We start from the raw sequence: 121,896 nt of genomic DNA on the forward strand, positions 1-121,896 counted from the left end.
GCATGGCATTGGGCCAGAGTACCTCCGGAACCGCCTGCTACCGCACGAATCCCAGCCACCGATAAGGTCCCACAGAGTTGGCCTTCTCCGGGTCCCGTCGACCAAACAATGTCGTTTGGCGGGCCCCAGGGGACGAGCCTTCTCTGTGGCAGCCCCGGCCCTCTGGAATCAACTCCCCCCGGAGATTAGAACTGCCCCCACACTCCTTGTCTTTCGTAAATTACTCAAGACCCATCTATACCGCCAGGCATGGGGGAGTTGAGACACCTTTCCCCCAGGCGTTTTTTTAATATTTATGTTTGGGTATGTATATGTTGTTTGCTTTTTTAAATATGATGGGGTTTTATGTGCTTTTTAATATTAGATTTGTTTTCGCTGGAATATTGTTTTTATTATTGTTGTGAGCCGCCCCGAGTCTTCGGAGAGGGGCGGCATACAAATCTAATAAATTGAAATTGAATTGAATTGAAACATGTGGTCCATAATAATAATAATAATAATAATAATTATTATTATTATTATTATTATTATTATTATTATTATTAGATTTATAGCTACCCTTCTCCTTGTGGACTCAGGGCAACTTAAAGGAATAAAATATAAACAAGATAAAAAATAGTACAGACAATTGAAAAATTAAGAGAAATAAAAAACCCTATATAAAACCAATCAGTCATCCGTCATTCATACTACTGGCCAGAGCGCAGACTATTGTTATAATGGTCTATAGCTCCATGGAGGGAGGGATGTACCTCAGAGTTATCTCCTGAATCCAATACTCTTCAGTGCTTTCATAAATTACTTAAATGGAGGAATAGAAGAGATTCTCCTAAAATTTGTGAATGACACAAACCTGTGGGGTACTGCTGACATAAAAGAGCCTCAAGGTTCCAAAGGATCTCGATAGACCTGAATATTGGCCCTATTCAACAACATATTTTCAGTGATGAGAAATATAAGATTCTGCAACCGAGGCAGGAAAAACCAGATGCACAAGTACAAAATAGGCGGTATCTGGCTTAATAATTGTACTTACTTAGATTATTGATTAAGCATAAGCAAAAGAAAAAACAAATTTGTTTGAAGGCCTCTCTTGCCAGAACTGTCACCGGCTCATTGAGTAGTAGCTGTGATTCTAGGAGAACACCCCCCCCCCCAAATGTATACCAGCTATGTCTGGAGTCAAAAATGGCATTTTGCCACACCCTGGGAGACCCAAAGCTACTCTGCCATGACAGAATTCAGTTGAGTCACTTTCTTCCTATCAGACTCTGGCAGCATCCCCTACTTAGCCAGAAGGAGGAGGTGTATACCTCATCTCGTACCAATAAATGACCTTAGCCAGCAATTTCACTTAAATGTTAAAGAGGAGAGGAGATAGATCTAAGCCAGAGTTCTTCAAACTTGGCAACTTTAAGACTTGTGGACTTCAACTCCCAGAATTCTCCAGCCAGCATAGCTGCCAAGTTTGTGAACCCCTGATCGAAGCCTTAAGAAACCTTGCATTGCAGTGATTGAAATTGGCCATAGAGAAATGAGAACTATTGCTCAACAGTGCCTCCCACTCCTAGCTTCCTAATCTGGTTCCAAATGACATCATGTTTGATGGTACTGAAAGCCCCTAAGAGTGAGGAGGACCCAGGATAGTTGTACTTCCCCTGTCCTGAGGCCAGAGGTCAGTACCAATTCCATCTCAGTACTGTATTCTGACTGAATCAGATTGAAAAGGATCCAGATAATCTGCTTTATCCAGGGGCCTTTGTAGTGGAGTGCCAACCACCCTCTCAACAACCTTCTCTTAAAAGCAAAAAATTGGTTGAAAGTTGCCTAAAACTATTGGGCCCAAGGATAATCTTTTGAGAAAAGAACATCACCCACCACTTTCTAGTCAATAACTCCTTCCAGCAAAGAGACACTAACAACTGACAATGAGTCAGTTGAGGTGACTGGGGCTAAACATCTTTGTCCATCTGTCTGGGAGGAGTTTGACTTGGTGACACCTGATGAAGTGGACAAGGCCATTGGAGCTGTGAGCTCCGCCACCTGTTTACTGGATCCGTGTCCCTCTTGGTTGGTTTCGGCCAGTCGAGAGGTGACACGGAGCTGGGCCCAGGAGATTGTCAACGCCTCCTTGGGGAGGGGGTCCTTTCCGGCCCTTTATAAGGAGACACTTGTGCTCCCCCTCCTCAAGAAGCCTCCCCAGGACCCAGCCGTGCTTAATAACCACCGTCCAGTCTCCAACCTTCCCTTTATGGGGAAAGTTGTCGAGAAGGTGGTGGCGCTCCAACTCCAGCGGTCCTTGGAAGAAGTTGATTATCTAGGTCCTCAGCAGTCTGGATTCAGGCCCGGCTACAGCACGGAACCTGCTTTGGTCACATTGATGGATGATCTCTGGCAGGCCCGGGACAGGGGCTTGTCCTCTGTCCTGGTGCTTCTTGACCTCTCAGCGGCTTTCGATACTATCGACCATGGTATCCTTCTGCGCCGGCTGGAGGGGTTGGGAGTGAGAGGCACTGTCCTTCAGTGGTTCTCCTCCTACCTCTCCGGTCGGTCGCAGTCGGTGTTAGTGGGGGGTCAGAGGTCGACCTCTAGGTTTCTCCCTTGTGGGATGCCTCAGGCGTCAGTCCTCTCCCCCCTGCTATTTAACATCTACATGAAACCGCTGGGTGAGATCATCCAAGGGCATGGGGTGAGGTATCATCAATACGCTGATGATACCCAGCTATACATCTCTACCCCATGTCCAGTCAGCGAAGCAGTGGAAGTGATGTGCCGGTGCCTGGAGGCTGTTGGGGCCTGGATGGGTGTCAACAAACTCAAACTCAACCCAGACAAGACAGAGTGGCTGTGGGTCTTGCTTCCCAAGGACAATTCCATCTGTCCGTCCATCACCCTGGGAAGAGAATTATTGACCCCCTCAGAGAGGGTTCGCAAGTTGGGCGTCCTCCTCGATCCACAGCTCACATTAGAGAAACATCTTTCAGCTGTGGCGAGGGGGGCGTTTGCCCAGGTTCGCCTGGTGCACCAGTTGCGGCCCTATTTGGACCGGGAGTCACTGCTCACAGTCACCTCGAGGCTCGACTACTGTAACGCTCTCTACATGGGGCTACCTTTGAAAAGTGTTCGGAAACTTCAGATCGTGCAGAATGCAGCTGCGAGAGCAATCATGGGCTTCCCTAAATATGCCCATGTCACACCAACACTCCGCAGTCTGCATTGGTTGCCGATCAGTTTCCGGTCACAATTCAAAGTGTTGGTTATGACCTATAAAGCCCTTCATGGCACCAGACCAGATTACCTCAGGGACCGCCTTCTGCCGCACGAATCCCAGCGGCCAGTTAGGTCCCACAGAGTGGGTCTTCTCCGGGTCCCGTCAACTAAACAATGCCACTTGGCGGGACCAAGGGAAAGAGCCTTCTCTGTGGCGGCCCCGGCCCTCTGGAACCAACTCCCCCCAGAGATTAGAATTGCCCCCACCCTCCTTGCCTTTCGTAAGCTACTTAAAACCCACCTCTGCCGCCAGGCATGGGGGAATTAAAACTTTTCCCCCCCCTAGGCCGTCAGAACTGTATATATGGTATGCTTGTATGTATATTAAGGGGTTTTAATTTGCTTTTAATATTGGATTTTATTGTACATTGTTTATGATTGTTGTTAGCCGCCCCGAGTTTTCGGAGAGGGGTGGCATATAAATCCAATAAAACTAAACTAAACTAAACTAAACTGCTTAGGCCCAACTTGATGGCATCTTCATGAAAGCCCTGACCAACCAAGTGGCATGTGTCCAGAATACAGCTGGTTGGACTTACAGTCACAAGAACCCTGCCCACTTCCTCCAGACCAATTGCTTGAACTCCGTGATAACGAAGCCACGCATATAGAATGCCTGGCTGCATAGCTACAGATATAACAAGCAGGAAGAGGGAGATTGTGATCCCGCTGTAGAGAGCGCTGGTGAGACCACATTTGGAATGCTGTGTTCAGTTCTGGAGACCACACCTACAAAAGGATATTTATAAAATTGAACGGGTACAAAGATGGGGTACAAAAATGGTGCAAGGTTTTAAGCATAAAACTTATCAGGAAAGACTTAATGAACTCAATCTGTATAGTCTGGAGGACAGAAGGGAAAGGGGGGACATTATCGAAATATTTAAATATGTTAAAGGGTTCAATAAGGTTCAGGAGGGAAGTGTTTTTAATAGGAAAGTGAACACAAGAACAAGGGGGCACAATCTGAGGTTAGTTGGGGGAAAGATAAGAAGCAATGTGAGGAAATATAATTTTACTGAAAGAGTAGTAGATGCTTGGAACAAACTTTCCAGCAGACGTGGTTGGTAAATCCACAGTAACTGAATTTAAACATGCCTGGGATAAACATATATCCATCCTAAGATAAAATACAGGAAATAGTACAAGGGCAGACTAGATGGACCATGAGGTCTTTTTCTGCCGTCAATCTTCTACGTTTCTATGTTTCTATTTTTCATCGATTTCCAAAGGACCTGCCCAGTAGAGTCCAACTCTGAAATGGAGTTAACTTTGTCTAGGATATGTTGTGAACATTCCTCACAATGACCTTGTAAGAGCTCCCCCATGTCCTCTCTATCTAGGAAGGGACTCTCTATCTGTAGATGCAATAATGGAAGAGAAATAAATTCACAGGGTAAATTATAATGAAACTCTTACCTGTGCTTCTTGATTTCACTCTTTGTTTTTCTCCACTGGTGCTCTAAGACTAAGTCAGTGTTTCTCAACCTTGGCAACTTGAAGAGATCTGGACTTCAACTCCCAGAATTCCCCAGCCAGCATTCACTGGCTGGAGAATTCTGGGAGTTGAAGTCCAAATATCTCCACTTTGCCAAGGTTGGGAAACACTGCTCTAAGTCTCTCGTGTGGTACTACATCTCTTGACCTGCTCAATAAACTATGGAGAGTATTTATAGAAGTAAGTCCAGTGACCCCATCATCTGCTTATTCCAAGTTGTGACAACATCCACTTGAACTACATGCTAGAAGCTTCAGAAAAATTCCTAATTCTATGTTCAATATATTTATTTTAAAAATTGTGAATTTTTATGAACGTTTTAATAAGGACATGTTTTAAGTACAGTGATACTCCTACCTAAGAACGCCTCTACTTAAGAACCTTTCTAGATAAGAACCGGGTGTTCAAGATTTTTTTGCTTCTTCTTAAGAACCATTTTCTACTTAAGAACCGGAGCCCAGAAAAATTTCTCAGGAAATTTGAGAGCGGCACAAAGGCCCGGCCAGTTTCCTGCCATTCCCCCTGGGTTTCTCTCTCTGGTGCAGTGTATGGGAGGCAGCCTCGCACTGGGCGTATGGGCAGCGCGTCCTCCTCCTCGCCACCTCAGAGTCCCTCTTTTTTGTTTTTAAGCCTTTAAGTTTTGGATTTTTTTTAATTCACCTCACCTCATCTTCTTCCTTCAGCAGCGTCTGTCCTCCTCCTCTTCTTCCTCCTCCCACCCAAATTCCGAGCTTTTACTTCTTTCCTGATGGGTTTGCGCGCATTATTTGCTTTTCCATTGATTCCTATGGGAAAAATTGCTTCTACTTACAAACTTTTCTACTTAAGAACCTGGTTACGGAACGAATTAAGTTCTTAAGTAGAGGTACCACTGTATCTGCCTTCAACTTGTTCTTTTTATTCTTCACCTCAGAATTGTGCATATTTGGTCACATTCCTTCTGTGCCAATTCCATACCTGTAAAAAAATATGTCTGAACTTTTCCTTGTTTCTAATGTGACCATGTGAATGGTTATTTGCGAGCTTAAAATAGTCTGCAAAACGTGAGCATACCTAGCTGTCTCTGTGTGTCTCTCTCTCCCTTCCCCTCTGTCCTTGTGAAAAAATATTCCTGATACAACAGTCTATTGTTTGTGATGAAATTCGAAATCTGAAATTGCTTCAGGTAGTGGGGATTGCATTCTACACAGACTCTGCTCCTCTTCTTGCTCTGTCTTGAACTACTCTGTTGCAACTGAGAAAAGTTTCTGGCATCTGTGCAGATTTTATTCCTTGTAGGGTGTTTGCTTCTTAGACAGCAACTTTGGTGGGCAGGTTTAGTACTTGCCTTTCCACTTCGTTAATTTGCTCAGAGCCTGGACCTGAACTTGAGCTTTATAGTCATTGTGTCTGCTATAGCTCCGTCCCTGACTTTTACAGAAGACATTGAAGAATTGCTTGCACTCAGGAATAGCAGACCCATCTTTGTTAATCCTCTTTCTTTCCTGATTGGTCTTCCATGTGTGTTCTGCTAGATCTTCTCTATGTAGCGCAGCAGGCTGCCACTTTCATTTTAAAATGTAGTTTTACGTGCACTTTCTTTATAGCGTATAGGCCAGACCTGGGCAAAGTGCGGCCCAGGGTCCCGCCCGCGGAGGCTGGAAGGAAGGAAGGAAGGAAGGAGGAAATGGAGGAAGGAAGGAAGGAGAAATGGATGGAGGGAGGAAGGAAGGAAGGAGAAATTATCTTTCCATGCCCTTTTGCAAAAGTCCAATAAATGCTCATTTTTTAATTGTTCATTGGTTTCATTGGCCTTTCCAAGAAATTTAAAGCAAACCCCCACCCCACCTCTCAGGGGAAAAAAGGGGGGGAAGGAGGAACAAAAGGAATCCAAAGCTTCTTTCAGGAGGTGGGGTTTCCCAGCGAGGGAAGCCTTAGGGGAATCCCAGCAGCGCAAAAACGGGCGCTTTGGCTGGCAAAAAGGGTGAGTTTTGGCCTTGCACGCATTAATCGCTTTTCCCTTGATTCCTATGGGAAACATTGTTTCGTCTTACAAACTTTTCACCTTACAAACCTTGTCCCGGAACCAATTAAGTTCGTAAGACGAGGTATCACTGTATTGGTTGTGTTCATACTGTATATTATGTATAGTTTGCTTAGTTACAGCTTAATATTTTCTGAACACACGGCTATTGTAGTTTATGTATCATGATTTCAGGAATTAATATAAACCAAATGCTCATGGCTACTTGAATAATGTATAATATATGTACTGTTATACTGAATCAAATTTCTGTGTTTCCCTTTCCTACACATGGACCAAATACATATCAGTTGCTATTTCAACCACCTTATTTACTTGTCCTTCCTGACCTGGGACAGAAAAAAGTACATCAGATTTGTACTGTATCCTGAATATTATTAGTGTATATGGTTGTTTATAGCAGTGATTGTCAACCTTTTTTGAGCTGCGGCACATTTTTTACATATACAAAATAATGGGGCACCTTGAGCGAGGGGGAGTGGGGGGGCTAAAAAAGGTTTGGACAAAAAAATTCTCTCTCTCTTTCTCTCTCTTCCTCCCTTTCGCTCTATTTCTCTCCCTCTTTCTCTCCCTTCCTCTCTCTCCATCCCTCTTTCTCTCTTCCTTCCTTCCTCTCTTTTTTGCTCTCTTTCTATCTCCCTCCTTTCCTGCCTCTCTTTCTCTCTCTCCCTTGCTTTCTTTCTCTTTCTTTCTCTCTCTCTCTCTTTCTCTCTCTTGCTGAGCTTCGCGGCACACCTGACCATGTCTTGCGCCACACTACTGTGCCGTGGCACACTGGTTGAAAAACACTGGTTTATAGCATTGGCTCAAATAAAGAACATGAAAGGATGTTACATTCTGATGAGTGTGCTTAAGATGAACAGTTGAGTAGACTTCAGGCATAGTAATTTGGAAAACCCTAAAAGATACTGAAAGTAGATAAATCACTAGCTGATTTTTAGTTTTTAGTTTTAATTTATAGGATTTTAATAAGTGTTGCCAATTACTTCATTTTTATCTAAACAAATTGACTTTTAATGTCAGATACAACAATAACAAAGCTTAAGAACAATTTTAATTATAGGAAGTATAATCTAATCAATCAACCTCACATTATATTATCAAACATAGGAAAATACAGAATAAAGATGACACATTTGCAAACGGAGGTGAAAATGTTCTAACATCAATATACCTCAGGTGTGGGAGAGTGCATTTAGAAGCAAAAAAAGAAAATTAAATGTAATTTCAGCATTGCTACACATAGCTTACATACTGCTGGTCTTTATAAAACTAAGGTTCCTGCTAATTACTGCCTGCGGATAATTGCGAAGACAGCTACTCAGCCTATAGTGTTTCCAAAGACTCATAACCTAACCATCGACAAAGCTGGATTTTGGTGCTGAGTAATTTATTGCTTCACGTTACTGAATTCCTGCTGTTTTTGTGATTTGAGTGTGATTGTGATAATTTGACCATGAATAACCATTGAAGTATAGAGAGGTACCTTGTGTCAGGCCGAAGCCATTGTTTTGAGTTAAAGCCATTGTTTTGAGTTGGGCTGCCATGCTGTGGGAATTGGGGAATTGCTGCACTCTAACCACTGCGCCACTTCTAGCTTTTAATGGAAAAGCAAGTAGGATGCTTGGCTGCATAGCTAGAGGTATAACAAGCAGGAAGAGGGAGATTGTGATCCCGCTATATAGAGCGCTGGTGAGACCACATTTGGAATACTGTGTTCAGTTCTGGAGACCTCACCTACAAAAAGATATTGACAAAATTGAACAGGTCCAAAGACAAGCTGCAAGAATGGTGGAAGGTCTTAAGCATAAAACGTATCAGGAAAGACTTCATGAACTCAATCTGTATAGTCTGGAGGACAGAAGGAAAAGGGGGGACATGATCGAAACATTTAAATATGTCAAAGGGTTAAATAAGGTTCAGGAGGGAAGTGTTTTTAATAGGAAAGTGAACACAAGAACAAGGGGGCACAATCTGAAGTTAGTTGGGGGTAAGATCAAAAGCAACATGAGAAAATATTATTTTACTGAAAGAGTAGTAGATCCTTGGAACAAACTTCCAGCAGACGTGGTTGGTAAATCCACAGTAACTGAATTTAAACATGCCTGGGATAAACATAGATCCATCCTAAGATAAAATACAAAAAATAGTATAAGGGCAGACTAGATGGATCATGAGGTCTTTTTCTGCCAGTCAGTCTTCTATGTTTTTATGTTTCTAATGGTTTTGCATGCTCACTTTAGTGAAGGATTTAAGGTAGACAATAGGACGTTTGGAATTGAGCACCAGAAGACAGAATTGTAACTGCATTGTAACAGAATTGTATTGTAAATTGAACTTGCATTTTAAGTTAGATTGCTAAATGCATAAACTTACTGAACTTTGAAACAGAAATTTGAGGAAAGACATATAAAAGAAATGAAAGACATTTAAAATGGGTTAAGAACCTTGGACACAATATTCTGATGGAACAGTGGCAAAAAAAGTGGTTAAAAGAATTGAAATTTACATTATTTTACAACTTAAAGAAGATTTTTTAATAAAATGAAGTACCATCAGTGTGTGATTCCAGAAATATTGTCTGGAATGTATAAAGGTACAAATTTATGTTAGAAATGTGGACATGTTGAAGGGACATTTTATCATATTTCATGGATTTGTTAAAAAAAATCAGACATGCATAAAATGGAGGCATTCTGAAATACAACAGAAGAATGGTTGAGAAAGATAGCACAGTGGCAAAATTAATTTTATTAGGAAAAGATCAACAATTACACTTATCAATTATTGGAAACTCCTTATAAACTTTTTTTATGACAACAGAGAAAACTAAGTTTGGGATTTAAAGACTTGAAGATTAGAAAGAGTAGTTTATGGAAAGAAGGAAATTATAATGCAACCATAGGGCGGGGGACTAAAATATAAATATATTAATAACTGCTGTCAAAAAGATCAATAGCTGTTTCCTTAGCAATTTTTCTTTTTTTTCTTACACTATTCTTTAGCATTTATTTCTTTTCTAATACGTATTTGTGTGTGTGTATATATATGGGTATGGCTAGCTGATGAGGCCAAAATAAGGCTGAAATAGATCTATCCTAGTCTCCCTTAATTTTCAAATACAGCAAAAAAACATGTGACATATACGGTATATATAGTCACATTAAATAGTGTCAACTACTGGGACCCAGAAAACCTTTCTGTTATAAAACTTGCCCACTGAAACAGCATAAACACACACACACACACACACACACACACACACATATATATACTCTGTGTGTGTGTGTGTATGTGTGTGTGTGTGTGTGTGTGTGTGTGTGTTTTTATGTCGGATCACCCTGGTATATTGAAGGAACATATAACCCCTGCCTGGTACAGAGCTGGAGGGATCAGGTCTGGTGGCTCAACTGCTAATTCTCTGCCTTACAAGGCAGAGGCTGCCAGATCGAATCCCAGTAAGGAAGGGTGTGGCTAGCTGATGAGGCCAGAACAAGGCCGAAATGGTACCATCCTAGTCTCCCTTATGCTGTTTCAGTGGGCAAGTTTTATAACAGAAAGGTTTTCTGGGTCCCAGTAGTTGACACTATTTAATGGGACCCAGGATATGCATATTTTGTTATAATATAAAACAAATAGAAATTACGAGAATAGGTGATCCTCAAATAGCCAGGTCTTGTGCTATGAAGTTCTTAGGTGTTAACCAGTATCCTGAACTGTATTGATAACAAGAGATCCAAGAGCTACTCAAAGTTATTAGATATAAAGACAGAAGGAAAAGGGGGGACATGATCGAAACATTTAAATATGTTAAAGGGTTAAATAGGGTTCAGGAGGGAAGTGTTTTTAACAGGAAAGTGAACACAAGAACAAGGGGACACAATCTGAAGTTAGTTGGGGGAAAGATCAAAGGCAACATGAGAAAAAATTATTTTACTGAAAGAGTAGTAGATCCTTGGAACAAACTTCCAGCAGACGTGGTTGGTAAATCCACAGTAACTGAATTTAAACATGCCTGGGATAAACATATATCCACCCTAAGATAAAATACAGGAAATAGTATAAGGGCAGACTAGATGGACCATGAGGTCTTTTTCTGCCGTCAGTCTTCTATGTTTCTATGTTTCTATGTTTCTATGGTTTTACCAATTTGAATTCAGTCATGGTAGCCATGTAGCCCCTACCAATCTATTTATATGCCATGCATTGCCATTTCTTCCTTGTGTCAATTGTTCTGTTTAGGTCTATTGGAACACAATTCCCCTTTAAAGGAAAACCAAGTAAGAACTGAAGAATTCTGCCCTCTCCTCAGCACCTATTATTATTTTGTGTTTCATTTTCTCCCATCACCGGGTCCACCCTTTTCTTCCTTTCACTACTACAGTAATATAGCTTAAAAAGCTCTTTTTGTTGGGAAAACTTGCTGTCATGACATATCTGTAGCTGAAATACAACAGAGGGATTATTGTTTAAAAAGTCAAAAGATAAACTTTTGAGAGACACTTTGCTATTCTATTGGAAAGCTAATATGTTCAATCTTATTGTATGTCCTTGCCAGAGAGAGGAAAAACAACTTGAGCTGTCCCTGGAGGCTCTTATCAGTCAAGTAGCTGACCTGAAGAACTCCTTGGTTAATTTCATTTCCAAGCTGGAGAATGAATATGACCGCCTCACTTGGTAAGGTTTCATAGCCGGCTGGTACTGGTGGAAGGGGACAGTATTTCATGTAAGATTTCACCTAATTTAGGATACCTGCCAACATACGTTGAACTCAGTGTGCTTCAGTTCAAAATTAATCCTTACTAGTTCCCAATTTATTTGGAAGCAAATTTTCTGATTTCAGGATGTGACTGCCTATTATGCCTTCAGTCCCTTCATTTTTCATCTTGGTGTAAGTTTCATGAAATTGTGTGGCAATTATTCTGGAATAAATATATAAAGGTTCAGGCTGTAAAATAAATGAAACTAATGTTTTGCTTGATCCCTGTAACAACTGTTCTTTGCTTTGGAACATTTTTTAAAATATTCCATTTGTATAAAATCAGTATACTTGCTCAGAATTCACTGGACGTGGAAACAAGAGGGATTTTTTGACCCTAACAAGATGGTCAAAGTTAGATTTGGTTCTACCCAATATTCACATTAAGATCTGTCTTTTCTATTAAGATCTTTTTGAAAATGCCCTGGCTGTCGAAGGCTCGTTTATCTGACACACAGAAGAAGGAATTATCCTGTGTTGTAACAAGAAAAGCATAAAATGAACCCCCAGCCACCCACCCAAAGCAGTTTGGTACACGTGTCTCTTTTTAAAAAATAGCCAAGACACATTCCTTCACCAAAACGGTCATTGTCAATGATTTCATTGGTTTGAATTTACATTTGAGTTTCTAAATTTGAGTTTCTAAATTCTGTGTTTTGAATTTAATTATTAGCTGCCTTGAATGTGTAAAAGCAGAACATATATTGTGCAGAATATATATTGTGCAGAATATATAAAAGAATATATATTGACATATCTGTAGCTGAAATACAACAGAGGGATTATTGTTTAAAAAGTCAAAAGATAAACTTTTGAGAGACACTTTGCTATTCTATTGGAAAGCTACGGTAATATGTTTAATTGTATAACTAAATATTCCTTATAGCAGTGATGGTGAACCTTTTTCCCCTCGGATGCTGAAAGTGTATGTGCATGTGCGATCGCACACACACGTGTGCCCACCCTGCAATTTAATGCCCATGTACACCACACCCTTTGCGTATGCACATGTGACCCCCCCCTCCATGTAGCCCCGCTCCCCACACATGCACGCACAACTCACCTTCCTCCATTCATGCTGCTCCAAGTCTCCGGAGAGGGGCGGCATACAAATCCAATTAATAATAATAATAATAATAATAATAATAATAATAATAATAATAATTTCCCGATTTCTGGTGGGCCTGGCAGCCTCATATTTTGCACTCCCCAGGCGAGGGTGCAAATGGCCTCCCCACCCCCCTCCCAGAGGCCAACAATGTCCTCCCGGAGCTTCCGCAGGAGCTGAAAATCAACTGGCCAGCGCTGAAGTTGAGCTAGGGCAACAGCTCGAGTGCTAGCAGATATGGCTCCACGTGCCACCTGTAGCATGCGTACCATAGGTTCACCATCACAGCCTTATAGGAAAATCTGTTAGAATTCGAGTGGTTATGCTCAGTGAGTTCTATTTTTTTGTTACAGCATTCTGATCTAAAGAGTACTTTAATTCCCTGAAACGCATCCACAGATATTCTTTTGATATAACTCACATATTTCTATTTCCATCTTTCTGCCTTAGGCCCTCTGTGCTAGATAGTTTTGCTCTGCTCTCAGGGCAACTAAATACTCTGAACAAAGTGCTGAAGCATGAGAAGACTCCGCTGTTGCGCAATCAGGTTATTATCCCGTTAGTGTTATCGCCAGATCGGGATGAAGAGATAATGGTAAGGATTTGACTCAGTTTGTATCTTTTCTCGATCACAATAATTATTTTTTTAGGTCTAATAGAAAATAAGATACAGGTAGTCTTTGACTTTCGGCCACAATCGAGCCCAAAATTTTCCTTGCTAAGCAAGACCGTCATTAAGTAAGTACAGTGATACCTTGTCTTACAAACTTAATTGGTTCCGGGACGAGGTTCTTAAGGTGAAAAGTTTGTAAGACGAAACAATGTTTCCCATAGGAATCAATGGAAAAGCGATTAATGCGTGCAAGCCCAAAATTCACCCCTTTTGCCAGCCGAAGTGCCTGTTTTTGCACTGCAGGGATTTCCCTGAGGCTCCCCTCCATGGGAAACCCTACCTCCGGACTTCTGTGTTTTTGCGATACTGCAGGGAAATCCCAGCAGGGGAATCCCAACATCGCAAAAACGAGCACTTCACTGGCAATAGAAGTCCAGAGGTGGGGTTTCCCAGCGAAGGGAGTATCAGTGAAATCGCAGCATCACAAAAACACTGAAGTCCTCGAAACCCCACCTCCGGACCTCTGTGTTTTTGCGATGCTGCAATTTCACTGAGGCTCCCCTCACTGGGAAACCCCACCTCTGGACTTCCGTTGCCAGCGAAGAGCCCGTTTTTGCACTGCTGGGATTTCCCTGCTGGGATTCCCCTGCAGCATCACAAAAATAAGGAAGTCTGGAGGTGGTGTTTCCTATGGAGGGGAGCTTCAGGGGAATCCCAGCAGCACAAAAACGGGTGCTCCACTGGCAACGGAAGTCCGGAGGCGGGGCATCCCAGTGGTGGTGGTGGTGGGTTTGTAAGGTGAAAATAGTTTGCAAGAAGAGGCAAAAAAATCTTAAACCCTGGGTTTGTATCTCGAAAAGTTTGTATGACGAGGCGTTTGTAAGACGAGGTATCACTGTATTGCCTTCTCCGTACTGAAGGAGTGGGTCCAGCAGTCACATGGGTTGCTCCTGTCCAATCCGTTGGAACTGAGCCTAGTATTAAAAAAGACTGCTGGATCCGCCCCTTCCCCAGAATTCGCTCAGTTCGCATCCTCGGATGTGTGTGAATGCTCGTTCCTCTCGATAAAACACCTTCCCTTCGATCTCTCTTCAATAGCAAGTAAGATTTTTCCATTACTCAGCTTGCCGGCAGTTTTTTTTTTTTTCTCAGCCCTACAGGGCTTTGAGTTGGGGGAGAAGTTAGCGGCTCAGCCATTTGCGGTTTTTCCCTTCGTGCTGTAGCCGCGGCCGGTTTGTTAACTCCGGCCTTGGAGGTCCTGCCGTGAGCAAGCTTTATTTTTTTCAACTAATTAAGGGCTATTTACCTCCCGCGGTGTGGGACTTGTTTTGTCTCCCGGGCTTAGTCGCTCCTATTGCAAATAACGGAGCAGTTATTTTGGCGCCAAGGCTCTGACGCCCAGTAAGTTGCACTTTCGGTTCTGCCCTAAGGGGTCGGCCATTAGTGCCTACAGCCCGCCGCCTGACCCTGGAGTCGTCGCTTTGAGTTCCCTCGGGCCTATTCTCCACGGAAGTGGCCTCCAACCAGTGTGCCTTGGTTTTTCTTAAAGTTAAGTTAGTGAGGCCTGCCACGCTGCACTTAAGGACAAGAACTCTTGGTATCGCCCAGGATTGCCTCTTAAGGCGCAGCTGCTCCTGGGCCTAGGAGCAGGGTCACCTATCCTCTTGGGAATTCCACAAAATAATTCTTCTCTCCCCTATTTTTTGGCTCAAGCCTTGTCTTCTGTAATTGCTCAGACTATGGCTTCCCTTCCCAAGAGAGGCACTACCAAAGGTTCCAAAGAGGTTAGGCCTACTGGTAATCCTTCTGAGCTTCCCCAGGCCTCTTCCTCCTCTTCCTCAGGCTCTCAGTCTTTAGCCAAGCCCACTAGGGCTGAGAAGAGAAGGGACCTAGCCCTACAAAAAATACATGATAAATCAGCCAAACGTTTTAAGGTGCAGGCCCAAGTGCATATCAACCCTACCCCCCCGGAGGCCTCTAACCTGCCTCCCTCTGGGGTACCTGTGCTATCCCTGGATGAGCCAAACCTAAATCCACCCCAACCTAACCTATGGGGTTTAGGTCCAGAGGAGCCAGATATTACCGAGGATTTCCCCCAGCCAGAACCTGTTCAGGGCCTCAGGGATCCTCAGGCTTTTCCGGCTGATATTTCTTCCTTGCCACCGGAGTTTCAGTCTATCTTGACTATTCTGACTAACACTATTGATGCTAGACTCTCATCTTTAAATGTACCTCCTCTGTCTCATCCTCCCCCTCGCTCCTCCCGTCCCGTGAGTTCTTCTCCTTCCTACAGAGCCCCAGTCATGGAGGTCTCTGACTCCTCTCAGGAAGAGGATGAGGACGTGGATGCAGAAGAGGATGATGACCCCTTTCAGCGTCTGTCGGAGGATGAGGAATCTCAGATTAAGATTCCAGCCCCAGCTGCTATTTTCCCTTCGCAGCTTTTCAAATCTCTCCTGCTAAAAGCTAGAGTATCCACGGGGCTAGCCGGGCAAGAGAAGCAAGCTACTCCTTCCACAGACCCCCCAGAGGAAAATCTTCCTTACTTCATGGAGGAACAGGAAGACAATGAGGTAATTCCTATGCCCAAGTTGTTTAAGGATGCCTTGCTTAAACAGTGGGACCACCCAACCATAGGCTTCACTCCCACTCCCAAGGACAAGAAGCTCTACAAGCTCTCCCCCTCCTATGAGGAACTCCTAACATGTCCCAGGCCAGATGAACCAGTGAAGACGCTCCACTCAACGGCTGCCATGCCTGGCGAGGCAGAGGAGGTCCTCCGGCCAGAGGACAAACGACTTGAACAAATGCTCAAAAGAAGTCTCCTTGCAGACTCATGGGCCATTAAGAGTGCTGCAGCGGCATCCTTCTTTTCCAGAGCTATGCTCTTATGGCTTCGTCAGCTCCAACTACACCTGCCTCCAGATGACTTACGGGGCCAACAGGATTTCAACAAAATTTTCGCAGCTGCCCAATATATAGCAGATGCTACTCTCCAATCTTCCAGATTTGCAGCCAGATCAGTAGCAGCCTCCACAACGGCCAGAAGGCTTCTATGGCTCCGCCCTTGGCAGGCGGGGGTAAGACAGAAATGGCAGTTAGCTATGGGTCCACTGAAACGTAACCTCCTCTTCGGAGATCTTCTGGACCCTCTCCTTACGGAAAACGCAGACAAGAAAAAGGTCTTGGGACCTACCACCAAGAAGGCCCCGAAACCGCAGTCCTTTCGGCGCACCGGGCGTCAGCAGGATCAAAGCTTCGCATTTCACAAGAGCCCAGGTCAGTATTCCCCTCGCTTTCGATCCCAAGCTAGAACCACCAGGGGCAGAGGGTCCCGCTATCAGAGAGGATCCTCTACTACCAGAACTTCCAAAAGAACCAGATGGTAAGTTTTCTCACCTGCCTATAGGCGGTCGCCTAGCCTGGTTCTCTTCCGCCTGGCACCGCTCTTGTAAGGACCCCTGGGTCATTGACACAGTGGAAAGGGGCCTAAGGTTAGAGTTTATTTCTTCTCCCCCTAACCGTTTTATTTCTTGTCCCTCTCCCAGTTCCTCTCCATCTCGTATTCGAATGGAGGAGGCTATTTCTCATTTGTTGACTATTAGAGCTATTCAACCGGTCCCCTCTCTCCAGAGAGGTTTAGGCTTCTATTCCATCCTCTTCATGGTCCCTAAGACTTCTGGAGGCTGGAGAGCCATCTTGGACCTAAAGAAATTAAACCGCTTCATTAAATATAGAAAATTCAAAATGCACTCCCTATCTTCCATTTTATCAGCTCTTCATCGAGGAGACTTTATGGTGTCTCTAGATCTCACTGAGGCCTACCTCCATATCCCCATTGCCAAGGTCCATAGGAGATTTCTGCGCTTTGCCTTTCAAGGCAGGCATTTTCAGTATAGGGCTATGCCTTTTGGGCTCTCCTCAGCTCCCAGGGTTTTCACTAAACTCTTGGGATCCTTGGCGGCTCATATCCGGGCCTCTCCCATTCATATTTTATGTTATTTAGATGACATTTTAATTCATGGTAATTCCAGAGCTGGTGTAGCTGCAGACCTCTCCTCTACCATGTCGGTTCTACAGAACCATGGTTTTTCCATAAACCTTAACAAGAGTCATCTTGATCCATCCACTTCCATCCTGCATCTGGGGACTATCATTAATTCCGAAATATCCCAGGTTTTTCTCTCCAATGAGAGAAAACGCAGCATTTTGGATCTCATTGCTCGCATCCTGCCCCAGCAATCGGCCTCCATTGTCACCCTATCCTCCCTTTTGGGTAAGATGGTGTCATGTATTGGTATTGTTCCCTGGGCCCGCCTTCACGCCAGGGAACTTCAATGGCTACTATTACCATTTCAGAGATCAGGCCACAGCAACTCGAACCGACGCATCACCATCCCACCGACGGTTCGCAGATCCCTCAAGTGGTGGACTTCTCCAGCCCTAGACAAGGGATCCCCCTTCCGGTGTCCCGACCAGTTTGTAGTCACCACAGATGCCAGCCTCTCGGGCTGGGGAGCCCACGCCCAAGGTCTTTTAGCTCAGGGCACATGGTCACCGGAGGAGGCTTCCAAGCCCATCAATTGGCTAGAATTAAGAGCCGTGTCTCTAGCTCTAAAGCAATTCCAACCTCACATATCCAACCAACATGTGCTGATTCTCACCGACAATATAGCCACCAAAAGCCATATTTGCAGACAGGGAGGCACAAGATCCAAGGCCCTCATGAGGGAGGCCCTGAAGTTGGGTCTTTGGGCAGAGAAAAATCTCCAATCGCTTCTAGCCGATCACATCTCGGGGAGCCTCAACGTCCAAGCGGACTGGCTCTCACGAGCCACCGTAGATCCAGGCGAGTGGAATCTCCATCAGTCACTGTTCCACCAAATCTGCCTCAGGTTCGGCCATCCAGTGTTGGATCTATTCGCGACCAGAGACAATACCCAGCTTCCCCGCTTCATCTCCAGGTTCCCGTCTCCGGGAGCGGAGGCAGTCAATGCCCTCAGGAGTCCTTGGCCTCCAGGCCTACTGTATGCCTTCCCTCCAATTCCAATTCTGCCAGACGTGATCAACAAAATCCTCCTGGAGAAAGCACGTGTAATCCTGATTGCCCCTCACTGGCCTCGCAGACCCTGGTTCGCGGACCTTCAACAACTGTCCGTCCAGGACCCCTGGCGACTCCCCGCTTCGGAGGATATGTTGCGGCAGGGGGCCTCCTTCCATCCGGATCCAGAGTGGTTCCACCTCACCGCCTGGCTGTTATCCGGAGGGACTTAGACCTGCGAGGGTATGACCCAGACACAGTGGAAATCATTCTGAAATCTAGAAGGGGGTCTACCAATCGGATCTACGACCATACTTGGTCCAAATTTCATCAGTGGTGCTCGCAGGAGGGCTTATCCCCCCTGTGTCTTCCCATACACAGGTTAATCGCCTTCCTTATGAAAGGTTTTCACCAAGGTCTCTCTACCAGCACCATCCGCCGCCATCTGGCCGCTATCTCTTCCGTCTTGGCGGGGCCTCGCAGGCAGCCCCTACGCTCCCTTCCAGAAATCCAAGAATTTCTAAGAGGAGTGGCCAATCTCAGGCCTTCTAAAATCCACAGATATCCAACCTGGGACTTGCCACGGGTTCTCCACTCTCTTACTCAAGCACCTTACGAACCCCTGAACTCTGCGTCCCTCAGGTACCTATCCTTCAAGGTAGCATTCCTGGTGGCGATTACTTCCGCCCGACGCATATCTGAGTTGGCAGCCCTTTCTATCAGACAGGACCTCTGTCAGTTTCATCAGGATAAGGTGGTTCTGCGGCTGGACCCCACCTTTCTACCCAAGGTCAGTTCCATGTTCCACAGATCTCAGGATATCGTTTTACCTTCTTTCTGTCTCCAACGAGAGCATCCCCTGGCGATTAGATGGCACACTCTAGATCTCACTAGAGCGCTAAAGATTTATATCCAACGCACAAGATCCATCCGGAGATCTGAAGCACTCTTCATAGCCTACCATCCCAGATCCTTGGGATCCAGAGTGTCTTCCACAGTAATAGGTCGTTGGATCAGAGGGGCCATCTCAAAGGCCTATGAGACAGCTTCCCTCTCCATTCCAAGGAATATTACAGCGCATTCCACCAGAAGTGCTGCCACATCTGCCGCTTGGGCGACTCAGGCTCCGTTGGAAGAAGTCTGCAAAGCAGCCACTTGGGCCTCGCCAAATTCCTTTATAAAACACTACAAGATTGATTCGTACGCATCAGCAGACGCTGCCTTCGGAAGAAGAGTACTCCAATCCGTTATCTCTCACGATAGCAATGTACTCCCACCCTAGGGACCTATCTCTTGGGTATGTCCCATGTGACTGCTGGACCCACTCCTTCAGTACGGAGAATAGGCGTTGATTGCTTACCTGAATGCCTCTTCTCGTACGGTGAGTGGGTACAGCAGTCACTTCCCGCCCTTGTATGTGTCTTCTTTACCTTCTATTCTATTTTCTTATAACACATGAGAGTTGAACATTAAAGAGCTTCACTACTGAGCCTAGTCTACGGATTCGCGAATTCTGGGGAAGGGGCGGATCCAGCAGTCTTTTTTAATACTAGGCTCAGTTCCAACGGATTGGACAGGAGCAACCCATGTGACTGCTGTACCCACTCACCGTACGAGAAGAGGCGTTCAGGTAAGCAATCAACGCCTATTTTCTTGTCACAGCTTTGTCACAGTTATTAGTAACATGGTGGTTAGCTGAATCTGGCTTTTCCATTGACTTGTAAGAAAGTTGCATAAAGTGATCACGTGATCGCAGACGCTACAACTGTCACATAAACACATTCCGGTTGCTAAGCATCTGAATTTTGATCATGTGACTGTGGGGATATATGAAATGTGAAGAATGGTTATGTCACATTTTTCAATGCATTATAACGTCAAACAGTCACAAAACAAATAGCTATAAGCTGAGGACTATGTGTACTGAACAATGAATCTTTTATCAGTAAGGAAAAAAGTTGAGTGAGTAATGCAAAGCTTGCAAACTTTCATGAAGACAAATATAGAGGAGTCGGAAACCAAGAGAATTTTTCTTCTTACAGATTAAAGTATTTGATTAATAGAAATAGGTGTTATGGATACTCCTCTGTATGACAATAGAATAAAAAGTCATAAATATATTGTTATTGAATAGTAGTAGTATGAAAACTTTATTTTTGATCAATGACCAGCTAAATAGTTAAATACAATGCATAAAAGCAGGATTAAATACCATAAAATTATATATACTGCTCAAAAAAATAAAGGGAACACTCAAATAACACATCCTAGATCTGAATGAATGAAATATTCTCATTGAATACTTTGTTCTGTACAAAGTTGAATGTGCACAACAGCATGAGAAATTGATTGTCAATCAGTGTTGCTTCCTAAGTGGACAGTTTGATTTCACAGAAGTTTGATTTACTTGGAGTTATGTTGTGTTGTTTAAGTGTTTCCTTTATTTTTTTGGAGCAGTGTATAAACTGCCAATTAAAATTTACAGGAATTAAGGGAAAAGAGAACAATATATAATAAAACAAAAGTGAATACATAAGAATAGAATTTAGATAAAAGAGTAAAAGGACTTCTTTGTAACATCATTCTGGGATTAGGACATCTAGAGACTTCTTTTAGCAATAGTTACCAATAAGAAATTGACAACTCTGTAATAGGAGTCTTGATCACCTTAACCTCCCTGATCGTTTGATCTTTACTAAGAGGTTGTATCGGTATGTCAGCACATAAATGGAACAATGAAGAAATCCATGTCCATTATGTTCATTATGGCGAGAAGAACAATTTCTTTCATTAAATGGGATTTTATGAACCACCCATCCAATTATGTTAAAGATAGAACATGAAGGGTTTACAGTATGCTGAGCAAAGCGGATTGAACAGATAGTTGCAGATCTAAATGCAACTTTTTACTGTATTTAGGAACCCACCTTTGTAGATTGCCTATAGCACTCAATTCTGTCTGACAAGCAATGTCATAATAATAGTAGATTTTAGACGACAGTTAAAGAAATGCTTTGCAAAGCTTAAAAATAAGCTCTTACAGCCAAAAAAGCATTAAAATTACAGGATTGGTTTTAAACTGGAAGCAATTACCACATGCTATATAACTCAACCTTCAGTTGCACAACAAAATTGTATATAGAGAATAGTCACCTTAAAAGAGAGACCAACATATGTTGATAGGTGAAGTCAAGCTATTTGTCATTATATGGCGCCATATAATAGAAAAATATATATGTATCCTTGTGTGTGTATGCATACACACATTCTTATGGTGAGTCTGAGTCTATGGGTGAATGCACGGGAGAAAGAGACATTAAATCCAGCTCTTTACTAAATTATCTCAGTTACTACAGAATATAAGTTGTCCTGTATCATATTTAAAATTGCTTTTATATATATTGCATTATCTTTTAAATATCAAATATTTGTTGCGATCAAAGACCATTGCAGTGAAAACTTCTCAAAGTGTATCTGGTTAAAAGTTCTAGAATAAAATAATGACAGATAAACAAATCAAATCTATGCTGAAATCATAATTTGATAGTTGCATGTAAACAACAGCATGGCCAAGCTATAATGTACTATTATTATACACATTCAATTCAATTCAATTTATTGGATTTATATGTACTATATATTCTAGGCTATGCTATTGTATTCTACTTTACATTATATTACATTTCCCTCCCTCCTCACTTCCTACCTCAGGTGCCTATTTTTCCCTTGCACCATTCCTCTACTGCCCCCAATGTGGTCTGGAGCAATATTTTTCTTTCTTTACAACTATAGATTGAAATAATGGCAAGCCATTGGACAGCAGAGCAACCCCAGGGAGGAAAAAATCTCCCATTAGCCAAAGTCCCTGGAAATTGCAATCAGGAAAGAAGCCAAGGCCAATGGACACCATATTTGTTAAACAAGTTAAGGATGGAGTACCTGCTTTTGAAGCTGGGCTAGGCACAGGTGACAGAATTATAAAAGTGAATCGGTGGAAAGTGCTTTAATTCAGAATAGTATTTGAGCGCCTACCACAAAGAAGATGGAGTTGACTTATTTTCCAAAAAACCAGAAGGCAAAACAAGAAACAATGGATGGAAATTAATCAATTAATTAATTAAGGAGAAATTTCCTAAGAGTGACATAAATTACCCAGTAGAACAGCTTGCCTTCAAAGGTTGTTGGTGCTTCATCGCTAGACGTTTTAAAGAAAAGACTAGACAGCTACTTGCCTGAAGCTACTTGCTTAAAGATGAATGGATCATAATCACAGTGCAGGTAGATAGATCTATGTAGTAGCACTAAAGATTCACTGGAACCCGATAAATAAACCACTACAATTATTTTATACAATTAATGTACCAAATCTTTTTATATTATCACCTTGTTATGTTTTAGTACTTAGTAAGTACAGTATAGGCTTTCACAATTTAAGGATTAAAAATCAATCAACCAGAATAGAGCTTGGAGAGACATGATGGTCAACTAATACAACCCTTACTTAAGCAGGAAACCTTGTGCCAAGTACTAAAACATAACAAGGTGATAACATAAAAAGATTTGGTACATTAATTGTATAAAATGATTGTAGTGGTTTATTTATCAGGTTCCAGTGAATCTTTAGTGCTACTACATAGATCTATCTACCTGCACTGTGATTCTGATCCGTTCATCTTTAAGCAAACACTAAAGACAAATGGTATCAAAATGGCCAATATTAACTATTAATTATCAGGAAAATAAATGTTGTTTGTATGTCTCTATATAAAAAAGCAGCAACGGAAGATGTATCCAGAGGTTTTCCCCTTCTCCAGAATCACAGGGACAGATAGTCTTCCAGCCAACCATATCCCCTTTATATTTGCCATCCAGGATGGCGGACGGGAACTCGTACATCATGCAAGCAAAAGACTTTCTGATGATTCACTATCTCTAACTGGCTAAGATAACTGCCAGGAGTGGCAGGATATCTAATAGACTCTGGAGCCAGAAACAATGGACATTCTCAAAGTCTGATTGCTTTTCTACCCTTTGTCTCAGGGTTTGTTTTTCCTGGTCATAGTCCAACTGGTATTGAGGATGGAGAAAAGCCTAGTTTAGCAAGGTTTGTTTGTTTGTTTGTTTGTTTATTTATTTATTTATTTATTGATTTGATTTGATTTGATTTGATTTGATTTGATTTGATTTGTATGCCGCCCCTCTCCGTGGACTCAGGGTGGCTAACAACAGTGATAAAAACAGCATGTAACAATCCAATACGAAAACAACTAAACAACCCTTATTATAAAACCAGACATACATACAGACATACCATGCATAAAATTGTAAAGGCCAAGGGGGAAAGAATATCTCAGTTCCCCCATGCCTGACGACAGAGGTGGGTTTTAAGGAGCTTACGAAAGGCGAGGAGGGTGGGGCAGTCCTAATCTCTGGGGGGAGTTGGTTCCAGAGGGCCGGGGCCGCCACAGAGAAGGCTCTTCCCCTGGGTCCCGCCAAACGACATTGTTTAGTTGACGGGACCCGGAGAAGGCCCACCCTGTGGGACCTAATCGGTCGCTGGGATTCGTGCGGCAGAAGGCGGTCCCGGAGATAATCTGGTCCGGTGCCATGAAGGGCTTTATAGGTCATAACCAACACTTTGAATTGTGACCGGAAACTGATCGGCAACCAATGCAGACTGCGGAGTGTTGGTGTGACATGGGCATATTTAGGAAACCCCATGATTGCTCTCGCAGCTGCATTCTGCACGATCTGAAGATTCCGAACACTTTTCAAAGGTAGCCCCATGTAGAGAGCGTTACAGTAGTCAAGCCTCGAGGTGATGAGGGCGTGAGTGACTGTGAGCAGTGACTCCCGGTCCAGATAGGGCCGCAACTGGTGCACCAGGCGAACCTGGGCAAATGCCCCCCTCGCCACAGCTGAAAGATGGTTCTCTAATGTGAGCTGTGGATCGAGGAGGACGCCCAAGTTGCGGACCCTCTCTGAGGGGGTCAGTGATTCTCCCCCCAGGGTTATGGACGGACAGATGGAATTGTCCTTGGGAGGCAAAACCCACAGCCACTCCGTCTTATCAGAGTTGAGTTTGAGTCTGTTGAAATCAAGGTTGAACTCAACAGCCTTGATCCATGAAGAGCAGAGTTTATCTTGGAGGATTAATGGTGCAAGGCCTTGAGGAAAGAAGCCATTTGGCTAAGATCAAGTGTTGTACCTTTTACATAGAAAGCCTCAATAGCTAGGTGGAAATGGATTGGACTCCAACCAAACTCACTGCAGTCTAATTTTTTTCAAATAGGCTTTTAGCTTTTTTTATTGTGAGATGAGTGTTAGAAAGATTTTTTTAACTTACATTTTGATGAAAGTTCAACTGACTACTCTTCTGTATATGAAGACTAGGTCATCAAACTAGGCCAATAAAGCACAATTCGTCCCTGAAATAGGAAAACTGAATGAGCATAATCACCTTATATCTTTTAGCATTTAATCTGGTCCTGTGATAAATTGCATTGTAATGCAATAAACTAGACTATGTTAATGACTTGCTTCTGACATCTTTAGGGCAGGTTTCAAAAAATTGAATGAGTTCCAATGAGTTCTTCATATTATGCAACTCATATCAGATAGTCCTGAAAATGCACATGGAGCTGATCAGAGAATGCTCATTCAATCCTTATATTTTGGCCAATATTGTTTTCAGGATGAATGAAAATTCATCACACAGCAGTACAATGTAATAAATGATATATTTATGTATACTGTATATGTTTGATATCACAGTCCAGGTTTCAAACTGTTGCTTTGTAACGGCTGACTTGAAGATGGTGAAGAGGCTAACTCATTGAAATTGATTTTCATGGAAGCAAGAGACATTAAATCCAGATCTTTACTAAATTAGCTTGGTTATTACAGAATATAAGTCTTTAATCAATCAAAGCATTGATTCTTTTCCTCTTCAAAATACAAATGTCTTCTAAAAAAACCCCTTCGATTTTTCTGTCTATTGTTTAAGAATTGCTTTTAAGTGCATTGTTTTACCTTTTCAATATCAAATATTTATTACAGTCAAAGACCTGTACAATTAAAACACCTCAAAAAGTATCTAGTTAAAAGTTCTAGAATAAAATAATGACAAAACAAATCAAATCTATGTTGAAATCATAATTTGGCAGCCTATCAGTTACATTTATTTATTTATTTATTTATTTATTTAATTGATTTATTTAATTTATTTATTTATTTAATTTATTGATTGATTGATTGATTGGATTTGTATGCCGCCCCTCTCCGGAAACTCGGGGCGGCTAACAGCAATAATAAGACAGTGTACAATAATAATCCAATACTAAAAACGATTAAAAACCCATTAATATAAAAATCAAACATATATACAGACATACCATGCATAAAATTGTAAAGGCCTAGAGGGAAAGAGTATCTCAATTCCCCCATGCCTGGCGGCAGACATGGGTTTTAAGTAGCTTACGAAAGGCAAGGACGGGTGGGGGCAATTCTAATTTCTGGGGGGAGTTGGTTCCAGAGGGCCGGGGCCGCCACAGAGAAGGCTCTTCCCCTGGGTCCCGCCAAGCGGCATTGTTTAGTTGACGGGACCCGGAGAAGACCCACTCTGTAGGACCTAACTGGTCGCTGGGATTCGTACATGAAACAAGAGCATGACCGGGCTACAATGAAATATATAATTATATTCCTTATTATAATATAGACAGATTAACAGCATTTTTTTTGTTTTTGTAACTGGAGACTAAAATAATGGCAACCCATTAGACAGCAGGGCTACCCCAAAGGGGAAAAAGCCCCACCACCACCAGGAAACTGCAACCAGGGAAGACAAGGGGAAGCCAGGGCCAATGGACACGATATTTGTTAAGCAAGTTAAGGATGGAGGGCCTGCTTTTGAAGCTGGGCTATGCACAGGTGACAGAATTATAAAATGGGGAATAGGGAAAAACGACATATTGTCAAGTAACTTTTTAAATTCAGAACACTATTTGAGGGGCTGCCACAAAAAAAGAGGAAGGTGGACTTACTGTATTTTTCCAAAACACATTTCCAAAATGAACATGGAGCCCATCAGAGAATGCTTACCGTATTCATTCCCTATATTTCAGTCAATATTATCTTCAGGATGAATCAAAATACATCACAGTAGTACACTGCACATTGATATAAAATAATAATAATAATAATAATAATAATAAACAATAATTGTAATTATTTATTAGATTTGTATGCTGCCCCTCTCCGAGGACTCGGAGCGGCTCATTCATTCCCTATATTTCAGTCAATATTATTTTCAGAATGAATCAAAACTCATCATACAGTAGTACAATGTACATTGATGCCTACTGTATATGGCAGTTTGATATTACAGTTTAGGTTTTAAGCTGTTCCTTCATAACGGCTGACTCTCAGGTGGTGAAGACGCTAACTCATTGAAATTTATTTTAATTGCTTCGTTGTATTATAATAAGAACGAGAAAGATTAAAAACTTGCAGAGGTAGAGGTTCTGAAGCTACATTTCCAATAACCTGAGGCCTATGAGTTTAGCTTTGTATTGTCTGATTTTGTTGCAAGACATAAGTTCTAATAGGTTGAATATTGCAGCGGCAGACAGAAGGACGAGTACCAGTGTTCAGCCATGAAGTTGTACCTGATCATCTGCGAACTAAGCCTGATCCTGAGGTAGAGGAGCAAGAGAAGCAGCTAAGCACAGATGCAGCTCGTATTGGCGCTGATGTGGCACAGGTAGGACGATGACTGATTAACAGGATCAGGAAGGAAAAAAAATTGGCACCTGAAGGATCACAAATAGTGATGGGCGAACCGAAACTGCACAATTCGGGTCCGTACTGAATTTTGCGATGTTCGGTATGCCGAACACGAACCCAATTTTTTTTCAAACTTCGGGCAAAGTTCGGGGTTGTGTTCGGCGTTCGGAGATTTGACGTCACCGGCAGGTTGCTAAGGACGCCAAGGTGAACACTTCCTGGAATCTCTTTATGGGAGGGATTCCCCAGCTCCTTCAAAGGGAGGTCTTCACGTAAAAATAAACATTGTTATTTTTACGAAAAAGGAGGCCGCAGCAGCGCTGCAAGCAAAGGGCGGTTTATTAAAAATATGTTTATTTTTACGTGAAAGGACCGCCCTTTGCTTGCAGCACCGCTGCGGTGTCCTTTTTCGTAAAAATAACAATGTTTATTTTTACGTGAAGACCTCCCTTTGAGGGAGCTGGGGAATCCCTCCCACGAAGAGATTCCAGGGGCGGAGCTTTGACATCACCGGCAGATTGCTAAGGACGCCAAGGTGATCACTTCCTGGATTCCATGGAATCCAGGAAGTGATCATCTTGGCGTCTTTAGCAACCTGCCGGTGACGTCAAAGCTCTGCCCCCGGAATCTCTTCGTGGGAGGGATTCCCCGTTCGGGTTCTGTTCGGGTTCAGCCGAATTTTGTGTAAAGTTCATCCAAACGTGCCGAACCCGAACACCGTTGGGTTCGCCCATCACTAATCACAAACATAGCATTTGTCTTCAGGACTATAAACCAGCAGTCTTTCTGCAATCATTTGGTTACCTTCTGCAGTTGCCTCATGATGGGGAAAATGACAGCTTTAAAGAGATGCAGATCTATTTTATCCTGATGCACTTCAAAGCACATTTTTGGGATAAAACCTAACATATTGAATATTGAATAAACACACTTAGAATCTAATTTTTTTTCATGTTTTTTTCAATTTTTTCCCCCAAAAGCCATCACTCTACTAAACAAATAATTCCCTCAACACTGTCAGACTTTTTACTAAATCTGCACTTCTATTTCTACTAGTTTTTCTCATTATTCCTATCATCCTTTTCCTCCCACTTAGGACTGTATGACTGTAACTTGTAGCTTGTATCCTAAGATTTTTATTAATATTGATTGTTTCTTCACTGCTTATTTGACCCCTATGACAATTATTAAGTGTTGTGCCACATGATTCTTGACAAATGTATCTTTTTCTTTTATGTACGCTGAGCGCATATACACCAAGACAAATTCCTTGAGTGTCCAATCACACTTGGCCAATAAAATTCTATTCTATTCTAATGCCGCCCTTCTTACTCAGGGCAGCTTACAACATGTTAGCAATAGCACTTTTTAACAAAGCCAGCCTATTGCCCCCACAATCCGGGTCCTCATTTTTCCCACCTTGGAAGGATGGAAGGCTGAGTCAACCTTGAGCCAGTGATGAGATTTGAACTGCTGACCTGCAGATCTAGCAGTCAGCTTTAGTGGCCTGCAGTACTGCACTCTACCCACTGCGCCACCTCGTCTCTTTTAAAATCTTTTCTTGGTAAATGTGCATATGGATAAGCATGGTTTTGCACCACCACAATTTTGCTCCCATCACTAAGTTTAATTCTCTCTCGGGAATTGCTGTTTGATAATATGCAAATGAATTGAAGCTCTATTACATGGTAAACAAGATGCATTTAATGTGCTGCTGCTGCTGTTCTACATTGTCTTCCAGAACTCAAGATAGTATAATATTTAGGTACTCCCTCTACTTTTCCCATAACAGCTCTTTAATGTAGGATGGACTGAGAGATAGTCACTGGTCTCAAATCCTACTGCACCACATTTCCTTGAAACAAAGGTCCTTATTATCAGCCTCTCTGTATGTCAGTAATTATCTGTTTTGTAGATGGATGGATGAATTTGTAGCTCTGCATATACTAATTCAGGGTGTCCAGCAAACCTGGAAAACAGGGAAATCAGGGAATTATCAGGGAAATTGACGGTTCAGGAAATATCTGGGAATTATCAGGGAATTCGTGAAAAAAATGGAATAAATCAGAGAAAAAACCCCAAACTGAATTAAAATGTTTAAAAGTCAGGGGGAAATCATGTTTTTCTTTTAAAAAAAAGATTGCGCTGCCTGGCAGAGTCAAGCAAAAATGAGCATAACTGTGGCAACAACTTGCTTCCTCAGCTACCGATATTTCTCCATGGCTTAGCCGTTTGGTATGATGTCATCTACGATTGCGCCTTAACAAGATCGCAAGTTACAGGGAAATATCAGGGAATTTCAAAATGCTTTCCCCCTGGAAACTCTGTAATTGCTCATTTATATACACTCTATTGGGCATAATTTTTCCCACTCCCAGGCCTAATTTGGTACCAGTGAGTTCTCAGATCCACAATGATGCCTACCTCTCATTCTGTCAAGGCAGTGTGGGGTTTCAAACTGTCTCCAGCTTCCAGAATATCTGGACATAGGCTTGAATGTGTTTCATCTGCATGAAGTCAGTCAACCTGAAGCACTTGTAAATTCTGACATTATGTGATTTTTATGATTGCAGAAACAGATTCAAAGCCTAAACAAAATGTGTTCGAACTTGCTGGATAAAATCAACAAAGAAGACCGAGAATCTGAAAGTGGAGGTATGGTTCCAGATAAGGAGAATGAGCTTTAGTGGGGACAACACTATTCAGAGACAGAAAGATATCGATAAAATTGAACGGGTCCAAATACGGGCTACAAAAACGGTGGAAGGTCTTAAGCATAAAATTTATCAGGAAAGACTTAATGAACTCAATCTGTATAGTCTGGAGGACAGAAGGAAAAGGGGGGACATGATCGAAACATTTAAATATGTTAAAGCGTTAAATAAGGTTCAGGGGGGAAGTGTTTTTAATAGGAAAGTGAACACAAGAACAAGGGGACACAATCTGAAGTTAGTTTGGGGAAAGATTAGAAGTAACGTGAGAAAATATTATTTTACTGAAAGAGTAGCAGATGCTTGAAACAAACTTCCAGCAGACGTGGTTGGTAAATCCACAGTAACTGAATTTAAACATATATCCATCCTAAGATAAAATACAGGAAATAGTATAAGGGCAGACTAGATGGACCATGAGGTCTTTTTCTACCGTCAATCTTCTATGTTTCTATGAAATCCCAGAAGCAGAGATTGAAGTATGGTAAGAAGTAAACCCTACCCCTTTGGAAAACGTGGAAACCAGTATGAATGCTTTTCTACCCTTTAGGTTTACGCCAGAACAAGCAGACATTCAACCCTGCTGATACCAATGCCTTAGTTGCAGCTGTAGCCTTTGGAAAAGGATTGTCCAACAGACGTCCACCAGGAGTGGGAAGTTCTGTTCCAACCAGTCAGCAAGCTGCCAATGCCATCATAGCTGGTGCTTCTACCATGCAGCAAGTACAAATGTCAGGTGCAGCAAATCAGACACAGCCTATGCTTGGAGGGGTGCAGATGCCACAAGCAGGGCAACCAGGTAAAAAGAATCGCAGAGACGAATATACAGTGGTACTATTGGGACAATCGTTTCCCATGAAAATTAAACATTTTGTATAAACAGCCAAGCTTTAGGAAAAGGACAGCTATTTGGGACAAGATATGCGATACCAGTTTCTTCCACATAATTTTAGGAAGGGAAATGGCAGTGAATGGTTTATATTAACATTAGCCAGGAGTCTTGTGAGCCTGGACATGAGATAGGATTGTATTAAATATAGGATTGCCCATTATATTGAAAATAATTGGTTAGCAATCAAAATCAGGATAAGGCCACTCTCATTTATGTCCAGCTGGATGGTATTTTCAAAATGCCTTTACTTAAAAAACCATAGGAAAATAGACAGGTTAAGTCTTTTTTTTTCTTATTCATCAGATTTCTTGTTTAGTACATAAAATGCATGAGAAACTTACACAAAGAGTTTGAGTGAGTGATTAAATGTAAAAATACGTACAAGAGCCAGAGATAGTAATAAACGTATTGCCCCCTAAACTGGTCAGATTCTTATTAGATTACTAAACCCATTTTTTTTCATCTTTCTAGGTAAGATGCCCAGTGGCATAAAAACCAATATCAAATCTGCTTCAATGCATCCTTATCAAAGATGAGTGGGAAGTATTCTGGTCGATTGCTGTTCCTGGGTTTCATTTCCAAGTCAACACTTCAAGTTGTTCTCAGCAATTAAACTTGGAGTCTTTTCTGAAGATCACTTGGATCATTTATTAATGCAACTGCATTGATCTGGGATACAAGAATGTAGACATGTATTTTTCATTCCAAAAGATAGAGGCAATTTTGAGACAAGTGACCGATTCAGGCAGCTAAGTCAAGATAGTAAACAACTTTACTTTTTGTTTACTAATATAAACATCCTGATTCCTTGAGGTGGTGCACCTGTTTTGGAACTGCCTGTTGGAGATTATATGAGACATGCAAGTCATAACGTGTTTTTTTCTGTAAATAATAAAGTTCAAGTGCTTTTTTTCTCCTGTGGGGTTGTTGTTGTTGTTGTTGTTTGTACTTTTAAGTGGATCATGGGAAAATTTGTGGCTTTGTCTTGGCTAAACTTGTCATACAGTTCCTAAAACCTGTACCAATAGGTAGGCCAACATATAATCTACTTTGACTCCTCTTGAGATTCTCCAGTCATTTTTCATTGACTGGATAACATTCTACTCTTGATTTGTTGTTATAGAAATTTTGTCAAATAATCAACTACTGGATAAAACATGCTCAAATTTTATTAATATGACCGTATGAAAATGTTTTAAGTGTGATAGATGGTAAATATTACAATGGGTTTCTCAAGTGGATGATAATAGTCCTGACACATCTTGTGTCAGTGACAAAAGAAAGACACTATTTTTATTTAGCTGAAGTTGATATGTGAGGGGACTAGAAATCAGAAACAATCTGATTACTCTGTGATTATGCAAGCCATCACTTACAATCTGTTGTCTCAGTCACTGGATTCAGGTTCTGCTTAAGAATAGTAACTTACTATTAAGTGATAACAGTAGAAAGGATATTCGGTGGTACCTATACAGATGTTTAAATATTTTCAAAGTTGAAAGACAATTAATGTTCTATTCCTAGCAATGGTTGAGCTCAAACCTGATCTTCAAGATGGAGCTTTTAAGTATTCCCATGCAGGGATGCTGGTGGCCTCTAACTTGTTCTATTTGGTGGTGGCGATTGTGGTAGAGCTATCCTGTTGGATCTTCTGGGCCAGCAGCAGGGACAGCAACAGCTGTGACTTTAAATTGGACAGGAGCCTCATGTTCAACCTCTTGTGACTGGGAAATTTATTTATTTATTTAATTATTTAATTGGATTTGTATGCCGCCCCTCTCCGAGGACTCGGGGCGGCTCACAGCATATATAAAAAAAGAACAGTAATATAATCCAATTAGTACTACAATATTAAAAACAATTAGAAAGAGAAGATTAACCTAAAAATTTAACTTATTAACCAAACATTCAGCAATCATACTTAAGGCATTCAGTGGTCAGGGGAAGATCTAAGAGTCCCAAGCCTGGCGGCAAAGATGAATTTTTAAGCTCTTTCGGAAGGCAAGGAGGGAGGGGGCAGTGCGAATCTCTGGGGGAGTTGATTCTAGAGGGCCGGGGCTCCCACAGAGAAGGCTCTTCCCCTAGATCCCGTCAACCCTCAGCCTCAACTATCACAACAACAGTGGAAAATTGCCACTATTACAGTGTTCTCCAGAAATTAAAACCATAGTCTGCACTTATATGATAATGAATTTCATGTTTCAACAAATTGTGACAACTATTAATCTTATGGAATTTCAATGTTACATAATTCCTGACTGATCTTGAATGATCCTGGAAGCTTGGCATTGTTGACTCCAATTAGAATATAGTTGAGAAAATACTTTGAAAAAAAGTATACTATGGTAGATGAAGGAGGGAGGGAGAGAGAGAGAAAAAGAAAGAAAGAGAGAGAGGCCCAAAAGAACACAGTAATAAATCACCTCTATATGTTCCTATTTGGTTACATCTCCCTAATCACTAGAAAACAAGCTTGACAACCTTCACCTTTTAATGATTCAATAATATATTTTTTAAAGATGTTATCAATTAGACTTCTATATCTGGGTGTTAACAATTCATTTAGATAAACTAATTGTGATCAAATATATTTTTTCATAGATTGTTCCTTTTTGGAATTTCCTGTGGTTAAAAACTAATTTGAAATGGATAGCTGTATTATATTCTCATGAGGATCCCTTACTATAAAATATTTATTACATTTAAACAAGCCTTTTAATTTGAAAACATTATACTTGTCCATCCCACTTTTATATTGCAAATTGTTATTTTAAAAAATATTGTGTATCTTTCTTTTAAAATGGGATGGTTTAAATGGAGGAAAAATAAGCTCAAATTTCATTCACAGTTCCCATACCATTAAGATTGCTTTATAAAATGAATTGACAAGGTTTTCTTTTTATTAAAAATGCAGTTTACAACTGTAAATGGCAGATCTTCTGTCCATAATCAAATCTGCTGTGACCCATTTTGGTATAAAATTGAATTAAGTGTGTTACTTGATATGTATTATATAAGACCTTGAAATTAGATACTGCAGTGTTTCCCTCTTGTTTCAGTCTATGTAACATGACAAATCTGAAATGATTTACTGTGTTAATGAATTTGTTTATATTTGCTATGAAGAAAGTTTGTATGAAAATGGAGGAATCGCTTGTAGAAAACAGTAATTTGGGAAAGATCATTTTAATTGTCTTCAATAGTTTAATGCATTTCCCCATTCTAAGATTTTTTCCCTTTTGATTGCCATGACAAAGACATACACTTTCAAATTAAAATTTATATTGTGTTTCTATTAGAAGCTGAATAAAATGCTGAGTTTTAAATTAAACTTTTTGTAGTTTTTTAAACAGTATTTTGAGTTTCAAGAGAAACATAATACAGAAAAGAACAAATACACTGCTCAAAAAAATAAAGGGAACACTCAAATAACACATCCTAGATCTGAATGAATGAAATATTCTCCTTGAATACGTTGTTCTGTACAAAGTTGAATGTGCTGACAACAAAATGAAATTGATTGTCAATCAGTTTTGCTTCCTAAGTTGACAGTTTGATTTCACAGAAGTTTGATTTACTTGGAGTTATATTCTGTTGTTTAAGTGTTCCCTTTATTTTTTAGCAGTATATTTTACATTACATCTGAATCTAGAGATATAAATTGCCTCACTTCCTACTCAGTTCAGTTTCTGAGGTTGCAAAGTCACATGGTGGAAGTAGAAAGAAAAGGGAGCAGCCTCAGCCTTGATCTCCCTGCCCCCACCGACTACTGGAAAAAGGAAGAGAATCGCTGCTAGACTGTATTGTCCACATCCAGCCATTTGAGCCAGCCAGCATCATACCGTGATCAGTTGTATCAAAAGCTGCTAAGAGCTCAAGGAGGACCAGATGGGCTATTCCCATCCCAAGCCCTTCAAACTTCATTGGAAAATGTGATCATTGATGTCAATATTATGGTCCAGCTTGAATGCAGATTGAATGAGCTCCAGATAATCAATGTCCTCCAAGACTCTCGAGCTGATGAAAATATGAAAAAATATATTTGTTTATTTGTATTACATATCTCTTGTTTTACTTATTTGTATTACATATTTCTTAACTGCCTATTTCCCTTGGAAAATAACAGAACAGATCCTCCCTGACCTCCTTAATTAATTAGATGTATCTTATTAAAATAATACTAATAAATATATTCTACAGGGACTCAAGAGTAATATATTGATGCATTTAAAGCTCAGTTCTTTTATTTCATTTCAGCTGGCTGAAAACCTACATTATATGAAATGAAATGAAATGGAATTGTGTAGTAAGCATTCCTTAGTGTGCCATGATTGGATTTTGATGGCAAAGGAATATCTCCATCTGAAATTCACCAGCAAATGTAAGAACATAAGAAGAGCCATGCTGAATCAGGCCAAAGCCCATCGAGTCCAGCATTCTGTGTCACACAATGGCCCACCAATTGCCCATGGGGATCTTGAGCAGAAAGAGAAGGCAAGACCCTCCCTTTCCCCTGACCCCCAACAAATGGTACCCAAGGGAATCCTGCCTGCCTCAACCAACATAGAGGCAGCACATGGACATGCGTTTCAATAACCACCGATACACTTGGCATCCATGAATCTGTCTAATCCTGCCTTGAAGCTATCAAGGCTGACAGCTGTCACAACCTCTTCTGGAAGTGAATTCCATAAACCAATGACCCTCTGGGTGAAGAAATATTTCCCTTGATTTGTCCTCACTTTCTTACCTATGAACTTTAGGGAGTGCCCCCTTGTCCTAGTGTTGTGTGATAGAGAAATGAATTTTTCTCTATCCACCTTTTCTATCCCATGCATGATTTTATACACTTCAATCAAGTCACCCCTTAAACGCTGTCTTTCAAGGCTGAAGAGACCAAGGCGTTGCAACCTGGTTTCATAAGGGAAATGCTCCATTCCCTTGATCATTCTTGTTGCCCTTTTTTGCACCTTTTCCAATTCCATTATATCCTTCTTGAGGTGCGGTGACCAGAACTGTACACAGTACTCCAAGTGTGGTCTCACCATCGATTTGTACAGAGGCAATACAACACTTACCGACTTATTTTCTATTCCCTTCCTAATCATGCCAAGCATGGAGTTTGCTTCTTTTACTGCTGCTGCGCACTGGGTTGACATCTTCAGTGAGCTGTCCACCAAAACCCCAGGATCCCTTTCTTGGGTTGTCTCAGAAAGTTTGGTCCCCATCAGTTGGTAGTATAGTTGGGGTTCTTTGCCCTGATGTGCATAACTTTGCACTTATTTAGGTTAAAATGCATTTGCCACTTTGTTGCCCACTCACTCAATTTTGAGAGATCCTTCTGGAGCTCCTGACAATCAGTTTCACTTTTCACTATCCGGAACAATTTAGTGTTGTCAGCCAACTTTGCTACCTCACTATTTACTTCTACATAGAAACATAGAAGACTGACGGCAGAAAAAGACCTCATGATCCATCTAGTCTGCCCCTATACTATCTATTTATTATTTGGATTTGTATGCCGCCCCTCTCCGAAGATCTAGATCTAGATCATTAATGAATAAATTAAAAAGTAAAAGTCCCAAAACTGAACCTTGGGGTACACTACTTCTCACTTCTTTCCACCCAGAGAATTGTCCATTTATTGCCACCCTTTGCTTCCTACATTTTAGCCAGTTACCAATCCAGGACAAGACCTGTTCTCTAATTCCGTGGCTGAAGAGCTTTTTTAGGAGCATTTGGTGAGGGACTTTGTCAAAAGCCTTTTGAAAGTCAAGATATACAATATCAACTGGGTCCCCTTTATCTATGTGTTTATTTACACCCTCAAAGAATTCTAACATGTTAGTAAGGCATGATTTGCCTTTGCAGAAACCATGTTGATTTTCTTTCAGCAATGCCTGTTTTTCTATGTGCCCAGTAATTTTATCTTTAATAATGGTTTCCATCACTTTACCTGGAACTGAGGTTAAACTGACTGGTCTATAGTTTCCTGGATCACCTCTGGATCCAAATGTAGATTGTTTTGATAATTATGGTAATGTGAGTAGTGTGTTGCTATGCCAAAAATGTAAAAATAGAAATGTAAACTTAGAAACAGCTGATCTGTGTGATGAAAACAAAATGGATGGCAGCAACCAATGAGGTTTACACAAGAAAAGTTGATGGAACTGATTAGCACAATTGGCAGAGCACCTGAAGGGAAATTACTGTCAAATTTGGCATGTCATATGAACACGTGGATTATATAATTTATGTTCTTCAAAAGGCTTGTGCAACGTAGGGGTTTGTTTGTATGCAGACAGCGAAGATTAAAAGTTTCAAGAATTAAAATTTGACAGCAATTGTCACACAAGTATAAAACGTAAGGTATCTATTGACAGCATCTTGACAGCTGAAATGAAATGAAGAATCAATCCATGGACTATCAAAAAGCATCACCTGCAAAAGAAAAAAAAATCAAAACCTAGGCAGGAAAATTCATGTTACATTTTTGAGGATGCAAATTGTGTTATGGACAAGGATTTCTTGAACTTAGCACCACTAATATCTCAGAACACTACACTGATGAAGAGAAAATCCATTGTGTATAAAATAATTTAAGTTTTATTTTAAGAATATCAGTATTTGCTGTCTGTAGTTTCTGTCTTTAACAAGATTAGGATTTCCTGTTTTTCCTTATCGTGTGACTGTCATTTTGGCATCTGTTTTTAACAAGATAAATGTTTGCTGTTTAACAAGATAAATGTTTGCTGTTTACCCATTAAACCATATAAGGTGCTATTCATCTCCGGGAGAGGGAGGCAGGATGGCGACCATATTTGGGCAAGGAATTCTGTGTACCCCTATGATAAGTTGAGGAATTCTATGTACCTTTGTGATTTGTAAAACCTATATAACCTGCTCTTTAGCTTCTGTACAAGTGTCTCTTCCCTTATGAAGAGTACCCGCTTTGCAAACTGTTTTTGGTATACCCAGAGAGAATAAACATTTCTGTTCTCTTTGTCCAAACGTCTTGTGTGAACTTTTTCATAAAATTTCAGCGCACAACGAAAAAGGAAAAGGATGATTTCATCAGCATTTATTTGATTCAAATGAAGAGGTGGAAAGGACTATGAGAAGATGATTGAAGAGACAAAAGGTAGAGTTCTTGCCCATCATTGTTAGAAGAAGCTTGTCCATCACTGGTAGAAAGGTATAGAGCATGATGGTGATTGGGTAGAAAAGTAAATACAGTTACTAAACAGTTGGTTTCAAAGATTATTCTTTTTATTTACTAAAATAACTAAACTAAGGCAGTGACATTACTTTTTATTCAGTTAAGATCTGGTAATGAGTGCTTGTGTTATTTCAATAACTGCTTATTGAAAATGGTATAACTTGTTTTAGTAATTAATCAGAAGTTTGGTTGAAGCTCTAATTAGGAACTCAACAATCCATAATTGGTTTAAAAGTGTAGCAATCCCCCCCCCCCAGTCTCCGAGTCCCAGGTGACAACTGATAAACTTGAATCCTTTCTACCATCAGAATTGAGTACTTGCTTAAGTTTCTCAGAACTTGAGCTCATTTTTTAATTATTTTTTGTTTGACACCATATTAGGCTTTCCTAAAAAAAAGTAAATTATTAATTTAAGCTATTTCTTTCTTCAGCTTTGATTTTCCATTGCATTTGCTCCTTTTCTCCTTGGTAAGAAATGCTTACGTGGAACCTAAATGTTTATAATATTTTAGTAATAAAAAGTACAATTAATGTTTAAACATTCCTGGTTTTCTCCCTTTTGAGATTTAATCAACATTTTTATATTCCTTTGAAGGTTTATCAGCTTGCGTTAAAAGATGTGCCTCCATCTTCTTTTGTAAACCTTTAGTCATGTTCCTTTTGAATATCTTTCCACCTTGCTTTGTTTGGGAAATAGTACTCTATTAAGGAACGTTCTTGCCCAAAGCTGTACCCAAACGGGAATTTAAATCTGATAATTAAGTTGTGGCTAGTGGGGAATTTCAGGTAGTAGGAAAATACAAGGATGCCATTCCGCCTCTTCAGGAAATCTTATCAGAACCTAAGAATAAACCACTGTCATGCCCTACTCAGACAGGAGCTTAGCAAATGGAGATTCAGGTTTGGGTAGCCGCCCCGAGTCTTCGGAGAGGGGCGGCATACAAATCTAATAAATTATAAATTATTATTATTATTAACTACAAGACCATCCCTAATTACAGGGGAGGCTGAAATTGCCAAAGCTTGCAGGTTTAGATTGAAACTAATAGTGAAGAATTTCTCCTGAGACCACACTGGCCAGCAGATGGAGTTGTGGGTGACAAGCCACTGTTCACTGTCCTGGTGATTTGTCTTAGCTATTTCTGGATTGACTTTTAGACTGCTTTTAAACATTTATACTTCTGCTCCTATTTGATGTTTTGAATATTGCATTGCATGTTAGTAGCTTAGTCGTATCCTTGTTTTCTGTTACTATAAAATAAATTGACACAAGGGAAAACAAGGATTGCCAACTTGCAGTATTATCTGGCCCAATTTCCCATCACCAGTATTTATTTATTTATTTTATTTATTTATTTGGTCCAATGCAAACGATCCAGTGGATCACTACCGGTTTAGGCGAAATGGTCCAAATCGGGAGGAGCCCACCCCTGTATTACACTATCAATTCATGTTTATTTATGACATAGGAAGGCATACTGAACAATATGTTAGAACACTTAGTCCCTGTTCAAATTGTGATCTAAAATTTAATAAAGATATCCTATTTATCATTATTATGCTCTTTTAGGTGTGGCAGCATACCTTCTGGTTTCAACAAGGCAATAATACACCCTTTCTTAAGTAGCTTAGATTGAACGCTTTATAAATTAGCTATTGTACGCTTATTTCCCATGAATAAGGTGTTCAGCTGGGTGATAGTTGTCCAGCAGTAGGTTGCAGAATAAAATGATTTCAATCTATTTCAAGACTGCTTTGATCATCTGAAAGAATGGTTGAACTTGACAACCATTCTTTCAGATGACAATCTTGACAATTGTTTGGTTCTGGATCTCTCAATGGCTTTCAAGACTATGAATTATGAACATGGATTTCTAATTATATCATTCTGGATCACCTGAGAGGTTTGTGAATAAGAAACATGATTTTGCTCTAGTTCTTACTTTTTATTGATTTTAAACAGTGTTACTTTGAGATATTTGTACCACATGATTCTTGTACCACATGATTCTTGATAAATCTATATTTTCTTTTATGTACACTGAGAGCATACGCACCAATTCCTTGTGTGTTCAATAAAGAATTCTATTTTATTCAATTTGCCTAAAGATGTTATTTATTATATGATGCTCCTAATTGCTCCATTCTGCCTTCAGTGCTCTTTTCATGAAGCCATACAAAGAGATCATTAAATGATATTAACTGTATTTGTCTGCTGAAGATAACCAAATATATTGCATTGTAATGTCATGTAATGGTATGTGACAAAGACCTTGGGAGATAGGACAGAAAGATGCTACCTAGGGAACAGTCAGATAAGAGGCAACATAGCCTATGACTGGATAGTGGGTGGAATAAGAGGCTCAGAAGGAACTTTCCTCAGTTTGTCAGGTTATAAAGGTGATAGCAGAAGAGCTACTTTCAGACTTGCAAGGTTCTGTTAATGTAGCTTATCTGGTTGTGTTTCCTTACAATTCACCAATATTGGTATCCACATTTTTGTCTCCCCAAAATAAAGACAAGCAGCAGCCATTCTGAAGGGAAAGGGGGGAGCACCAATACCTATTGTTCATGACTACAAAGACTTAAACAGTAATAATTAGAGAGTATTATCACTGTCACTTATCTCAGTTCTACTAGACTGGCTGCAAAAGACACATCTTAAAAAAACTAGACTTAAAAAATTCTTGCAGCATGATCAAAATGAGATGCAAGTATTTAACAACTTTTGATACAAAAAATAAGAAGTTCAAATACATAGTGATGATTTTGACCTGGCCAACTTGTTTTCTTTAGACACATGAATGAAATACAGTATTTTCAAAAATGTTACACAAGTACATGATAGTATACTTAGATGACATACTAGTTTATTTCGAAGATCCCTCCCTGCATGTCATCTTTGTCAGAAATGTATTGCTCAAATTATGGCTTTTTGCTAACCTGGAAATATATACATTTCAGCTTCCACAATTAGACTACTCGGATTACAGAATCTCCCCAGAAGCCATACAGATTGATCCAGCAAACTTACAAACTATTCTGGCATGGCACCTGTCTCCTCCCCATAATATGAAAGATTTGCAATGCTTTCTAGGCTTTGCTCACTTCTATAGGAAAATGCATCCCTAATTTTGCTGATTACACACCAACTCTTAAGAAAGCATCATTGACTCTCTTGCCTGACCCAAGAGCAAATGATGTTTCCTTGTTTCTCATTCTTTTCACGGTTACACCAACTCCTCCTGCCCCTCTGTGGTGCAGACACATGTTTCAGATATGGATGAAAGGAGCAGTCCTGCTCCAAGTGGGAAAGTGGAAGGGGCAGATTTACTACTGCGCACCTTTAAATCCAGAGTGCTCTTCCTAGCAGAAACAAACTCTGGCATATTTAATAAAGAGTTGTGGTGGTAAAAAATTCCTTTAAGCAATGGAGACAACTAATCGAAAGATCAATCCATCCTATTCAAATTAGTATAGCATTTTAAGCATTTTAAAGCATTAAAAAAAATTCCAAAACATCTAATCTCTCATCCTGCCCTGCCACCATTTTTCTCCTCTGGTTTTTATATCTCAGGCTCCCAAAGCAAAGTTTCAGACAGACACAAATATAAGCCATTTGCCCCAGTCACCTCTTCCTCTACTCCACAACAGTATTCCATCCAGACAACTTTTGAATTGCATCACAAATCTGAACCAACATGAAAATCTGGGAGTAGGAAGACAGATTGTTGATATATTTGATCAGATTAGGGTTGGTGCATATGCCATAGCCCAGATGGATGACTTCCAAAGTGCCATTGTGCTTTTCATAGTGGAGGGAGGGCAGCTGTTGAACCATGAGGTTTATGTGTCTCCCTTCCCTAAGGAACTACAATTGTACCACAGCAACAAAATAACAGGACACAGGAAGTTATTTAAAACCCAACATAAACATTAGAGAACCCAACATAGACTTCAGAAATTTTTGATAGCTTCACATTTGTGCCAACGTTAACGACTTTGTTCTTGTCATGTCAGTCATACAGGTGAAACTCGAAAAATTAGAATATCGTGCAAAAGTTCATTTATTTCAGTAATTCAACTTAAAAGGTGAAACTAATATATGATAGAGACTCATTACATGCAAAGCAACATAGTTCAAGCTGTGATTTGTCATAATTGTAATGATTATGGCATACATCTCATGAAAACCAAAATCCACCATCTCAGAAAATTCAAATATTACATGCAATCAATAAAACAAGGATTATACATAGAACAATATCTATACCTCTGAAAAGTATAAGCATGTATACGTCCAGAACTTGGTTTGGGCCCCTTTTTCAGCAATTGGTGCCTCAATGAGGCATGGCATAGAAACTACCAACCTGTGGCACTGTTGAGATGTTACAGAAGATCAGGATACTTCAATAGCCGCCTTCAGCTCTTCTGCATTGTTCGGCCTCATGTCTCTCATCTTTCTCTTGGCAATGCCCCATAGATTCTCTATGGGGTTCTGATCAAGCAAATTTGCTGGCCAATCAAGCACAGTAATCCTACAATCATCGAACCAGGTTTTGGTGCTTTTGGCAGTGTGGGCAGGTGCCAAGTCCTGCTGGAAAATGAAGTCAGCATCCCCGTAAAGCTCATCTGTCTAGTAAGGACTGGTTGTACACTACATATGACAACAATTTTAAGGCATTTCCGGGTTGCAAGTGACATCACTATTGCCAATGGGATGCCTGTGGGGCTCCTTTCCTATCCCCATCAAGCAGCTGGAGCCAATCACATGAGCTCATTCCAGCACGCAGCAGCACTCGGGTTTTAAAGGCTTGCTAACCTCCAACCCAGAGTCCTAAAGACGTTTGCCACTGCACTTCTTAGCATAGATAAGGTACCATCATTCCACAGGACAAAAAGAGAGTTACTTTCTTAATAATAACAGCAAGGCAGGTATTATCTGTTTAACAAAAATATATACCTTTTTGTCCAAGTACAAAATTGAATGATATGATGTTTGTGGCAAGGAAGATGCTCCTAAATCATTGCAATGTTGAATTTGATTTTTGCACTAAATGGTACAGAATAAGGAAGCAGCAACAGTCTGATTTAGTTGGATCCATTGCAAATGAGGTGATAATCAGTATCACTTAGTATGCCAGATTCTCACCAACACCTTACGCTTCTCATTATACTTCTTTTTCCCACTGGACTTGTAGTGTCAGTAATTTCTTATTAATCTCTATTGTACATAGTTATACAGTGTTGTGTTCGCCCATCCCTTTTACTTATGCAATATAATAACTAAGTTTGAATAATGTGGAGGTTGCATCTCATATTATCTATTTCTACACAACAATTTGCTGAGTGGGTACTATGCTAGGTTAGACAACACGTATTGGAAGTTGAAGACTTGTCTGCATGTGAACATTGTCTGACAGCTGGAATCTGGCCACAGCAATAATTAGTGATCCAGATTTTATAACCAAAACATAAAGAAAATGTAGTTAAGGAAATACATTATTAAAAGATGTGTACAACCAGAGGAACAATTCACAAACGTTGTTCTACCCCCTTGTGAAATCATGTGCCATTAGCTCTGAACCTCAAATATTGCTTACACTGATAATAAATGTAGACTTTTTTTAAAAAAAAAGAACAATCATCCCCTCCTCATCACCATCAGACAGGTTTTTTTCCTGAATAGGATTGAAGTATAATTCTGCAATAGCCTAAATTTAGCAATTAAGACCATGCTGTAACTCCTTTGGGAAATAATACATATTATTTCTTTTCTCATGTTTGTTTCTTTTTACTTTATTAATCATTCAAAAGTACAGTTTGTTCAACAACAAAAATTATAAATATAATTTAATATTATATCAAAATTCAATTTTGTTTCTCTTCTCTTAAGATTAAGCTTTATTCTTTTAGGCTTTAGATGTAAGGTAATTGCAGTTTTGTTTGAAATTAAGCACAAAGATATAACATCATGCTCTCTTTTGTTTGAAATTAAGCACAAAGATATGACATCATGATGGGTGATATGCCATGCATACATATGCATAAATATATACACAATTCTCTGGACCATGTGATTAGCTTTTTGTATGAACATTTTATACAGTCAACAACAAAGATATGGGGGATAAATTCCAGATCCAAATAGGCTTGGAGTTCTTTGAGTTAAACTACTGTAATTTCCCTACCCCACAGTCAATCTGTTCATGTGAACAGCAATAACCAAATGTTAGTCCGCTCTGCTTGCTTCTGGAACATAGCTGACCTAGAGTGGGCATGCTAAAATTCAACTTTGTAGGCTTTTTGTCACTGACCAATTTTATATTTTGCCTTCCCCCACCGAGGGCAAAAGAATGGATATCTCTACGCATGTTTATTTTTTAAAAAATATGGGAAACCTTTATCTTTTAAAATCTCTCAGCCTATTTTACATCACTGAAAATGATTACTCAACAATTGACTGGGTTATCAGCAATTATGCACTGTCAACACGGAGAAGTAAATTACCCGTAACCAAGCAGTTGACTCAGATGTAACATAGGTTAACATACTTAGATATAAAACAGTACTGTGAAGATTAGGTATTCAGCAGAGTGAAGCCATGAGGAGCGGGGGAGGGGAATCAGAAGGAACTGAAGATTACATCTAATGGAGAAGAACAGTTAAATTTGACTAACTAATAAAGAATGGAGCAAAATATTTTAACATTAGACATATTGAAGGATTTTTTGTAGACCAGAAGTTAATTTTAAGAGTGTGAGTTTTTAGAAAGATTTTTTTTTCATTATCTGTACATAAACATCCATAAATATACCATAATATCAAAATATACATAATAATACATTTCTGTTCAAAATGCCATAAACATATCTCCTAAATTTGCACATGTTGTATTTTCATCTCCTGTCTGTTTTCCTTCAATATTTCATATTACTCCCCTCCATTTCCCTCTCTTCCCTCTACCTTCTTTCTCCCTCTCTCCCCTTCTTTTCTACTTCCTCTTCCTCCCTCTTGGAGCCGGGATGGCACAATGGTTAGAGTGCAGCACTGCAGGCTACTTCAGCTAACTGCTAGCTGGAGTTCAGCAGTTCAAATCTTACCACTGGCTCAAGGTTGACTCAGCCTTCCTAGAGAGAGTTAGTAAAAAAGCACTATGAAGTGGTATATAAGTCTAAATGCAATTGCTATTATCCAGTGAAGAGACGCTATTTCCCACGCTACTGGAATGCCTGGGAAGCTCGCGTGTGCACACTCCTGGGGTGAGATTTCACCAATTTTTGGCAATTTTGCTTCGGCACATGCGCAGAAGCAGAAAATAGCCAAAAATCGGTGAAAAATGGCTGCTGCTAAAGCTCGGAGCAGAAGAGCCTTCTCCTCACAGGTAAGAGACCTCTGACCACCCCCACTTCAGCAACCAAAATCTCGCATGAGCGAGATTTCAGCAATTTTTGTGGGTTAAAAAAAACACAGCAAAAATTGCCAGAATCTCCCTGGTTGCGCCCGTGAACGGCTGCCGGTAAGCTGAAGCTGCACATGCAGTTCCATTTTTGCTGGTGCTGCATGTGTAGCTCCATTTTTTTCTACCAGAGTGGCGTTCCCCCATGTTCTGGGTGGGGCCCACCGGTGCTATTATCCTTCCCTGGGTACTTCTAATCCATTTTATAGTTAGCAGATTGTTGTGAATGTTTCTTCCTCATCCTCAGACTCTGAGGATGAGGAAACAGAGGTTTTAGCTTATCCTGGTTTAAGAAGGTTATCACAAGGTAGTGGGGACATGAGCGTAGGAGACAGTGATTTAGAAGCTAGCATTGAAAGTGATTCATTTTCAGATAATGGGGGAATATCTAACAGCCCTTGGGTAAATCCTAGGTTTAGGAGATTTGCAAAACAAAGAGAAGAAATTATTGGGAAAAAGTTCTGAATCTGCAGTTGTTAGAATTGTGTAGAAAGGGAATACGTCAATTCCTGGTAAAAACGTTTGGACAACCTGCGTGATTGAAAAATTGTGTGATTCATAGCTCCTAGAAAAGTAAGCTTTTGATAAAACTTGACAGACTGTGCTAATTTAGATTAACAAGAACACCGAGCAGAGCCTTTTTAGTACTGATAAACTCCTCTGCCTTAAGAGAGATTTATAGCTTTGCCTCTCCAGCTTTTTAGCTTGGAATGCGAATTTGCATCGTAAAGTAGTGTATGGTCTCGCAACCCTGCTTGTATTGTTGCCATTTATATTCTGTGAATAAAGGATTTATTTGTTTGAAGATCAAAGCCTTAGGAAAAGATTTGTGGATTTGCATTAGCTGGACCAGAACACAGATGAGTAATTCAAAACCCTAACTTCATACCAATATTGGTCTTACTCTTAAACTTATATCTTTTCCCTTATCCAAATGTATATATATATACAGCATGTCACGTGAGTACGCCCCCTCATTTTATAAATATTAAGTATAACTTTTAAAGTGACAACACTGATGATATGACACTTGGCTACAATGTAAAGTAGTGAGTATACAGCTTGCATAACAGTGTAAATGTGCCATCCCCTCAAAATAACAAAAGTGAGTACACCCCTAAGTGATAATGTCTAAATGGGGCCCAAGTAGCCATTTCCCCTCCCTGGTGTCATGTGACTTGTTAGTAGTACACGGTCTCAGCACATTTACACTGTTATGTAAGCGGTATACTCACTACTTTACATTGTAGCCAAGTGTCATATCATCAGTGTTGTCATGAAAAGTATATCATGAAAAGATATACTTAAATATTTACAAAATGTGAGGGGGTGTGCTCACTTCTGTAACATACTGTATGTATATGTGTATATGTGTGTGTGTGTGTGTGTGTGTGTGTGTGTGTGTGTGTGTATGTATGTATGTATGTATGAATGTATGTATGAATGTATGTATGCAAGTCCCAGTGAGGGTATGGCTAGCTGATGAGGCCAAAATAAGGCCGAAATAGATCTATCCTAGTCTCCCTTAATTTTCAAATTCAGCAAAAACATGTGACATATATATATAAATAATCCCAATAAGGTGATGATAAAATCCCAGCTACCTGATGAGAGGAAACAACCTTGAAATAGATTTATACTAGTCTCTCTTCATTTTCAATTCAGCAAAAATATGTAACATATGTATGTGTGTGTGTATATGTATGTATGAATATATGTATGTATGCAAGATATAGCTTCTCTTCCAGACATTCTCATTTTCTCTTTTACCTCTTAATTTTAGGCCGTATTCCTCCCTCAATTTATATCTTTACTCATTGTTCTTTTCTTATTGTTATAAATCCCACGATAATAATTAATCTATTTTTTATTCTCAGTCCCTTTTTCATTTCTGTAATGTCCTTGTTCTTCATTTTCTTCATTTCCTTTTCTACCATTGTAAATTCTAAATGTTCTTTATGATCCAGCTTCATTTCTATTTTCTTTTCATTTCTGATTTTCAAAAGGTACGTTTTTATGTCTTCATAGAGGTATTTTAACATCCCCATCAATTCTTCATAGATACAAGCCTCCATCTGGTCAAGTTCACAATTCACAAAGTTCACATTTTTAAATTGTCCATATAATCTCTTTGTATTTCAGTCCGATCCAATTTAAAATCCTCTTATCTTCTATCACCAAAACAGTGCACCATCAAACATAAAAGCACAATACACACTGCTTTCAAGTCCTTTCAAGCTCCTAGTTATCTTCTTATGAAAAGGTCAATCTCCAGGAAAGCAAATTGAAGCATTCCACAGTCTGTTCCAATATTTTATTTTAACCAGCACATAGCAATGCTGGTTTCCCAATATAACAAAACAATTCTTTTACAAAAGTCTCCAAAGTATTTTAAATCCACTTAGAACTTATATTTTCTTCAATTTTTTTATTCTTTTTCAGTCTCTTTAACTTCCATCAAGTCCAATTATAAAGACATCCTCAAATTTGGGCTTTTGAACTTGTTCCTTTAATTCTCTCTATGGTATTTCCAATTGCTAGATAGCTGCTCACTCCATTTTAAAGTCTCCTTTTGAATTTTAAATTTCTTCTTTTGTCATTAAATCGGCCAAACACTCACCCAACTTCAGCACTTCTTTACCTCTCTCTAGCATAAATGCTTAGATTTTATCATCCAGGCAATCCACAATCTCTCCATTTCAATCATTCCGATTGTGGCCATCCCACCTAATGGTGACAGAGTCATTTTCCACCGCTGCTGGCCAAGAGGCTGATGCTGGCTCCCTGGGGGTGGATGGATTTCAAGACCACAGGCTAATGCCTCTCTTCTTCAATACCCCTCCAGGGCATATCTGACCTGGTTCCAATCTTGTTCCAGGTCTCCAAACAGCTGGGATTCAGGGTTTCCCACTGAGTGTGGAAGACACCCATAGTGCTCCGACATTGGGCATGCCCACTCAGATAGACTGTTTAAAAGATGTTATGGAAGAGAATAAAGTTTTGGAAGACGAGACTGAGACTAATCTGCAAGTGCATTTAAAAATGACAAGCTGCTGGGAAATGGGCTGTTCAGAAATGCTGTTGACCCCCGACAGTTTGTTTGAAGCCATTTTCCACCTGGAGCTCAAGGTGATGTTTAGACAGGCCAACATATACATGCACTGTTCTGATCTAAGGGAGAAGACCATTGGGACTGTTTTTGTCTCCGAGCTTCTGTATCATCCAGAAGTTGGAGACTTCTTTATGATGCAAGACATTCTAGATATTCTCCAAAAATAGATGACACAGCCATGTTGTCTAATACAAATATTTAGTATTCAAGGTCTGGGCTACTTTCTGCAGTACCCCTTCAAGAATAAGATGTCAGAGTCAGTTTTAATTCTTGTGATCAACTGCGCCAATCACCCAGACAAGAGTGTTGCTAAAGAAGCTCTCAGGATCCTCCATCTCCTCTTCAGACATCTGCATGTTGAAGGCTACAGATGGAAGGCTGTCAATCTTATTCCACTCTTGTTGAAATATTTTCCTGACAAAGACATTGAACTGCGGAATATTTTCATCACTATTTTTGGCATGAAAGGGGTAAAGGAGATACATAATAGTAATGTGACCAAAAGCATCATGCAGAGCCTTGTTCCCCTCATCATAGAACTGGTAATGGTCAGACCAAAGAGATCTCAAGGAATACCCTCAATACTTGTGTCTTCTACATGAACTGGAGGGATGTCCCCAGCAGCTTGTTTGTCTATCAAGTCTATAACAGTCTCCATAGCATATATTCCAACATCTGTTGCATCGTTATGAATAAATGCAAGCAAAATGTTCCTGAAATATTGGATCAGATGCTGGATTTCCTGAGGAACCAGAACTCTTCCCATTGTGAGGCAGCTGCCATCTTAATTGGCTGCTGTGCACAATACATGAAACCAGATGTGGTGACTTCCAAACAAATCAAATAAGTTTTCCTCTGTCTCGGGGATCTATAAGGCTATTGCGAAGCTTCATTAGCTCAGGCTGCAGCTGACTCAATTGAAGAAATTGTTTGGCAGTGTGGCCATCAGATGAATACCGATCTTATTAGAAGTCAGCTCTTCTCCAAAGTCATCAAGAGCATCTCTGAGACCAAGCAATAATATTTTAATATTTTAATAGTTTACATTATTGTGATGGCAACTCGTGCAACAAAATTAAGTGCCATCTTCAGTGTATATTATACATTAAAAACAACTATAAAAATAAAACAAAAACACACGTCTTTCCCATTCTATACAATTGGGGGGAAATGACAGGCTACAAGAATGATATGAAAGATGCTACACTTTGAAGAATTTTGTGAGACAGGACAAATGAAAATAAATCAAGTTCTACAACTTGACTATTTGAAGGGACTAAGTTAGTGGTTCCCAACGTGGGGCCCACGCCCCACTGGGGGTCAATTTGATTTTAATGGAGGCAAGTTAATGGCCTTTTAGGCTTCTTCTACATGTGTAGAGTTCACTTTTTGATTAGTAAGAATTATATATTGGGGGGGGGGGGGTCAGGATTTTAGAGATGCTTGGATGGGGCACGGCTGAACCACTGGATTGTTAAAAATAAAAGAATATAATGTTAAGTTATTTCATGATCAAGGTTGAAACAGATATCTTGTTATCATGTAAGCATGGGAATTCTGATGTTTCGTGTCTATGATTGATGCCATTCTAAATCAAACCTGTAAAGAAGCCTATGGATTCTAAGTCTATAAGCCTTTTCTTTCTTGAAGTTCATCCTTTTTTATTTCATATGGTCCCATAACATTGTGTCCTGGGCACAAATCCCATAATGCTGTCTTGTTTTTTGCTTGTTGGACTTCAAGTCTTATATACTAAATAGAGTGATGCAGAATGCTTCGCTATAATGCCACTATAGAAGTCATTATCTAAACAAGGAGAATGAAACTTCCATTTGCTTAAGAAGCATAACTGTTTTTCTTTTTCTTTTTGCAAGGGAGAGTGGACAGTTATTGGGAGATGAAATGTTGCTTTAAGATTCTGATCTGGGGTTCTTCTGGGGAGTTACATGCAGCCTTTGGAACAATATTTTGTATGTTTCTTCCGAATACTGTCATCAGAACTACAGCAATGCTGTGTAGGCTGATTAAAGAAAGGCAAAGCTGCCAGAACTAGATTTCACAAAGAAACAAGCAATGTATTATGTGGACAAATTAATCAGTATGAAAACAATACTCCCTCTGTCTTTAGAAGCTACTTTCAGATCCAGAATCATTTCACATCTGATTTTGCCTACAGTAGCAGCAGTAAAAATGCAAATCCCTTTCTCTTCCCAAGTTGATCCAAGTTGATCCAAGACAGGAATGCACTTATTAGGTTTATTACTGATTTATCTAAGAAATCAAGCCACAGCTTCATCTGCTAGGCCACAATGTCTAAACTCCTACACTGAGACATTATACCAACTTTATTTATACAAACTTTTTAAAAATGGGCCTTCTCTAGTAATGATAATATGCCTTTACAAAAGGCATATTACTTTCGCAGGAAGTAATATTACTTTTATATTTTTGGTATGAGGTTAAACTACAACATAACCAATTACAGTATTAAGATAAAGAATGAAATAAGTTATTTAAATATTTTATATTAGATATGTTATTTTATTGTAGTAAATTCTTAAATTTAATAGTTGTTGTTGTTGTTGTTGTTATTATTATTATTATTATTATTATTATTAATTAGACTTGTATGCCGCCCCTCCAGGGACCCAGGGCGGCTCACAAAATACAATGCAAAAACTATATATAAATCTAATAGTTAAAAAGTATAAGCTAAAATCCCATTAACTTAAAAAACAGTCAATTTACTCAATCACATCCACACATAACATTTAATGGTCAGAAAGAGGGGGGCATATACTAGTTACCCCATGCCTGGCGACATAGATGGGTCTTAAGGCCCTTGCGAAAGACGAGGAGGGTGGGGGCAGTACAAATCTCTGGAGGGAGCTGATTACAGAGGGCTGGGGCTGCCACAGAGAAGGCTCTTCCCCTAGGCCCCGCCAGGTGACATTTTCTGGTTGACGGGACCTGGAGAAGGCCAACTCTGTGGGATCTGATCGGCCGCTGGGATTTGTGCAGCAGTAGGCGGTCCTGTATGTAATCTAGTCCAATGCCATGTAGGGCTTTATAGGTCATCACCAATACTTTGAATTGTTCCCGGAAACCAATCGGCAGCCAATGCAGGCCATGGAGTGTTGGAGAAACATCGGTGTAACTGGGAAGACCCATGACTGCTTCTGTGGCCGTATTTTGCACTATTTGAAGTTTCTGAACACTCTTCAGAGATAGCCCCATGTAGAGAGCATTGCAGTAGTCGAACCTCGAGGTGATGAGGGCATGAGTGACTGTAAGCAGTGACTCCCGGTCCAAATAGAGCCGCAACTGCTGCACCAGGTGAACCTGGGCAAACGCCCCCCTCGTCATAGCCGAAAGATGGTGTTCTAAAGTCAGCTGTTGATCGAGGACGCCCAAGTTGCGGACCTTCTCTGAGGGGTCAGTGATCCCCCCCCGGGTAATGGACGGACAGTTGGAATTGTCCTTGGGAGGCAAAACGCACAACCACTCTGTCTTGGCAGGGTTGAGTTTGAGCCTGTTGGCACCCATCCAAACCCCAACAGCCTCCAGGCATCGGCACATCACTTCCACTGTTTCGCCGAGTGGACACGGGGTGGAGATGTACAACTGGGTGTCATCAGCGTACTGATGACACCTCACCCCATGTCCTTGGATCTCACCCAATGGTTTCATGTAGATATTAAATATTGTATAAATAACAGAAGAATTGATATATATACTGTAGAGCAGGGGTGTCACACTCGTGGCCCACAGGCTCGATGTATCACATGCTGGCCCTACCCCACCCAGTTTAGTGAAGGGAAAAACAGTCCTGATATAGCCTGTGACGCTGCGAGTTTGACACTCCTGCTCTAGAGATACACACACATGCACACACCACACACACACTCATTCAAGCCCTGGTTATCTCACACTTGGACTACTGCAATGTCCTTTATATGGGGCTACCCTTGAAGAGCACTGCCATACATTGCAAACTGCTGCAAAGTATAGCAGTCCAGGCCATACTGTTTTTCTTATGGAACCCATGTTACACCACTATTCTGCAAGGTGAACTGGCTACTTTTCTGCTTCAAGGTGTTATTACATATAAAGCCCTACATGGCATAGGTACAGGTTACTTGAGGTACGGTCTCATCCCTATGGGACAGGCACACCCCATCGTTCTGGCAGAGGAGGCATTCTGTAGATCCCGTCAGTTAAGGAATTCTGGGTTATGGGATCCAGGAGAAGAGCCCTTTCTGCCATGGTCTGACAATTTGGAACATCTTGTACCCTGAGGTGAGGTGCTTCTTAAAAGAATGAAATCAGTCTCATCAGTCTCTCTTTGCTGATAACTCTTTATAGATATATCTTTATTATTAGGAGTAGTATCATAATGTTATTTTTTTTCACTTGTTTTCTCTTTGATTTGGTTTACCTTTATAATAGCTCTGCTCTAATTCCATTTCCAAATTTCCCTCATTCCAAATTTCTATGATTATATTCAAGTTAAAGGCAGGCTCAAAATCCAAATTTAAACCTACCACCATCAATCATGGAAACTCTTTGGATCACTTAGTGTTATATCAACTTACGATAGCTGCTGTATGGCTATAAAGAATATCTCCATGTGTTGTATAACTTCTTCCTAATAAAAAGGTAAGACAATAATGGCAATAAACAAATACTAATAACTCCTTATATGGAATCATATAATTATTAAATGTATTATGAAATTGTTTAATTGGTGAGCTGTTTCAAACCTTTCTAGATAACTGCAATTGAAATGTACTCTATTAAGCCAAATGTATACATTCTATGTAGTCGTATAAATAGCCTTGTTAAACCTTGTTAAACATACTAACACAATGGAGGGAACTGGAGTCACCTTTTTCCCTTAAGGATATGGAAATGAAAGATGGAAGTCCAAAGATGGACTTTGAAGAAGCAGGATTAAAAAAGTATTGGTATTTTGATGTTGGTGTTTAAGAATCCTGAGATAGGCACCCAAGAAATCAAACAGATTATTGAAAAAAATCATCCCAGAGTTTGATTCAGGTAACATATGACTGAGCTCAAATGATCATACTTTGGATCCATTATGTCAAAGCATGACTGTCAGAAGGCTCTAATATCGGGTACAGTGCAAGAAAAGAATGACCAAGGGCAAAGTGGATGGACTCAGTTAGAGACATTGGATTAAAAGACCTGTAGGCAGTGGTTGGGACATAACGTCCAAGATTATATTATACTGTATTATATATTATATTATATTATATTATATTATTTATTTATTTATTTATTTATTTATTTATTGGATTTGTATGCCGCCCCTCTCCGCAGACTCGGGGCGGTTAACAACAATAATAAACAGTATATAACAATCCAATACTAAACAACTAAGAAACCCCTTATTATAAAACCAAACATACATACAACCATATATATATTATATATTATATTAATCAAGCATGCACAAGGTAGTAGGTATTGGTATAAATATAAACATTAGCAAGGTAGGTACAGGTAAATTAGGCAATAGAACAGTAAGTCAGAGAGGGTAGGCACAATGATGCGCCTATGCATGCCCCTTACATACAATGGGATAAGGTTGACTATAGTCTTAAGGTTAACGTTTTTGGGGCTTGGGGAAGAAACAAGAGTCAGTAGTGCATTCAGGCACCTATGTGGTTGCTAACCACATAGATTTGGTTGTCGATTTAGTTGTCTAAGAAGCTATGTCAACTAGGTTAACCTAGTGTACCAATTGCGACTACTTGGATCAGGAGGCTCTTCTCGCAATCACTCATGCCTTTATCACCTCATGGTTAGATTATTGCAATGCGCTCTACATCGGGCTACCCCTGAAAAACATTCAAAAACTACAGTTGGTCCAGATTGCAGCTGCATGAGCTATTGTGGACTGTACTGGCTCCCGATTGGTCTCCGGGCGCAATTCAAGATTTTGGTCATTACCTTTAAAGCCCTACATGGCAGAGCCAGACTATCTTTGAGACCGCCTCCTATCACATAGCTCCCAGCGATTGATAAGGGCCACAGGGTTGGTTTCCTCTGGTCGTATCAGCTAAACAGTGTTGGCTAGCAGGTCTGTGGGGGAGGGCCTTCTCTGTAGCTGCTTTGACTCTCTGGAACCAGCTACTTCCTGAGTTCTGGACTACCACCACCCTACCGGCCTTCCGGAAAGCTGTAAAGGCCTGGCTTTTCCAGCAAGCCTGGGGCTGTTGCTCTGATGGTGTATCATCGAGATCCGGCCCTAAATGGCCTGTATGATTTTAAACTGTGGGATTTAAATTGTTTTTAAACTGTTTTTTTAGAGATTTTAATGTTATTTATAAGTTTTAATTTTTGTTGTGAGCTGCCTAGAGTCCCTAGGGGGATGGGCGGCATACTAATGGAATGAATAAAAATAATAAATAAAAAAATAAAAAATCAATTAATTAATAAAAGCATATCATCAATCACCACATTTATAGAATAGAATAGAATAGAATTTTATTGGCCAAGTGTGATTGGACACACAAGGAATTTGTCTTGGTGCATATGCTCTCAACGTACATAAAATAAAATATAAATAAAACATAAAATAAAATAAAATATACATTTATCCACCTATTAGAGAATGGATTGCTAAACTGGGCTGAATAATACAAATTTTATTATTTTAAAGCCATTTTCATACAAGGTCACATTTAGAACCAGACTGTGAGGTACGGTTTCAACCAGGACCCTGCCTTGCGAAGGCCATTATTTGAAACGTTAAGGACGGGGACACGTTTATTTCAACGGGGCCTCCTCGTGTGCACAGCTCCCGTCACATTCCCACCCAAACGGCCCAGAATGGCGTGGTGGACCCAGAACTCTCCGCGAGCCAATTCCAGAGCCAGGGCAGGTCTTCTCCCAGTCCTCCTCCGGAACCCGGGCGAGAGCCAGAGAAGAGGCCCCACAGAAACCTCCCTCCAATCGGCAGCGCGGCCTGCCCGCCATGCACCACCCGCCGGGAGCCGTTTGGCCTATCAACCTGTCAGAGCGCTCTCCTCCGGGGCAGCCCAACCGACTGGCTCCGCCTCGGTGAGGTAAATTACAGTCAGCGCGGCTCTGCCCAATCGCCGGCAGAGGAACGCTCGGGGCGGTCCCCTTTAACTCTGGGGTGACTCCGAAGCGGGTCCGCCGAGGAGGAAGACGGGCTCGAGCCGCTCTCAGGGACGCGCCGCTCCCCTCCCGTTCGTCCGAGCCGTCCGCGGGTGAGTGCGGTTGTGCGGTGTGTGTGTGTGTGTTAGATTTCTCCTTTTCAAAGAGGCTTTTCGCGGCCCTCAAAGAAAGAGCCGCTCATCCCGTTGGGCTTCAGGCAGCCTCCCTCCCTCCCTCCTTCCTGTGCTTGCATTCCCCGGCTGCCACACCCTGTTCGCTGCGGGCTTGGTGGGACCCGATCTCGCCGCCTTCTTCCCCGTCCGCATACCCGGGAGCATTTTTCCCTCGCTCAACCCGGCGGGGAAGTGATTTCCTCTCCCGCCTGCCTGCAGCGCTCGTGACGCAGGCCGACTTGACAGGAGCGGAGCTTCCCCGAGGCTTTTTTTCTTTTTAAGAGGCGGGAGCGTTTCTGCTTGAAAGCAAGGGAGCGGGGCGAAGAGGCTGTTTCCTTTCTCAGAAGTACCCTAAGCGCGGTTTCGCTTTACCGCAATGATTTGAAAAATGGGAACGAGAGACGACGACGGGATGCTGTTTCGGAAGAGGCCCGAGAGTGTATTGTTCGTGAAGAGAAATGGGTCCGGAGAGACTGAAGCGAGTTGGGACGAGCGCCGCTATTCGCCCCGGTCTTCTTCGTAGACGGATTAATCTGAGGCGAAGCTCTCTAACTGAAAAAAAAAAAAAAGGGGGGGGGGAGAAGGCACAGTTGCTAATACTGTAATTCGAAAAGAACAGAAGGCACAGTTGCTAATAATTCGAAAAGAACAGAAGGCACAGTTGCTAATAAACCCTCTTCCCCCTCAGCGTACACAAACTCAAGGACTTCTGACATCGCTGTGACAGGCAGACATTCAATAGGGGAGGCCTTTTTGTAATCTTGCAGCCTGATAATAATAATAAAACAATCTAACGTCGACATGTAGCTGATAAAAGCTTAGGAATTTGGGTTTGGTGTCGGTGACATCATAGGGTTCCTTTAAGTTCCGTACCTCCCCCACTTTTTAGGTGAACGCTGAAGTTGAATTTAATCATTTCTAGTACCCCCCCCCTTTTTCTTCTCTTCCTCCCCCCCTTCTTCTTCATTCTTGCTTGCTGTCTTTAAGAGAAATAATTTCCCGAAATGGGATTAAAAAGGAAGAGAATGGTAAACAATGGTAATTGTGCCTGCTGTAAGTTATTGTACAGTCTTCTGTATTTGCACAAACTCTTCAGTAAAAATTAGAGGGGTTGAGGTAGCAATATCAGAATGTGTAAGATCAATAGGGTTTATAGCATCACCAGGCACTTAGAAAGGGAGAGGAGGGAGTTAATCATCTGCTCTCCTTCCATCTTCTTTTTCCTTGCTTTTCAAATGTATGATGATAAGAGAAAACTTCAACCCTGAGCATTGATCTCAAGGTCTAGGGATAAGGAAGTAAGGAAATGATTTGTTAATAAGGCTGCACATCTATGTAATATTTGTTTGTTTGATTGATATGTTCTGAGCACCAAACATATCAAAAACAGAATTTCATTAGAACAAAAAAACAATTATTGATGCATGCATTTGTCAAGAATTTGCAATGATCAGTAATCTCACATCTATATGCACATTACCAGCTGTGTGTTAAATTGCTTGGCAAGTCATTACCCAAGTTGATTCCCTCTAAGTATAGTGCTGAAACTTTTCTGAGATACTATAAAGATTAACAGTATTTTGTGTCACAACCTTTATAGAATAGAGACTCTTCATATCTGATCAAGGTACAGAAAAGTTATACTATAATGGATGTACTTGTTACATGCATAATTTTATTGCAACACTATTTTCATTGGAACAGAGCAAAGGGGCTACTCCCTTCTTAGTAGGCTGATTCTGATGTTGGAATTTGAAGGAAAGCCTCAGGCTCACACAATTTTTTTGGGAAATGTTTGCATTTTTAATTTTTTAATGTTTTAACATTCTGCACTAAACATGTTTATGAAGCTTACATTTAGATATAACACTTTGCATATTTCAGAGTTGCAATATTCAAACTATTGAATCAAAATCAAATGCGCATGTTTCTTTGTTAGTTTTTAAAAGGTTCTAAGCAAAAGATTGATATAATGTTTTATTTTTTTCTTCCGTTTTGGTCTGCTTAAATTTCTATTATCTCTGCCATACAAAGTTAGAGGAACCTTCTGTTTCAAAGTTAGTTCCTGTTTATACACTTTAGGAATAGTGAAGATGAGACCTGATGTATGTGAGTTAAATATATAATCAATTAGATTCAGGAGGCCGAGGTGTCATAGATTGTTTAATTCTATTTCAGTTGTATATCATGACATTTGTATGCACACTTAAAGATAAGATATTTAAATCTGACTTCATAATAAATGCAATATTTAAAATGGAGTACGTCATTGCTATTGATTTTTTAGAACTATTTTACATCCATCCAAAGTCCTAATTAAGCACAATAGCAGCTATTTTCTTTGCTGGGCTGCTTTTATCCTGTATTTGAAGTTGTTAGTTTCATGAAGATATCAGATAATGAGTGAATGGATTGTGCAAGGAGAAGATATTCAGTCAGTTTTCTTCCAGATACAAAGAATTAATCTTCTGATTGAGGTAGTCTATAAACTTTTTCTGTCCAGCTTGTATGTCTGATTCCTGACAAGTGCTGAGTTTGTGGAATGTAGTTATGCGGGACGGCACATTTCTGGTATATTACTTAGCTGACACCTCAATTACATCAAAGAAGTTGTATTCTATGGCGACAGTATTTCAGGGGAAAGAAAAGTTTGCATTTTAAATAACACTAATTATCACTTATAGTCTTCCACTGACTATTTCCATTAATTTCTTTTCTACTAAACTCAAGTTATGCATCTTGCCTTTTTAAATGTCACCATTTTGTAGAAGACAGTTTAATATTGATATAGACACATATTGTTGTTTAATAGTTTTGAATGCAGTCCAGCTATTCCATTCTAATACAGTGGAACCCCGACATAAGAGCTGCTCTACTTAAGAGCAACTCGAGATAAGAGCTGGGAGGGGAGAGATATTTTTGTTCTACTTACAAGCCCAAATTCGAGATACAAGCGCCAAGGAGCTGTCTCCTGAAGCCAAACGCTAACTTCCGCGTTCGGCTTCAGGAGACAGCTGCGAAGCGGCGCGCGTGTTTTAAAAGGTTGCAGCCGGCCTGGGGGGCTCGGGGGGGTGCTTGCAGCTTTCTTTCTTACTCTTTTTCTTTCTCTCTTTTACCTTCCCTTCCTCTATTTCTTCTTTTCTTTCTCCTTCCCACCTTCTTCCCTCCCTCCCTCCCTTCACTCATTCCTCTCTTACTCTCCCCTTTCATAAGTTTCCTTGCTTCCTTCCTCTGTTCCTGTCCCTTCCCCCTTTCTTTCTTTCTTTCTTTCTTTCTTTCTTTCTTTCTTTCTTTCTTGCTCTTTTTCTTTCTCTCTTTTACCTTCCCTTCCTCTATTTCTTCTTTTCTTTCTCCTTCCCACCTTCTTCCCTCCCTCCCTCCCTCCCTCCCTCCCTTCACTCATTCCTCTCTTACTCTCCCCTTTCATAAGTTTCCTTGCTTCCTTCCTCTGTTCCTGTCCCTTCCCTCTTTCCTTCCTTCCTTCCCACCCTCCGTCCATTCATTCACCCATTCCTCTCTTGATCGCTTAAAGCCGGTCCCTGGTGCAAAAAGGGTTGGGGACCTCTGTCCTACAGGATTGGGTGGCAGAGAAGTTGAACATATGTAAATTTAAAAGTTTAAGAAAGTTTACAAGTTAAGTGAAAGAAACTTCATTATTCATTTATATGTACATGTACATTTCTTCATTAAAAACATGTCTTTCTGCATAATTTAGACTAACTTTGTGAGTTTTTTGAGGGCTGGAACCAATTAAAATTATTTACATTAATTCCTATGGGGAAAAGTCGTTCGAGATAAGAGCTGCTCGACTTAAGAGCCCAGATCCGGAACGAATTAAACTCGTATCTCGAGGTACCACTGTATGCCCTATCACCATTTCCTCCTTCACCATTCTGAAACACATGAAGTTGAGAGTAATGTGCTTCTTCCAGTCCCTTTATTATTTTACACTGCTGTGGCATGTAGGAATATTGAAGTGGTAATAAAAGCCATGGAAAAGTATGGATAAGGGAAAATGTGTATAATTTTTCCTCATTTGTTTATACTGTATGAAAAATAAAATAAAAACATGGCAGGGTGGGGGATTCATAGAGCAGTGTTTCCTAACCTTGGCAACTTGAAGATATTTGGACTTCAACTCCCAGAATTCCCCAGCCAGCATTTGCTGGCTGGGGGATTCTAGGAGTTGAAGTCCAAATATCTCCAAGTTGCCAAGGTTGGGAAACACTGTCATAGAGAACAATAGGTTTAAAATGTAATTTGCATAAAACGCATTTGTTCATAAGTGACTTTCTGAAAGCTCAGAAAAATCAAAATTCAGCTGATATGTTAGAGTTTTTTGATAAAAAGTTAAATATTTTATGCCAACAGAGCAGATTAATGTATGCATGTAATTTTTAAGTGATGTTTGTAATTGTTTAGTATTCACTTGGGAGCTCTTCAACTTCTGGTTTGGGTGATTGTCCAAGTGCAGATTTTGGAGCAAATAATAATAATTTATAATAATAATTTATTAGATTTGTATGCCGCCCCTCTCCGAAGACTTCTGCAAAATAAGTCTCTGAGTGTATCTCATAGGGCAATGATGGTGAACCTTTTCTGCCCTGAGTGCTCAAATAGGAACGTGTGTGTGTGCGTGTGCACATGTGCGTGCATCGGAGCCCTGGAAACTCGAAGACCAATATGTGTGTGCGGCCACCTGCTCTTCTGCTTTCTGACCAGCTGGCCTTTACACATTCTGGAGTCCCAGAAATCCGAAGACCAGTGGTCAGCATGCGCGTGCACACCAGCCAGTTGGTCTTCAGGTTTCTGGTGCTCTGGCACGCGTGAAGATCAGCTGCCCAGCATGCATATGTGCATTGGAAACACAGCGCACATGCCCTCAGAGCGAGCTCTGTGTGCCATCTGGCATGCATGGCATCGGTTCACCATCACGGTCATAGGGGATATTTCCTTAATAGTTGAAACCATCTGCCTTATGAATGTATACATCCTATGCTTCTTGTCTAGGAGATTATGTGGTTGATTAGTTAGCTGTCAAAATCATTATGTACAAGAAACTTAATATGAATGGACACGCTGGTAAAATAAAAGCAGAAAAAGCAGTAAAAATGTTCCATGTATTTTAGAGATTTTATCAATTGTTTAGGTACTACATTCATCTCAACCTGCCCATGAAAGACTCATGACTACCCCTCAGGGCTGTCCTCTGAATCAAGGACCTACTTTTAATAGTCCTGGAGCATCCATCAGTAGGAAACTGCCAATATGTATGATGTTTATACGAGGTTTTAGATGCTTTCTAAAAACTGGAGCCTTCTATTAATTCACCTAGGAGTTGCCTAGGATTTAGGTGGAAGTAATTAGTTTTACAGGAGGTGAATACATGGGATGAAGTTAGTGAATGGCTTTTTCTTATTCTTTCCCCTGTCTAAAACATTAACTTAAAAAGAGACCTCAGTGTTTTGAGAACTCAAACTTTTAATGACAGGACCAAAAGCCATTCAATTACAATGAAATGTTGTTTGCCTTAAGGCAGATAGGATCACTGCCTGCTCAATTCTGGATTATCGTGAGGAAACACATGTGACTTACTATTGACACAATCTCTGTGATTTCTACCTAGAGAAAGGTTGGCAGGGTGTAGCCATAGTTGCTGCTATACTTAAGTTTAATAACGATTCTTGAATTTAAATGAAAGCCAGTTTGGACTAGCGGTTAAGGCGTCAGGCCAGAAAGCAAGAGACCATGAGTTCAAGTGTTGCTTTGGCCATGACAACAATCTGGATGACCTTGGGCCAGTCACTCACTCTCAGCCAAACTCACAAGGTTGCTGCTCTGAGGAAAATAGGAGGAAGGTGTGTTGGATATGTTTGCTGCTTTGATTTATTTGTCAAAATTATAAAGAAGTATTATAAATAAACAAATAGAAATAAATAAATTAGGCTAGCTTGATTCTTGCTCATATTTGATAGTTTGACCTGATTATTATTGCAAATAATAGCTTAACTCTTGCTTTTATTCAAATGTGATTACATTTTACTAATGTTGCTCTTTTAGATCCCTTTTCTGGGCTTATCTTACTAGATGTCACTAACATGATCAACATGTGGCCTGCAGGAGATTTGAAAGAATTTAATCTGCTATCTCAATGTGGGGAGCTATGACTTAACTGTTAATAATGTAGGTTCCATATGATTGAAATAGAGTTACCGGTACTTCTCCCTTTGGACATAACATTCTTTCAAAGGACAGCTCTATACTAATTATTTTGACTTGATTGGTTTGTTCATCTATTGCAAGCTTTAGATTCTATAATTTTATACGATTGTTAGAACCATGATGGCCTCTTTGTAATCTATTTGTACTGTTAAGGCAGTTCTGTTTTATTGTAGCCGATTGTATGGTACTTCCCTGAACTAGGGGAAATATTTTTTTAAAAACACCCTGAATTATTCTAAAAAAAGTAGCTATTCTAATGGATATACAATTGAACTGGTAGAAATTAGCATGTGTGGTTTGTGGTGAGCATAATGCTCTGAATATAAAATTGGAGTTGGAACTTCTGTTTTCAGTATTGTCCTCCATTTCAAGAGTATTTTCCCCACTGATCTGAATGTTCTGCACAACCTCACTTGGCAGGGCAAGCATAGAAGGATTCCAATCCCCTCCTCTATCTCTATGCATCAATATGCTATTGAGAGATTCTTCTCTGCATCCATGTGCGTGGCAGTACCAGGCACAACACTTCTATGCAAGCAACTCATGTGGGTGTGGGGTTTTGTGCTGTTGATTTCAGAATGCCAGTGGGTTGGAGGTGCGGCCAAGCTAGGGGCTTGATGTGTCATGTTACAATTTTGCCAGAATACTGTTTGTACAGGTGGGTGGAACTGGAATTTGGGTATTAGATTACAATAATAGATGCACAATTGAGCTTTATTTCAATTGTATTTCCAATTAGCATTTCTGTGATCCCAGTTGTAAAATGCATAGTGAATGTGTTCCTATGTAGATATTCAGATCTACTCTATTGCATGTGAAGGGAGGGGGATGATTTTCTGACTCCTTTTACCTTCATGACTTGAATTCTATAACACTAAAACTCTCTTACATTATTTCTTCTGCCTAAAGTTGATGGCAGTTTAATTTTAGTGAGTAGATACCATCTAAAACATTTTTCTTATCAAACCAGTGAGGGGTTGGGGAGGGCTTTCAATTTTAAAGCCATTTTAGCAACCTGTAAAATGTTGCTGATGAAAATTCCTAACTCACTGTTCCAGTCTGACCTGTTCAATGCTTGGTATGTATTGATGCCAGGGCAGAATGAAATCTGGACAATTTTATATAGTCCCATAGTGTATAGGAATAGGATTTTGAGAATATCATAGCTTTCAGTTGCATTTTCTAGTTTATTTAAGATACAAAAAAGAATGTGCTGTATTCTAGGTCTGGGTGTTTGTATGGCGCAATTGCACCATACACTAGACTAGGGGCTGGGTTGCTTATGTGGCAGAATGCTGAGGAGAATTCCCTCTAGCTCCCAAACAGGCTGAGCAGGTTGGGCCCATGTGGGGACAGTGACTGCTCAGTCTCTGTATTCTACTGATTGTGCAGGAAAATCTATTGGACACTTCATTTCTCACTCTCTGTCTGTACTATGTAAAAAAAAAGAATTATTTAGACCTGATTAATTCTTAGTCTTTGAACATGGATGCTCATGTAATTGTCTATAAGCAGGGAAATTGTACATTATAGTACAGAATGCCCAGTGGGAGATTTAATACTACTGGTTCCTTAATCTCTCAAGGAACTAATATGCCTACAGTATTTGTACAATAAGTGCTCAGATCTTATTCAGGAGGGTAAATTCTGGCGTTATACACCAGTGAGTTCACGAGTAGTCATTTCCTATTGCTCAGATCAATTGCTTAAGTTTTGCCCTATTTCTTCAGTGGAGTACAGATGATTAGGCAGAAAGATAGGAAACTTGGCTTCTGCTTAAGAAACCACCACATTCATCCACATAAATTCAACACCAATTGCTATGATTTGAATAGAGGGGAGAGTTTGCACTGTATTGTAGCCAGGGATAGGGACCGCCTGGGAATGGATAGGATGGGAATTTTTTTAAAAAAAGTGTCTTGTCTTAACCGAATTTCATAACATTGCTACAAAAACTACATGGATGAATCATGAATGTTTGGCAGAAAACAAACTAGTCTCATTTCCCATATTCACACCAAATCTATGATGTGCCTCCCATTTTAAATGTCAATTTTTTCAAGGGAAAAAGTTAAGTCTTCCTTTCATGTAGATATTATAATTTAGAGCAGGCATGTCCAACCCACAGCCTGTGGGCCACATATGACCCTGGACAGCTGGTAATGCAACCACACAACCTTATAATGTGTTATTATTATGTGCTTATTATTAGCTATATTATATATATTTATAGGTGGCTAAGACAATTCTTCATTCAATGTGGCCTAGGCAAGCCAAAAGATTGGGCATGCCTGCTTTAGATATTTTGAAGCAGCTTTATTTGCACTTCTATCTTAGCTTCACTGTCGGGTGTACGGTATAATGATAGACAGGAAAGAGCTACCTATAATTGATATGGACGTTTATCTTAATCTTCTGCCTTTGTTGTACTTTTAGGGTTGTTCTGTTCTTCCTGGTCTTGCCTGAAATATTTCCGAAACTCAGAGAAGCTAAGAACAATTGGCAACTTGACATCACCAGATTCCTGGTATTATTTCCCAGTTTTTTTCTTAGTCCTAAGCTTGTCTTGATCTTTCACTGTTCATTTCCTTATAAATTCTTTTTTAAAAAAGGAAAAAAGGCAGGATTCTCTTAAAGTGAGGCTGTTCTAAATTCCCTTGTTTGTTCTTGTTGCATGATGTATGCCAATACTGTTGGTCCCTTTCCCATCAGTAACAGCTTATTTTGAATTATCTGTATTCTGGTTGGATATGTTAGTCTTTCTTGGCATCTTTCTAGGTTGAGTCAGTATACCAAAAATAATATTTTAGAAAATGATGTGATTTTTCTTATTCTGCATGTCCTGTTTTGAAGTTGGCTACTTAAATATATACACTGCTCAAAAAAATAAAGGGAACACTTAAACAACAGAATATAACTCCAAGTATTCAATGAGAATATTTCATTCATTAGGATCTAGGATGTGTTATTTGAGTGTTCCCTTTATTTTTTTGAGCAGTATATTTTTAGTCATGTTAGAATAGTTATTAACATGCTGTGCTAAAAGCTTTAGTTGCTCTGATAAACCTGTTTGATTGATCAACAAAATAAATTTCAGAAAGTAAAAGTCGCATTTTTTATTTTGAACTAAATGCTGCAACCTCTAAGGTGACGTATAGTTCCATTTATATAGCAAGTATTATTTTCTGTTCATTTGAACCAGGTTAGGGTATTATTTGACCTCTACCTGTATATTATGAATAAACTTATTTTCTAGATGGATTTGCACAGAGCGGGATAGTTTGGAAATATTTGGTACTTCATATTTTTTTTCATTGAAGGAGCCAAGGTGCCTAAATTGTTTTTGGTTGTCTTTTCTTACTCAGCTAGAAAATATTTTCTGTATGCAGTCAGTTTGGTCTGAGAAATGTAACCCCTAATCCACAAATAATAATTTGGGCTACAATTTCAAATGCATCAATTGCAGTATAGATAAAACCCCACTCTCAGCCTACTGTTCCTTCTTGAGAAGGTCATGTGACTTGTGTAACACGTGGGCACTAATTGTTTATCCTGAAGGTTAAGTGAGACTTTAGAGCTATTTCCTGTAGACGAGGTGTGTCCAACCTTTTTGCTTCCCTGGGTGAAGATAAACTGTCTTGGGCCACGTTGCTAGCTGTCCAGGATCTCATGTGGCCCACAGGTTATGAGTTGGGCATCCCTGCTCCAGACTGAGTTTATCTGAATAGCTTTGTTTCACTTGTACTTTTTTTTACTTGTTGGTAATTGCTATCAGTACTGTCAAAATCATTTACAGAAAAAAAATGCTAGATGTGTTCAGCAAAAAGAAGAATTAAATCATTTATTTTACCCCAAAAATAATTATGCTTTGTTGAGAATTGGGTAATAATACGGAACTACTGTATTCATTGAAGGCATCCAAATAAAAACATGATTTGCAGGTTGCCCAATTCTAGTGCACTGACTAATACTTTCGCTTCTTATGCAGAACAGTGATTAATACTGTTACCATGGATGTGTTGGTGAACAAGTATCGGGAATTCATGAAGGGAGCAGGTGAGCAGATCCTAGCTGAATGACTGAAACTATTTTTTGTTTTGTTTTTATTCTTTTTCCTCCCCCCAAAGAAAACAAGTTTAGGTGAATTTACTGAGGAAGATGAGCCAAAGCTACATATTTGTGTATTCTAAAGGTTTTGCTTTCAGTATTTCAATTATTTATTTATTTATTTTATTTATTAATCAGATTTGTATGCCGCCCCTCTCTGTAGACTCCGGGCGGCTAACAACAATAATAATACAATGTAAACAAATCTAATATTTAAGTTAATTTAAAAAACCCCAATTTAAGAAACCAATCATACATACTGACATACCATGCATAAATTTTATAAGCCTAGGGGGAAGGGAAAGTCTCAATTCCCTCATGCCTGACGACAGAGGTGGGTTTTAAGGAGCTTACGAAAGGCAAGGAGGGTGGGGGCGACTCTGATATCTGGGGGGAGTTGGTTCCAAAGGGTTGGGGCCGCCACAGAGAAGGCTCTTCCCCTGGGTCCTGCCAAACAACATTGTTTAGTTGACGGGACCTGGAGAAGGCCAACTCTGTGAGACCTAACTGGTCGCTGGGATTTGTGCGGCAGAAGGCGGTCCCAGAGAGTTCCCCCTTGAGCAGCAATAATTACAAGTTAATTTTATCCCATTCCTCCTTCTAAGACCTCATGGATTTCAGTGAACCTCATGAACTTCTCACTTTAGATCTTTCACAATATTTTTACAGGCTTACGTTTAAAGCTTTGATTTGACCATTCCAAAACATTAACTTTCTTCTGCTGTAACCATTTTCTTGTTTGTATAATTGGGTTTTTGTCTTGCTGCATGACCGCTTCCTTGTGAGCTTCAGTTCACACACACATACCCTGACATTTTCCTGTAGAATTTGCCAGTAGAATTCAGAATTCAAAATTCCATCAATGACGGCAAGACGGAGTCCAGAGACACCAAAGCAAGCCCAAACTGTGATATTATCCGCACCATATTTCACACATGGGATAAGGTTCTTAGGGTAGAATGCATCATTTGTTCTTTGCAAAACTTAACTTTTTATTCAAGCCCAAAAGTTCTATTTTAGTCTCCTTTCTCCATAGAACATTCTTCCAATAGCCTTTTGGATTATCCATATGGTCTCTTGCAAACTATACATTCATTTATTTATTTGTTTGTTTGTTTGTGTGTTTGTTTATTTATTTCTTTTTTTATTTCTTTATTTCTTTATTAGATTTGTATGCCACCCCTCTCCGTAGACTCGGGGCAGCTAACAACAGCAGTAAAACAACATATAACAAATCTAATACAGTGATCCCTCGATCATCGCGAGGGTTCCGTTCCAGGACCCCTCGCGATGATCGATTTGTCGCGAAGTAGCGGTGCGGAAGTAAAAACACCATCTGCGCATGCGCAGATGGTGTTTTTATTTCCACAGCAGCAGCGAGGAGCCGAAGATTGGGTTTCCCCGCCGCCTCGCTGCTGCTGCTTGTCCGCGCGCGTGCCGCCCGCCCCCCGCGCTGTTGCTGGGGCCGCTTCTCAGCTGAGAAGCGGCCCTGGGGTTTCCCCCGTGCGCGCGCGTGCTGCCCGCCCCCCGCGCTGTTGCTGGGGCCGCTTCTCAGCTGAGAAGCGGCCCTGGGGTTTCCCCCCGCGCGCGCGCGTGCTGCCCGCCCCCCGCGCTGTTGCTGGGGCCGCTTCTCAGCTGAGAAGCGGCCCTGGGGTTTCCCCCGTGCGCGCGCGTGCTGCCCGCCCCCCCGCGCTGTTGCTGGGGCCGCTTCTCAGCTGAGAAGCGGCCCTGGGGTTTCCCCCGCGCGCGCGCGTGCTGCCCGCCCCCCGCGCTGTTGCTGGGGCCGCTTCTCAGCTGAGAAGCGGCCCTGGGGTTTCCTCCGCGCGCGCGCGCGTGCTGCCCGCCCCCCGCGCTGTTGCTGGGGCCGCTTCTCAGCTGAGAAGCGGCCCTGGGGTTTCCCCGCGCGTGTGCCGCCCACCCGCCCACGCCGTTGCTCGCGCCTTACCGGGGCAAGAGGGGGAAGACCCAGGGAAGCCTCTGCCCGGCGGGGAAACTCCACCATCTACGCATGCGTGGAAGGGCACGCATGCGCAGATGGTGGAGTTTACTTCCGGGTTGAAAACTCGCGATATAGCGTTTAGCGAACATCGAGATCGCGAAACTCGAGGGATCACTGTACAGTGATCTCTCGATTAGCGCGGGGGTTACGTTCCAAGACCTCCCGCGCTAATCGATTTCCGCGTTATAGTGGTGCGGAAGTAAAAAACACCATCTACGCATGCGCGCCATTTTTTTTCATGGCCGTACATGCGCAGATGGTGGAGTTTGCGTGTGGGCGGCGGGGAAGACCAAGGGAAGGTTCCTTCAGCCGCCCAACAGCTGATCTGCTCCGCAGCGCGGAAGCAGCGAGGAGCCGAAGATGGGATAAAGGCAAAGGGGAAACCCCATCTTCGGCTCCTCGCTGCTGCCGTGCTGCGGAGCGGATCAGGTGTTGGGCGGCTGAAGGAACCTTCCCTTGGTCTTCCCGCCGCCCAGGCAAAGGGGAAACCCCAAGATCGCTTGCCGCTTGCCGCTTGCCGTATTGCAGCTTGGAGCCTTGCTTCGCCTCCTTCGCTGCAATACGGCAAGCGGCAAGCGATCTTGGGGTTTCCCCTTTGCCTGGGCGGCGCTGGGGCCATGCGGAGCCGCTCATCTAGGGGGGCGTGGACTGGCAAGGTGCCCTCCGCTCTCTCTCTTTCTCTCCCTGTTACCGGTGTGGTATAAGAGAGAGAAAGAAAGAGAAAGGAGGGCGACTTGCCAGTCCACGCCCCCCTGGATGAGCGGCCCCGCATGGCCCCAGCGCCGGACTCCGCCGTTGCCCCCGCCCTTGTTCGGCTCTGCAGCTGAGAGGCCACGTCCACCCCCTCCTCGGTGTCCCCGGCACCCAGCGTCCCCACGCCGCCTCCACCTCCCGGTAATGCGCCCGACCTCTGCCTCTCTCTTTCTCTCTCATATACCACGCCGGCAACAGGGAGAGAAAGAGAGAGAGAACTAGCGCGGACTTATAGAAACATAGAAGACTGATTATTATTTTGATTATTTTATTATTAATTATTTTTTAATTAATATTTTTTGAAAAACCGCGTTGCAGCGTTTCGCGCTAATCGAGACCGTGCTAATCGAGGTATCACTGTATTTAAAATAACTAAAAACTCTTATTAAAAACAAAACATACACACAAATTCTCCCATGCCTGACGACAGAAGTGGGTTTTGAGGAGCTTACAAAAGGCCAGGAGGGTGGGGGCAATTCTGATCTCTGGGGGGAGCTGATAACATTCTTTTTGGAGAGTAATGGTTATCTCTTTGCCACCCAGCGATGCACACCATTTCTCTGGAAATTAAAACAACTTTCTGGCCAAAGTATATGTATTATGTGTAGAAAAATGAACCCATGAAATGACATAGGACAATTGTGTTGGTTTTTAAAAACAATTTTCATACTAGATATGATCTAGCCCATTCTTCTTTAAATATCCATGAACAAAATAATGGAATAATCCAATCCACTCAATTATCAGACAAAAAAGGTGATAGCTGAGTAGCACAGCACAAGACAGGGTCACGTTTAGGCTAACGCTGGTAGGTACATGGAGGAAGCCTAAAAGGGTATTAATTTGGTTTAAACAAGGTTCCATTTGCTCCCCTCAAAAATCAAATTGCCCCCATGGGGTGTGCGTCCCATGTTGGGAACCAGGGGTGTAGAGGGAACGAGCACTGTCCCTTCTTCTGAATCATTCTAAAAAAGCAAATCTTTCTAATGGCTGGAGCTGGCATTATCAGTCAATGTGAGGGGGTCTCCTACACCCTTGAACCAGGACTAGCACAAGATCTTTAGCTAGTTGTCTAGATGAGAATACAAGTTTGGTCTTCCCTTGGCAAAAATAGCATAGCAAGAAATTGTAGTCTACTATTAGTTGCATCAAAGCAATGTCTTTGGTACTGTAGTGGCTGTCTGGAGTTTTCTAGTTTTACAAATACTGACATTTAGTTCCTTTGACATTACTCTTTAGTTCCTTGAAAATTCATAGATCGGGTAACAGTGATAATAAACTATTTCCACTTGTACAATGACAATTGTCTGACAATGGATTGGTGGAATCCAAACTCTTTGAAAAGTTTGGTGATCTCTTCTAGCCTGGTGAGCATCCACAACTATTTTTTGGAGGTCCTGAAATACCTCCTTTGTTTGATTCATAACACATTTCCACATTCCCGTGTTGTGAAGATTAGACTTTGATAGTGAATATCCAGAATTCTGTTCTTTCAATAGGCAAGAATTCCTACCCTTAACACCTGATTATTGTCCCATTGACTATAATGCCTGACTATGATTTCTCCCTGAAATGAATCCTTCAAAAGTTCACACACTTTTGTCACATACAAATATGTAGCTTTGGATTATTTTCCTCAATAAATCAATGAATAAATATATTGTTTTTAACTTATTTGTTTAATTTGGTTTTGTCTTAGCTAGTTTTAGTACTTGCGTGGATAAGTAATCATGTTTTAGGTCCTATTTATGCAGAAATGTTCAAATTTCAAAAGGATTCACAACTCTTTAATGTCACTATCTCTAAAAAGCATCTATTCCATGTGCATTGGCTACTGATAACAAAAGATTTAATGTGTTTCGGGATCCTTTTATTTTTTCCCCCACAGACCCCCGGATTGCTTCATATCCACTTATGGATTCTCCTTGGCCTATGACGGGTATCTTACTGGGTTATGCCTATTTTGTATTATCACTGGGGCCACGGCTCATGGCCAACAGGAAACCTCTGAACCTTAAGAAGTTCATGATAGTTTATAATTCTTTTTTGATGGCACTATCATTTTACATTGTTTATGAGGTAAGCTGCTCCCTATTTTAAATTTTATTTGTAGCTCTTAGATATTCTATTATTGCTTTCACTGACTCCAACATCAGTTTCAAGATCTCTTTCTACTTTTGAATAAAACACAATTTCTGACTAAAAAGCACACTATCTCACTATTGCATGTTCAAATTACTTGCTTTAGCAATAAGTTGGAAAGATATTTTTTCTTTCTTACTTAGACACAACTTCTCTATGAAAGACAGATGCAAACATTTTCACATCTAGGACCTATAAACAAAGAGAAATAGTAATATTTATACTTGCGCCCTGACTACTTTTCTGTAATATGTAAAAGTTACCCTAAGGCATACAAATTAGTGAAGATTAGGTAGAAGATGTGCAACATAACATTTCAGGTTCTTCAAACTTATTAAATGGTTTTCTCAAAATGTCAGTGTTTGTTTTATATTTGAGATAGTAGGTATTAAAATTTGATGCAATACAGAGGGCTTACTTCCATGAATTTTGAATTTGGTACAAATGACACTGTAAAAATAAATTATTATTAATAGCAAGCTCATTTTATAAGTTATACAGCAAATCTTTTACTAATAGTCCACTATCATACAAGATCATGTATTTTGACCAGCTGTTATGCTGAATGACTTCTCTGAATGCTTTTATATTTTCCCCAAGTAGAATAACATATGGGATTTGTCTTAATACGGAAGAATACATTGATTATTACTAATATTTCATTTTATTTTTTCAAAATTATATCAGTTAGTGTTATTCAGTGATAAATATAATACATGACAATTATATCTTAAAAACCTACTTTGGTGTTAATGCAAATTAAGTGTAATGCTTGCATGTAGCAGTGTAAAATGAGGGTTATCCAGAAAGTAAGGTTACAAGGCACGTAGCTCTTGCGGTGAAGAGAACAAGCAGTGCCAGTGATCAGTATATCATCGACTGATGTTGTGGTGAAGGTTAAGATAAGCGTACTCATTCCGTTTCCCTCCAAGTGCGAAGTTGCGCTGTAATTATTATTATTATTATTATTATTATTATTATTATTTATTAGACTTGTATGCCGCCCTTCTCCGAAGACTCGGGGTGGCTCACAGGATAAATACAAAAACAATATGTATACAAATCTAATTAGTTAAAACTATCAGCTAAGATCCCACTACATTAAAAAGCAGTCAGTTAATAATACACTACCTGAATGCCAAGGGCATGAACGCTGCTGTGATGGGTGCCCAAGATGTTTGCTGAAGCACACAAAATTGACAGAATCGGTGCCGTCCGAGAATTTCTTGAATGTTTCAAGATTGAAGGTGAGGCTTTTCTCAACTGCATAGTGACAGGAGATGAAACTTGGGCTTATCACCATACTCCAGAGAACAAACATCAATCAATGCAGTGGCGCCATACCCACTCTCCTTCAGCCAAAAAATTCAAAATTCTGCAATTGGCGAGAAAAATCTTGGGCACCCATCGCGTACAAATCTTGGGCATCCATCGCAGCAACGTTCATGTCCTTAGCATTCAGGTAGCATAGTACAGCGCGCACATGGAGGAAAATGGAATGAGGACGTTCCTCTCTAACCTTCACCACAATGCTAGTCGATGATCTACTGACCACTGGCACTGCTTGTTCTCTTCCACTGGTTTCCCGCTACACAGTAGTAATATCAACTTCCCTTGCGAACATTCCCCGTGAGAGCTACGTGCCTTGTAACCTTACTTTCCAGATAACCCTTGTATGTAAAAACATTGCTTCACTAAAAATATTTGAAGTAAAATTTCTCAAATAAAAAGATGTGCATATTAGTTAAGTGTATTGATATTTATTTGAAAATTTTGTAACGTTTGATTTGACCCTGCTCAGCCTATGAGACCTAGAAAAGAAAGCTGTTACGAACTGTAATGTTATTGGAATGTAGTTTTAATGAATAAGAGTTCTGGGAATGATGATTTCTAATAGGGTTTTTTTTTGATAGTTTTTAATGTCAGGCTGGCTAAATGGTTATACATGGAGATGTGACCCTATTGATACATCCCAGGATCCTAAAGCTCTTCGGGTAAGCTTGTTTTTCATTTTCCTGCCTTGTTCTCCCTCCATTCTCCCTGTACTCTTAGTTTCTCTTATATGTTGTGTTTCTTTTCTTTAGTTTTCAATACAGACTTTGGTGAAAGTGTTTTAAGAAGAGTGTTGAGAAGGGTTACTATAAAGAGAGACAAACGTAGGGGGGGGGAGATGGGATTTTAATTTTGTGATGGCTAGGATGTTTAACTTTGTACCTTTTTTCTAGATGGTCCGTGTGGCATGGATCTTCATTTTCTCTAAAGTCATTGAGCTGATGGATACGGTAAGTGACTCTGAACTTCTGATGATTGTTCCTATTTTTCTAGTTAAAGCATAGGTGCTTTTCACTCAGTATCTTTAGATGGTGGCCACTCAAGTTTATTTATTCTTCTAGCATTTATATTCTTATAAAATAATAGTAGTCAATCTTTGCATACTTTGATCCATTTTGTGCAGCTATGTGTATTTCTACAATTATATTTAAAATATTGTCTAGCAGTAATTTAATTTAATTTATTTGACTTCTATGCCGCCCAATCCCGTAGGACTCAGGGCGGCTTACAACAATAAAAACAATACAATGGAATTGTTTTTGATGGCCATATTTTGAGGACTGCATTGTGGTCTTTTTTCTCTAATTTAGATTTGGTATAGGTGGATCAGGTATAGATAGACATATAAATAAATATGCTACTAACCAAAATCAGAAACCTACATCTCAGTGCATTGTTATTTCCAGATGATCTTTATCCTAAGGAAAAAGAATGAACAAGTGACCTTTCTGCATGTTTTCCACCATTCAGTGCTACCCTGGAGCTGGTGGTGGGGTGTGAAATTTGGTCCAGGTGAGGTTTTAAAGGGATATTTAATCCAGAATTTGATTCCAAGATTTGAAAAAATTGTATCCATAATTAATTTTAGATATGTCTCTTTATAATATGGTGTCTTGTGAATACATGCAGTAGATGTGTCTTCTCATTATTTATTATCCTTTATTAAAGTCATGTTTGGATAGTAGAAGTCCTGAATCTTTTCAAACCTTTTCAAAATTTTCCTGCGTAAATTTTAAAATAAAGTCTTCTTTTATTTTCCTGCCATAATTAAAGTCCTTCTGAGGTTGGTAAAATGAGGGCCCAGATTGTTGAGGGCAATATGATGAGTCTGTAAACCACTTAGGGCTGTAAACCACTATGAGGTGGTCTTAGTCTAAATACTTCTGCTATTGCTATTTCCAGTGTTTAATTACCATGTTTCCGGGTGAAAGATCTGTGTGTGTGTGTGTGTGTGTGTGTGTGTGTATGTAATTGTATTTGTGTGTACATATGTATAAGGAATGTATTTTTTATAAAAACTCATATATATACACACACAGACACACATGCATACTCACACTATCACAGAACACTAGAATTTTTCTACAAATATCAGTATAATAGTTAGGCATATGGTGAATATGTATGCTGCCCCGAGTCTACGGAGAGGGGCGGCATACAAATCTAATAGATAGATAGATAGATAGATAGATAGATAGATAGATAGATAGATAGATAGATAGATAGATAGATAGATAGATATAGAAAAGTCAAACTAAAATAAAGACAATGTGGTGTAGTGCTTAACCATGAAAGTTCACTTGGTGACTTTAGACCAGTCACTATCTCTTAGCCCAATTTGCTTCACAGGGTTGTTCCAGCAAAAAATGAATATCCTAAAACATAACCTTTGACCTGAAAAACCTTTGAGATTCTCATGTTCTTCTAAACTAGTCTGCCATTAATAAATATGCCACAATGTAATATAGAATCCAGAATATTAAAACATGTGAAAAAATGGTCTGAATGTCTAAAACAAATAAAATGTTATACTTAGTGATATTACAAAATATATTTAACAGTTAAAAGAAGAATTAAAAAATGACCAAGTGAACTTTTCTCACTAAAGTAGCTTGAATGCTATCTCTGAGACCCCCCCCCCCCCCCAAAAAAAAGAGTAATCTCAGGACAGGGAGTTCCTCAAATAAGCAAATACCATGGGGGAATGGCTTTATTTATTTATATATTCTTTCTGGGTTTTTTCAGCTGTCTCAATATCTAAAAACAAGGTCTCCATGAGTCAGTCCAATATATTTAACCAACTGTTTTAATTTTGAGAATTTGCATGGTCCCTTTGCTCCATTTCAAGTGTTGTGAATGTACTTTGGTGAATATTTCGTTTCATCTTTTCAGAAATAAAACACTGAAATGTCCTAAGCAAGGTTACGCTTACATGTAACACTAATAACAGGCAAAAATGTTTTGATTGTATGTGCTGAATACAAATTACTGACTTTTTTTCTCTCATACCATTTTGATCATGATCCCAGGTGCCCCAAATGAACTTTCTTTACTTCTCTAATGTTTATATAGACTAAGGGTGTCAAACTCCAGGCCCGCGGGTCATATAGATCTGGCCCGTGGTGCTGGTCTAGAAATAGCATAGGAAAAAATGCCCATGCTGCCTCAACTAGCAAAAATGGAGTGCAGGAGGGGTGCATGTACCCCCTGCAAATGCTTTTGGGGGCCTCCAGAGTACTCCCGAAGGCCGTCCTTATCTCAGAAGGTTATAAAAGGGAGGAAAAGTACAATATTTTACCTTTCAGGCTTGCAGGATTCTGCTATTATAGCCTATGTCAATAATTTATAGTTCTAGTCTTCCTATGGAGTCAGTTTCTCGATCTGATCTCTCTCTTATAAGGTGATCAAGTAGAACAGGTAAATATTAAACAAACAAAATCATAAAAATGTATGCCTCACTATTTTTATAAGTTTATAAAGCCATGTTTGCGGAGGTGCAGTCCTGGGTCACGGACACCATGAGCCACCCACCACCCACCTGGCCCTCCGAGGTCAAATCCAATCCTGATGTGACTCTCAATGAAATTGAATTTGACACTCCTGATACAGACTGTAAGGACTAGTTATGTCATTCATTCTCACCCTTTGCCTATCTCCTTTTCTGTTACTGTACAGGAGGAATGGGCTCCTTCCATGCTCTGGTGAACTGTATGGTACATATTGTGATGTACTTCTATTACGCGCTCTCAGCTGCAGGACCTGCTTACCAAAAGTACCTCTGGTGGAAGAAGCACATCACTGCCATTCAACTGGTAAGTAACAATGGGAAAAGGCTAGGCAAATTATGCCAGCATTTTTTATTGTTGTACAAACCATCTTTGATCACTTCATCTGATTCTGTTTCTTTTGGATAGATAATTACAGAAACCTGATAACCTAGTTTTATATTTGTTGCCTATGTTGAGCTTCCCCCTTTCTTCCAAAGATTTCCCATCATTGGCTGTGTAGAGCTCCACCGATCACCTTTACTTATTTCATCTGTGCCTTGTTTCTGTTTCTAGCTGCAGTTTGTGGTTGTCGCCATCCACATCTCCCAGTACTACTTCATGCCTGACTGCAAATATCAGTTTCCAATCTTCATCCACCTCATCTGGATTTATGGAGTTATCTTCTTCATCCTCTTCTCCAACTTCTGGTACCAGTCGTATACCAAAGGCAAGCGTCTGCCCAAGTCGATGACACAACCTCAGCAAAATGGCTTTCATGAGAATGGTGCCGTGGCTAATGGCAAAGTCAAAGCCAACTAGGGGTGGGTTCAACTAGCCCCATATCTGGGCTTCTTAACCAGATCAAGTGCCTACAGACTGTTATCTTGCAGTTTCAAATCACCTTCCCAACTGCTCTTGTTTCCCTCATTGCCTCGCTTTCATCATTCCCCAAGGGAGACAGGCTGCCTGGGCTGTCGGTGCTGAATCCAGCCCAAGGCCTCCAAAGTGCCTCTGCCCTGGGCTGGGCTCCCTTCAGAGCTGGACCAAAGCAGAACCCTGACAGACGGGACACATTTATCCACTTAATTCTATGTACACAATGTGATCTAGGTGGGGATTTTTGTTACTTTGCTTTCCCTAAGTTTGTGTTGTCATTTATTAATTCTGTTTATTTACCATTGGTGTTCTGCCATTCCTACTCCTTTCCTACTTGAATGTAAGTAGTCCCTTTTTGCTGGGGGTGGGAAATAATTCCTCCTGGAGATAACTTTTCCTGCTCTGTGTGCAGATGGGGTACTACTAGGCAAGTCTTATTGCCTTGGCTGTATTCCTCTTTTGGCATTGCTCCGCAGCTTTGGCTGCTTTGATCCCAGGACCTTAGCAATAACTCTGGACTTCAATCTCCATATGGCTTGATGACTGCAAGCTCTTATTGCACTGAGGCCCAGGGAGAAGAAATAGGAACCTATTGTCCAGCTTGTATGCCATTGCTCTGTGTGCCTTTTAAAACATTATTGGATCTGCCCCGAAGAGCAGAGGCTCCCTATAATCTACGTTTTGAGGAGGAGGTATATCCCTCCCGAATTTTCCATTTGTATTCACAGAAATAAATGGATAGAAAGAGAATAGTCATTCTGTTCTTGATTTCAAGGCCTTAATCATTGTTTGGTTGGGCCTGATGTGTGAAAAGAACAACTTTACTGTAAGTAGTATGTTAATATTGATTTTTCAGTTCCAATGACTACTGCTTCTTGCAGTGAATTGGTGTCTTTGTTGAAGTTGGTTTACTAGATGAGAGGAGCTGAAAAACAGAGATCAAAGTCCTTTGAGCCATTGTAATAGAGTGGTGGCTATGTTCTGGCTCATCCTCAGTGCATGGTGTCAGGCGTCCAATTATTTCTGCTCAAGAACACAGGAATTGCAATTAAAATTTTACTAGTTTTCTGGGTCTATAGAATACCCTTGCTCAAAGTTCAATACAGCATTTAAGTCCTTGGCTCCTGCTTGTCCTGTCTGCTGTTTCAGGCAGGACAGTGTTAATTTATTTCTCTCCTTATATGGACACTCCTTCAGGCCAGATGCTTTCCTCTTTGCACTGGCTTAGGTTCTTGGTGAAGCTCCAACTATTGGGCATTATCCTCCTGGCTTGAAAAGACCTGTAGTCCTTGGTGCTATTGCCTATGGTCTGGTTGAGTGTGATAAGTGGAAAAGCTGCAAACACTGTGTGTGGGGCATACAAAATAATTCTGCAACAGAATAAATTGGAAAAGTAATCTTAGTAGCAGATCTTAGATCCGTATTGCATCCTAAATTCAGAGTGCCAAAATATGAAAGCAAGGATATATTGGCAAATATAAAAAGCTAAGGCACTAAGAATACCTTTTATGTTATTAGAATAAATTTATATTGGTCTGTCTACCTCAGTGCTGGGGTAGACTAACCCAGAATTTAGATTATGTGCCATAAACAATGCTGTATATGCTATTGAAGAGATTTGTATAACCCAGAATTTTTTGATACATTCACTGGCCATTCTGAAATAGGGCAATCTTGTTTAAAAGCCTTTAAGCTAAGTTCACTGTTAGGTTGAAATAGGTTTTGTAACACTACTTACCTTTCCACCACTGATTATCCTGCTGTGTACTGTTTTCCCACTGATGTCTGAGAAACCCTAACCAATGCTAATGGCAACCCTTTGAAACTGATACAATGTTTGACTGAGAAGCTTTTACAATGTAGGGGATATTTAGGGGTACAATTTTGAAAAAAAGTAAAAGATACATGTTTGTTCTCCTATATGCGTGCCTGCTCTCCACATTTTTTGCTGTACTTAATGGATCAATATTCAATGATAATCATGCAAGGGTGATGAAAAATCAGTATGTGACACTGTTCCCAAATTAGGAAGTATAGCTTACCCATTCTAAAATGCTCTTTTTTTAAACCTATGACTCATTGGTTCACATGAAATCTAAAGAACAGGCCTTTATGGAGTGTTATTTCTTTCAGCGTTTTTTATAAGTGCTGATTTTAGTACAGTACTTGTCAGTCAAATAACATTCATGTTGCCCTAGTGACTTTCTGATGTGGTTCACTTTTAAATAGACATGTGCCTTCTAAATAGGATGTACGGTTAACTGCTCTAAATGTTGAGTATTATTATCTGCATTTTTCTGAATGAGTAGGTATCAGAATTGTTTGCTTAGACTGGTTAATAAGGCTTCATTAACTTGCTACAGGACTGGTGTTGTAGACATTCAGGTAGTCCTTGACTTACAAGTGCGATTAGGATTGATTTATGGTCAGAAATTGTCATGGTTGTAGGTGGAGGCACCCCATGATTGGACCCAGTTTTACATTTTTGTGGTCATTAAGTAAATCATCATTATACAAATTGTTAAGCGAACAGTGTGGTTGTGTGAACCTGTTCCTCTGAATATTTTTGCAGGAAAAAATAGTAAACTGCTATCACATGACTGGACTATTGCAGTTGATCATAAACTTGAGCCCATTGCCAAGTACCCAAAGTATGTTCATGTTTCTGTAAGGCTGTATATGGCATATTTTATGATGGGCAGACATGCTTAACAGACCATAAAGAACCCATTCCAGGCCCATTGTATTTTCAAATGATCCTAACTCACAGGCTACCTGTATGAAATCCAAGGGAACTCTTATCACATCTGGGAAGGGAAGTGTTTGCACCTCCTTATGCACAAGCAGCTTCACTTAGTTACAACTATTGATATCTTTCATAAGATAACTATAATAGGCTACATTTTAAAATACACTGAAATATTAATTCTTTATTTGCCCTACTGAATTGAAGGACCAACTCCTGAACATTAAAATGTATTTTATTCATGTAATCTGAATTACCGTACTGCATTGTTTTATTTATTAAATTTGTACACTGCCCAACTCCCAACCAATTGTCAATAGTTACACTATAGATTTTATTTGCTGAAATGGTAATTGTCTAATAACCTATACCAGTGATGGTGAACCTTTTTTCCCTTGAGTGCTGAAAGAGCGTGCATGCATGCTATCTCGCATATGTGAGTGCCCACGCCCATAATTCAATGTCTGGGGAGGGCAAAAACAGCTTCTCCCACCATCTGGAGGCTAGAAACTGCCTATTTCCCAATTTCTGGTGGGCCCAGTAGGCTCGTGTTTCACCCTTCCCAGGCTCCAGACTCCTGGAGCCGGGGGAGAGTAAAAACGCCCTTCCCCATCCCCCTGGAGGCTCTCTGGAAGTCAAAAATGCCCTCCCAGAGCCTCTGTGTGAGCCCAAAATCAGCTGGCCAGCACAAACATGCTGAGCTAGGGCAATGGCTTGCGTGCCATCTGTGGCACCCATGCCATAGGTTCACCATCACTGACCTATACTGTCATTTTGATTGCTTAGAACAGATCCACTTTCATCATTTTTGTTCCATAAAACCCAAGAATCAGGGAAGAGCTGCAGTGCTTGGGAAAGATGAACTGAGGCTAATATTGGTTTTGATTAGGTTTGGCTTTACACATCTTCCACTCAGTCAAAAGGCAGTAAAATCATTTGTAGGACTGTTCAAGTTACAGTTGATTTGATTGAGGCTAAAAAAAAAATCACAGTAGGGCTAGATTCACATACTATTTGGGATATTAGAATGCTTTGAATTTAAAAGAAGTGCAAGAAATAACAAAGGAGCGGAAGGATTAACTCTCAGGATAAACTATTCCATAACTGTTGAGGCTGATTTTAAAGAAAATAGCTTTGGAAGAGCAGTCTTAATATAGTAAAATCGCAATATCTGTAAGGCAACAATAATTGGCAAGCAAAATTCTTATGTATTTCCCAATAAAACAGCTGGTCTGTAACAGGATGTTGCATCTTGGGATTGATAAACTGTCACAATCAATCTACATAGTATGCAGGTTTTTGCATCAGGTGCATGAGGGCACCAGCTTCAATTACAACTTGAAAACACACTTCAAATCCCAAACTAATATTTCAGGTTAACTCTCAGTTGTGAAGCCTACAGTAATCTGTCCCATAATTCAAGAGGGGTGGAAGGTGGAAGCTAAATTGTTCCTTGAAAGTCAAAATAAAAAGATCAAACCAAGACAATTTGACTAGTAATAAAGGTGCCAGAGTGATTTAGAGAAAGAACATTGTTGATTGTATCAGGAGGAGAGTCCAGTCTTTATTTTTCTTCAATAGATTTATTTTTATTACAAGCCAAGTCCTAGCAACCAGCCAATATCAATTAAAGTAATTCACACCATTTATGATTCATATATCAATCCATAAACCAATATTTCTAAAGGAGAGCAAAATATTTATTAATAGTTTAAAATTCTGTACATAAAGCAATAGATTGGAAGGGCGTTGGATGAAACTCAGCGAATTCCTTGATGGATAATGCTAGTTTTAGTACTGCTCTCTTTCTCCTTCTTACGTGCTGGGTCCAACTCAAAGCAGCGCCAAAGCCTTAGTGTTTCATCTGCTGCTGCTGAAGCAACTGTGGTTCCATCCGGGCTCATAGTTAAACTTAGCACCCTAGCAGTGTGACCTAAGGGGAAGATATTTTACAGATGACTGTAAATGATAGTTGGTATTCAAGTTGGCATATGCATTTTTCTTTGTGGAATAGAACACCATAACCTGTAGATGAAACCAATGCAATCCAGGAAAAGCAATCATTTTGGACACTGATACATTTAAATACATTTGTATTTAGGAGCAAAACAAAAATGTACACATTCACAAAAGAGCTGCTACAGTGAACACAATGAAATTTAAAACATCCATTTACCAGGCAAGAAAACAGCCTGTGGGATGCAGTCTATCTCTGTGGGACGTTTGTTGGGCAAATTTTGTAAGTACGTTTAAAGCTTTGTGCTGATGTCAGTGTCCTGTAATTATATAAAAAACTTTAAAAAGTGAGACAGGGATGCCGTTGGGTGTCAGGAGGAATTGCTGGTACACATTGATGTTCATGGGCTTCTTAGTACCTTTATTAATTGCAGTATTTTCACAATGGGTCTTACCTTTCAACTCAGTGACCTTTGACATAGATGGGTATTTCCACACTACCAGTTGATTTTGAGCAAACCCGTGACCAGACACAAGTTCTTTATAGTTTGTAGACCATAGTATTGCACAGACCTATTAATACAAGAAAAAGTGTCTAATAAATAAATAAAATATTGACTGGATATAACCTTATGTAGAAAAAAAACGCAGCATGTTAAATTTAAAGTGTTGAAATAATCCTTATCTTTCTTCAAAATGTATTAAGCAAACCTACCTGTGATTGTGCATCTATTGTGTTGAGGGAACTCCCAGAGCACACATTCCAGATCCTTATGTGGCGATCACTTGTTCCACCTCCTGTAGCCAGCACATTGGATTGCCAGGGACTCCAAGCCACAGCCTAAGGGGGAAAGTGTACTGTTGTCACCATTCTCTGTGATTAGAAATACAGTGGTACCTTTACTTAAGAACTTTTTTAGATAAGAACTGGGTGTTCAAGATTTTTTTTGCCTCTACTTAAGAACCATTTTCTACTTAAGAACCATTTTCTACTTTTCCGAGCCCGGAAAAATTTCCCAGGAAATTTGAGAGCGGCACGAAGGCCAGTCAGTTTCCTGCCATTCCCCCTGGGTTTCTCTCTGGTGCAGTGTATGGGAGGCAGCCTCGCACCGGGTGTATGGGAGGCGCGTGCTCCTCCTCACCACCTCAGAGTCCCCCCCTTTTTTTTAAAGTTTTGGATTTTTTTGATTCCCCTCACCTTATGCTCTTCCTTCGGCAGCGACTGTCCTTCTCTTCTTCCTCCTCCTCCCCCCACCAAATTCCAAGCTTATATTTCTTTCCAAATGGTTTTGCACACATTATTTGCTTTTACATAGATTACTATGGGAAAAATTGCTTCTACTTAGGAACGTTTCTACTTAAGAACCTGGTCACGGAACGAATTAAGTTCTTAAGTAGAGGTACCGCTGCACTGTGTTTGAAAGCTATAGATAGTTCTCATTTTTGCAGAAGCAACTGGGCCATTAAGCAAAGAGTTTGCTAAGTGAAATTGCAATTATGCTTATGGTCTTATTTCAATTGTCCTTTGGTTTTACAGACCTGTGAAGGTCAGAGTTACTTTTTCATTACAGTCATAACTACAAATGGTTGATAAATGAGGCAATTGCTAAACATGGACTAGCTATCATTTAAGCTTTATTAAAATGTGACCATTTTAATTTGTCTTGGTTATTTTGCAAACAATTATCACTCTTGGAACTTAAAAGTGGCTACTATTTTGAACTTCGTAGATGTGGTTTTTAATCAAGATTTGTTTACTGTATTACAAATTCCAGTTTCCAAGAGAAACTAAATTGCTATGATTTGGATTCAGACCACACTGCAAACTGTAGAACTTGGTTAAAGAGCTACCCAAATGACCATTAATTGAGCTTTATACCACATAATTTTGTACCAAGATCTATGTCTACTCTCTAAATACAGATATGTACTCACCTTAACAGCTCCCTGATGTTGTGTAAAAGTTTGCACAGGACGGAGTGACCAGTTGTCCCCTTGAACAGCAGACCATATGTTTACAAGATTGTCATTGCCTCCACTGGCCAAGTAACGGCCATCAGGTGCCCATTTTAGCCCACATACTTCTTGTGTATGACCAGCAAGTGTTGCCACATGGTGTTCTGCTACACGGACATCATGATGATGTATGTGACCAGTCCGTGATCCACTGGAAGAGAAAATTAGCTTATTTTCCTATATCAAATATACCAGAATGTATTTTCTCTTCACTATGAAAAATTATAAGCCACATGGTCTCTTCCCATCAGTGCCCATAATATATATTGTTTAGAAATTATTACCTGGATAGGATGTAGCTATTCCAACTTAAAGAACTCACACGGGATGAATGACTGACCATATTTCGTAGACGCTTTTTCTGCTGGATGTCCCATAACTAAATATAAACAGAGTTCAAATACCCAACCTTATTCATTTTTATTGTCTCACGGAATACAGCCCAAATGAGAAAATGCAATGTAAGATGAACCTTAACCTAGGTGGGATTCTGGGAAGGATCAGAATCGGAATGGCAATGGCGTAACATGGTTCTGTTAATAAATCAAGCTCTGATTTGGAGAGTTGGACTGGGACTGGTTTATTTCTCAGATGCTATTTAGAACGCTGACAACAAAATGGTCCCACTTGATATGAACGTATTTCATCTCAGATATGTAGAAATGAGAAATCAATCAAGTCATGGCCATAAGGACTATCACAGTAAGCAGCTCATAAGTTTTCCAATCCGAAAGTGTATCAAGCCCAGAGGGTTCCCTCCAAAAGAGAATTTAACTTGCTTTAATAATAAAATATTTATTTTTTCTTCTTCTCTGTCCCATTGCCAGAATATTAGATAATTAAATATATCTTCTGTTGCCTCACCTGGACCTCAGCATTACTTGTGCCAATTGCAAGGTAATTTCCTTCTTTGATCCATGAAACAGAAGAGATGTAGTCATCAGGGTTTTCCATTTGCATGAGCTGGATTATTTCTCTGGAATCATAATTCCATAGATACACTGTGTTATCCAGAGCCACGGCCAAAAAGTTGAGGCAGCTCCAATCAACTAAGTTCAGATCTAAATGAGAACAATACACAGTAGTTTGGAAACAAAGCCAAGTCAAATAAAGACATAACCCTTTCCTGTCCATGGTAGCCATATCAAATACAATATGGCGGGGGCGGGGGGCTAAGAAAGCTGTAATATGACAGAGATAGGTATCCTCTGCCATTTGGAACAAAGTCTCACTAAAATTAAACTCCAAATCCATGGCTACTTACAGTAATCATTTCGAATGTCTGGGGCATCTAGAATCCGCTCTGATACAGAGGCTATGTATCTGTTTATCTTTCTTGTAGAGCCTGGTGTGTTCTTCTGGCTATAGAGCACTTTGAGATTGTTCTGGTATCCTGGAAAAGAGGTAACGTAATTATCAGCATAAATCAAGAAAAACATCAATGTCCCTATAATTCCAAGCTTAACAGAATCAATGAAAATTTTGGGAAATCGGAATCTCCATTTAGAGGGCACCAGCTGGATTTCTCTCAATAGAGGCATCAACCTTAACATATCCAATAGGTAATATGTTACAGAAGAATGTAAGAGGTACTATAGAGTTCATTTTCTAGGGCACTGAAGGATCGCATTATGAGAGAGTAAAGTTTTCTTTTTTTAAACAAGTTGAACATAAACTAATTCAAGTTAGCATCCCTGCTGTTCAGAAAATGGAAAAAAGGCAGTTATTTTCTAGTGTGGTTCTAAATAGCCACTTGAGAAAAAGATTTAAAAGTTTGTAAAATCTATCAGCGTATTAATTGAACATCTCTAGACTAATTCCTGTTAAAACAAAACAGCAGAACAATGGAATAAGTTTGTATGAACTGGATTATGGACCACTGCTGAAATAACAGTTTGGGAGCTAGCTATTATTGATAGCTTTTATCCACAAGGGATTAATCTGGAAACTCACCATGCACTTCACTTTTCAATTTACTCGTGTGTTGAGTAAGTCCAATGCAGACTTACCTTCTGGGGCATTCTGAGGCTTCCCACTTAGTCGCAAGATTTTTGCCTCTTCTACATCAAAACCATTAAGATTCATTGCCCAGGCTTTTTGATGCTCCTTGGGGGTGGGGAAAAACACAAAATAATCAATAATACTGTACTTGATCACATAATTCAGTAAGTACAAACTTGTGTGACCATCACTGTACCAGATATTTAAACTCTTTACCTTCTCGGTGAGTGTTTCCTCAGAGGATTCCTCTTTGGTTAACAGAAAATTGGCCACATCTATTTGCATAGCACTACGATTAGGGATGTATCTATCACCTCCAGTTTTGTTTGGAGTATTCTGTGATTTGGAACCAGATTTGCCTGCAAAACAGAGATTTCATCAGTCTATGTCCGTACTGCTCCCACCCTACTGGCCTTTCGAAAGGCTGCGGAGACTGGCTTTGCTGCAGGCCTGTGGGCTGTGAATATTAACATCTGTCACAGCCGAATTGTGTTGATTGGTATGCGTGCTGTTTTGATTGGACTTCATTGTAGATTTTATAATGGGGTTTTTAAAAAATCATTTAGTATTTACATTTGACTTCTTTTTATTATTGTATTGCATTTTTATACTGTTGTAAGCTGTCCAGTCCCATGAGATTGGGCGGCATAGAAGTCAAATCAAATAAATTCATTTCCCCAGATAATAACTCGTCTGAAAGCAAGATTATTTCATTGCTTTCTCACAGCATCATTAAGATAAATTAGTCAACAGAAACAAACAAATTGGTCAACAGAAGAGAACAAAGAGTTGGCACTTAATGCCAGATTTCATCATATACACTGATGTTTATCTACCTCCTGGTTATAATGCACATCTTACCTGGTGTTTTGGAAGGAGTCTTGCTGGTACTATGAGGCCTGTTAGCGGGTTTCATAGGCGAAGGAGCTATGGCATCTGAGGCAACTCCAGTGCTGGGAGCAGCACCATCCTTAGCCTTCCGCTGCCATCGTGCAGGTGGTACATTTGGTATTGGGGCATCAAGTTTCAACAGCCCGTGCAAATCACTCTCAAACAGAAACTGTGCCATAGGGATGCAGTGCTGTGAAATCAGAGCCAGGAAAGAACAAGTGTGGTTAGCTCTGGCCCAGCTCCTGCCCCAAGGAATGTGCAGGTGGATGTGGGGGAAACATCCACATGCCGCAGGCCTGGTTTGCTCCCGATGGAATCTGCCGACGAAGCCTCCTCTGACCAAGGAAGCGTGAGTGACAGGGAAGAGGGGAGTTTGACAGACAGCCCAGGAGGAGATCAGTCATCTGTATCATCCCTGGATTCTGAACAAGAATTAATAACACATCCACGCATGTGTAGAGTGATGCTTAGGAGACAACAACTGAAGGATTATTACAAGAGAAAATGAGGCCACCTGTGGTTGGGTGGGGCTGCTGTAATTAGTGCTACAGATAAAAGTGCAGCCTGGTGTTTTAGCCTCATGGCAGTTTATCTGATTCATTGTTTCATCAAGATTGTGGTTTTTGTGCTGTTCAAGATTGTGTATGGACTCTCTGGACTTTAGAATTGGACTCAATTTCCCAGTTATTGGGTGAGCAATTGGATTGCATTTAACCTGTGCCTTGTGTGTACCAGAAAATCCCTTTGACATTTAAAAAGGGAGCTGTTTCTGTTTTTCTGTTTATAAAAACTTTTGGGTTTTCTTTTTATCATGTGGTGTGTGTCTTCCTGGACTAATTACCCTGTAATTACGGGCAGTTGAAACACACCGGCAGAACAATAAGTAAGTTGATCTCAGATAAGAAGAGTAAGACAACAAAAGTCAGGATGGCGCAGCAGGTAGAGTGCTGTAGTGCAGGCCACTGAAGCTGACTGTAGATCTGTAGGTCAGCGGTTCAAATCTCATCACCGGTTCAAGGTTGACTCAGCCTTACATCCTTCCGAGGTGGGTAAAATGAGGACCCGGATTGTGGGGGCAATATGCTGGCTCTGTTAAAAAGTGCTATTGCTAACATGTTGTAAGCCGCCCTGAGTCTAAGGAGAAGGGTGGCATAAAAATTGAATAACTAAATAAATCAGAAAAATGGACTCATCTACATCCAGAGGATAGCTATAGGTTTATTATTTATTTATTTATCAAACATGTACAGGATAGTAGTAATTTGATAAAACAGGACAGTAGGACAGTGACAGAAAGCACAGTGGTGCACTCATGCACGCCCCTTACAGACCTCTTAGAAACGGGGAGAGGTCAACTGTAGGCAGTCTAAGGTTAAAGTTTTTGGGGTTTGGGGAAAAAACCGCAGAATGAGGTAGTGCATTCCAGGCATTATTTATGTATTGGATTTATATGCTGCCCATCTCCGAGGACTCGGGGCAGTTTACAACATATCAAAAAACACTACACAGTACAAATATTTAAATCCAATTTAACTAATTAAATTAAAAAACCCCAATAGCATTTAAAAATCATTCATTCCCATTCAGAAACAGACATACTTAAACTTGTCGGCCAGGGAGCTGGAGCCTAATGGCCCCACGCCTGGTGACACAAATGAGTCTTTAGACTCTTACGGAAGGCAAGGAGGGTGGGGGCAGAACAAATCTCTGGGGGGAGCTGATTCCAGAGGGCCGGGGCTCCCACAGAGAAGGCTCTTCTGTTAGGTCCCGCCAAGCAACATTGTCTAGTTGATGGGACCTGGTGAAAGTTGACTGTTGGATCTAACTGGCCACTGGGACTCGTGGCATTGATCACTCTTTTGCTGAAGCTGTATTTTCTGTAGTTGAGTTTAGAGTGGTTTACATTTAGTTTGAATCTATTATGTGCTCGTGCATTGCTGCGGTTGTAGGTGAAGTAGCTATTAACAAGAAGAACATTTTGGTATATGATTTTATGAACTACCTTTAGATCAGATTGGAGGCCACCTAGTTGTAAATAGTCAAATCTGACTTCACAAACCTTACTCCAGAATAACAAACCAGATAAGATCCAGGTGACTAATGTGGTCCTTACAAGCACAAGTGGCAAGAAAACCGCCTCCTTTTTAATATTTTGCTTTCTGACATTTTTTCCTCCTCCTGCAAAGGCCCCACAATCTGGGCGAAAATAGCTCAACAGGGTGGAGCTGTCTTTGTACTCGAACGGCTCAATTTCTGGAGATTTTAATCAGCAAACGCATCGCAATAAGACAAAATAGTGATTTTTGCTCTTACTGGGATACCTTTGCCGACTTCGTACAATTTCCGGGTCTGTTTCTGGCACGGGGGTGGGGGGAGGCGAGGGAGGGAACGTCTCGTGCCCCGCGGAAGAATAGATGGCAAGAAATACCGGGCAGAAGAGCTAAAGGATGGGAAGAAATAGAGAACCAGAAGAAAAACAAAAAAATACTTTTAGGATCCTTAAAAAAAACTCGGCTCCGCGGAGCCTCTTACTTACCGCTGCTCTGACCCCGATTTTTCCGGCTCCTTCCGCCATTCAGGATTTAAACTTCCCACTTTGATCAACTATTGGCCCATTTCGAACTTAACGTCCGCCCCGTGACTTACGGCTTGCCCGCTTTCCTTTACTTTCATTGGCTCTTGAATGTAAACTGGGCGTGGCTTTGCTGCTCAGAGTTTCCCTTGGATGGCTAGTTGCCTTGGATTTTGCATTGTCGTAAAGGGGGAAGTGGCGTGCGGAAGGTTCTCTGCCGATGTTCGACACAGGGTGGGGAGGGGAGGAGAAGGGAGGGAGGGGCGTTTCCATGGCGCCTGACGCCATAATTAAAAATATTCAACGTTCTAAATCTAAAACAAAACGGCTTTGGGTTCGATGAAGTAATGTCCTAAAATGGAGACCCATAATAGATTTTTAATTCAGAAAGTCCGTTTGTTCAACTGTTTATTGCATCTGCCTTTTCTACTTGCAGGAAAGACCTAGGTAATACCGTACAATAAAGAAGCTGTTTGGATAGATGGATGGATGGATGAAAGAAAAGAAAAGAAAGAAAGATGATAGGTAGATGATAGATTGAAGGAAAGAAAGATGATAGATAGAAATAAAGAAGGAAAGAAAGAATAGGAAGTAATATTTTTCTGGGTTCAGTTCCAAGTGGGGAAAAAGACACTGGATTCATGGAGGTTGTTTGGAAAGCAGGTTTAATGATGGACAGGAGCACATGGCATGGCTCTGAACAGAAAAGGTGGACCACATGTGTCCAGATGTTGGGCAGGAGGAAGAGACCGTTGCTAAGTGTCCCTCAGTGTTTATAACCTCACCTCAGAGTTTCCTGTTCCTTTATAAAAAATGCACTCTGGTTGTCAGATTAATTTTTCTGAGTTCTTTTGTGCATGCGCAGAAGCCAGGTTTCTGGCACTACACATATGTTGTCATCTTGTTTTCGCCTTTTTTTCTTTCCTTTTTTGGGGGGATTTTTCTCCACTGAACGTACCCTGCCCAACCAACACTAGCTCACCCTGCCTGCCCAATGCTCAGACACCCTGCCCAGCCCCTACTTGCAGAATCTAAGCACATACTACACCCTGCCCAGCCCCTACTTGCAGAATCTAAGCGCATACTACACCCTGCCCACCCCCTACTTGCAGAATCTAAGCGCATACTACACCTTGCCCAGCCCCTATTTGCAGAATCTAAGCGCATACTACACCCTGCCCAGCCCCTACTTGCAGAATCTAAGCGCATATTACACCTTGCCCAGCCCCTACTTGCAGAATCTAAGCGCATACTACATCTTGCCCAGCTCCTACTTGCAGAATCTAAGCGCATACTACACCTTGCCCAGCCCCTACTTGCAGAATCTAAGCGCATACTAAGCGCATACTACACCCTGCCCAGCCCCTACTTGCAGAATGAGGGGTTATTGCTGTTTGATTGCCGTTGATGGTTTTATGTTGGTTTTTAAAAATCTTTATATTCTTAATAAATACATTTCTGGGAGAACTCCACTGGAGAAATTTGGGTTTATTCGTTACTACATAATATACAGTATAATTGCCATTGTTCTAACAAGAAAAATTGGAAGTAATTACAGTATGCAATCTCAAATCCCAGTTTCTTTTCTTTCCTCGCTTCAACCTCTCCTCCAAGCAACAAGAAAGTACATTTATATTCAACTTGGCATTGGACTTGGCATCTCCAACTCTCTAGCTGATATTTTATTATAAAAGTGATATATACACCTTCAAATAGCTGCCATTTGTATTTTTCCCTGTCAGAACAGTTTTGGTTTCTTCACATATATGGCAGGTGGCTATGATCATCCCATTGACTACAACAGTGTTTCCCAACCTTGGCCACTTGAAGATATTTGGACTTCAACTCCAAGAATTCCCCAGCCAGCAAATGCTGGCTGGGGAATTCTGGGAGTTGAAGTCCAGATATCTTCAAGTGGCCAAGGTTGGGAAACACTGGACTACAACACTGATTCAGCTCTCCATTTGCTTCATTCAAAAATACCCTTTGCTTTGGGCCTTTCTGTGGACTTTCTATCGGTAGTAGAGCTTATGTAAGGCCCTCTCAGGATTTATGTTTGTTTGATCCAAAGCACTTATGAGGAGCCCAGAAATCTTCCATTAATTTCTGTATTATACATCTCATGCACTTAATTTGTTTTCTACAAGGAAGCATCAGAACAGAGGTACAGCAGAAGGAAGCATCAGAACAGAGGTACTGCCAGCAGAATTTTCTTTACTCCATGTATGATTCCGTTAAATCAGTGTTTCCCAACCTTGGCAACTTGAAGATATCTGGACTTCAACTCCCAGAATTCCCCAGCCAGCAAATGCTGGCTGGGCAATTCTGGGAGTTGAAGTCCAAATATCTTCAAGTCGCCAAGGTTGGGAAACACTGCGTTAAATATTAGGTCATCATTATCCTACTTTTAAAGCAAAACAGATTTTAAAAGGTTGGTGAAAACCTCTCTGGAGATGGTAAGAAGTGCTTTTATGAAAGTACAAACTGTAGTAAATCAGTGCTGTGTGAATAACCAAATTTGATCCTCATGAAAAAAAAGTTAACTATCATGAATTATAGCAGTTGCATTATTGCAACTTGTTTTACACTTGTTTACAAGAAACCATGGCAATGCAAATAGTAACAGTGAATCCTTATTTGTACAAGTTGGTAGTAATGTGTGCCTTATTTAAAATCAGTGAAATAAATCTGATATTACAGTGACCTAACATAAAGTAGTGCTTATCTTACAAACTGTATTTTTGTGCTCAGCATGGTACATTTTCTAGTAAGCTCTATTTTTGGTTATGCTAAACAGTTGTATTACTACAAGCCTTCTATCATTTCCATAAAATATAGTTTGCATATTTCCTCAAAATGGAAAAAATATTTAAAATCTTCCTTTTTTTTAGCTGACATACAAATCACTGGGACTCAACTGCATTAAGAATCACTTTGCTTTTGGAGATCTGTGGTTACCAGATAGAATATAATTCTTTATTGGCCAAGTGTGATTGGACACACAAGGAACTTGTCTTTGGTGCATATGCTCTCAGTCTACATAAAAAAATATTAATTTGTCAAAAATCATGATCTACAACACTTAATGATTGTCATAGGGGTCAAATAAGCAATCAGGAAACAATATTAATAAAAATCTTAAGGATACAAGCAACAATTTACAGTAATACAGTCATAAGTGGGAGATGTGTGATAGGAATGATGAGAAAAAACTAGTAGTAATAGTGCAGACCTTGTAAATAGTTTGACAGTGTTGAGGAAATTATTTGTTTAGCAGAATGATGGCGTTTGGGAAAAAAGATGCAACATAGATATGTCTTAGGATAAAATTCAATGTTCAACTCTACCTCATAGTCCAGTGCCTGGGTTGGTAATTTGAGGCCACAAATCCTCAAATACTTTTACAGGAACCAGAGTACCCTTTGGCCATCAGTACCAGAATATGGCAGTATGATTGCCTGCCATTCTGAAATGAGAAACACAGAAACATTGTAGTGTATTTTTCCCCCTTTCAAACCAAAATGAGTTGCGCGTGAGTACAGTTCTAGTCCCTTTCCATCATTGCCTTCTGAAAATTCAAGGTAGCTTTAGGCCATGAAAAATTGCCCAATCTCCTGTAGTTCAATCAGCTGCTAAATTCAGTTGGTCCATAAGAAACAGATTTGAAGAGAACTGACTAAACAGCTCCCTTACAACTGAAAATTGTATTGTATTACAAACTTCCATAGGGCCTAATAATTTCTCAAAGTAGTATCCTCTAATGATGGACACAATCAGCCCATTAGCAAATATGTCTGGTTTGAAATGTCAGTGACAGATGTGGTTTGGTCATCAGAAATTTCCTGCCTTCTTTCTTCTTTAATCTCTGATGGTACGTTCAACAGGGTGAAGGGAGTCATTTGGATCATTGGCTCGGATGATACGTGCAGATCATGTTCCAAGGACTGTGGAAAAGCATTTCCATTATCATTTGTGTCATCAAAGTATTCATTTTCATGGTGGCTACTTTGGGGATTGTTAGAACTCAGCACCATGTAGTGCTGGTGGGATGAAGGCTGGCCGGCCCATTCTGCCTGTTCTGCTGAACTCATATCTAGCGAAGGGTCAAGGCTGGGTGTTTCCAGGGGCTTCTCAGATAGGACTTCCAACAAGCACGTCAAAGGCACATCCTCCAACATTTTGTTGCAAAATAAAGAGTTGACCTAAAAGTTCAGAAAGAAACAGAAATTCAGAAGGTCCTATGAATGATTCCATCCCTCCCTTTAGTACAGTGGTTCTCAACCTTTCTAATGCCGTGACCCCTTAATACAGTTTCTCATGTTGTGGTGACCCCCAACCATAAGTCTAGTGCCAATTCTCCCAACAGAGCTTTAAGCTGATTGGCAGGAAGGTCTTTAGACTTTGGAATTGGACTCCATTTTCCCAGTTACTGGGTGAGAAATTGGATTGCATTTAACCTGTGCCTTTGTGTACCAGAAAATCCCTTTGACATTTAAAAAGGGAGTTTTTTCTGCTTTTCTGTTGATAAAGACTTTTGGTTTTCCTTCTATCGTGTGGTGTGTGTCTTTTTGGACTAATTACCCTGTAATTACGGACGGTTGGGACACGCAGGCAGAACAACACCATGGGAAGTTTGTCTTTTCCCATGACCTTAGGCGACTCCTGTGAAACGGTCATTTGACCCCCAAAAGGGTCCCGATTCCCCTTTTTGAGAACCACTGCTTTAGGAGAATTTGCATGAAATAATAATGTGAAAGACAATAAAAGAGCACTCTGTACTCCAACTAGGAAGAGATATATGAGATATAGTCTCTCTTATATCTCATATATCTTCCCTACTATATCTCTATAAGTTTCATTGTATATTATTGTGTATTGGACAAAATAAATAAATAAATAAATAAATAAAGAAAGAAAGAAAGAAAGAAAGAAAGATTTAAAAAATCACAAACAGTTCCATCCAGGCTTTAGCGTGTACTGTACTCTGACTTCTAGGCACAAGCTAACTTTTCCTCATTTTACTTCTGTATTGTAATACTGTTTCTATCATCACAGTACATCAAAGTTCAGAAATGGGATGGAACTGAAAAAGTCTACATCTTGAAAAAGTCAGGTGGGAAATTTTTTGATCCTATTATTCCTGAAATCTGGGAAATATGCCCATGGAATGATGCAAGATTCTCACAAAAAGAAAAAAAAAGATATAGGAAGGAGTTAAAAAAACAGGAATGCGCTTTTTTCCTAGTCAAAAGACAGCCTAATTCTGGTTCTACTGACTTAGTGCATTAGAAGTAATACAACAAAAAGAAAAGTCTCACTTGCTGCTGATGCTGTTTGTCATTATCCTTGAAGAATCCATCCAGGACGTGATGTAGATCTGGAATGGGGGGCCAGAGCTTTTCTTTCACACTACTATTAACAAAGAAACACAAAATGGTCACCAAAGGATAACAACACCTGTGCCAAACTATGTTTTCCGTTCAATGGCTGAGCTGCACAGAACTCATGTTACCTGTAGTTGGAGAGGCAGGTGAAGCCCAGTCCCAGCACAAGTCCTGCACACAGCAAGAGCGCAATGGCCACGACCATAATCACTGAATCTGAAGTAGAAGCACAGGGTGGTGGGTTTGTGGCTCTTCTTTCCCTGAGCCTCAGCAGTCTTTGTTTCGTTGGTCAAGTATTTTCTCTCCTTATCTAGCAACCTCTCTCCAGTGCCACCATTGATGTCGCTTACATAGAAACATAGAAGACTGACGGCAGAAAAAGACCTCATGGTCCATCTAGCCTGCCCTTATACTATTTCCTGTATTTTATCTTAGGATGGATATATGTTTATCCCAGGCATGTTTAAATTCAGTTACAGTGTTCCCTCGACTTTCTCAGGGGATGCGTTCCCGCGAAAGTCGAATTTCCGCGAAGTAGAAATGCAGAAATAAATACACTATTTTTGGCTATGAACAGTATCTCAATCCTTCCCTTAATACTTTAAACCCCTAAACTACAATTTCCCATTCCCTTAGCAACAATTTGGATTATTACTCACCATGTTTATTTATTAAAGTTTATTAAAAAAATATTTATTAAAGGCGGATGAAAGTTTGGCGATGACATATGACGTCATCGGGCGGGAAAAACCGTGGTATAGGGGAAAAACCAAGAAGTATTTTAAAATTAATATTCTTTAAAAACTGTGGTATAGACTTTTCGCGAAGTTCGAACCTGCGAAAATCGAGGGAATACTGGATTTACCAACCACGTCTGCTGGAAGTTTGTTCCAAGGATCTACTACTCTTTCAGTATAATAATATTTTCTCGTGTTGCTTTTGATCTTTTCCCCAACTAACTTCAGATTGTGTCCCCTTGTTCTTGTGTTCACTTTCCTATTAAAAACACTTCCCTCCTGGACCTTATTTAACCCTTTGATATATTTAAATGTTTCGATCATGTCCCCCCTTTCCCTTCTGTCCTCCAGACTATACAGATTGAGTTCATTAAATCTTTCCTGATACGTTTTATGCTTGAGATCTTCTACCATTCTCGTAGCCCGTCTTGTAGTCCGAACCTGCACCAGATGGGACTTCAACGCACACTAATTCTGACCAGGTGCTCCAGTCTCCATGGAACTTCTGGCCATCTGGTTGGGTACGCAGCTGAAGGCAGTAGCGATCCTCAGTGGCCAGATAAATTTCACTGGTGTTCGAGTACTGCACCTGTAGAATCTACCCAGAAAAGGGCCCCATTCAGTAGTGGGTTCCTGCCAGAATGGATAAGAACGCCGCACCGGTAGCAAAAGTTGCACTGCGTGTGCAGCTTCAGGTATCATGCGTGCATGCGTATCCCAGCATGGTTTTGCTTCTGCGCATGTGCAGGAAGCAAAATCTCACGAGGGAACATACGTGTGTGCGGGAGTTTGGTGATTTTTCTACGCATGCGCGGAAGCAAAAAACCCTACTGAAATCTTGTGCGTGAGCACGTCTCCTCATGAGATTTTGCTTCCTGAGCATGTGCAAAAGCAAAACCATGCTGGAGCATGCACATGTGCATGTAAGATACCCAAAGCTGCAGACGCAGCACAGCGGTAGAAACAATCTGCCCCTGGCTCCATTATATATATATAAGTAAGTAATCCTCAACTTACAACAGTTCATTTAGTGACCATTTGAAGTTACAACAGCACATAGCTACAACAGAAAATAGTGGCTTATGACAATTTTTCACACTTTATGACCATGGCAACATCCTCATGGTCACATCATTTACATTCAGATGCTTGACAATGAACTCATTAATGATGGTATTAGGGTTATTCAGTGTTCTGGTTTCAGGCCAATTCAGATAATAACTGGAATAAATGACTGTTAGATGCCTTATTTTGGTAACACACAGCAAACTTGTCTTTATTTTTACTTTCACTTTTCATTACAGAGTTGTTATTGCGCAGTGCCATTCATTCTCATTTCTTTTAAAAGCAGTTAGGCAGATTGTCTCAGTAGTAACTTCAATGCATTCCACAAGTCATTCTAAAATTTATGAGCTAATAAGTGCTAGCATAGAGCCATAAAAACAGGTAATAAATCACAGGTTCTTTTGCTTACGTGCTGGAGCGTAGCTGGGAGACACAATGTTGGTGGGACAAGAATAGACTCAATCAGCTTCTCTTCCGTTTTCTCCCGGATATGAGGCAATTAATTTATTAATTAATTCCTGACTCTCTAACTCTAATATCTCCTCCCTTTTACTTCCTCTAATAGCCTCTGGTAGCGTCTAAAACGGGGATCAACCCATCTCCAATCTTCCCCATTTGATTCATCCGAACTCATGTCTATGTCATTAGCTTTGTGGCCATCACTAACATTGCCATCTATCTCTAAATCAGGTAAGTTTACAATCTCTAAATCACCCTCCTCCTCCGAATCCGAGCATTCCTCAGGCTGAAAGGGAGTGTACACAACATTTAGGAGTCATTTTGCGACCTTCTGACAAGCAAAGTCAATGGAAAGCCCAGATTCATCGAACAATCATGTTACTAATTTAACAACTGCTGTGATTTGCTTAAAATGTGGCAAGAGAAGTCACAAAATGGGACAGACTCACTTAAAATTTTTTCACTTAACGACATAAATTTGGAGCTCAGTTATGGATGTAGGTTGAGGACTATCTGTACTTTACTAATTAGATTCCTGAGTTTCATATCCTCAAACTACAAAACAGGTAGTCCTCTCTCTACAACTGTCAGTTTAGCAATGGAAGTTACAATAAAAAGAGCGACATACGACTAGTCCTTGCTGTTACGTATGGAGGTATGTTGAAAGTTTGCATACCGCTTGCTGATTGGACAGCCTGCAAGTGGGAGTTTTAAATGGATGTTGGAAGTCGGCCACCTCCAAAACAAGCTCTTAAAGCGGCTTGCCTGGAGCTGGCTGGCAGTCTGCATCCGCTACAGCGGAGACACGATAAAGTGGTAAAACTGTTGCTGTGGTTCCGATCTCTTTATTAGCTCAAATCTAACACTCACACTTAAAATAACCATGCCAGCCTCATGGCCATGTGATTAAAACTCAGGTTGCTTAACAACTGGCATGTGTTTATGATGGTTGTACCATTTCAGGGTCATGTGATTGCCGTTTGTGACCTTCGCACGCAACTGACAACAAGCAAAGTCAATGGGAAAATCAGATTTTCTTCACAACCGCCTGATTCACTTAACAATTGAGCAATTTGCTTAGCAGACATAGCAAAAAGGTCATAAAATGAGGTATAATTTAGTTAACTATTGCCTTGCTTGTCATTGAAAATTCTGGTTGTGCAATAATTTGATTATTTGTACAGAAATACGTAGCTTTTATTCTACTGACTGGGTCACAGTTTTCCCTATGAATGGGACACTCCCCATCATTTATTCTAGTATATATTGTAGTAGTGTCATTCCTTAGGTTATGGTATGTTTGAAAAAAGGGAGGGACTTTTTCTTTTCTTTTTAATTCTTAAGCCTTTTAAAACCTCTTTTCTTTAGCTGGTTTCCTTAGTTGTGTCTTGAGTCAAATACAAAAGTATGGCATGCATTCATCTCGTTGTCTAGTAAAAGTTCCATTTAGACATTACTGCTTGGGCCAGAAATTTTCTAAGACTAGTAGATCAGCTTGTTTGGAGAGATTTGGTGCCCCATTTCTAGAAATTGTCTTATGTATCTCTTAGAACTTACTAAAAGATTGTCATGGCTATTGACTAAAGTACCCAGTTCAAAATTTCCAGCCCTAACAAGGTGCTAATGAGGTTCCCAGCTCTTACCAGCTTGCAAGCTCTTTCACTATTACTCTCTCCAAATAAGGTTTTTCTTTTAAAGCCCTAACCAGGGCAATAAAATAATGTACTGAAGCTGACCAGATGAATACCTAGTGTTCTACTTTGAGCCTGAACGGAACAGAATAACAAACCACCCACTGCAAAAGTTCAAATCAGAACAAAAGTGTATTTTAGAACACGAAAGTTACAAAGCATAGTCTTTTTAAAAAATTTCTGCTGGCAATATTCAGGGTCAAGAAGAGTCAAGAGATAACGGAGCAGGCTATGGGCCTGCAGCCCAGTCCAATTAGAGCATTCCACAATGATTACATGCGTTGTCAAAACATGCCACATTAATCATCAGAGCTTGGCAAACAGCTACAGTCTCTATATGATGATCTTAAAGGAAAAGCCACAGTGTGCCAGCATGGCATTTTTCAACTCTGGTTCTAACAATGCCACCGTAATGACTCATTGTCAGACCACACCTCTTTCTCGCAGAAATCCTCCTTTTATACTGCATGGGTGTGGTCACTGTTCTCCAGAGCTAAAAATGACTAGACTTCTCTCATAGATCTGAATTTTTCCCCATAAAGATTTTCCTGTCTGTCTTCAAAAGAATCAATCTATCTTTTAATGTAAAAAAGAAATTGGTACATATTTTCATGCATGGTGGACTTGCCCAAAAGCTAAGATCTATTGGAATAAGGAATTGAGGGTATGTACCTGCCCTTTATTGCACAGAAGATTTTTAAAATCTTCAATTGAAATCAACCTTTCTGCTGAACCACAATGTTTTAATAGGAAGGAAGGAAGAAAAGAAGGAAACTATAATCCACTTTTAGCCTTGTGCTGAAAAGGGGCCAAGCAAGCCCAGCCCCTTTGAATTGAACCCAGTTTCTTTAGTTTTTTTGTGAAACAGTGATTCTGAAGCCAGTGTCCCACCAAATGCGATGGAAATGTGTAGCAGCCACTTTACAAAGGTAATCCTTGCTAAATGACTGCTCTGTTTAGGGATTCAAAGTTATGACAGCACTGAAAAAAATAACTTTGCAACTGGTGTTCGCACTTATTTTTATTCATTCATTCATTCATTCATTCATTCATTCATTCATTCATTCATTCATTCATTCTTTGTATTTATATGCTGCCCACTCCAATAGGACTCAGGGCGGCTATGATGGTCACAATGTCCCTGCAGCCACCTCATTGTGAATGCAGGTGCTTTGAATGATCATCAAAGTGTCCCTTGATCATGCAATTGCCAAAAATAAATGTTCTCTGTTTTTAATTGGATTTACTATATGAAGAATGTTCTTATTAATATTAACGTTGAAGATAGAGCTAAAACCCAAACTCTTCTTATTGGGTATTACTATAGATAAATATGATAAGGGAATAACATACTCAATATTGCGTATCTTGACTGCTGCTAGATTGGCCTTTGCACAAAAATGGAAGAGCAAAGAAATCCCAATCACAGGAAGAGATAGTACAAAAATTGCTTTCTTGTGTTGAAATGGACAGGCTTACAATGGAATTGAATGGAATTGAAAGATAAGAATGAATCAGAATACTTTGAAATCTGGGGTAATTGTACTACTGGTGGGAATTGAGGAGGACTGTTGGGTTTCTGAATTAGTGACAAGTTGGAAATGTATATATTATGTTAGCAAATTGGGGCGAAAATGGATTTAGTACTGTATATAAAGTTTGGATATATTTATATAGAGATGAAGAATTGCATTTAGGAGGAGAAATAACTTGATGGAAATGTTTAAACTAGAAGGTTATGTCCAATGTTTTTCTTTTTTAATTGTATTATAAATAAAACCCTTTAAAAAAAAGAATGCTCTTATATTCCCATTCTTCTTTTACTCTTTGTAACTTTTTTTGTGATATAAGAAGGATACAGAGGTTCTACAATAGGGCATAACATTCTAGATGATTCTTGAAGAGTAAAATAAACTTAGGATAGTAATTTCTTATAGCTTGGAAACCATAGTTCTAAATTTGCATTACAGAAGCATTTATTTGCATCTATCTGGCACTGCTAATTGGTATCACAAGAATATCTGCTGGGAAAATATACCTTCCATTTCAAGGTGTCCTGCACGGTATACCGTATCTGATATACCATGTGTTCGGTTATTTCTTCTAGTGGAGGGGCCCACTCCAGCCTTAGTATATTTCTGTCTATTGAAGCTTCCAGGATTCTTGGGGGAGCAGTCTGCACTGTAATAGAAGAAAGGGAGAGAGGTGCCTAGTTAGGTCAGCTCTGCTTCATGGGGAAGCAGAGGTCCACTACAATACTAATAGTATTGCATATAAAGTGGTACCTCTACTTATGAACTTAATTTGTTCCGTGACCAGGTTCTTAAGTTAGAAAAGTTTGTAAGAAGAAGCAATTTTTCCCCTGGGAATCAATGTAAAAGCAAATTGGGGAAACCTCAGGGAGGGTGGAGGCCTTGTTTTTTCCTAAGAGATTTCTAGAGAGGCCCCATGGAGGCTTCTCCCTGCCTTTTCCAGCCCTGTTTCCTCCCAGGAGATTCCTAGAAAGGCCCCACAGAGGCTTCTCCCTGCCTTTTCCGGTCCTGTCTCCTCCCAGGAGATTCCTAGAGAGGCCCCATGGAGGCTTCTCCCTGCCTTTTCCGGACCGGTTTCCTTCCAGGAGATTCCTAGAAAGGCCCCACAGAGGCTTCTCCTTGCCTTTTCCAGCCCTGTTTCCTCCCAAGAGATTCCTAGAGAGGCCCCATGGAGGCTTCTCCCTGCCTTTTCTGGTTACAGTTTCGGAGGCTCTGGTTTGTAAGTGGGAAATGGTTCTTGAGAAGAGGCAAAAAAATCTTGAACACCCGGTTCTTATCTAGAAAAGTTCGTAGGTGGAGGCGTTTATAGGCAGAGGTACCACTGTATTCTAATATTAGTGTTCTTTTGATGCTAGGTGTTGTGTCCAGAGGACAGTTAGGCCTTGTAACCGCCCCACATTCCTTGGGCGGGAAAATACTGCAAGGCGATTGGTTGGCTCAGCCTGGCAGCCCAGCATATATATAGCTGCCAGGCACGGCCATGTTTTGTCTCGTTTCCAGTTCTGTAACCGTTACTTCTGTTAATAAAGAACCGTTGCTTATTTCAAGATTGCAGTCCTTCATTCCGCCAAGGATCTAACACTAGGTCAGCCGAGGACAGCTCAACTCTTTTGAGCTGAAAGTCCTAATGGTGCTGAGGCCAAGAGATGCTGAAAATTCTTACCCACGTGGTACAGTTTGAATGGCTCTTCAAAGTAGCTGACCTCTTGCTCTCTCTGGCTGATGGTCAGCAGGATAGAAAGGTAATGAGTGCTGCTCGGCTGGAAGGTGCATGTGTGGGCGGCAGGGTCTTCCTTCTTACATTTGTGCCAGATTTGCCCTCTGCAAATTAAAATGGACAATAGTGATAGGAGGTTGAGTTGTCTGCTCGAACTATCTGAAGTTGTCTTTTAAATTATCAACCACACTTACACTTTCCTTGACAATTAGTACCCCCAAGTTCTGTTTAGCCTTTCTTTCCAATTTGGAATGAGCATGATTAGTGAGATTCGTTAAGTTGTAAAAAGAATCTAAAAGGTGCTACAACCGCTCTCTCTATTCATCACTCCTGTTGTATTATAATTCCCCATCCCCTTCTATTGATAGCCATAGGCCAGTGATGGCGAAACTTTTTTTGCTCAGGTGCCAAAAGGGCATTGTAATGCAATGTCCTCCCCATGTGCATGTGCGCTAGCCCCTCCATGCTGCCTGCCCGTGCATGCATGCAAGCTTCATTGATGTCTCCGGGCTTACGGTAGGCCCATTGGTCCATTTTTCATCCTCCCCAGGCTTCAAGAAAGCCCCCGCAGCTTGGGGAGCCCAAAATATGGTCCAATGGACCTACCATAAGTTTGTTTCCGTTGGAGGGGTGGGTTCCACTTACCTTCACCACTGGTTTCCATTGTGATGTTTTGTGCAGGCGGGCAAGTGGAGCGAGGCCTCACGCGTGCGCCCCCTCGTGCAATTCTGCTTCCGGGCATGTTCAGTAGCTCTAATCAGCCCGAAACACAGCTGAGGAGCTGATCAGTTGTGCTTCGAGTGAAGGGGGGGGGGGCGTTTCAAGCAGAAGCAGAGGAAAAAACTTCCAAACAATAAAATATTTGGATTTTTAAAAAAAGATGGTGGCACCCACGGATTGGCACTGATCGAACCAGATCTGTGACGCCATTGTGATGTCACCAGCCTGGTTCGGGCAATCCAGTCTGAACCAGGACCCCTGGCCCATTGGATCTGTTTTTTGCTTTCCCCAGGCTCCAGCGGCTTTCCTGAAAGTGGCCTCCCCTGCCTTCTGGAATGCCGAAAATCAGCTGGCCATTGTGCATATGTGCATTGGAGCTGACATAGGGCAATGCCTCACGTGACCTCAGATGTGGCTCCGAGTGCCACCTGTGGCACGCATGTTATAGGTTCACCATCACGGCCATAGGTCGAAATATAGGCCCTGTGAAGAAGATGCATTACTAGGGCCAAGGCACAGAAATGAGAGATTCAACAGACATTGCAGTAGAGCCTCCTCCTAAACCTATTATGATTTGAGACTTAGTAAACCTTAAATATATGAGGTTTAGGGGTGGGTTCTGGCTTACCTCACTGCCAGTTTGCTTCCTCACACGGTGCATGAGTGCACAGGCATTGCGCGTGTTTGCTTTGCGTGTCATGTGCACACATGCACAATGCTAAAAACCCAGCTTCTGCGCATGTCCAATAGCGAAAAACAAGATTGCAGTGCATATGGCGCCACCGAAAGAGCCAAGTCGGTCATCACTGCAGGTTTGGCGAGTGGGGCTAAACTCCCACTACCAGTTCTATAGAACTGGTCCGAACCGGCAGGAATCCACCTCTGATAGAAACATAGAAACATAGAAACATAGAAACATAGAAACATAGAAGAAACATAGAAGAAACATAGAAGAAACATAGAAGAAACATAGAAGAAACATAGAAGAAACATAGAAGAAACATAGAAGAAACATAGAAACATAGAAACACAGAAACACAGAAACACAGAAACACAGAAACATAGAAGAAACATAGAAGAAACATAGAAGAAACATAGAAGAAACATAGAAGAAACATAGAAACACAGAAACACAGAAACACAGAAACACAGAAACACAGAAACACAGAAACACAGAAACACAGAAACACAGAAACATAGAAGAAACATAGAAGAAACATAGAAGAAACATAGAAACACAGAAACACAGAAACACAGAAACACAGAAACATAGAAACATAGAAACATAGAAGACTGACGGCAGAAAAAGACCTCATGATCCATCTAATCTGCCCTTATACTATTTCCTGTATTTTTATTTTAGGATGGATAGATGTTTATCCCAGGCCTGTTTAAATTCAGTTACTGTGGATGTGGTTGTTGTGAGTGGCAGAAAGTCAGTCCCTGTTAAGCAACAAAGGAGAAGGATTGATGTTATATCATTTCTGACTGCTGTTAGGACTGGAGAAACAGGTTCCAGTTGCCATTCAACTTGAATGAAATTCACCCAGTAAGCTTTAGTCGGCTTCTTCATCTCAGCCTAAGGTATTTCCCAGGGTTGCTGCTGTTAAATAAGTAACTAAGACAGGAGAGCTATCTATTTATTTATTTATTTATTAGATTTGTATGCCGCCCCTCTCTGTAGACTCGGGGGGGGGGGCTAACAACAATAATAAAAAACAGCATATAACAAATCTAATATTAAAATAACTAAAAACCCTTATTAAAAACCAAGCATACACACAAACATACCATGCATAAATTGTATAGGCCTAGGGGAGAAAGAATATCTTAATTCCCCCATGCCTGAAGACAGAGGTGGGTTTTAAGGAGCTTACAAAAAGCGAGGGGGGTGGGGGCAATTCTGATCTCTGGGTGAGCTGGTTCCAGAGGGTTGGGGCCGCCACAGAGAAGGCTCTTCCCCTGGGTCCCGCCAAACGACATTGTTTAGTTGACAGGACCTGGAGAAGGCCCACTCTGTGGGACCTAACTGGTCACTGGGATTCGTGTGGCACCAAAATAATTTGAAAGTAGGGTAGGATTTGCAATAATTAAATGCTCGTAAGCTTGCTTGGTAACTGAAACTATCAAATATGACTCAGAGCATTACGCATGAGTGGGCAGCAGGCAGGATGGGGTGGAACGCAGTTCCACCAGCAGAAATGAAGATGTGTACATAGCTTCAACTGATCGGCAGCTGTCACTTCCTGGATTACTGGTCTCGGCTTGGCTCTCCTTTTTTTCTCTGCTGCTGTGTTTGCGCTCCTTGCTTTTTTCCTCTTTCCTTCTTCCTGGCCTCGGACAAGCCTCCCTCTCTCCTGCCCATCTCCTCTCCAGCCTCATGTAGCCATCTCCCGCCTGAGGTGCAAGCAGAAGGTGTGGGTGGAAGCGACGCTGGCAGCATTTATGCTTCTGGCAGCACCCATTCCCCTAGCTACCCAGCCTGAGGTGGGGGGGGCGACCCACGAAGGAGAGCACGGGAAACGCAAAGCAAATTGTCACCCCAGCGAGCGACACTGGTAAGATTGTAAGTCGAGCATGATGATGATCGTTCAAGCCACCCACCTGATCACATAGCCAGCAAGCCACTCCTACCCAGTCACATGATCATTAAGCCACACCCACAAAATAAGCCACACCCACAGTGTGGCAGTAAAAAATTTGGCTGCCTATTACTGCCTACACATGTATGCCTGGTTTGGTGTAATGGTTAAAGCCTTTGGCTAGAACAAGTTTTGGGTTTATTTATTTATTATTTTATTTATTATTTAGATTTGTATGCCACCCCTCTCCGCAGACTCGGGGCGGCATACAAATCTAAATAATAGGGTTCCTACTTGGATGGTGGGGGTGGCGTTCCAGTAGCGCAGGAAGCAAAATCTCGTAAGAGGATGCACGGGTGCGTTAGATTTCGGCAATTTAAAAAATCACTGAAATCTCATGTGCCTGCATGTCTTCTCACAAGATTAGCTTCCTGCGTATGCGCAGAAGCCAAATCTTGATCTGATGTGCATGCCTGTGCCCACCGGTCACCTAGAGCTGCGCACGCATCAGTACCGGTAGCGGAGATAAGTTGCAACTCCCACCTGGCTAGAACCCAGGAGATTGTGATTTCTAGTCCCAACTTAGGCACAAAGCCAACTTGGTGACCTTGGGTGGGTCACTTCCTTGTAGCCCTAGAAAGGAGGCAATGGCAAATCACTTTTGAAAAACATTGTCATGAAAATTGTAGGGATTTGCCCGAGCAATGCCCAAGTATCAGAAACAATTGAACGGAAGAAAAAGAAATGCCTATGTAGGTAGTAATGGGCAGCCAAAATTTTTACTGCCACACTGTGGGTGTGGCTTATTTTGTGGGTGTGGCTTGCCGGCCATGTAATCAGGTGGGAGTGGCTTGAATGATCATCATCATTCAAGTGAACTGTTAAATCCTCGACTTACAACCTTACCAGTGTCACTCGCTGGGGTGACAATTTGCTTTGTGTTTCCCGCGCTCTCTTTCCTGGGCCGCCCTCCCACGTCAGGCTGGGCAGCTAGGCGAACAGGTGCTGACAGAAGCATAAATGTTGCCAGCGCTGCTTCCAGTCACACCTTCTGCTTGCACCTCAGTCGGGAGGTAACTGTGTGAGGCCGGAGGGGAGCTGAGCAGGAGAGAGGAAAGCTCGTTCGAGACCAAGAAGGAGGAAAGAGGAAAAAAGCAAGGAGCGCAGATGCAGCAACAGGGACAAAAAGGAGAACTGAGACGAGACCAGTAATCCAGGAAGTGACAGCCACCAATCATGGGATTATGATCCCTCTATATAGAGTGCTGGTGAGGCCACATTTGGAATACTGTACTATGTTCAGTTCTGGAGACCTCATCTACAAAAAGATATTGACAAAATTGAACGGGTCCAAAGATGGGCTACAAAAATGGTGGAAGGTCTTAAGTATAAAACGTATCAGGAAAGACTTAATGAACTCAATCTGTATAGTCTGGAGGACAGAAGGAAAAGGGGGGACATGATCGAAACATTTCAATATGTTAAAGGGTTAAATAAGGTTCAGGAGGGAAGTGTTTTTAATAGAAAAGTGAACACAAGAACAAGGGGACACAATCTGAAGTAATTTGGGGGGAAGATCAAAAGCAACATGAGAAAATATTATTTTACTGAAAGAGTAGTAGATCCTTGGAACAAACTTCCAGCAGACGTGGTTGGCAAATCCACAGTAACTGAATTTAAACAGGCCTGGGATAAACATATATCCAACCTAAGATAAAATACAGGAAATAGTATAAGGGCAGACTAGATGGATCATGAGGTCTTTTTCTGCCGTCAGTCTTCTATGTTTCTATGTTTCTAATCAGCTGGAGCTGCGCATGCATCTTCATTTCCGCCGGTGGAACTGCATTCCACCCCGTCCTGCCTGCTGCCCATCCCTGTATATATGTATGTGAAAACTGAAGGACATCATAGCTGGAACAGGAGCAAAAAACACCAGTTATGGGACAGAACAGGCCTAGTACTGTTCATTTGTCCATCTAGTCACCTTGTGCTGCTGCTGTTGCTTTCCATCCAGTACAAGAGGCTGTGAACAGGGCCAGATTTCAGGGGCGTCTTGTTCCACTGGCAGTGCAATTGATACAAATCTGGAGTGAAGCAGTGCAGACCAATCGCCTCTGTCCAGAAAAGAGAACAGACGGAGAACAATTTGACAGCAGCCTTTTTTTTCAGTACTATTTTGTGCCCCCACATGCTAAATCTATGTTCTTTGTTTTATATACAGTACAGAGAGAGGCCAATCCAGAGACATATCTTCTAAAACTTTGTGCCACCAAACTACACTCTCCAAATCTCTCGCTGTTGGTCTAACCAAGTGAGGCTGCATGGAAATGTGGCTCAGAATATCTGCAGAGCTCTGGCTCTCTATCCTAAGAAGACCCTTCATGCTTTTCAGAACATGTCTTGCATGCTTTAACTCTTCCCCTTAGAAGCGTTTCATGAATTTATTCTTTATTATAAAATGTGCAACAAACTTCATTAACCAGAAAAATAATTATATCTAGATTTTTTTTAAATTGCTGTGCAATAAAACTCTTTCTGGAAAAGAAAGGACCAACCTGAATTTGTACAAAATTTGGCCACAGCTGGATGGAAGATTCCTAGGATTAAAAGTCAAAAGACATTGAGCATTTTTTCTACTTTTTTCTCCTCAAATCTCCCGTTTGTGTGTGTGTGTGTGTGTGTGTGTGTGTGTGTGTGTGTGTGAATAAAGGAGTAAGAAGTTGCAGAAGAAAGACACCAGAAGATAGACTTGAGATGCAATGGATCTTGGCAAACTTAGAAACCAAGCCCTATCTAACAAAATGAAATGTAAGGTTTCACATTTAGGCAAGAAAAACCAAAAGCACACACATAGTATGGGTGGTACCTGCCTCAATTGTAGTAACTACGAGAGGGATCTTGGAGTACTGGTGGACATTCACTTAAATATGAGCCAGCATTTGCTGGCTGGGGAATTCTGGGAATTGAAGTCCAAATATCTTCAAGTGGCCAAGGTTGGGAAACACTGCTTTAGACAATAGCGAGGGGTAAGGAACGAAGATGAGCACTGACCCCTAGAGTTGGACATGACTGCTTTACTTTTACCTTGCTCTCTGATGCTTTTTAATAATGCCCATATACAGTAGCCAAACAGACTCCAGACCTGGGAATAAATATTCATGCATCTCTCTCTTTTTCTTTCAGTCATGCTAGCTAAGCAAATGCAGATTTGAGTGTTCCTTTGTCATGTCAGGATAATCAGTAGTTTCATGCTGTGGCTCCTAAAGGAAATGCAATATTTGCATTTCCATCATTTCAAATACTGCATCTCCACAAGGGTTATTGAATTATTTAAAAGTAATATAGAATGAAAGAGTAAAATGTATTTGCAATTCATTGTTTCATGGGGCGTGGCTTTTACATATGGGAAAATATCTACAGGCCTGAAAAAATTTGCAAGTACTGTAGCAGAAATACGGATTCACAAACATTATATGTCTACTTCCAGGCATAGACAGGCCCCCTGCAAAGGAAAAATAGATTTCATAGGGCATTGATGGCGAACCTATTTTTCCTTGGGTGCCGAAAGTGTGTGTGTGTGTGTGCTATCGCACCTGCACGAGTGCCCACACTCATAATTCAAAGCCTGGGAATGCCAAAAATGCCCTCTCCTGCTCCCCACTCTGGAGGCCTGAAACTGCCCATTTCCCAAACTCTAGTGTGCCTGGCTGGCCCGTTTTTCACCCTCCTCAGGCTCCAGAGGCAAAAATGTTCTCCCCCATCCCCCCTGGAGACTCCCCAAAAGCCAAAAATGTCTTCCCAGAGCCCCCGAGCGAGACAAAAATCAACTAGCCGGCACACACATGCACATTATAGCTGAACTAGGATAATGGCTCGTGTGCCAGCAGATATGGTTCCACGTGCCACCTGTGGCACCCGTGCCATAGATTCACCATCACTGTCATAGGGAGTTATAGAATCCATGCTGCCAACAATTTCCTTTTCTCTAATTTTTCATTTTGCAATAGTAATATTGATGCAGTATGACTCTGGATACACCCAGTTGTAATACTTGGGGGCTCTACTTCCACATAGAATCGCACGAATCCCAGCGGCCGATTAGGTCCCACAGAGTGGGCCTTCTCCAGGTCCCGTCAACTAAGCAATGTCATCTGGCAGGGCCCAGGGGAAGAGCCTTCTCTGTGGCGGCCCCGGCCCTCTGGAACCAACTCCCCCCGGAGATCAGAACTGCCCCTACCCTCATCGCCTTTCGCAAGTTGTTGAAAACTCACCTTTGCCGCCAGGCATGGGGAAATTGACATCTCCCCTAACTACTTTGGTTTATGTATGGTCTGATTGGGTTGTGTGATTATATTATTATAAGGGTTTTTAAATTGTGTTTTTAAATACTGTATTGGATTTGTACATTGTTTATTATTGTTGTGAACCGCCCCGAGTTTTCAGAGAGGGGCGGCATACAAATCTAATAAATGATAACGATAATGATTGATAATGATAATGATAATGATAATAATAATAATTGTTATTACGTCAGTACAACACAGCAAACGAGATCACTATGCTGGATTTCATATTTCATCACAAGTCGGGCGCTTCCCAAGCACCTAGGACTGCGTGATGTAGCGGCGAATTATGTTTGCCGATCCCAGTAAAGCGGCCTTTTGCAATTGACAGATGGAGATTTTGTCAATTCCGATGGTTTTCAAATGTCCGCTGAGATCCTTTGGCACTGCGCCCAGTGTGCCAAGTACCACTGGGACCACTTTCACGGGCTTATGCCAGAGTCGTTGCAGCTCAGTTTTTAGATCTTCGTATTTCACTAATTTCTCTAACTGCTTCTCCTCAATTCTGTTGTCCCCTGGGATTGCGATGTCGATGATCTATTATTATTATTATTATTATTATTATTATTATTATTATTATTATTATAGAAATGGTGTATCCTTCCATTGCCCTAAAGTTGCGCCACTGACAGGTGCTTCTTAGTCAACAAGCCACCTACCAGGAAGGTGAGGTGTTTCTGCTGTCACTGCTGGAGACCAGGGTCCCCAGGTGCCATCAAGAGAAAGTCCATCAGGTTTGGAGCGAACTTGGATGTGGTATTGCTGTCCTGGAAGTAGATTCTTCAGCTGGCACACATAGCTGTTTTTAACTTCAATCTAAAATAAAATAGAATAAGAGTATAAATGTTTCTTCAGTTAGACCATTTTAGCAAAAACGCAATAGAGCAAAAACATACTCTAGCCATTATAGCAAAAAGCAGAGTTATTTTCTCCCTCTATTAACCCTACCCTGGATGGCGACTGAATGGAATCCTCAGCAGCATAAAGAACTTCGTATATCAAGAAGTCTGCATAGCTGATAGATGGAGGCATCCAATTTACAAGCAACTGTTGGGCAATCCCTGGCCACTCAACTGTTACATTTATTGGTGGAGCAATGAGACCTTAAAAAAACCACAAAGAAAACAATAATGAATGCTCTTGCTTACCTCTATGCTATTCAGGTGATAACTGAATAGGAAAGGACACTTCCTAGACTAAACAGGAGGCAGTCTGATCAATAAGAGTTACATTCTAATTTGCTAGAGCAGAAATTGAAAATGTCTGTCACAAATGCACCTATGCCTCTCTTAGAAATGACAACTGAACTTTCTTACAAGATCGACTAATTAATTAATATGACCTCTCATCTCATGTTCATTACTCTGGGCGTTTAGTAATAATTAAATAATAATTTCATTAGTTTTCTGGGGAAAAAAACATAAAGGAAAGAACAACAACATACAAATGATCCATGATTGGGAAAGAAAAAACCCATCATCATGAATAAACCAACACAACTATTGCATGTGCTTGCCATGTGTCGAAGTTCCTTGGCCCATTGACAGAAGAAACACCCTGAACTGTACAATTGTGATCATATTCTATAGATGAAGGCCTTTTTTTCTATCTTTATTTTACCACCTTCCTTTTTGTCTCTGCCTTATCTTTATATGCTTACATTTTAGGGTAAATAGCAACCTTTTCTCTGTATTTCATCAGCAAGAGTTGTGATGCTGTTGGAAATACTAGGAGCAGGGCTTTCCTGGTAGTGGCTACTCATTTTGGGAGCTCTTTTCCCCAGGGAGAAAAATGAAGCCTTGTTACTGCTTTAAAAAAAAAGTCATTTGTATTGTACTATAGTTGAATTCTTTTTAGTAATAGGTAGACTTAAAAAAACATTTAATTCATTGGTAAGTGAATTAAATGTCTTGCACTTGTGATCCACCACCTTTTTTTTCAACCTTTGCATTTTCTAGAAAACCCATCAGATCATATTGAAAAGACTGTGAACAACAACATTTGTTACTATTGTTTTCTAACTCTGTGCAACATAAGATGGAAAACAGATGTGTTAAACTTTTGAAGGCCCATTGTGCCTATTTTGAACTTAACAATTTTCTCAGGTTTCTTGCAAAAGCTTTACCCTCATTTCTGGGGACAAATTGGTGTGAGAAATGTTATCTTCTGCAGGACATCGATAGGATCAGTCACACCTCTTGGAAACTGATAACACTATGCCCTGAAAGATGGATTGAAATAAAAGCCTGCATATTGCTTACAGCATGACATGATATATACAAACAAACAAACAAACAAACAGTTCATAACTGTCTATTATTAACTTCAAACAAGAATCTGTCAGTTCCAAATTATTCATAGCGAATTACATTAAATTAAATCCACCAGTCTAGTGTCTGTGTGATTCACAGATTCATTTCAGAAATCCTCAAAATTATAATATAGAAATCGTGTTTGTACATGACTTGGCTACAATTGTTGAGTCAAATGAAGGTCATAGTATGGATGTGTTTTAGAATGCTGGCCTCTTCAAAGCTTTATCCAGTCCTCATCTCTTTCTCTATTTTACATATAGATTATATCCTGTTGGAAGAAACTTACCAACAGTGTTCACTCTGAGATATCGTGAGATGAGGGTGTGATTACTAACACTATCCAACACTTCAACATTGAGTTCAATAAAGAGCTGAATGCCATAATAGTTTTCAGGAAATGTGCAGATGTGGCGCCAACTTCCATCTGTATTTTTCATAGAGATTAGAGCACATTCTCGGCTTTTGTCTCTGCAGGAGTAAAATTGAATAATTAGGACTGTGATACTTCCATGGTGTGACTTAACCTAACCTTTATCTCAGTTTCAACCATCCTTTTCCTATAGTCCCTAGTAAAAGCACAGGTAAAGGTAAAGGTTTTCTCTTTCCAGCCGTTCCAATTCTATGGGGCAGTGATCACCTTCATTTCTTTGTTGAGGGAGCCAGCATTGTCCAAAGTCATGTGTATAGTCATGACTATACAAAGTGATGGGCTGCCAACATTTTTACTGCCACACTGCGGCTGTGGCTTATTTTGTGGGTGTGACTTGCCAGCCATGTGACCAGGTGGGAGCGGCTTGACAATCATGTGACCGGGGTCACTTAAAAGTCATGTGACTGGGTGGGAATGGCTTACCAATCAAGATAAGTTTTCAAATAGGTGCTTGGACTCGTTTTCAGTTGATTAAGTCATATTACTTGAATAGCCACAAAAAAGGACAAATGCATTATTTATTGAGGGGCACAGTAACATTTTAAGGTTTTTTACTGAACCCACCAGGTTCAGTATGATTAGAGATTAGGCAAGTAGCTCAATTTTCTTTAATTGCTATAAAAGTTCACTTCTAGATGATTAAAATATTTTAAATGATTAAAGCGGTTATGGGTAAAAACATACTATTTAATTATTTCCTATTTTAAAAGTAATTAAAGATCATACTAAAGTACTAGAGAAGGAAGGACAATAAAAAAATTATTAAGCATTCAATAAAGAGTGCATAAACGTATTACCGGTGGGGGCAGCAGCCCATTATTGACTATACACCAAAGTACATGGAATGCTGTTACTTTCTCACCAAAGTGGTACCTATTCATCTACTTGCATTTGCTCACTTTCAAATTGCTAGGGTGGGCTGTAGCTGGAACAGGTATTATAGGAGCTCACTCTGCCATGTGGCACTCAGGTCTCCAACCCATATCACAAATGCCAACGTCTCTAACCATCGAGCCATTGTGCCCCATTGTTCCTAAAATTGTCATCTAAATTTAGGTGCCACTGTGAGGTGGCACAGTGGTTAGAGTGCAGTACTGCAGGCTACTTCTGCTGACTGCGGTCTGACTGCAATTTGGCAGTTCAAATCTCACCAGGATCAAGGTTAACTCAGCCTTCTATCCTTTCGAGGTCGGTAAAATGAGGATCCAGATTGTTGGGGGAAATCTGCTGACTCTATAAACCACTTAGAGAGGGCTGTAAAGCACTGTGAAGCGGTATATAAGTCTAATTGCTATTGCTATTATAAATGATTGGGAAAACCCTCAACCTCAGACAGTTTGGTCAGTCTATGTGGAAAGTAACTTCCTACCCTTCATATGTATAGAAGAATCGATAGGCTCCTTTCATATGTGTTGGCTCATCCCAGAAACAGGTGAGATCTTCAAAGGTTCGAGAAAAGCAGAAGACATCTTCAGCTGTTTTGGCCAATAGAATAGCTTCTATAAGGGGAGAGGGTTTTTAAAGAAAATGACATTTTTAAAAAATTGAATTGCCAGTATTTTTTAGATGAAAAGAACAACAGCTATAACCCCCAAATTTATCCAGGGTATTTTAATGATCAAGATTACAACATCCTCGACAAAATGGTTTTTTTGGGAGCATGCTGCTATTTTTTTAAGAGATCAAGTAGCTTAAAATAGGAGTTGTGGTCTTTGTTTGTGCATTACACTAAGCCAATCTGATTCAGATAAGACTTGATTCACACATAAACACTAAGGTATTCACATATTAAACATATGCCAGCAAAAAGTATAATGACCTAGCAGGATTTATTTTATATATATAAAATATGAAAACTTTGAAACTTCATAAAAGCAAAATAAAAAATTAGCTAAGACTAATATTTAGAAAGAAAAAAAAGGAAAGGTAGAATAGAGTAGAGTACAATTGAATTGAACTGAACTCTTATTGGCCAAGTGTAATTGGACACGCAAGGAATTTGTCTTTGGTGCATATGCTCTCAGTGTACATAAAATAAAAGATACATTTGTCAAGGATCATGAGGGACAACTGTACAACATTTAATGATTGTCATGGCATACTTGGTTGTAAATCTGATTTTAATTTCTATTGACCACTTTATTTTTTTTATTTTTTATTTTTTATTTATTTATGTCAAGCATGTCATAGATAACAGATATAAGTATAAACATGATTATGATTACATGAAATGGATACAATAAAAATGGAACACTAGGACAGGGATGGTAGGCAGGCTGATGCGCTTATACACACCCCTTAAAGACCTCTTGGGAATGGGATGAGATTGACAGTAGACAATCTAAGGTTAAAGTTTTTGGGAAGAAACCACAGAGTCAAGTAGTGCATTTCAGGCATTGACAACTCTGTTCCTGAAGTCATATTTTCTGCAATCAAGTTTACTATGGGTTGTATTTACCATATTGTGTGCTCATGTATTGTTGTGGTTGAAGCTGAAGTATTCACTGATAGGTAGGACATTGTAGCAGATAATTTTATGTACTATACTTGGGTTGGATGGAAGATGGAGACGTTCTAAGCTGTCTAAACCCAAAATTTCAAGTCTGGTGGCATAAGGTATTGTGTTGCAAGTAAAAGAATGGAGAATTCTTCTAACAAAATATCTCTGGATTGATTCGATTGTATTAATGTCTAATATGCCCTGCAGGTTCCAGACAGATGAGCTGTGTTCAAGAATTGGTCTAGCAAAAGTTTTTTGTATGCCCACTTATCCAGTTATAAACCTAAGTGTCATTAGTCTTATGGTATACTTCCTCTCTTTTTTAGGAAGAGACCTGAATTGAATAAACAATTATGAACTTGGAGAACATGAAACAAAGGATCTACTTATTAATCCCTCGTGGTCTGTAGTAAGGGAGAGCCTTTTTGGGAGAGCCTTTGTGCACAAACAAAACATTCTAAAATAACTATGTGGTTTTGCGATAAGTGTTTGTTGAGGGCTTGGAGATGAAAGCTTCCTGCTTTAGGGAGATAGAGCTCTCAAGGAAATGGGGAGGAAACAAGAGGATCAATTATATATTACATGCAAATGTAGGCAAAAAAACCCCATACAATTTTGAAAATAGAAAAACAGTGTTAGAAAGCAGAGAAAACAGATTCCTTTCTCATTAGCAGTGGTGCCTGGAGACATTTTGTTGTCTGAATTGAAAGACAACATCATCTCTTTCCTCCACCCCACATTTCAGCTACAGATTAAGAGTATGCACTTAGATTCATGTTGATGATGAGACTGTGTTTGGTTCTTCTAGTGTCTATTATATATCTGAGGATAGCTGAGTAATATAGGAAGGTCAGGGCAAAAGAGAAAGGGTGAGAGCAGCAAGGAATCTTGTACAATTCCAGCATCTTTTGCCAGAGGAAGATTGGTAGGATTACATAAAAAATACAGTATCTGTTGCCATCCAACATGTGATGGAAATATAGCATTTCAAAGTAGGATTTAAAATGTAGCACCTGTTTAACTGATAAACTAAAGCATTTAGAGCATTCTAGTAAAGGGACGCCCCTCAACAACAAGTTTGCAACCTCTGGACTTATGCAGAAAAACAGAAAAGAATAATCAAGGTACTTTAATAGCAAAGCTTATTTTCACTCTAATAATAATTAACAATAACAACAACAACAACAACAACAACAACAACAACAATAATAATTATTATTATTATTTATTAGATTTGTATGCCACCCATCTCCAAAGACTAAGCTTTAATTCATTTCATTACATATACAGTATAACCACAAGACACACATACCAAATTGAGTAATCGGGCTCTTTTACAAAATCCATACAGCATCTAATTTGTGTAAAGACCTATGTAAATCTTTCTTTTGTTAGCATTTTTATGGAAGCAACGTGCATTTTTTTTAAAAAAAGGACTGGATTTAAAGATAAACATATTTATTTACTTGTTTCAGAGTATACACTGCTGTCTTCTAAAGAATTCCTCCTTTTGATTACAGTATGAAATAATCAGGATTATGATGGGGAACATTTGTTTACTTGCAATTAGTACAGTGGTTCTCAACCTTTCTAATGCTGCGACGCCTTAATACAGTTCCTCATGTTCTGGTGACCCCCAACCATAAGTCTATTGCCAATACTCCCAACAGAGCTTTAAGCTGATTGGCAGGAAGGTCAAAGGAACACCCCCCACTGTAAACGCCTGATTGGTCGGATTGTAAAAATATGTTCCAAGGCGCCAGAATAGAAGCTTTCATTCCTAACACGATGGGAAATTTGTCTTTTCCCATGGTCTTAGGCGACCCCTATGAAACGGTCATTCAACCCCCCCAAAGGGGTCCTGACCTCCAGGTTGAGAACCACTGCATTAGTACATTATGTTTCATATTCCAGGCACCGGTCTAAAACACTTTGGACAATTGGCTTTAATAGAAATATCAGCCGTTAGCTCCAAGTTATATTGTCCTATCCCATATCTTTCTCCTAATAAAAGACAGTATATTTACCCTCATTCGCTAAATAGATTTTCTTTGGACTAAAGAAAGAGAGCCTTGTTAGGAAGAGCCCCTAAAACTGATTTTTCTTGCTTGGTGTTCAATTCCTATTACCTCTGAATTGCTTTCTCTAACACAGGTCACAACTGGCCAAAAACATGACTTCACATCAATGCAGAAGGGAACACTTCAAAAGCCTAAAACGCTGCCTTGATTCACATTGAGACATAACCTTTTGCACTTACAGTAGCCCTGAGATTTTCTTTCCTCTTTGGGCAATTGCTTTGTTACCCTTTGCTCCCAGCAACCTTTTTTTTCAGGTTATCACTAACTCTCAGAGTGGAACAAGGACATGTTGATAATGTCATAAAATTGGAAAGAGAGCTACATTATATAAAATGATGGAGTTTTGGTTTCAATTCTTCCACATTGCTGAAAAAGACCCTCTTTGCCAGATACAGCTACTGTATGTTTGAAAAGTGAGTGTGGTTAAGTTCATTTTACAATTAATACACTGTTTATCCAGAAAAATTCTCTCAAATGGTTTTCCTGGTTTCAGAGTTTTGTCCAGAAATTATGCCATGTCAAATAATGCCATGCCTTTCGTAAGGTCCTTAAAACCCACCTCTGTCGTCAGGCATGGGGGAACTGAGATATCCTTTCCCCCTAGGCTTCTACAATTTATGTATGGTATGCTTGTATGTATGATTGGTTCTTAAAATGAGGGTTTTTAGCTGTGTTAGTATTGGACTGTCACATGTTGTTTTTACAACTGTTGTTAGCCGCCCCGAGTCTACAGAGAGGGGCAGCATACAAATTAAATAAATAATTAAATAATTAAATTAAAAAATAAATAATAAATAAATAAATAAATAAATAAATAAACAGATAGATAGATAGATAAATAGATAAATAGATAAATAGATAAATAGATAAATAGATAAATAGATAAATAGATAAATAGATAAATAGATAAATAGATAAATAGATAAATAGATAAATAGATAAATAGATAAATAGATAAATAGATAAATAGATAAATAAATAAATAAATAGATAGATAAATAGATAAATAGATAAATAGATAGATAGATAGATAAATAGATAAATAGATAAATAGATAAATAGATAAATAGATAAATAGATAAATAGATAAATAGATAAATAGATAAATAGATAAATAGATAAATAGATAAATAGATAAATAGATAAATAGATAAATAGATAAATAGATAAATAGATAAATAGATAAATAGATAAATAGATAAATAAATAGACAGACAGACAGACAAACAAACAAACAAATAAACAAATAAACTGAAATGTTTCCAGAGATTTTCACACACAGCCTTCCCAGACACTACAGTCCAATAGTTATTTACCCACCTGTGCTATATTCACATTTTAGAATTACAGAACCCCAGAAAAGCAGCAAAACCCATGCTTTCCTCATAAACAAAGGGAAGTATAACAAATGTTTATCCTTACCTTCATCTGTAACAAGGACAAAGTGGAGCATACGCAAAATAGTGAGCAGGATCAGAACAAGGAAAGGAAGTGGTGTCATTGAGCATATATTGACTGTCACTCTAAAGGTCAACAGTTGTGAACAGTTTAGGCATCTAAACTGCGACTGAGTATGATGACATAACCTGATTATGTGGTTATGGACATCTGAATGCACCAGAGGTCTGGACACTTGCTGAGCATGGTGGGAGCAGTAACTGTTCAATCTGATGTTCCAATTAAGAAGGCTGAACTCCAAAACTTTGTTGTTGGATCTCTGTAGCGGAAACTTATCTGTAGCGTGTCAGCCCAGCTGCTTAGAGGAAACTTGGTAAAAGCCTTCTATAGTTCCAGTCTTCTGCCACTTCCCCAGCCCCAAACCACCATGCCATGGTCTGCAAGAGGGGAAACCCTGCCTAGAGGCTGTTGCTATCAGATAGGGTGAATGTCCTGCCCTTGTGGTGGTGCCTTGGAGGATAGATCCTTATACAGGAAATAAACATCCTCTGACCCCACATAGGATAGTATGAGGGGCAGGCAAGTGTTGGTGATGGTCTTGAAATAGAAATAATCCATATAGTCCATCAAACCTCATCAGCAAAAGAGCGAACGCTCTTTCCCCACTACCTAATGCTCTGTTCAGAATATTTAACGATGGGGAGCAATGTGATAGAATCATATGAATGAGCAAGTGCCAGATTTCTGGAGAACCAAGAAAAGTAGTTGACTGACATTGACCAATCTTTTCAAGAACATTTGAAGGTGCTCCATCGCCAGAGGTTTTCAAGAAAAGATTGAACAGCCACTTGTCTGGGATGGAATAAGGACTCCTGTCTTGGGCAGAGGGTAGAAGACCTCCAAGGTGCCTATGAGTCTATGAAGAGGAGACTGAATGCACTCTCTATGTCAGCGTTTCCCAACCTTGGCCACTTGAAGATAGTTGGACTTCAACTCCCAGAATTCCCCAGCCAGAGAATGCTGGCTGGGGAATTCTTGGAGTTGAAGTCCAGGTATCTTCAAGTGGCCAAGTTGGGAAACACTGCTCTATGTTACTCATTAACACGTGACAGTGGTTTTATTACTTTGGTTTTGATTGTTGATTTCATATTTAAGTACTAAATATGAGTACTCCTGTCATTATCATCATCACCATCTTCATTACAGTAGAAAAGTGATGGGGGTAATATCATCAGTATTGGGTTCCTATTTGGATGGGGGGGAGGGACAGCATTCTCAGTAATGGGCAGCCAAAAGTTTTACTGCCACACTGTGGGTGTGGCTTATTTTGTGGGTGTAGCTTAATGATCATGTGACTGGGTAGGAGTGGCTTGCAGGCCATGTGACCAGGTGGGATCATCATCATCGTTCAAGTGAACTGTTAAGTTCTCAACTTACAACCTTACCAGTGTTGCTCGCTGGGGTGACAATTTGCTTCGCGTTTCCTGCGCTCTCTTTCCTGGGTTGCCTCCCTGCCTCAGGCTGGGTAGCTAGGCGAATGGGTGCTGCCAGAAACATAAATGCTACCAGCGCTGCTGCCACCACTGGTAACCTGAACTGGGCAGAACTGGTAGCATTTCACCTCTGGTCACAGTAGATGTAAAAGCTATTAACTATCAACTCCATTTTGGTACAGTAGAATAGGATAATAACAGCAAACCTCAACTTTTAATATAATAGCATAAACTAGTTATTTCTGTTATGTTTGTACTTTTAAATAAAGGTGACCGCTGATTGGCTTAAGTCACAGCCAAGGGAAACCTTGGCGCGAAGTTTAAAAAAGAGGAACTCACGGCTGTTTTCCCTGCGCCAGCAAGGTATATAAGGTGTAGCTTTAGCCGGTAGTTCGCAGTCACTTCCTACCTGCGAGCTGGTCACTTCAACTGTTCCTGATTGCCAATAAAGAGCTATTAACCTTCCTTGGCCTCCAGCTTCTGATTTAACAATTTCAATAACAACAAACCTATCTAATAAAAAAAACCAAAATCAAGAAGTAGGTTGTGGTCAACTTTGTTAAATACCTTATTGAAATCTAAGTATACTGTACTATGTTTACCACATTTCTTGGTCTACTAACTTAGTAAATTTATCAAAGAATTAATTAAGATTGGTTTGGCATGATCTGTTTTTATCAAACCCATGCTGGCTACTAGTTATAACTTCATTTGCTTCTAGTTGATCACAGATCTATTTTTTAAAATTATATTTTACAGTATCTTCCCAGGTATTAATGTTAGACTGATTGGTCTGTGGTCTTCTGGGTTTGGGTTTTTTTTCTTCCTTTCCTGAAGATGGGAACCACATCAGCCCTTTTCCAATCCTCAGATACTTCCCTGGTCCCAGGATTTTTGAAAGATATGGTACAATTTCTTTCTGTTTAATTTCATCCAATATTTTTTGCATCTTTTCCTGGGATTTTTTTTCTTCTCTAGGTGATTGCATTGTATAACATAATCCTTCATAACTGCTTTGCTAGCATCCCAAACAGTCATTAAATTTGTTGCTTTGCTCAGATTATTATCAAAGTATTCATTTAATCTCTTTTTATGGTGCTTTACAATTATCTCCTTTGTAAAATAGTTTCATTCAAAGTCCGCAAGGATTGGGGCAGCTTATAAATCTAATAAATTAAATTAAATTAATCTCCATCTCAGACTCTTTTTTCCTAAATACCAGATGAACTGGATTGGATCAGAAAATGATTTAGGTAAAATATTAACTTTTAGAATTTTATTTGCAAGATTTTTAGAAATCTATATCATGAGAATCCTTGAAAAGATTTATGTCATTCTGGGGAAAAAAAGGTATATTTTCTAACAGAGTCTCCATGAATCTATCAGTGCTAAATTATCCATATTTTTTTTTAAAATCATAGTTTACCCTGGGAGATTTAATCCCTTTGACACATGTTCTATCCAAAACTGGAGAAATCACTCCATTCCAATCCCCCAAATAAGTCAAAATAAGTCAATTTTCATATAAAAAGGTAATTGATTCATGAGATATTCAGAAAGTTTATTTTTATCATCATTTGGCATATAAAGTCCAACTACTACTGATATTATTCCATTAAATTCAGTTTGCTACAACTCTACCATGTTCATATGGTAAAAGTAACTTAACTTTAAATTGGAGTTTTACATACAGAACTACTCCATTAATCTTGTTTATACCAGCAGATATAAATTCCTCCCCCAATTTTTTATTTATTAAGTGCTTCTTGTCTTGTTCTTGAAGACAAGTTATATCAACATTAAGTTTTCTTAATGCTCTAAGAAATCTATAGGATTTGTTGAAATAGTCATGATATGTTTAAATCAGCCCATTTGTGGCTGGGGAATTCTAGAAGTCATTTTATGGCTGCCAAGTTTGAAAAACCCTGGATTAAATGTAACTCTGGCTTCCAAAATGATAATAGACTTTGGACCGTCTCCAGGGAAAGAGAATTCACATAACAAACAATCCTGAGTACTTAGGTCATAACTATCTTTAATGATTTTATAATATGTATCTGTAGCTAGTGAAAAAGAAAACCACTCAAATACCTCAGTTCTGACAGGGTTTAATACCTGATTCTAAATGGGGATGGGGATACAAGAGAAAGTTTCTGGACAGAGTCAAGGGGTGGGAAAAAGTTCAATTCAAAAAAATCTAAATATTTCTCCATCAGTCTGACCTGAAATAGCCGAAGGAAAGCTTATAATTAAGTTGCTAAAAAATAGTTTACTAACAGTGGTTCAGAAGGGTTGGGCGCTGTGACTCAGGGTTTTGTTGTGTTAGAATAGGCGTGTGTCATTTATTATCCCTTGGAAGCCGGGGTGGTTTCCAACTTAAGAGCCGGGGTGGCGCAGCAGGTAGAGTGTTGTACTGCAGGCCACTGAAACTGACTGTAGATCTGTAGGTCAGCGGTTCAAATCTCATCACCGGCTCAAAGTTGACTCAGCCTTCCATCCTTCCGAGGTGGGTAAAATGAGGAGGACCTGGATTG

The 121,896-nt window shown here is 40.3% G+C and overlaps 4 protein-coding genes across 12 annotated transcripts in view; 2 read left to right on the forward strand and 2 right to left on the reverse strand.

The window, feature by feature from the left end:
• Positions 1–31,618, forward strand: part of MED8 (mediator complex subunit 8) — a 36,177-nt gene extending 4,559 nt beyond the window's left edge. For both annotated transcript variants that reach the window (XM_070745064.1, XM_070745065.1), the window contains exons 2-7: positions 11,350–11,468; positions 13,109–13,253; positions 26,933–27,073; positions 29,670–29,751; positions 30,358–30,606; positions 31,171–31,618. In XM_070745064.1, the coding sequence (XP_070601165.1) occupies positions 11,350–11,468; positions 13,109–13,253; positions 26,933–27,073; positions 29,670–29,751; positions 30,358–30,606; positions 31,171–31,235 (801 nt within the window). In that variant the 3' untranslated portion in view covers positions 31,236–31,618. The remainder of the gene's footprint in view (positions 1–11,349; positions 11,469–13,108; positions 13,254–26,932; positions 27,074–29,669; positions 29,752–30,357; positions 30,607–31,170) is intronic.
• A 23,954-nt stretch (positions 31,619–55,572) lies between these two features.
• ELOVL1 (ELOVL fatty acid elongase 1) lies at positions 55,573–78,650 on the forward strand. Of its 3 annotated transcripts, none has more exons than XM_070745086.1 (9): positions 55,573–55,751; positions 64,470–64,560; positions 66,022–66,089; positions 70,781–70,971; positions 72,948–73,028; positions 73,260–73,316; positions 73,773–73,878; positions 76,042–76,178; positions 76,428–78,650. In XM_070745086.1, exons 3-9 carry the CDS (start codon positions 66,044–66,046, stop codon positions 76,671–76,673), a joined length of 864 nt encoding a protein of 287 aa, XP_070601187.1. In that variant the 5' UTR covers positions 55,573–55,751; positions 64,470–64,560; positions 66,022–66,043; the 3' UTR covers positions 76,674–78,650. The 3 variants fall into 3 exon arrangements, with proteins under 3 accessions (XP_070601187.1, XP_070601189.1, XP_070601188.1); XM_070745087.1 differs by lacking the exon at positions 55,573–55,751 and adding an exon at positions 61,595–61,669; XM_070745088.1 differs by lacking the exon at positions 64,470–64,560 and having other exon boundaries at positions 55,613–55,751.
• Positions 78,651–81,039: 2,389 nt separating this feature from the next.
• CDC20 (cell division cycle 20) lies at positions 81,040–88,979 on the reverse strand. Its single transcript, XM_070745085.1, has 11 exons — positions 88,877–88,979; positions 86,311–86,530; positions 85,666–85,808; positions 85,458–85,554; positions 84,713–84,841; positions 84,313–84,509; positions 83,733–83,827; positions 83,368–83,599; positions 82,148–82,273; positions 81,888–82,005; positions 81,040–81,409 (listed from the first exon to the last, which is right to left on the reverse strand). The coding sequence occupies exons 1-11, from the start codon at positions 88,913–88,915 to the stop codon at positions 81,237–81,239; spliced, it is 1,569 nt and encodes a 522-aa protein (XP_070601186.1). The 5' UTR covers positions 88,916–88,979; the 3' UTR covers positions 81,040–81,236.
• Positions 88,980–90,380: 1,401 nt separating this feature from the next.
• MPL (MPL proto-oncogene, thrombopoietin receptor) lies at positions 90,381–118,274 on the reverse strand. 6 transcript variants are annotated; one of them, XR_011558533.1, is made up of 13 exons: positions 117,894–118,274; positions 113,260–113,389; positions 111,747–111,928; positions 110,094–110,248; positions 109,805–109,961; positions 106,787–106,916; positions 101,444–101,601; positions 100,287–100,429; positions 95,475–95,631; positions 94,425–94,512; positions 94,231–94,324; positions 91,516–93,114; positions 90,381–90,727 (listed from the first exon to the last, which is right to left on the reverse strand). XR_011558533.1 is itself a non-coding variant. In XM_070745069.1 (13 exons), exons 1-13 carry the CDS (start codon positions 117,970–117,972, stop codon positions 92,686–92,688), a joined length of 1,974 nt encoding a protein of 657 aa, XP_070601170.1. In that variant the 5' UTR covers positions 117,973–118,108; the 3' UTR covers positions 90,381–92,685. The 6 variants fall into 6 exon arrangements, 4 of the variants coding, with proteins under 4 accessions (XP_070601170.1, XP_070601167.1, XP_070601169.1 ...); XR_011558532.1 differs by having other exon boundaries at positions 95,445–95,631; positions 117,894–118,152; XM_070745069.1 differs by adding an exon at positions 107,358–107,399 and having other exon boundaries at positions 90,381–93,114; positions 95,445–95,631; positions 117,894–118,108.
• Between the last annotated feature and the right edge of the window lie 3,622 nt (positions 118,275–121,896).

This window comes from Erythrolamprus reginae, chromosome 3, assembly GCF_031021105.1.
Source record: "Erythrolamprus reginae isolate rEryReg1 chromosome 3, rEryReg1.hap1, whole genome shotgun sequence".
NCBI classification, from domain to species: Eukaryota; Metazoa; Chordata; class Lepidosauria; order Squamata; family Dipsadidae; genus Erythrolamprus; species Erythrolamprus reginae.

Excerpts from the sequence above, each read along its gene's own strand:
- ELOVL1 (XM_070745086.1), top strand. The coding sequence starts at position 66,044 with ATGGATGTGTTGGTGAACAAGTATCGGGAATTCATGAAGGGAGCAG. Across the intron at positions 66,090-70,780 it reads GGAATTCATGAAGGGAGCAG|ACCCCCGGATTGCTTCATAT; the intron begins GTGAGCAGATCC and ends TTTCCCCCACAG. Across the intron at positions 73,317-73,772 it reads TCATTGAGCTGATGGATACG|ATGATCTTTATCCTAAGGAA; the intron begins GTAAGTGACTCT and ends TGTTATTTCCAG.
- MPL (XM_070745069.1), bottom strand. The coding sequence starts at position 117,972 with ATGACACCACTTCCTTTCCTTGTTCTGATCCTGCTCACTATTTTGCGT. Across the intron at positions 111,929-113,259 it reads TTCTTCTATACATATGAAGG|AGACAAAAGCCGAGAATGTG; the intron begins GTAGGAAGTTAC and ends TTACTCCTGCAG. Across the intron at positions 93,115-94,230 it reads ACAAACAGCATCAGCAGCAA|GTCAACTCTTTATTTTGCAA; the intron begins GTGAGACTTTTC and ends CTGAACTTTTAG.
- CDC20 (XM_070745085.1), bottom strand. The coding sequence starts at position 88,915 with ATGGCGGAAGGAGCCGGAAAAATCGGGGTCAGAGCAGCG. Across the intron at positions 84,842-85,457 it reads GCCTCAGAATGCCCCAGAAG|GATACCAGAACAATCTCAAA; the intron begins GTAAGTCTGCAT and ends CCTCTTTTCCAG. Across the intron at positions 83,600-83,732 it reads AATAGCTACATCCTATCCAG|TGGATCACGGACTGGTCACA; the intron begins GTAATAATTTCT and ends TTTCTCTTCCAG.